The sequence below is a fragment of the Heterodontus francisci genome, chromosome 20 (genome assembly GCF_036365525.1).
Source record: "Heterodontus francisci isolate sHetFra1 chromosome 20, sHetFra1.hap1, whole genome shotgun sequence".
In the NCBI taxonomy this organism is placed as follows: domain Eukaryota; kingdom Metazoa; phylum Chordata; class Chondrichthyes; order Heterodontiformes; family Heterodontidae; genus Heterodontus; species Heterodontus francisci.
The window spans coordinates 77,881,569-78,025,747 of record NC_090390.1 but is presented as its reverse complement, the minus strand read 5'-3'; the positions used below and the strand labels follow the sequence as shown (position 1 = coordinate 78,025,747).

The 144,179-nt window shown below is 42.9% G+C and overlaps 3 protein-coding genes across 5 annotated transcripts in view; 1 reads left to right on the top strand and 2 right to left on the bottom strand.

Annotated features, from left to right (window-relative positions):
• wbp1la (WW domain binding protein 1-like a) overlaps window positions 1–8,446 on the bottom strand; it is an 82,353-nt gene extending 73,907 nt beyond the window's left edge. The window contains exon 1 of one of the 2 annotated variants that reach the window (XM_068053068.1): window positions 8,252–8,446. In XM_068053068.1, coding sequence (XP_067909169.1) covers window positions 8,252–8,359 — 108 coding nt within the window. In that variant the 5' untranslated portion in view covers window positions 8,360–8,446. The remainder of the gene's footprint in view (window positions 1–8,251) is intronic. The other variant, XM_068053071.1, reaches the window with a different exon arrangement.
• Window positions 8,447–29,257: 20,811 nt separating this feature from the next.
• On the bottom strand, window positions 29,258–115,447 carry sfxn2 (sideroflexin 2). Of its 2 annotated transcripts, none has more exons than XM_068053066.1 (13): window positions 115,331–115,447; window positions 96,688–96,874; window positions 91,574–91,744; window positions 83,468–83,566; window positions 81,833–81,908; window positions 78,701–78,786; window positions 76,278–76,338; window positions 72,847–72,913; window positions 55,529–55,578; window positions 49,379–49,428; window positions 36,961–37,008; window positions 35,926–36,035; window positions 29,258–35,712 (listed from the first exon to the last, which is right to left on the bottom strand). In XM_068053066.1, the coding sequence occupies exons 2-12, from the start codon at window positions 96,855–96,857 to the stop codon at window positions 35,936–35,938; spliced, it is 978 nt and encodes a 325-aa protein (XP_067909167.1). In that variant the 5' UTR covers window positions 96,858–96,874; window positions 115,331–115,447; the 3' UTR covers window positions 29,258–35,712; window positions 35,926–35,935. The 2 variants fall into 2 exon arrangements, with proteins under 2 accessions (XP_067909167.1, XP_067909168.1); XM_068053067.1 differs by having other exon boundaries at window positions 29,258–34,373.
• Window positions 115,448–115,618: 171 nt separating this feature from the next.
• arl3b (ADP ribosylation factor like GTPase 3b) lies at window positions 115,619–138,839 on the top strand. Its single transcript, XM_068053065.1, has 6 exons — window positions 115,619–115,725; window positions 127,894–128,037; window positions 133,299–133,415; window positions 136,548–136,598; window positions 137,611–137,796; window positions 138,226–138,839. Exons 1-6 carry the CDS (start codon window positions 115,723–115,725, stop codon window positions 138,271–138,273), a joined length of 549 nt encoding a protein of 182 aa, XP_067909166.1. The 5' UTR covers window positions 115,619–115,722; the 3' UTR covers window positions 138,274–138,839.
• Window positions 138,840–144,179: the final 5,340 nt, after the last annotated feature.

The window sequence follows — 144,179 nt, the reverse complement described above, 5'->3', positions numbered from 1 at the left end:
CATTAAACTACACAGCTATATTTCAGCAGCGGGATAAACAGCGTGTTACGTGGAACAAAGCTTCTATCTTTATAAAATAGCATTATTCTCAGATTTACCTTGAGTACCTCCAACTGGGGATCAGCTAGTCGCCTCAATAATTACTTGTAGCTTGATTGTAGGATTGAGGTGTGCTCTGTGCTGAGTTAGTAGATCTCAGGGATCTATCAGTGAGCATTTCTACTCCTGGTCACCAGCCAGTAACTTCTGGACTGGACAGGATTAGGTTCAGCTGTAATACTCAGACTGAAGTAGTCCGCTATCACATATTGTGAAGAATGCCCACCTAAAGTATTGGGGGGCTGCCAGCACCCATGGAACTGTACTCCCAACATGAATCAGTCAATTCTAGAAAGGCACTGGGAAACTTTAAGTGGGGTGGAATAGTATAGGAATAGTTTAATTTATCCAAGTTTTCTTGTGTGGAGACAGGGGATGGAAAGAGGAAGAACCAGGAGTGGCAAACAAACAAGTACACTTTGTACTGTACTAATAGCAAATATGAGCCAACCCTTAAATATATCAGCAGACATTGCTAAGTTTGGGCAAGTTTTATTTCATTCAAATTATAGCCCTAGAGATCAATCTGCATTCTCCCCATGTCATTGCTAATGGTGAAGGCATTTACATCAATATGTAACAGTTTCAACCATTCTAATTTGCTTGTATTTATGACTGGAACACCCAGCCAACAGCAATATTAGGTATGTGATGTGAAGTTTAAAATCCTTGGATTATCTAGGTAGATTTCAATATGTATGTACAATATTGACACTGTACCTGATGTACCTCATATTATCAAGGCATCTACTGTATGTGTTGATGGACTCTAGGGATGAACCTTCAAATTACAGATCTGTGAGACTTGCCTTGAATGTAGGGGAATCAGACTTAAGTGAATAAAATAAGAGATTGTCTAGAACGGACTAGGTCAGAGTAGAAGGAGCAGATGATGCCCAATCTACTTACTGGATTTTTTGAGAAGGTTACCAATCTGGTATTCAAGGATAAGGCAGTGGATGGTATCCATCGGAAGGGCCGCAAGGACTGTTTCCCAAGCCCACAGGATAGATGGCAAGTCGAGATTGCGGTTAGACAGCAAAAGGTAGATGTGCATGGCTAGATGTCAGATTGGAAACTGGTTCCAATGGAGTCGCACGGGGTGAGTGTTTGAGTAGCTGTTTAGAATTTTCATGAATGACTTGGAAATGGATGAAATATTGTGCAAAATGTTTAAGTTTACAAATTATATTAATTTGGGGACAGCAGCCAATCATACTAATCAACATTCAACAATCCAAAGGGACCTCAACGGGTTAGGTCAATGTATGTGATGCTCAACACATCCAAGGATAGAATCATGATTGTTGGGGGCAAAAGTGTGGAGCACACTATATGGTAACTTGCTTGAGCTAACAGACTAAGAAAGTTATCTTGGATTTTAGCGGATCGATTGATAAATCGTTGTTTCAATATTCACTAGGGATCAAGTAAACAAATCAAATGCCTGGATGTGGAGCTAAGGGTATGAGCTATAATCAAGTAAGTCAAGGCCTCTCTCTGGCTTTGACAGAGAACATCTGGAGTAATGTGGAAAACAATTTAGGCTTCACATTACAGAAAGACAACAGAATTATTGGAAGGAATTTAAGAGTGGGGGCTACATGGATGGTTCTTAAAATAGCTGGCTGTGTGTCAGGAAAGACTGTCCACCCTGTGACTTTACTTTCAGTACACTGAGGATAGGGGTGAGAGACTGATTAAGTATTACACTTTCATTAGCATGGTTAATCTACACCCCCACAAATATCTTCCATCAAACACAGGATTCCAGGATTAGGAGGACAGTTTAAAATGTCAAAAGAAAATAGGAAGCTTTCTTTTAAATTAGGAGGATGATAGAATCGTAAAACAGATTGTGGAACAAGGGTGTGGAAGAGGAAAGCACAGCATGGTTTGAAAAGGGATTAGGCACATTTCTGTTAGAGTGAAAGATTGGAAATAGTTCGAGAATCAAACAAGAATGCACAATTTGGGACGTTGATTTTATAGGCTAATGGTGCTCTTTAATGGCCGCCTTCTGTGCCATAAATGATTCTATGACTCTAAAACATTACTGTTATTACATTGAAGATGAGATACAACTGAATTAAAATAACATCCTTGTCAACCTATTCCCCACTATTCTGGCATTGACTGAAGGCAGATCTTCATGGTGATTGTCACCTAATTATGTGTCTGTGAGAGCATTGCTGCTGAATCCAATCCTCATCTCCAATATACAGTCATACTTCCTTTCCACCTGAGCTTATTAGGTAGCACTCAATGGGGAAAGACCATTGCGTAAGGTCCTCCCGCCATAGTGAACAGAGGGGTTGGACCCATGGAAAACCCCTTGGGGCTGTACACACCAAAAATGGTTTTACTGTAAAATGTACATAGCATGTAAATTGGAATGAAAGGGTTGTGAGGCAACTCACTCCTGCATTGAAGAAAACTGATTTTTGTTGCACTTTCTGGAATGTCAACTTAGTGCTGTTTTGAACTGTTTTGTAATGTATTTTTAACAGATTTTTATGACTAAAGTATATTTTTTGGGGGAAAAAAAGCAGCACTCTTGAACAGAAATCTTTGCTAATTTCACACGTTCCTGGCCTAGGGGCACTACAGCTAATTGGACTGCTCCTCCGGCTGAGGTTGGCTAATGCGGTACTGACTGCTAATTGGAACTAGGATTGTCCTGGGTTGAGTGACTAGTACCCCACTGGGCATTGGACGCACTTACTAAACCATCACCAAACTGGCACTGTTCCAATAGCAGGGAGTTCTCAAATGTTCTGCCTACCTTTCCTCTCCTAACCAATGCCACCAAAAATAAATAAGCTGCTCATTCAGATCTTTGTTGTTTGTGCAACCATACTGCATGCAAATTACCTGCTGTGTGTATAATTCATAACACACTGGTTTTCTGAAAGAGCCATCCACTGAGCCCCGCACTTACCCCAACACTATTTCAAATATTCATCTTCCCTTTAAAAATAGTAGGGAGTCTACCAAGCATTACATGTCCTAAAAACCCTCTTCATATAAAAATTTCCCTGTTCATCTCCTTTCATTTTCTGATGGTCTAAATGTGCTACGGACTCACTAACCAGTTGAAATCATTTTCCCTAGTTATCTTATCCACATTCTCACCCCATATAACTTCAAACACCTTAATCAGATCTCCACTTCTACTGAAAAGTTCCCTCACTTTTCTACTCTTTCCTCATCACTAAAGCCTCTCATACCAGTATTATCTCAGTAAACCTCTTCAGTTCTCTCTGTCGTCCTGACAGCCTTCCGAAAGTAAGCTGCCTAAAATCAAACACAAGTACTCCCAGACTGAAATATTCTACCAATTGGATAAAAAAAAACCTCAGGCTGGGCCTGCAGAAGTAGAAAAGCAGAATATTCTGACTGTAGTCTAAACAACTACCCACACAGATTCAGCACTAACCCTTTGTGTTTGTACTCTGCCTATTTATAAAGTCTTGAATCTCATACCGTTACTTTTTTTTTAAGTGCAACAGCAACTTTTACCAGTTTGTCCTTCCAATCTAAAACATTTCTGCATCTAAATCAAAGTATGTCAGCTCCTTTTCAAGTTGTACAATTTCAGGTATATTTCATGCATATTTCCTCTGATTACTTTTCCTCCCCAAATGTATCATTTCACATTTCATTCAACATCTATCAGTCCAACCTACTAATCTGTTTATGTCCACCTGATGTCACTTACCATCCTCTAAGCAGTTAACCGCATTCCCCGTTCTTCTGCTTTCTGTAAATTTTGATATTTCACTCTTATGTCTGAGACCAGGCCACACAAATATTGCAAAAAGCAGAAGTCCTAATACTGGCCCCCAGGGGACTCTCCTGTTTACATCCTGCTGGTACTAAAATGATCCCTTAAACAACATTACATTCTGGGCATTTATCACAATGCTGTTGTGGCCCTTGCTGTGTGCAAATTGAGTGCCACGTTTCCTTATGGTACACAAAGCACTACACTTTAAAAAGGACTTCAATAGCTGCAAAACACAGATATCCTGAGGTTGTGAAAGGTGCTATATAAGTGCAACATACTTTACATCCTTTACCCAACCACCTATCCACATGCTGACTGTTTTCCTTTAATACAGTGTGCCAATATTTTAATCAACACTATCAAACACAGCGACTCCATTGATCCATTCCATTACTGTAACAGCTGTGCTCAGTGGGTAGCACACTCACCTCTGAATCAGAAGGTTGTGGGCACAAAATTCTGGGCTGACATTTTAGTGTAGTACTGAGGGAGTGCTGCACTGTCTGAGGTGCTGTCTTTTGGACGTGACGCTAAAGCAAAGCCCTGTCTGGCCTCTCAGATAGACATAAAAGATCGCACGGCAGTATTTCAAAGAAGAGCAGGGGTATTTTCCCCAGTGCCCTGATCAATATTTATCCCTCAATCAACATCACAAAAACAGGCCATCTGGTCATTATCATTTTGCTGTTTGTGGGAGCTTGCTTTGCGCAAAGTTGCTGCTGCATTTCTTACATTACAAGGGTGACTACACTTAATTTGCTATAGAGCGCTTTGGGACAACCAATAGTTGTGAAAGACATTATATAAATGCAGACTTTCTTTTCTTTCTCAAAGAACAATATTAAATTTTTCAGACATGACTTGCCTTTTCACAAGTTACTGGCAAACTCATGTCTTTCAGTACCATCTTCTTATCTATAGGCATCCTGTTTAATTTTCCATATTTTCTTTGTACCCATTCAATCTGATCATTCCACACTTGAGAGCATTTTCTTTCATAGTTTATGATAAACATGTCATTGCAGAAGAACAATTTCTTGTAAATGTAACCTTTGCCTATTCACCCACTGCTAGTCTATCGTTATGGCTCCTATAAGGAAAGCGCAGGTTGCTATATCCATTTACTTTTGTCTTACTAACCCACTGTGTCTATTATAACAGGGCCCACTATGGTCACAAACAGAACTACGTGTATTTATATAGCGCCTTTAATGTAATAAATGTTCCAAGGTGCTTCACAGAGGCATTATAAAACAAAATAAGACACTGAGCCCCATAGAGATAATTGGGCAGATGACAAAAAGCTTGGTCAAAGAGATAGGTTTTAAGGAACGTCTTAAAGGAGGAAAGGGGGTAGAGACACAGAGGTTTAGGGAGGGAATTCCAGAGCTTAGGGTCTAGACAACTGAAGGCAGAGCCTCCAATCGTGGAGTGATTAAAATCGGGAGTGCAGATATCTCAGAGGATTTTGGGGCTGCAGGAAACTACAGCAATCAGGAGGGGTGAGGTCATGTTTGGATTTGAAAACTGGGAGCCAGTGTAGGTCAGTGGGCACGTGGGTGATGGGGAAAACTGGATTTAGTATAAGTTATGACACGGGCAGCAGAGTTTTGGATGACCTGAAGTATACCGAGGATAGAATGTGGGAGGCTGACCAGGAGGGCATTAGAATTGTCAAGTCTAGAGTTAATAAAGACTTGGATAAGGATTTCAGCAGATAAGTTGAGGCAGGGGCAGAGCTGGGTGATGTTATATGGGTGGAAATAGGCAATCTTAATGATGCCATGAATATGTGGTCGGAAGCTCATCTCGTGGTCAAATATGATACTAAGGTTGCTAACAGTGTGATTCAGAGGGATGGAGACCGTGGCAGATTTTGTGGCAAGAACTGAAGACAATATTTAATATTAACGGATGGCATAGTTATGTTTATATGTTTATAAACAGCAACACACATTACAGCAGCATGTTTTTGTCAAGGATGTTCTTGTGTTTTTTGCCATCACCTGGAAAACCCCAGTACATGACTACCCAGTAATTATTCCCCATGTAAAAATATAGGAATTACTAGATGAAAAAAGACCAAAGTTCATCTAGTTCCCCTTCTACCATCCTGGTAGTCTCATGATATAATGGTAATTGCTGACTATTTATCGCAATCAATCTCTATCAATTGGTCCACAACACGCCCAGACATATCCTGAGGAAAACCCCAGTGGTGGTGAGCTTTGGGAACCATTGGCCCAAAGTCTCCTGTTTAGGAACACAGGAACAGGAGTAGGCCATTCAGCCCATCAAGCCTGCCCCACATTCAATATGATCATGGCTGATCATCCATTCAATGCCTTTTTCCCACACTATCTTCATATCCCCTTAGATCATTTGTATTTCTCCCAAGCATTTAATACATGATGTCTCAAATAACTCATATACCCAAAATGTTATTTTCTGAAAGAAATCTTCAATCATGCTATTTCCCAGTCAACCATTGCATGGCTGAAAGTTTCACCAACTTTCTTAATCACAGAAAAATTACAGCAGAGCAGGCTGCCATTAGGCTCATTACATGTGCTCGTTCTGCAATTGAAGCTATCCACTAACTCATTTCCTGCTCTTTCCCCACATTATGTTACAGAATCATAATCACTAATCCATTTTGTGTGGATGAGCAGTAAGCACCACAAACCTTAATAATTGTGCTCAGCCTCAACTCCCCCAAAGAAAAAAAACACTACATTGGATTTCAAGTGTGAAATAGAAGTTACAAAAGATACGCAAAGGAATTCAGGGCTGTAACCTCATCACATAGCTCAAAAGATAATTGAATGCCTAAGCTCTGCTCCCATACTTTACGATTATCTGAATCTACTCGGTAAGGTTACATTATAGTCAGGTGTCCATTATTCTTGATTGTATTTTGGAATTTATAGTCAACAGTTCATATCACAATCATTAATCCTTAAGCATAGAAATTAGCACCACTGCACAAAGCATCTTTAGCTAACCTCTCCTGTATCAATCAGGAAAGGGGAGCAAGCGAACAAAATCTTCCCTGCCCAAATCACCTCTGCATACTTGACATTTCTATGACACTCAGCTGAGGGTATGCCTTAATGTGATTATTTTATAAATTCCTCCAACTATAATTCCCAACCTATAAACTGATACTGTGCCGTCCATTGTTACTATAGTCCACTTAATATTATTACTATAGAGACTTTCATTTCATCATAGAATCATGCAGCACAGAAACAGGCCATTCACCCCATCGTGTTTATGTCAGCTGTTTGAAGCTATCTAATTAGTCCCACTCCCCATCTCAGAAGCCCACATCTGAAAATTATCTCAAAAAAAGCACCGCAGCCTCACAGCTCCAGCGAACCGGGTTCAATTCTTGGTACTGCCTGTGCGGAGTTTGCAAGTTCTCCCTGTGACCACGTGGGTTTTTGCCGGGTGCTCCGGTTTCCTCCCACAGCCAAAGACTTGCAGGTTGATAGGTAAATTGGCCATTATAAATTGCCCCTAGTGTAGGTAGGTGGTAGGGGAATTGAGGGAAGGTGGGGATGTGGTAGGAATATGGGATTAATGTAGGATTAGTATAAATGGGGTGGTTGGTCGGCACAGACTCGGTGGGCCAAAGGGCCTGTTTCAGTACTGTATCTCTAAATAAATAAAAATAAATAAATAAATAATAAATGAAAATTTAAGGGCAGTAACTTAAGTAATATGAAGCAGCCATTTTGCACACAGCAAGATCCCACAAATGAGATGAATGCCCCGTTCTCTGTTTTTGGCGTTTACTGAAGGAGAGAAGTTGGCTAAGACTACAGGGGAACTTCCTGGCCCTTCTTCCAAGTACACCTGAACCATCGGAGCTGGAACCATCCCACCAGTAAGAAGCCTGGATCAAATCCCAGATCAAACCCTTTCGAGTGGGGCGAGAACCCACAACCTCCTGAATTAGGCAACTGGCCCAAACAGACACGATAAGAACAAAACCAAACAGAAACTTAAAACACGACCCATATTTTTTTAAAAAAAGGAAAATACAAGCTTGGTGAAGGAACTGACAACTTATGGTTGAAATTATTTGTGTTTCAGTAAAACATGTTAACCACCCACACAAAGTACTCAAGGAAACTAATATAAATGACACATTAAAAAAGCTATTTTATACAATTAATATCAACTTAAAAAACAGCACTGACGTCAGTAAGGGAAGAAAAAATGTAACAAACGATGTAACCAAGGCCTGAAGTGGTTACAATGTAGCGAAGCTGATGAAGGGGGGGGTTTTGTGTGTGTGTGTGAGAGATTTAAATGGAAACACATTTAAAAGGCCAGCGCTTTGTTTCCGCTTACCTGAGCTTTCACCCCAGCCAGTTCGACAGGGAAGATCTGAGGCAGCACAATGACCATTTTCAGTACGATCCTGCTCATGCCTCTCCTTGCAGCGGCTGCCGGCTCCATCCCAGCCCGGCCCTGCAGCCTCCCCCTGCCGCTGCCTCCCGGCTCCGGGGAAGAGTTCCAACACTCGCCGCCGACTCGCAGCGGCCGCCCAGAATCCCGCCCCCTCCTCCTTCCCATTGGCCCGCCCGCTGCCTCCGCGTGCCAATTTAAAACTTTCCCAACTCGCGATTGGCCGCCCGCCCCCGTCACTCAAGCTCGCCCCGGAGCCTGGCGTCACGCTCCTTGCCGACGATGAGTCTCGCGTTTGCACAGGGTGGGGATCGGCAAGATGCTTGTTGTTTTGTCAAAGGGTCGGCTGGCGATAACAACACCGCCTTCTGCTTTTTGTTTTGTTCAAGTGTGCAAGTGAAATCTCTGCATTCTGATTTAGCAAACATGGAGATTCATCTCCCCCTTCCCCTGTGCACCTCGAACCTTCTTAGTGAATCTCTGCTAGCTTTCAGATTGCTGTCATTTCCAGTTTTGCTGCACACGCTAGAATGTTACCCATTACTCAATCAAAACTACATTCAATCAGGATGAAAAATCCACGAGCTTAGATTAGTAACTTTACCTTTTTTATATTAATCTTATCATCGGTTTTGAAAATGGTGCAGCTGGCTATAACTGATGAAGAGATGGGACATTACTAGAATTTTGCAACGCTGTCATGACAGCATCTGTAGCACATGCAGCCACTGGTCAGACGCTGAATTTCCATTGCACAGCCCTGCCAGGATGTCTTAAGTCATGCTCACCCTAATGAAGCAGACCACTAGCTATTGTACTGGCACAATGCATAATTTTTAAAAAAACTAGAAATGTACATGTAGAAATACTCCTTCCCAAAAATTACTTTGCACAACAGTTCAAATTTGGCATTACATTAAGTGCAATACAGATCAGTTTCTTTCAATACAGTACATTTAGTGCCTCACTACACTTGCCATTACAGGTTATATTACAATGTGCCATTTACATTTAGTCAAACATTGCCTGGTCCACACAGGTTTTACATAGTTTCCAGCCTTTGGTACACTATAGTGCGAGTGCCTTAGCAAAATACTCCAGCATTGGTGGCCTTGCATTCAGCTGCCTAGGCCCTAAACTCTAGAATTGCCTTCCTTAGCTTCTCTGCATCTCTTAGTCTCCACTTTTAAGACACCCCCTGAAACCTACCTCTGCCGAAGCTTTTGGTCATCTGCCCTAACATGTTGCTCGGTGTCATATTTTGTTTTATAATGGCTCTGTAAAGCAGCTTGGGATGTTTTATTACATTAAAGGCACTATAAATATAAGTTATCAGACAAAAGGGCAACACTAAAATGTTAACCCTCTTTTCAATTTTTTCAGCAGACTTATTTACTACCTGTATTTTTTGTTTTATTCCAGATTTCCAACATTTGTTTTTTTTTTCCATCTGTAGACTGATATAGCACAGAAGGAGGCCATTCGGCCCATCGTGCCTGTGTCAGCTCTTTAAAAGAGCGATCCAATAAGATCCACCTCCTCGCTTTTTCCCCATAGCCCTCTTTTCAAGCATATATCCTATCAATAATACTATTATTTATATCAATTCAAAATATCTGAAAGTATGTCAGAAAATAAATTACTTCTTGAAGTGCAGCAACTTCAATTAGGGATGGGCAATAAATGCCAATGAAACCCACATCCTGTGAATGAATTTTTAAAAAAATGCTGCTTCTGTGTTACAGACATCATCAGCCATGAGAGGAAGACCAATCAATGTATTTTTTAGTGGCATTGATTGAGAGTGGAATGTTGGCTAATGCCTTGGGAGAACATCCTGTTTTTCTTCTAGAAAATACCATGGATCCTTGAACATCATTTGATTTACCTGAACAAGCAGACATTTAAGGTACACTGATGATCACTGGAAAAAGGATTGCAGGACTTTGTGCCAATATTAGTCAGGTTAGGGTCACACTTAAGTGAAGTGACCTGAATTACTACACAATAATAAATTGCACTGGTAACCCTCTGTGGAAATAAAGAAAATCTTGCATTTCTATCGTGCCTTTCACGACCTTGTGATGTCCAAAGTGTTTTAAAGCCAATGAAATACTTTTCCAGTGTAGTCACTATTGTACTACTACTTTCGTATGACAGCAAAGGTTTATAAAGGGAGGTCTAGTTTGGCTATCCTTTCGACAGCCTCCTGAGATGCTGAGTGGGGACTTCAGTTGCTTCCTGTAACAGATCCAGATGGACGGAATTGTGGGACGCAAGCATCATAAAAAAACAGCTCATCACTGACAGCAGAGGTCCCTGATTTCAACCTCCTTTTTGTGTCTAACATATTCTGCAATGTATTGCTGAAAGACAAACAAGGTTGAGTACATTCATCCAATAGCAGAGAACACCACTTCACAAGATGTCAACTGTATATTGCTGGCCTATGCAGATTGCCCCCTGACAATAGGGAGAGCCCAAGGCCAGAATGACGAAGATACAAATGCAACTACAGATCGCACGGGTTGCACGGTGTAAATGCAGTTATACCAGTATTGCTGCTGATCCCTAAATCTATTGGGCGCTAATGATGGTTGAATTCACAACACAGGGAACTGCATCACTGTTGGAAGCAGAGATATATTGTGCTTTCCAACTAATGGCCAAAGACAGCTCAGGAACAGACGCGTTGTATAATTCTCTTCATGCCATCAGTAACATGATGCTCTATCTACATCCAGTGAAATCCTGATTTGGGGGGGGGATGGGGTGCAGCAGCCTGTCGGCACTCAAATAAAAATAATACCTTTCTGGTGTTGTGTGGGGTTGGTTGAGCAGAGAGCAGAAGCACAGTTTTGCACATGTACCTGGCACAGACACAAGTTGGCTGTGGACAAACTATATTTCCCTGAAAGTTTCTGAGACTCCACAACTATTGCCAGCAGCCTGCCAGACAGCTGCTGAACAAGGTTTCTTACTTAGAAAATAACCCAGGGGCATGGCCAGTGAGACAAAAGACTGTACTTTTCCATTCTCAGAATTAGACCCATTTATAATTATCTGGTACTAAGACACACAGCCATAGTCTCAACTATATGCGTAAAAAACAAGAAAAAGCTGTTTTGTCTGCTTGCACGATTTTACCTTTGACCTACAGGAGTTTTATTTTGTAAAAACAACTATCCAACAGGAATTCTTAATTGATATAAATCTTTCCCCAGTCATTTTCTCTCTTCGTCTCCCGAAACAATTCCCTCTTAATGTGAGATTATCCCACAGGCATCGAATACCCTTGCAGTTGGTCACTGAAATGTCCATTTTTTTAGATGTGAGATTCGACACGTCATGAGTGTGTTATTGCTACCAGCTTGTATAACCTATTCATTGATCTATCTATAAATAAAAAAACTGCTTCCAGTTAAACCAAACATTGTGCTGATTATCTAACCTTTAACTGCAGAGCTAAGTGGTTTTCAGACTGAGTTTAAACTTAATGGCGTCTGAACTAGAAAAGCTTCCTGCAAAGTGTAGACAGAGCTTTACGCTGCATCTAATCTGTTTTGTACTGTAGAGTAGCGACTGAATAATTGTGCAGAGCTTTACGGGGAACATAACTGCAATCATAAACTCAATGCTTTGAACGAAGGCTTTCCCCTCCACCCCCCCACCCAACCAAAGTGTCAAGAACATAAGGAAGCATGGAATGTGAAAAGGCTTTATCCACAAACTACCAGCCCCATCATGGGCTCTACATTTCATCTTCTAAAAGAAAGTCCAACATTGGGGTGGCACAATGGTGCAGTGGTTAGCACCACAGCCTCACAGCTCCAGCGACCTGGGTTCAATTCTGGGGACTGTCTGTGAAGAGTTTGCAAGTTCTCCTTGTGACTGCATGGGTTTCCACCGGGTGCTCCGGTTTCCTCCCACAGCCAAAGACTTGCAGGTTGATAGGTAAATTGGCCATTGTTTAAAAAAAAAAATTGCCCCTAGTGTAGGTAGGAGAATGGTGGAGATGTGGTAGGGAATATGGGATTAATGTCGGATTAGTATAAATGGGAAGAAGGGTCACTGACCCAAAACGTTAACTCTGCTTCTCTTTCCACAGATGCTGCCAGACCTGCTGAGTGGTTCCAGCATTTCTTGTTTTTATTTCAGATTTCCAGCATCCATAGTATTTTGCTTTTATTTTAGTATAAATGAGTGGTTGTTGGTCGGCACAGACTCGGTGGGCTGAAGGGCCTGTTTCAGTGCTGTATCTCTCTCTATGACTATAAAATATTCCCCAAATGTAATCAAACAGAACTCCAGATTATCAACTGATTTCCATTTATCCCTCCATTCCAGAGAAAACAGCAATGTCAACCCATCTGCATTTTTGTCAGAGTCACTGTAGTCTACCCTGATACTGTATTTCAAAGCTTTTTTTGCATTAATAAATATACAATAATTTGAATTAAGCAAAATAAGTTACACAATGTGAGAATTTAGCACTAAAATAACTTGACCTGTCAGATAACTTGAATTAAGCAGCTTTGAATTAAAGCGAGTAGAATGTATTTGGACTTTTTTTCCGTAAACTGATCCAAACCAAATGTGGTTGCAGTATTTTAGGAAGAAGAGCATTGCCAGCAACAGAGATTCAAGTTCAGAGATAGAAGTGTAGAATTCTACAGTTTCAGATTTTGCAAGTGATGACATAAAAACAACTGTAATTACAGGAATAGTGGTGACATCACAAATTTTCAGCACTATCACATCAAGCAGCATTCAGAAGCATTGCCTCAAGTGGGTCTAATTCGAAGATTAGAAAATTGCAAAGCTTACATCACGCACATGTCTATTCCCTGAAGTTATTCTCCAAGTTGGAATCCTAATTCAGCAACTGTTTGATAGGCAAGTGAAACTTCTGAAAGTCTGGGGATAATTTCAGGAAAATGTAATTTGCCCATGTGCACAGGATTATGGTTCTCTTTCAATCTCCATTCCCTCCAAGGCTAAAGTAGTGATCTAATAATTTTGCTTTAAAAATATTTTGTCTTAAAATGAGTTTTGTACTCTATGACTATTAAAAATAAGGACAAATTTATATAACATCAGGGATCAATGCTTGGGCCCCAGCTGTTCACAATATATATCAATTATTTGGATATGGGGCCCAAATGTAGTATTACCAAGTTCACGGATGACCGAAAACTAGGTGGGAATGTGTGTTGAGGAAGATGCAAAGTGGCTTCATGGGGATTTGGACAGACTTGGGGCAAGAACGTGGCAGATGGAATATAATGTGGAAGGATGTGAGGTTATCTACTTTGGTAGGAGGAACAGATGTGCTGAGTATTTCTTAAATGGTAAGAGATTAGAAAGTGTAGATATACAAAGGGACCTGAGTGTCCTTGTCAATAAGTCACTGAAAGCTAATATGCACATGCAGGAAGCAATTAAGAAGGCTAATTGTATGTTGGCCTTTATCGCAAGAGGATTTGTGTACAGGAGTAGTGAAGTCTTGCTTCAATTGGATAGAACCTTGTTTAGACCGCACTTGGAGTACTGTGTGCAGTTTTGGTCCCCTTAGGAAGGATATTATTGCCGCAGAGGGAGTGCAACGAAGTTTCACCAGACTTGTTCCTGAGATGGCAGGACTGTCCTATGAAGAGAGATTGGGGAAACTGGGCCTGTGTTCTCTCGAGTTTCAAAGAATGAGGGGTGATCTCATTGAAACCTATAAAATACTTAAAGGGAGAGACAGTAGATACAGCTAAGATGTTTCCCCTAGTTGGGGAGTCTAGAACCAGGGGACACAATTTCAAAATAAGGGGGAAGCCACTTAGGATAGAGATGAGGAGAAATATCTTTACTCAGAGGGTTGTGAATCTTTGGAATTCTCTACCCCAGAGGGCTGTGGAAGCTCAGTCATTGGGTATATTTAAAGCAGAGATTGACAGATTTCTAAATACAAATGACATAAGGGGATATGAGGATCGTGTGGGGGAAAAAGGCATTGAAATGGAGGATCAGCCATGGTCATATTGAATGGCAGGGCAGGCTCGATGGGCTGAGTGCCCTACTCGTGCTCCTATGTTCCTGTTTTCCTATATGGTGGCCTTGCCACCAATGACCACATCCCATTATTGATCAAATGTAGATTGGGTGATCACTTTGCTGAACATCTTTCTTCGGGCGGCACAGTGGCGCAGTGGTTAGCACTGCAGCCTCACAGCTCCAGGGACCCGGGTTTGATTCTGGGTACTGCCTGTGTGGAGTTTGCAAGTTCTCCCTGTGTCTGCGTGGGTTTTCTCCGGGTGCTCCGGTTTCATCCCACAAGCCAAAAGACTTGCAGGTTGATAGGTAAATTGGCCATTATAAATTGTCACTAGTATAGGTAGGTGGTAGGGAAATATAGGGACACGTGGGGATGTTTGGTAGGAATATGGGATTAGTGTAGGATTAGTATAAATGGGTGGTTGATGTTCGGCACAGACTCGGTGGGCCGAAGGGCCTGTTTCAGTGCTGTATCTCTAATCTAATCTAATCCTTAGGATTCTCAGGACATCCCAAAGCGCTTCATAGCTTATAATTACTTTTGAAGTGTAATCACACATTGCAGGCAAGCACAGCAACCAAAACCAACAGTGGGATAAATGACCAGTTAATGTGTTTTAGTGGTGGTGTTTGAAGGAAGGATGTCTGTCAGGACACGAGGAGAATTCTCTTGCTCTCTTCTAAATAGTGTTGTAGGATCTTTTACTTTCACATGAACAGGCAGACAGGATCTCAGTTTAATGTTTCATCCAAAAGGCAGCACTTCCAACAATGCAGCACTTCTTTGGTATTGCACTGAAGTGTCAATCAAAGGAAAAGGTGGAGGGGTAACTCTGTTAATGAATGATGGTATCAGCACAATAGAGAGGGATGACCTAAGTTCAGGAGACCTGGACGTAGAAGCCGTTTGGGTAGAGATGAGAAATCATAAAGGCAAGAAGTCACTTATGGGAGTAGTGTACAGGCCACCTAACATTAACCACACTTTAGGACAGGATATAAAGGAAGAAATAATGGCAGCTTGTCAGAAAGGTACAGAGATAATTATGGGAGATTTTAACCTACATATAGACTGGAAAAATCAGATGGGCAGAGGTAGCCTAGATGACGAGTGTATAGAATGTTTTCGGAATAATTTCTTGGACAAAATGTTCTGGAGCCAACCAGACAGCAGGCTATACTAGACCTGGTATTGTGCAATAAGATAGGATTAATTAATGACCTCAAAATGAGGTGTCAACCTAGTGAAGCTACAACCCAGGACTACTTGCATGCCAAACTGCACAAGCAGCATGCGATAGACAGAGCTAAGCGATCTAAGCTCTGCAGTCCTGTCACATCCAGTCGTGAATGGTGGTGGACAATTAAACAACTAACTGGAGGAGGTGGCTCCACAAATATCCCCATCCTCAATGATGGGGGAGCCCAGCACATCAGTGCAAAAGGTAAGGCTGAAGCATTTGCAACAATCTTCAGCCAGAAGTGCCAAGTTGATGATCCATCTCAGCCTCCTCCTGAAGTCCCCAGCATCACAGATGCCAGACTTCAGCCAATTCGATTTACTCCGCGTGATAGCAAGAAATGACTGAAGGCACTGGATACTGCAAAGGCTATGGGCCCTGACAATATTCCGGCAATAGTACTGAAGACCTGTCCTCCAGAACTTGCCGCACCCCTAGCTAAGCTGTTCCAGTATAGCTACAACACTGGCATCTACTCGGCAATGTGGAAATTTGCCCAGGTATGTCCTGTACACAAAAAGCAGGACAGGTCCAACCCGGCCAATTACCGCCCCATCAGTCTACTCTCGATCATCAGTAAAGCGATGGAAGGTGTCATCAACAGTGCCATCAAGCAGCAATTGCTTAGCAATAACCTGCTCAGTGACGATCAGTTTGGGTTCCGCCAGGGCTACTCAGCTCCTGGCCTGATTGCAGCTTTGGTTCAAACATGGACCAAAGAGCTGAACTCAAGAGGTGAAGTGAGAGTGACTGCCCTTGACATCAAGGCAGCATTTGACCGAGTATGGCATCAAGGAGCTCCAGCAAAACTGGAGTCAATGGGAATCAGAGGGAAAACTCTCTGCTGGCTGGAGTCATATCTAGAGCAAAGGAAGATGACTGTTGGAGGTCAATCATCTGAGCTCTGGGACATCACTGCAGGAGTTCCTCAAGGTAGTGTCCTAGGCCCAACCATCTTGAGCTGCTTCATCAGTGACCTTCCTTCAATCATAAGGTCAGAAGTGGGGATGTTTGCTGATGATTGCACAATGTTCAGCACCATTTGCAACTCCTCAAATACTGAAGCAGTCCGTGTAGAAATGCAGCAAGACCTGGACAATATCCAGGCTTGGGCTGATAAGTGGCAAGTAACATTTGAGTCACACAAGTGCCAGGCAATGACCATCTCCAACAAGAGAGAATCTAACCATCTCCCCTTGACATTCAATGGCATTACCATCGCTGAATTCCCCACTGTCAACATCCTAGGAGCTACCATTGACCAGAAACTGATCTGGAGTAGTCATATAAATACCGTGGCCACAAGAGCAGGTCAGAGGCTAGGAATCCTGTGGCGAGTAACTCACCTCCTGACTCCCCAAAGCCTGTCCACCATCTACAAGGCACAAGTTAGGAATGTGATGGAATACTCTCCACTTGCCTGGATGGGTGCAGCTCCAACAACACTCAAGAAGCTCAACACCATCCAGAACAAAGCAGGCCGCTTGATTGTCACACCATCCACAAACATTCACTCCCTCCACCACAGAAGCACAGTGGCAGCAGTGTGTACCATCTACAAGGTGCACGACAGCAATGCACCAAGGATCCTTCAACAGCACCTTCCAAACCCACGACCTCTACCACCTCGAAGGCCAAGAGCAGCAGATGCATGGGAACATCACCACCTGCAAGTTCCCGTCCAAGTCACACACCATCCTGACTTGGAACTATATCACCGTTCCTTCACTGTCGCTGGGTCAAAATCCTGGAACTCCCTTCCTAACAGCACTGTGGGTGTACCTACCTCACATGGACTGTAGCGGTTCAAGAAGGCAGCTCACTAACACCTTCTCAAGGGCAGTTAGGGATGGGCAATAAATGCTGGCATAGCCAGTGACGCCCACATCCCATGAATGAATTTTTAAAAAGTTAGGTGCCCTGAGGTAGTAGTGATTATAATATGATTGAAGTTTACATTCAGTTTGAGGGAGAGAAGAGTGGGTTCAAGACTAGTATTTTAAACTTAAATAAGGGCAATTATGAGGGCATGATAGTAGAGCTAGCTAAAGTGAACTGACGAATCAGGTTAAGGGATAGGTCAATTGAGATGCAGTGGCAGACATTTAAGGGGATATTTCAGAATACACAGAATAGATATATTTCAACGAGAAAGAAAAATTCCAAGGGTGGGACCCACCATCCGTGGTTAACTAAAACAGTTAATGATAGTATCAAACTTAAAGAAAAAGCCTATAATTGCGCAAAGATGGGAGGCAGGTCAGAAGATTGGACAGAATAAAAAAACAGCAAAGAATGACTAAAAGATTGATAAGGAAGGTAAAATTAGAGTGCAAGAGAAAGCTAGCTAGAAATATACAGACACAAGAGTTTCTATAGAAATGTTAAAAAGAAAGAAGTCAGCAAAGTGAGTGTTGTTCATATAAAAGATGAGTCTGGGGAATTAATAATGGATAATAAGGATATGGCAGATGAATTGAACAGATATTTTGCATCGGTCTTCACTACTGAGGATACAAGTAACATTATTAACTGTAAATCAGGAAATGGAAGGGAGGAAGGAACTCAAGAAAATTACAATCACCAGGGAAGTGGTACTGAACAAATTGTTAGAACTGCAGGCTGACAAGTCCTCAGGTCCTGATGGACAGCATCCTAAATTGTAAAAAGTTGAGGCCCCAGCACATAAATGACCCATTTATGCTGATTCTCTGTTTCCTGTGAGCTAACCAATCTTCTATCCATGCCAATATGTTATCCCCTATACCATGAGCTTTTATTTTCTGCAATAACCTTTGATGTGGCACCTTATCAAATGCCTTCTGGAAATCTAAGTACAGTACATCCACTGGTTCCCCTTTATCCACAGCACATGTAACTCCCTCAAAGAACTCCAATAAATTGGTTAAACATGATTTTCCTTTCACAAAACCATGTTGACTCTGCCTGATTACCTGGTTAAAAGAAGTGGCTAGTGAGATAGTTGATGCGTTAGATTTAATTTTCCAAAATTCCCTAGATTCGGGGAAGGTTCCATTAGATTGGAAAATAGCAAATGTAACTCCTTTATTCAAAAAGGGAGGGAGACAGAAAGCAGGGAACTACAGGCCAGTTAGCTTAACATCTGTCTTAGTGAAAATGTTAGAAGTTATTATTAAAGACATTATAGCAGGCATTTAGAAAAATTCAAGGTAATCAGGCAAAGTCACCTGTTGCACTTCAATTAGGTGAGGCATCACCCTCATGGTTTCTGTGCCCCCTAGAAATCTCTCTTTGCCTCTGCAGATTCCTGTAAATGCTGTTAGCAACTCTGGTGTGGTGCTTCTAGAGTCTGCATTTACATGGAAGATGTGGGATCTAACTTTTCATATTTTTCAGGGTTGGCTGACCAGACAGTAGGTGTTTTCATTTGGGATTCCTCCCAGACTTCCCTTAACCTGCTCTCTTGGTCCTTTTTCCCCTTTCTTCTTTGGTCTCTTTTTCCCCTTCTCTTTCTAAACTTTTGCCAGCCATGTGCCTGCCTGTCCCCTTTTGTTCTCAGCAGGGGTCCTTTACAGTGCAGGACTTAGGGGTGCATGTTCACTGCAGGTTGCGGTTTTCCCTCAACCTGGCACATGTGGCAATTCCTGCAGTACTTCACCACATCTTTGTGGAGTTTTGGCCAATCAAACAGTTGTCTTATGCGGGCTTTGGTCTTCCGTATACCGGCATGTACAGCCACTGTAGTAGCCCTTCTTAATATTTCTCCCCGGTACCTCTGTGGCACACTAACTGGTAATCTACTGTCCACTCCTTGTCCTCAGGTCTGTGAGGAGAACTCCATTTCCTCATCAGTACCTCATTCTTTAAATATTAGCAATCAGGGACTCCCTCTGCTTCACTTGCAGACTGGGCAGCCTGTACTAACTCTTGCAATACTGGATCGGCTCGCTGAGCCTCAGCTAGGGAAAAGCCATTTAATTAATTCCCTGGGTCTCCTAACTTTCCAAAGAAACTCTCAGACAGACAGACCTGGTCATCTGCCTGCAGTGATAATTCAGTCTCCTCTGAGGGAGTTGGTTTGATCACGATCTGATTCACTACACATTCAGGGGAACGACAGGGAACTGTCTTCCTGCCACTGCCCTGTCTCTCTGACCTCCTGCGGTCTTTCTTTTCTACTGGGGGGGCTACCACCTTCACCCCTGTCAGATCATTACCGAGGAGCAGTTTAACCCCGTCCACAGGCAAACTAGGGACAATCCCTAGACTGGTCCCAAAACTAGGTCGCACTCCAGGTGCACCTTGTGTACAGGTACAGGCATACACTGCCCTCCTATACCATTCACCACCATTCTGGTGTTCACTGCACTCCCTGGGGGAAAGGTCAGGCCTTTTCCCAGTAAAGGGATCTAGTGGTCCCTTGTCCCCGAGAATCACTATGGGCTTGCTTGGCCCACCATGAGGGGTATGGAGTTACTTTCTCTTCAGATACAAAACCTTGAGAACCTTCAGGAAACCTATCAAATTTTTCGGCACTAGCTGTAGTAAGCTTCCTGGGTTGCACTCTTACTGCAGTTAAAGCCACAGCTTTTCTGCTGTGCTTCCCATCAGGGTCCCATTTGCACTGAGTGGATGTACCCTGATTAACACAACCAGTTTTCCCTTTAGTTTCCAGCAGTCGGCTTTTAAATGCCCTGCTCTATTACAATGGAAGTACACAGGTCTCCGGGTCCCACTCTTGCTCACAGCACCTTCCTTCTTGGCTGGAGGACGGCCCCTGCATCTCCTGCTTTCCTTTCTCTCCCAAAAATGCCTGGGCGGAGATCATCTACCCACCTTTTGTCCTTTTCAGATTTGTGGGGGTGATTAGGACAGGTTCTCCCCTGGTAAACCGACTTATAAATTAAAGCAAAGTCATCGGTCAGAACGGCCGCTTGCTGGGCTCTCTGAACCCTCTGCTCCTCTACATGGGTCTTTATTGAGAGTGGCAGTCGGTGTTTACATTCCTATAACAGAATTACTTCCCTGAGATTCTCATAGCTGAACTGTATTTTAAGAACCCTCAGCCACTGGTCAAAAGCCAGCTGCTTACTTCTCTCAGACTCCAAATAAGTTTGATTAGCTTGCTTTTTGAGGGTTCTAAATGTTTGGCGGTAGGCTTCGGGTACTAATTCATATGCCCCGAGGATGCCTAGTCTCAGCTGGCCATTTTAGCTGCCTTGCCAGCTTCTCAAAAGACACAAAAAATGCTTCCACATCTGCCTCATTGTATTTTGGAATTAATTGAGTAATTTTAAACAATTGTGTACCCAGCCCTGAATTACACTCCTCCATATTCACCGTGCTTTCACTGGTGTTACTCTGTCGACTCTCTTTCTTCGCATTCTTTCTGGAAGCTTCTTTCTCTCTCTCTCCTGCCTTTCATTTGCTTCATGTTCCTTCTGGAAGGGTCTCTCTTTCACCCTCTCCTGCTTCTCTCTCTCTCTTTTTCCTGTCTCTCCCTTTCTCTTTCCCTGTCTGCTAATTCAAGTTCTCTTTGTTCCAATTGTATCTTTGCTAACAATACCCTGTCTGGGTCTGCTTCTAACACTGCTTCTGCTTCTTCAGATTCAAGGGAAAAATGGTTGGCCACTAACCTTAGGAGTTCAGACTTCCTAGCGTTGTTACATACTGCTTAGCCATTTTCCTCAACTCCTCCACTGACAATGCTTTTAACTTATCCCAAGTTACTTCATCCTGGCTTGGAGAGCTACTAGTTTCAGTTGCAGGACTTGACAGGGTAGATGCAGGAAAGATGTTCCCGATGGTGGGGGAGTGCAGAACCAGGGGTCATAGTCTAAAGATACGGGGTAAACCTTTCAGGACTGAGATGAGGAGAAATGTCTTCACCCAGAGAGTGGTGAGCCTGTGGAATTCGTTACCACAGAAAGCAGTTGAGGCCAAAACATTGTATGTTTTCAAGAAGGAGTTAGATATAGCTCTTGGGTCTAAAGGGATCAAAGGGTATGGGATGATCAGTCATGATCATAATGAATGGCAGAGAAGGCTCGAAGGGCCGAATGGCCTACTCCTGCTCCTATTTTCCATGTTTCCATGTTAGTATTCAATCGCACACAACCACAAGAAAACCTGTATTGAAAACTTGCTCTTTTTTGATTGGGAACAATTTGGATTCCCACTTCCAATTTCTCTCGTTTGTCAGTGGGTAAAATTCCGATGCTAGCACCCAAATTTCTGTTATGACCAGGTGAAGGTGGTGTCTAGGCGTCTTTCTCAGCCTCCACCTGATCTTATTGTAATAGGGTTTAATTTTTAAACACACCGTGTTTTTAGCTCCCCTTTGGTGAAGCCTTGTTCACTGCTTTCCAATTATAAGGCAAAGAAATGAGCACAAACAGGCCTTCTTAGTTTCAAAGAAGAAAAGTGAAATTTATTAAAACTTAAACTCTAATTCGGTCAACGCCTATGGATACATGCTGTGCCCCACGCGATACGCACATGCAAATAGATACAGAAAAGAGAAGAAAAATAGCGGAGAGGTTTGAAGCAATATCAGAAGAGTTTCTGGTTACTGTGCTTCGAGCTCACTGTAGTCCTTTTGTAGGTAATTCTGGCTTTTCGTTGGGGCCCAGTATTCTTCTTAAACTTTGTTCACTGTAGGAGACTTTTCTCTCTTGGGGTTCATGTGTCTTCAATGGGTCTTCAGTTCCATGAGAAAGAGATGGGAGCAGACAGGAGAGAGATGTTCTCAGTCCAGGAGTATAGTCTGAGTTTTAAAACTCTGTGGCAAGTTCAAATGCAAAAATCTTCAACATCTAGTTAGTCATGTGACTAAACTGGTCTGACCACGTGTGTTTGTGTATTCGGCCATCTTAGCAGTTAACCTGGAATGCTAGCCTCTCCAACTTTAACATCTGGTAATCAAAAATCCATTGTGGATTGAAGTGGAGCAGGGAGTTGCCCCTTTGTCCTTTCCAAGTACTGTCTGTTACTATGCAAATGTCTTTCCAGTCAAGGGTCCAGTGGGTTTTTTAAAAACAAGTTCTTTCGTTACTCCAGTAACAGTTTAAAAATCAATGTTCATGTGGCGAAATATGAGTGCCCCATTCTTGGCAGGTTGGGGCCTGCATGACAGTAAGGTTACCTTCCAGCTGAAGGGAAGATAAAAAGTTTTCACAACACCAATCACATCATTGTTCACCATATCAGACAGCTCTGGCAAAATGTCATTCCAGTTCCTTTAATAGGACATAGATGAACTTTACATTCAGAAATGTAAATATGGAAGCATTTCACAGTGCAACAAATAAAAACAATAAATGCTGGAAATACTCAGCAGGTCTGACAGCATCTGTGGAGAGAGCAGCAGAGTTAATGTTTCAGGTCAGTGAACAGGCCACTGACCTGAAACATTAACTCTGCTGCTCTATCCACAGATGATGCCAGACCTGCTGAATATTTCCAGTATTTCTTGTTTTTATTTCAGATTTCCAGCATCTGCAGTATTTTGCTTTTATTACAGTATTACGAGTTGGATGGGGGATCTGGGACTATTAATCCATTTGAAACGAGGCCTTTCAACCAAAAGAGTTTGAGAACCACTGATCTAAAAGTTAATATAATAAAGCAACCTTGTCATATTGCAGCAGCCTGTCACTCCATCAGTTATAGACCCTGTAGTAACATGCAGTAACCAGCAGGTGATCATTCCTTCAACTAAACCTGGTTTTAATCCCAAAGGTACCATAACGAAAAGAAAGACGCCAATAATATAAGACATCATGGACAAAAATGCCCCATTTCTGCTGCAACTGCTTTTCAGTTTCCATGGCGTCCTGGCCAACATTCCTTCCTCAATAAACACTGTCAAAAACAGACAGTTTTAAAACCTGAGCTTTACTTTTGGACTGTTGTACTTTAAACTCTAGGGTTAACCAACCCCAAAAAAATCCACAAGAGCATTGAGTTTCTAATTATTGTCTTAATTATTGTCTCATCTGATTTGCTGTGTGGGATCTTGCTGTGTGCAACTTTGCTGTCATGTTTGCCTACATACCAACTGTGACTACACTGCAAAAGTAACTCATTGGCTGTGAAGCATTTTGAAATGTCCCTGAGGATATGGTACGAAAAGCTGTTTCTTTCATATCAATTGCCTCGCTGAGGGAGCTGGAAGTGAATAACTATCTGATTCAACTCAGGAGCAATTCAACTGAGGTTGTTTAATGACCGTAGGAAGTTTTAAAAAAAAATTATCTTATACCTAGGTCTCAATTTCGAAACCACAACTACATTTCATAAAGACAATAATTGGAAACTCAATGTTCTTCTGGAATTTTTTTTGATTGGTTAACCCTAGAGTTTAAAGTACAATAATCCAAAAATAGGTCAATAGGTAAAGCTCGGGCTTTAAAACTGTTCATCCTGGTGTGTTTAAACAAACCAGTTTGCTGTGCCGACTGAGGTGATCTCTGCTCCGAGTTAATTTTAACTTGCTTTTCAGTTCGTGTCTGTCCAAACACATGGATGAATTGGCAGAGAAGTTACCCCAAAATGCAGAAATAAAGAGCACTTCAGTATCTAGCTTAGAAAAAAATTCACAGTCACAAAAGAAAATCTTGTATTTTACCAGCACCTCTCAAGTTGCGTCATAGTCACTGAATTACTTTGAAGTGCAGTTACTGTCACTATGTAGGCATTATGTAGCAGCTAATTTTCACACAGTGAAGTCCCACACAAACACCAATGAGAGAAATGATCAATTAATCTGTTTTGATGGTTATATGGTTGAGGGATGAATGTTGAGAAGAACCCTTGGTTTAATATCTCTTCAGACTATATTATGTACTCATATCCTGGAGTATGGCTTGAATCCACTTCTTCCTCATCCCTTCCCCTCTCCGCCTCTCTTTCCTACTCTCTACTTGAATCCCCGTCCACTCCATCTCCCCAGTTCCCTCTCCCTCTTCACCAACAGTGGAAGCAGTTCTGAGGAAATTCCTGGCGATGGTTTTAACTGCCCAAGTGTAATGCCACAGGAGACTGACTAGTAACGTTTTACTTTCTGTACTTAGTTTCCGCACCAAACACTTCCTGCTTAAATATGAGTAGAACAAAGCTCACTACTCAACAGCGTGCCTTGACCTCTACCAGAGAGGAGCAAATCATACTGCCACCATGGACCATTTCTATTGCCATTAACCATTATCTTTGAGACCTTTGAGTGTGATAACAAATTTAATACCAACTGGTCCAGAATTAGAGATGATGACCTAAGTTGAGAATGTTGTGGGACGACCTTAGCACCTACCAAACCCGCGACCTCTACCACCTAGAAGGACAAAGGCAGCAGACGCATGGGAACACCACCACCTGCAAGTTCCCCTCTAAGCCACACACCATCCTGACTTGGAACTATATTGCCGTTCCTTCACTGTTGCTGGGACAAAATCCTGGAATTCCCTTCCTAACAGCACTGTGGTGCACCTACCCCACGTGGACTGCAGCAGTTCAAGAAGGCAGCTCACCACCACCTTCTCAAGGGCAATTAGGGATGGGCAATAAATGCTGGCCCAGCCAGCAACACACACATCCGATGAACGAATAAAAAAAAGACCACCTTAATAGGCTGTAAATGAAGATCATTAGAGGAAGTGATGTCCCAGCACACATGACCAGGGAGTTGTAAGTGTAGCCCAACAGAGTGAGACGCGTGTTGTGTGGCTCCTGCAGTAGCTGTACATATATATGTTCAAGTTAATTTATAATAAAAACCCGCATTTTCCTTGGCTCTTACTTGCAGTACTATGAATCTTACAATAGTTCACATAGCAAAGGAACAAGTAATATTACAAAGAGTGCCTCAAACTATTTAAGAACCTTACTGATATTTATTTGAGGCCATTTCCATCCTCAAAGTCTAAACTGGATCTTTCATTTCAGAGAAAGGTGACGAGGTGATGCTAAAGAATTGCAACACCCAGTCTCACGCATACATATATATACTCACTATATATATATATTTCTTTTTTCTTTGGCCTCCTTATCTCGAGAGACAATGGGTAAGCGCCTGGAGGTGGTCAGTGGTGTGTGGAGCAGCACCTGGAGTGGCTATAAAGGCCAATTCTAAAGTGACAGGCTCTTCCACAGGTGCTGCAGAAAAATTTGTTTGTCGGGGCTGTTACACAGTTGGCTCTCCCCTTGCGCCTCTCTTTTTTTCTGCCAACTGCTGAGTCTTTTCGACTCATCACACTTTAGCCCCGCCTTTATGGCTGCCCGCCAGCTCTGGCGAACGCTGGCAACTGACTCCCACAACTTGTGATCAATGTCACAGGACTTCATGTCGCGTTTGCAGACGTCTTTAAAGCGGAGACATGGACGGCCGGTGGGTCTGATACCAGTGGCGAGCTCGCTGTACAATGTGTCTTTGGGGATCCTGCCATCTTCCATGCGGCTCACATGGCCAAGCCATCTCAAGCGCCGCTGACTCAGTAGTGTGTATAAGCTGGGGATGTTGGCTGCCTCGAGGACTTCTGCGTTGGAGATACGGTCCTCCCACCTGATGCCAAGTATTCTCCGGAGGCAGCGAAGATGGAATGAATTGAGACATCGCTCTTGGCTGACATACGTTGTCCAGGCCTCGCCTGGACATATATATATATATATATATATACATACACATTATATATATACATAAAATAGGTTGAATCCAGTTCACAACAGCCTTTATCTTAGCACAAAATTTACTACAGCTCTGAGTACTTAATGTATTGGCTGGAAATTGGGTACATTATAGTAAACAGTGCACCAACAATGATGTTATAGTAATGCAGTTCACTGGGACTCCAACACAATGGGATAAGTTCACAGTGACGACAGCAGATAATAAGCTTCAACTGCTAGCTGTGTTGTCACCGTAGAAAAATGCCCACAATGAAGGAAGAAAACCTAGAATGAGAATTATTACTGGCCTCTCTTCTCTCTACAGCCTGGCTGTAGTTGACATTGGAAGAACTCCTAAGGAACTGACCTTTTTGCACCCACAAAAGTTAAAAGGGGACAGTTTCCTCCCCTACGGTCCTGGGAATCACAAGCATGGCAATGAGGCAGTTGCCGTTACTCCTGCATCATTTTCTTTTCTGTTCATTGGGTGGGCATCCAATTAGAAAGCTCAATAGAAGAGCACCTTGGGCCCTGTGCCCAGTTCTGCTCAGATTGTCGGATCTAGTTGGGGGCTGGATACCAGCTGAGAGAGGACACCAGAGGAAAACATTCCTTCTTTTACAGATTTTTTCCAAGAAAATCTTTGGGTTTTTCTAGCTTTTGGACATCAGCCAGAGGATTTCACAGCCAGCCATCATTACCAGTCTGCGGCTTGAAGTAGTGATTGAATTTCCACCCTCAAAGCTGGCAAAGGCCCTGCCAGAGACACATCAAGAGTACGATAATAAGTTGAACTTGGAAATACAGGTGGGTTCAAGTCATTGCAAAGCTTGCTCAAGCAGGTAAAGAAAGGGAAGGAAAATTAATCCCAGTGGGTGATCCTGAGAGACCAAGTAAAAAAATGGAGAAAAAAATTTAAGGGAGTGCTGTGTTTCGGTAGCATTTTGAACCAAGAGATGAGCTGACATACATTTTTCCTAGTACTTTCATTAGAGAATTCTCCAAATGTAATTGTTATCAATGGGGAAAAATATCGAATGAACAGTTAGGAGTATCAGCATTACTTCTAGCATTTGTCTTACCAAGTTTCCTTAACGTGTGCCTGGGAACAGACTAATTAGACTCCACTGGCTAGGCAGGACCATACACTAACAATACAGATTTAAACAATATATTGTTCCACTGTGTTCATGAAAGTTAATTGGAATAGCTTAAACAAGAAACTACATTTTTCACCAATCCAAAGTGATAGACAAGAAAATTAGACGAGACATGATCCAGGTGTTTAAAATGCTGGAAAGCATGGTCTCTGCAGATTGAAGGTTATTTAGCTTGGGTTGAAGTGGAATACAAAGAAAGAAAGACTTGCATTTATATAGCACCTGTCACAAGCACAGGATGGTTTCAGCCAATGAAGTACTTTTGAAGTGTAGTCACTGTTGCAATGTAGGAAAGACAAATTCATAAACAGAAATTTAAAAAATGATCAAGACTCAAGAATGAACTTATGGGGTCTGGTAACATTGTGATTATGTTACTGGACTAAAATCCAAAGACATGAGTTTAAATCCCATCACAGCAGCTGGGAAATGTAAATCAAATAAACCTGGAATAAAAAATGAGTGAAGCTACTGGATTATCATAAAAATCCATCTGGTTCAACTAATGTCGCTTAGGGAAGGAAATCTGCCATCCTTAGCCCCTCTGGCTTTTTGTGAATAACAGCAATGTGGTTGAAACTTAACCGCCCTCTGAAATAGGGACGGGCAATAAATTCTGGCTCTGCCAGTGACACCAACTTCCTATGAATGAATAAAAAAGTAAGACTAGAGATTGGGAGAATTGTCCATTGCATTTCCACACACTGAAATAGAATTGCATCATAGACAGTTGGTGCTATGTAGATTAACCCTCAAAAAATAGCTAGTTAGATAAAACAAAACATGGAACATCTATGCTGCTGGGACCATGGAATAATCATCAATGCAAGGCAGCTGAGCAGGACTGAAAGACAGAAAGAAATTACATTTATACAGAATCATCAGCACATCCAAAAGCACTTCATACAATAAATAATATTATGAAGTCAGTGTTGTAACGCTAATAAATACATCAGACAACCTGTGAATAGCACAGTCCCACAAACCACAAATGAATGTTCTGTTAACCTGTTTTGGGTAGGTTTAATCAAGGGAGGAATGCTGGCGGTGTAGAAACAAAAACTTGCCTTTCTCTTCTTCGAACAGTATTGTGGGATCTCTTACATCTAATTCAATTCAATATCTTAAAAATATGGCACCTCTGCCACTGCAGGCCTTACTCCCCCAATACTGTATTGAAGTGTCGGCCTAGATTATACACTGAACACCGAGAATAGGATTTGAATTCATAAACTATTATTCTGAAGTGTAAGTGTTAGCAACCAATTTAAGCTCGCACTTAGATGGCTGCAGAATATTCTGTGGTTTTTCTAGATTACATCGGAGGGAGCAGGAAGAAATTTTCATACAGCTTTACCACCCTGAACCTGTGGTCAGTGTTCCCCCTTGGGAGATTCAGTGAGTCACGATATGAATATATACAAGTTCAGTGTGAGGAAAGGCCATTCAAATCTGCTTCATCTACAGTCCATGCGGTGAGATTTTAACTCATTCAAAACCCATCCACTCACACAGAGGTCTCTCCTATCATGAACTTCCCTCTCACATCGCATGTTGATCCCTGACTTTAGGGGCACCTAGGATCCTTTCTGTTAAATTTTTAAAATGTCGTTGATAATTGATATCTCTGTAAACCTCAATCCCCTCCTCTACAGATATAAATCCAAATTCTTCTAAAGGTGTCATTTAATCCTGAATCAGTCACCTCTGGAGATCTACACTACATGCCCACCATCCAATGGGGAAAACCATGGTCTGCGAAAAAGTGGACTTGATAGAATGATATTTTGTCATTTTGTACATTTATATATTGTAAGCTGTGGTTTAGCATCAAGCTATGAACTCGTACAGAGGCATCAGTGTTGATCTGAAACTTATTTTTTAATTAATAAGAATTTTAATGACCAGTTATACAACAGAAACGTAAGAGAACAACATCAGTACTTGGATTGTTTATGGATCGCTATTTTTGTTCAAGTATTGAAAGAAAACTAATCCTCTGAGGTTACAGAATACAGGAGATTAGACTGCTGAAGTTTTACAGCACCAATAAAGATTCACCTTATATTTAAAATAAGATACTGTGAATCCCAGATAGAAGAGAATCACTGTTATAAAAATGGAAAGATTTCACAAAAAGGTTTTGAATTGCGAATTTCTGTTGGAACAGCACAGTATGAATAGCACATGAAGATTTTAAATCATATTTTGCTGGAGCCCTAGTCACGATTTATTTTTTAAGGCACAATATCCTTTTCAACACTGCGCCCGACCTCCACTGCTCTGCACAGAGTAAATAGCAAGTTTATTTCTTTCAAAAACTTTAAAGTTGCATTTCCAAAACCATTGCAGCCAAAAACTTATATATTATCCTGAATTTAATAAATTGCAAGTAGCTACTGCAGGACATCACTACCTCAAACTTGGGAAAAATTGTCAATTTCACAGAGAGGTTCCAAGGGCGGTTGGGAAAGGTATTGCACCACATTGGTGCAATAGGGAGTGATCTTCCCAGTTCCAAGATAAAGTAGATTGGCAAAAAGGGAGGGATCTCATTTACATCCAATTCAAGACCTGGGAATGCTCGAGATGGGGTTGGGAAAGTAGAAACATATTCGGGGTAAAATTTGACTTCAGCAGGGGTTGAGGGTCACAAAACAGGTGGTATCATCTGCTCCCTGTTATACATCAGATATTTAGATATTATCAGGTATTTAGTTCGGTTGACTAGTGGTGCTGAACATTGAGCGGGGTATAAATAGACAGCAGGTGTGATAGTGACTGTTTTGTGACCCGTCCATGTCAGATATACGTAGAATTACACAGTATTTACAGCACAGTAACAGGCCATTTGGCCCAACAGGTCCATGCTATACCCATGCTTATGCTCTACATGAGCCTTCTTCCAACCTACTTCATCTAACCCTGTCAGCATATCCTTCTACTCCTTTCTCACTCATGTGTTTATCTAGCTTCTCCTTAAATGCCTCAATGCTATTCACCTCAACTACTCCATGTGGTGGTGTGTTCCACATTCTAACCACTCTCTGGGTGAATTCGCATAACCCCAACCATCTAGAAGGACAAGGGCAGCAGATGAATGGGAACACCACCACCTGAAAGCTCCCCTCCAAGTCACACACCATCCTGATCTGGAACTATATCGACGTTCCTTCACTGTTGCTGGGTCAAAATCCTGGAACTCTCTCCCTAACAGCACTGTGGGTGTACCTACACCACACGGACTGCAGCGGTTCAAGAAGGAAGCTCACCACCACCTTCTCAAGGGAAATGAGGGATCAGCAATAAATGCTGGCCTGGCCAGCAATGCCCACATCCCGTGAATGAATTAAAAACACTTTTAAAAAAAAGTTTTAATAGCTTGCTTTGTACCAGCTGAAGTTATGAAAGTTGAGACTATGACAGACAAGCTCCTCACAGTTTGTTAAAACGCCATCATCCCTGAGTAATTGGGCTCATTATGTCTCAATGCAAAGCTGTTACAGCTATGCATCAGCATAAAGCCACTTAGTGTAACTAGCATGTGGAGACGGAGAGTGAAATACTTCAATGCTCATTTAAAAAGCCACTTGCCATATGTTTAAGCATGTAAAGTTGGCTGTGTACCATACAGTATTTTACCCCAAAATATGTTGTGAAAGTCAACGACATTGAGAGAAAAACGGCGCAAGAGGACTTTACTTTTAACATAGTTGGTTAGCCAGAGCCAGAAGAATGGTATCATCATTACATGACAACCGTGGCTCAGTTGGTTGTACTCTGGCCTCTGCATCAGAAGGTTACGCATTCAAGTCCCACTCCAGAGATTTGAGCATAAAATTCTAAGCTAAGATTGGCGGGCTTAGCTGATGGATGTTCTACCATAGAGTTATACAGGACAGAAACAGGCCCTTCAGCCCATTGTGTTTGTGCCAGACATCAAGCACCTAACTATTCTAATCCCATTTTCCAGCACTTGGCCGTAGCTTTGTATGCTATGACATTTTAAGTGCTCATCTAAATACTTCTGAAATGTTATGAAAGTTCCTGCCTCTACCACCACTTCAGGCAGTGCATTCCAGATTCCAACCACCCTCTGAGTGAAAAAGTTTTTCCTCAAATCCCCTCTAAATCTCCTGCCCTTACCTTAAATCTATGCCCCTTGGTTATTGAGCCCTCCGCTAAGGTAAAAAGTTTCTTCCTATCTAACCTATCAATGCCTCTCATAATTTTGTATACCTCAATCATGTCCCCCCTCAGCCTTCTCTGCTCGAAGGAAAACAGCCCTCGCCTTTTCAGTCTCTCTTCATAGCTGAAATGCTCCAGTCCAGGCAACATCCTGGTAAATCTCTTCTGCACCCTCTCCATGGCAATCACATCCTTCCTATAGTGTGGTGCCCAGAACTGTACACAGTACTCCAGCTGTGGCCTAACTAGTGTTTTACACAGCTCCATCATAACCTCCCTGCTCTTATAGTCTATGCCTCGGCTAATAAAGGCAAGTATCCCATATGCCTTCCTAACCACCTTATCTACTTGTGCTGCTGCTTTCAGTGATCTATGGACAAGTACCACCAAGGTCCCTCTGACTCTCTGTACTTCCTAGGGTCCTACCATCCATTGTATATTCCCTTGCCCTTTGTCCTCCCAAAATGCATTAGCTCACACTTCTCAGGATTAAATTCCATTTCCCACAGCTCCGCACATCTTACCAGCCCATCTATATTGTCCTGTAATCTAAGGCTTTCCTCCTCACTATTTACAACACCATCAATTTTCGTGTCATCTGCGAACTCATTGATCATACCTCCTATATTCACGTCTAAATCATTAATGTACACTACAAACAGCAAGGGTCCCAAAACTGATCCCTGTGGTACACCACTGGTCACAGGCTTCCACTCGCAAAAACTTTTTGGAATAAATGTTAAACCGACGGCCTGTCTGTACTCTCAGGTGGATGTAAAAGATCCTGTGGTGTTATTCCGAAGAGGAACAGGGGAGTCCAGACCCAATAATTATCTCTCAACCAACATCACCAATAACAGATTATCTCATTTCTATTGGTGAGAGCTTGCTATGCACCAATTGGCTGTCGTGTTTCCTATATTACAACTGTGACTAGACTTCAAAGTACTTCATTAACTGTAAAGTGCTTTAGGATATACTGAGGTTGTGAAAGACGTTATTTAAATACAAGTCTTTCTTCCTTTGACTGTTAAATCTTCAGAAGAGAATGGACTGTTTTCAAAGCCTGTTCCTCCATCTCAAATCTTTTCTCAAGTCTCAGTGACTTTTATATTTTATTTTTCAGTAATATGGTTGTGTCCTTTTCAGTTTAATCTAAAACAGCCTGATGTTTTTAGTCACGTAAAACAAAAAAAAACTGTACTGGTTACAATATAGAGCTTTCTATAATTCTAGCTGTCTAAATTGACAAAGTGATAGAGCACTAACTAAAAAAGAAAGACTTGCATTTATATAGTGTTTTTCACAACCACCGGACATCTCAAAGTGCTTTACAGCCAATGAAGTACTTTTGAAGTGCAGTCACTGTTGTAATGTAAGCAATGCTTGCCAACAATAATAATGAACAGATAATCTGTTTTATGTGATATTAGTTGAGGGATTAGTATTGGCCAGGATACCAGGGCTAACTCCCCTGCTCTTCTTCAAAATAGTGTCATGGAATCTTTTACACCCACCTGAGAGTGTAGACAGAGGTTTAACATATCATTCAAAAGACAGCACCTCCAACAGTGCAGCATTCCCTCAGTGCTGCACTGGTGCGTCAGTCTTGATTTTCATGCTCAACTCCAGGGGTGGGACTTAAACCCAGAACCTTATAATTCAGAGGCAACAGTGCTATCTACTGAGCCACAGCGACAGAGACAAAACCACAGTATGTGTTCACGTGATTCAATTAAGTTAGTTTTAGACTTTTGTTGCAGCAACTTTGTTGAAAAGTTACAACTACATGTTTAGCTAGGAGCACAGGCAGGAGTAGCCCACACAGCCCTTCGAGCCTGCTCCGCCATTCAATTAGTGGAAACTTGAAACTCACTTCCCCCAAAAACTATTGTGGCTCAGGGCCAAACTGAAAATTGCAAAACTGAGGATTGCTAGATTTTTGTTAGGTAAGGGTATTAAGGGATATGGAACCAAGACAAGTAAATGGAGTTAAGATACAGATCAGCCACAATTGAATGGTAGAATAGGTGTGAGGGGCTGAACAGCCTCCTCCTGTACCTGTGTTCCTAAACCTTGTAGCAGGACTGTCCTCTGACTCAAATGATAAAACAATATTAATTTCACTTATTCCCACGAACTGGACAAGAGTTGAACTATAGCATGTTAAAACAAAAAAGGGCAACCTTCACCCAAAATCCATGGATAACAAATGAAGACAGGCAGAAACAGCAAAGTCTAAGCAGAAGATTTCAACATCCTATAAAACCACAAAAGTTCATCAATATGTTTTTTAAAAATCACTTCAAAGTTACTGTCAACTCTAAAGTTTAGAAGAGTTGAATTTTGGTCCAATCCTACTTCCGAGCTCTACTAAGTACTTTATGACTTTTGTTCTGAACAAATTATTCAAGTAACAATTCACAACCAAGCAAAATAATCAGATCGTGGCTTGAACAATGCAGTATTATCATTAAGTAATGCCCAATAATGGACAACTATTTCAACAAGTATTCACATTTTGCCACAATTTTAAAATTTGCATCTGAAACAAGATTGAAATTATTGACTTAAAAGATGAGATGAAGACTGGGTGTGTATAGCTGATAGTAAGGATGTATCCATACACCAGCTCCACAAGTTTATTTTCTTGTAAACAAACACTTATTTTATATGCAACATTCCAATTTTTTTTGGTATTAGCAAGAGCTCCCCCACGACTCCCATAGCACCTCTCCATTCTTAAACAGTCACTGGTGTCACTGGTATGTTCCCCACTCAACAGGTCTCCTGTAACAGTAGCATCATTGGAAATGTAAATTTCAAACTGATCAAATACTTGATAGCGGGCAGGATCAAGTTATTCATTCCAGACAAACTGTTGGATGTGCCTTGACCTCCAAGGGGGCCAATCAGAAATCTAGTTCAACCCACTTGTGGTGCAAGTAAACGCAGCCTCGTGGAGCAGATGTTTCATTTTCTCCAGGGAATTCCCTTGATTGTCATTTACACTGGCCCTTTACACTGTGTCCTCACTCCTGACTCAGAGGCAAGAGTGCTACCAACCGAGCCACAGCTGACACTTAAGCACAAGTGGGCGAAGGGTGTAGGTGGCAATTGAAAGGATTTGGAAAGGACTCTGAGTTTTATACAGTCTACAATTAATTTACACATATAATTTATAAGTTGACCTGACGGCGATCTTTACACTTAAGAATCGGTTGGATATGGGCAATCTGAAAAACCCCCCAGAAAATGCTGGAAACACTCAGTGGGCCAGGCAGCATTTGTGGGGAGAGAAACAGAGACAACTTTTTCAGCACTTCTTATTTTAATTTTAGATTTCCAGCAACCACAATATTTTGTTTCTGTATTAGTGTTCAATTCGCTGCCTCGTCTTCCAGGAATGCCTAACTTGAAGAGGTTCTGCTCTTCTCTCCAACAGGATTTCCAGTTTCTGATGAAAGGTCATCGACCTTCTCTCTCCACAGATGCTGCCTGGCCCACTGAGTATTACCGGCATTTTCCGTTTTGATTTCTAATTTAGCACCATTTGGCAATTTCATTTCGACAGGCTACATTGTACAGGAAATGGACAAATACCATACTGCTCCAGTAACAAATGCTCTTCTGAGCTACACTGTTAGGATACAGCACAGCTATCATTACTCTACATCTAGCTGTGACACCTCACTTTGGGAATGCTTAATTCTGACATTGGGCAGCCAAAAGGGAAAGTCTTGCAATTCCTCACTACTAAAATGCAACCTTAATGAGCACTAAATTGGCAACAAAAATCTATACTCATCCTTATTGTGACTGGGATATCTACCCCACCAACACCCACACCCCCTCCCCACCCACTTCAGTGCTTGCTGATCCATCACCCTGTTTTTGGCAACAAGACCAAGAAAGGACAATAAATGCATAGTGGTGTAGAAAGTTTACTGTCTTCTCATACTCTTTTCATTTTCAATTGGGAAAATGCCAGTGAACATATTCAACATAACTTGACTTCCAAGAAATGTGCACCTATATATGCATCCATGCAATGATCTGGTTCAATTCAGCTTGAGGTTTTTCAGCTTTCTCTGCGTGTAAAGTGAGTTTTGTTCCCCCTGCCAAGTTGCTGTGTTGAAAAACATTAACAGATGGTAAACACATTGGAGCGAAAGGTCCAAAAGTGACTCTTCAATGTGATGGGTTATCAACAGAGATGATGGTAATAGGAGCTTTGTACATCATACTGCAACATGGCTTTTTCTCTTTGTTATCTGTACCCTTGATTATGTCGAGAAAAGTTATAAAACTAATTGAGTCCTCAGCTCTTATAGGACATTACCTACTATAAGCTACAGCCCCTTGTTGAAGTAGACGCATTTCACTTTGTCTCCATACTTGGCAGTTATTGAGTCTCTCAGCTCTGGTTCCAATTTAGAAACTGCCATAGAACTGTAGAAAAGTGGAAAAAGAAAATCTTTGAGAATGCAGCCATGTTTCTACAACAGCAGTTAGGATTAAAATTCTCCCCTGTCTGGATGAGAGTTTAAGACTGCAACTAAATCATCATCGGTCGTTCAACAAAAGATAACCATTTCAATCCTAATCTGGAAGCAACCTGCTATGCTTTCCTCTCTACACACGTTGGAAGCACAGCTCGATATTCCCCTCTATCCCATTACCCACACGCACGCACGCACACACACGTTTGCACATCCCTTTCTGCTACATGCAATGTTCAGCAGACTGCTCAGCAACCAGTGAAAACCCTACAGCCACTCAAAAGGTTAGGACACTACCCCATTGACGCTACCTTCCAAAACTGAAGGATGGGCCTGTCTAGCTTCCAAACACAAAGGACATCAAGACTGTTCTGCTTACTGAAAGGTATGCTTTAAGTGGAAGTGTAACCTACTGAACTATTATGTAGCATTCACGATTACAACATGAAGGCATCATTTACGAATATCTGACCCATATCCCTTAGTTATGCTCTACAGCTGCTGGTTATAGGCAGTGTGGGGACTGACATTCTGATGGAAACCTGCACCCGATTGATATAAAGAAAGGGGTCATGCTGCGTCATGTTCCAATTCTTTTCACAAAGGTCTTGGTCTCCATAGCCCAGTCTTAATTTCAAGCACCAACATGGGTTATTCAGACCCCGTCAGTGCAGCACTCAGACAGGCGCCTCTGGAAACGAAGTTCAATCTGGGCTCTGGTGGTATTTCTGGACTGCTCAGTGGTTGGTCTCAAATTCCTTTCCAGTAATTCAGTGCAAGTAGTTGTTTATGCACATTAGTTTTAACAAACACTGAAGTTTGTATAAAAATAACTCTTAATTGCCAATCTACAGAACGTTAAATGGTTCACTCACCACCTCTGGGGGAAAAGAGAACACGCAGTGGGCACCATAAAGATCAAGCTGTGAAGAGAAAACAAAAATATTTCTATTTATCTTTCTAAAACGTAGGTTTGCAGCATATAAGAAACTAACCGCATTAAAATGATGGTAAAATCCATTAAATACAATAATAAACACACACAGAAGGCCTTAACAATGCTTTCAGTAGGAAGGTTCAGGGCTGTAAAGGGCAAATTTAGTACCGATGCTAGAAAGTATTTACTTACATAGAGGGTGATTAACAGCTCGAACGAGCTTTGAGGAAGGTTAATTCAGACCCCTTTTAAAGCAACCATTAGGCATTATGATGTGAAGACAGCTGGTGTTCCGAAAGGATGAATAGGTTGTAGGGTCGTCTTCACCTGATTTTTATCAGAATACAGATGTCATCTGAGTCAGAAGGACACAGGTTCAAATTCCATTCCAGGGGCTTTGAGTACAACACTCCGGTGCAATACTGAGGGAATGCTGCGGCGTTGTAAGTGCCATCTTTCGAATGGGACGTTAAGCCGAAGCCCCATCTTTAAAAAAAAACTTGTTCTTGGAATACGAGCATCGCTGGCAATGCTGGCATTTATTGCCCCACACCATCCCTAATTGCCTTTGAGAAGATCACCTTCTTGAACTGCTATAGTCCATGTGGTGTAGGTACACCTACGGTGCTATTAATGGGGGAGTTCCAGGATTTTGACCCAGCGACAGTGAAAGAATGGCGATATAGTTCCAAGTCAGGATGGTGTGTGGCTTGGAGGGGAACTTGAAGGTGGTGGTGTTTCCATGCGTCTGCTGCCCTTGTCCTTCTAGGTGGTAGAGGTTGTGAGTTTGGAAGGTGCTGTCAAAGGAGCCTTGGCGAGTTACTGTAGTGTATCTTGTATATGATACACACTGCTGCCACTGTACGTCAATGGTGGAGAGAGTGAATGTTTAAGGTGGTGGGTGGGGTGCAAATCAAGTGGTTTGCTTTGTTTTGGATGGTGTCGAGTTTCCTGAGAGTTGTTGGAGCTGGAATCATCCAGGCAAGTGGAGAGTATTCCATCACACTCCTGGCTCGTGCTTTGTAGATGGTGGACGGGCTGAGATGATTGGCCTCCAACAGCCACAACCATCTTCCTTTGTGCTAGGTATGACTCCAACCAGTGGAGAGTTTTCCCCCGATTCCCACTGACTTCAATTTTGCCAAGGCTGCTCGATGCCACACGCAGTCAAATGCTGCCTTGATGTCATGGACAGTCACTTCACTTCAGCTCTTTTGTCCATGTTTGGACCAAGGCTGTAATGAGGTCAGGAGCCAAGTGGCCCTGGCAGAACTGAAACTGAGCATCAGTAAGCAGGTTGTTGCTGAGTAACTGCAGCTTGATAGCACTGTCGACAACACCTTCCATCACCTTACTGATGATTGGGTAATTGGCCGGATTCGATTTGTTCTGCTTTTTGTGGATAAGACATACCTGGGCAATTTTCCACATTGTTGAGCAAATTTCAATGTTGTAGCTATATTGAAACAGCTTGGCTAGGGGTGCAGCTAGCTTTGGAGCACTGCACTTATAGTTGGATGCAAAGATCCCATTGCACTATTTTGGAGAAGGCAGGGGAGTTCTCCCTGGCCTATATTTATCCCTCAACCAAAATCATCAAAACAGATTATCTGGTCATTATCGCATTGCTCTTTGTGGGAGTTTGCTGTGCACAAATTGGCTGCCACGTTTCCTACATTACATCAGTGATGACACTTTGATAAGTAATTAGTTGGCTGTAATGCGCTTTAGGATGTTCCAAAGATCACGAAAGGGACTATATAAATACAAATTCCTTATCTTTTTATCTTGTGATATATTATCTACTATTAATATATAGTAGCGTTGATGTTGCAAGTCCACTGTCATGATGACTTGCGTTGCTGCCCCCACACCATCGGTGTGCATCAAGGAACTAATGCAAGGTGTGGTAGTTTGCAGTGGCACAGACTGTTAACAGCCTTACAGATAGCAGCATTTGTGCTTCAAATGTGTTTTAGCATTAAAAAAAAACGTTCCACTTTCTACGACTATGACTCACTGTGACTAAGATTTAAAGATATAAAATAACTTAAAACTGATTTAGAACATTATTTTTCATTGCCTGTACCATCGCAAACAAAATCAGCATGTAATAATATGTGGTTTGTCACATACACCACATGGAAATTTATAGTGGGCTCCCTGGGTGGCTCAGCTGTATAAGGCAAACCAGGAAAGTCCCAGGTTTGGTATCCAGTCTGTGCTGCATCATCTGGGGCAATTGGCCTCAGTGCCATCAAGTTAGTATGGGGAATACTGGCCAGGATTCCCACTCCCGAACCACATCTAGTGTCACGTGCTGGAAGCCTGGGTCTGTGGAGATGATCAGCGACAAGCTGAATTACCTGTGACACTCACTGTCTGGAATAAATAGAGAGAAATCATTTCCTCTGGCAGGGAGAGTACACAAGAGGCATAATCTTAAAATGAGAACTAGGCCATACAGGGGTGATGTCAGGAAGCACTTCTTCACATAAAGGGTAGTGGAAATCTGGAACTCTCCAAAAACCTGTTGAGGCTGGGGGGTCAACTGAAAATTTCAAAACGGAGATGGATAGATTTTTAATAGATAAGTCTATTAAGGATTATGGAACCAAGACGGGCACAGAGAGTTCAAATATAGATTAGTCATGATCTAATTGGTTGGCAAAGAGACTTGAGAGGCTGAATGGCGAACTCCAGTTTTTGATAGCCACTTGGACAAAATAACAAAAGGCGCGTGTGCAATTGTACCCCAGCAAGGATGCAATATACGTAGGATGGGATTGGGAGGAACGAGAAAGAAAAAGAAAAAGAAGGAAGTGTTTTTTAAAAAAAACATATAGACCAGTTATACTGTCAAAGCAAAGATTCACCACGACACAAACTGTGCAAGGTGATGTTATTGAATTAAATTTAGGCAAGGCTGGTATGACATGTAACTGATACAAAACTGAGCTTTAAAAGATTCCAGACAATCCATGGGCTATGTAGTGTAGTGGTTATGGCAGTAGACTAGCAAAGCAGAGACCAGAGGTCCAAGTCCCACATAAGCAAATAGTGATGGTTCATTCAATACATTTGGCCAGTTGTGGGCTGGTAACAGGGAAGGGAAAAATTGCTTATTGAACGGTCTTAAAAAAAACTAACTTGTTAATTTCTGTCCTTGAGGGAAGAGAACCAGTCACCTCTAACCCAGTCTGGACTCCATGCATCAACTGGGGCTCAGTAGCTAGCCCTCTTGCCTCGACATCAGAAAGTCGTGGGTTCAAGAGCCACTCTATGTACTTGAGTACAGAATTCTAGGCTGACACCCCAGTGCAGTACTGAGGGAGTGCTGCACTGTTGGAGGTCCCGTCTTTTGGATGAGACGTTAAACTAAGGCCCCGTTTGCCCTCTCAGTTGAACGTAAAAGATCCTGTGGCACAATTTTGAAGAACATACGAATTAGGAGCAGGAGTAGGCCACTCAGCCCTTCGAACCTGCTCCGCCATTCAATAGGTTCATGGCTGAACTGATTACTCCACATTTCTACCTACTGCCGATAACCTTCCACCCTCTTGCTTATCAAGAATCTGTCTACCTCAGTTTAAAAATGGTCAAAGACTCTGCTTCCACCACCTTTTGAGGAAGAGAATTCCCAAGAAGAGCAGAGGAGTCATCCCTGGTGTCCTGGCCAATATTTATCCCTCAATGAGTCAATCAGATGATCTTCTCTTCATTGCATTGCTGTTTGTGGGATCTTGCTGTGCGCAAATTGGCTGTGGTGTTTCCTACATTACAACAGTGACTGCACTCCAAAAGTACTTCATTGGCTGTAAAGTGCTTTGGGACATCTGGTGGTCTTGAAAGGTGTTACATAAATGCAAGACTTTCTTTCTTCTAACTTCCACATGACCTGGTTCATTCTTAAAGCCCTTTCATGTGAACAAACAAGCCATTTGCTTGTGAAAAGAAAAGATCCTGTAACTTGGAGCAATTAGGAATGAGGAATAAATGTGGCCTTGTCATCTACTCCCTGAGAACAAATAGAAAAAAAATTGCAAGCAGACTGCTGGCTTTTGTGTATGTGAGAAACTGTTAATATTGTCCTGGTCTGTTGGCCAGTCTTACTCTAAGGTGGCGCTGGCCCCGAGCCGGTACCTGTAGTGTAATCACCACTAACACCTGCAGTGGGCATTGGACCTAACATTTTCCGATGATCAGCTAATGACCCTATTCTTCTGCAGGGAGGCAACTTCACTATCTCCGAAGTTAAGGAGGCGGTAGGCGGTTGCCTCCTCGTAGTAGATGTAATGTACAACAATGCTTCGCTCCAGTTAATCAATGTGTACGCCCCGGTTCAATGCAGCAAGCGACTGACCGTCCTCTAGAAGCTCCCACTGCTGCTGGCGACATCCAGGCCGGTCGTTCTTGGCAGTGACTTCAACTGCATCATTGATGCAGCTGGATGATCTGGCAGTGACGACAGAAAACTGGACGCTACGTCCAGATTCCTAATGGAAACAGTAAAAGATGACAAACTGCACGACGTCTTCAGCAAACCTGCAGACAGAGCGCAGCGCAGATACACCTGGTCAAGACCTGATGGGTCTTCCCGTTCCAGGATTGACTTCCTGTTTGTGTCCGGTGCTTTCACGGTCAGATCCACCGACGTCAAGCCGGTGTTCTTCTCTGACCACTGCCTCTTACCGGCCAACTGTCACTTATAGGACGACCAGCGGGTTGGCAGGGGGACATGGAAGCTGAATGTAACACTGCTAACCCCAGAGAACACTGAGGAATTCAAAAGAAATTACAAAGGTTGGAGAACCATGAAACCCCTCTTTGAGTCTCCAGTGCACTGGTGGGAAGCGATCAAGGCGAACACCAAGAGGTTCTTTATCCTCAAAGGTGTTCAGAAGGTGAGAGAGAGAGACAGAGAGAAACGTCCCGACTCCAGAAAAGAATGCAGAATCTGCTCCGGCTGCAGTCGATGGGGGTCGAGGTCAAGGAGAATCTCCAAGAGGTGAAGAGCGAGCAGGCCTCGCTCTTTGCCACGGAGGCCTCCGTTGAGCAGGATGAGACGTGCTCGCGTTTCTTCTTCCAAAAGGTACACAGAGAGAACTTTGTGATCAGCAGCCTGAAGGAAGAGGATGGCTCGGTGACATCATCGCAGTCTGACATATTAAGGATTAGCAAATTCTTTTATGCTGGGCTGTATGATGTGAAGCCCACAGACAGCAGAGCCTCCCAGTCCTTCCTGTCGTCTATCACAGAGGTCTTAGATGACAGCATACGGGAGAGACTGGACGAACCCTAACTCTGGATTAGCTGACAAAGGCCATCAGATCCTTCAGGACAGTTGAGTTGTATTCGGCTCTGTGGGACTGGATCGGACCAGTTCTGCTAGAAGTGTACAAGAAAGGCATCATCACCCTCATCTACAAGCAGAAGGGTGGAAAGGGGAGAGGGCAGAAATCAGAAATTGGCGGCCCATCTCACTGCTTAATGTAGACTACAAGATTCTGTCCAAAGTCATCGGGTCAAGTCTGCTCTGGAGTTGGTGATTCACCTTGATCAGACCTGTACTGTACCCGGCAGGAAGATCTCTGATAGTCCTGCGCTACTCAGGGATACAATCACCTATGTACGGGACAGGGAGGTGGACACCTGCCTCATCAGCTTGGACCAGGAAAAGGTTTTTGACAGGATATCGCACATGTACATGATGGACGTGCTCTCCAAAATGGGGTTTGGGGAGGAAATCCACAATTGGATCAAACTGCTCTACACAAACATCCATAGCGCAGTCTCAATCAATGGGTGGGAATCAAAGTTCTCCGATCAAATCTGGAGTCAGACAGGGCTGTCCTCCCTCCCCAGTCTTGTTTGTTTGCTGTATCAAACCCTTTGCTGAGTCCATTAGGAAGGATGCGGGCCTAAGAGGGGTGACAATCCCAGGCAGCGGAGGGACTCAGGTCAAAGCCTCCCTATATATGAACAACGTCACCGTCTTCTGCTCGGATCCACTGTCTGTTCGCAGACTGATGAGCATCTGCGACCAGTTTGCCAAAGTATATCGCGGCAAGAGCGAGGCCATGTCCTTTGGGAACTGGGACGACCGATCCTTTGTCCCATTCACCATCAAGTCAGACTTCCTGAAGGTTCTGGGGATATGGTTCGGAAGGGCCGGGTGTGCACCAAAACCTGGAAAGAGCGAGTAGCCATAGTACACCATAAACTGTTCATGTGGGAGCAGCGATGTCTCTCCATTGTGGGTAAGAGCCTGGTCATCAGGTGTGAGGAGGTCAGATTGTTGCTGTACGTAGCACAGATCTGGCCCATACCCCACTCCTGTGCCATGACAGTCACCCGAGCTATTTTCTGCTTTATCTGGAGATCCAAAATGGACCAGGTCCGGAGGGACAGGATAGTCAAACCTCTGGATAAAGGCGGAAAAAATTTACCCAATGTTGCCCTCATCCTGATGACCACCTTTGTGTGCGGCTGCATCAAGCTGTGCGTAGAGCCCCAGTATGCAAACTCCAAGTGTCACTACGTGCTGAGGTTCTATCTGTCTCCGGTGTTGCGAAGGATGGGTCTGGCCACATTGCTGCAGAACGCTCCATCCAGTTGGACCGTGCTGTACCACCTACCCTTCATGAAAAAGTTTTTGCAGAAAAACACCTTTGACCACCAATCCATCAGGCAGTGGTCTGCACGGAATGTCCTCAAGGCCCTAGAGGAAAAGGAGATGGTGGATCCTGTCGGATGGTTCCCAGAGCAGACTGTCAAAGTCATCAGAATGCCTCTTACCAGAACTTTCAAACAAGCATCAAGGCGTAGCTTGGCTGGTGGTGAGAGGGGCCCTCCCTGTCAGATCCTTCCTGCATGCCCGGAATCTCACTGCCTCCGCACACTGCCCTCGAGGTGGCTGTGGTGGGGAAAAGACTGTTGCCCACCTCCTTCTGGAATGTGCCTTTGCAAAGCAGGTGTGGAAAGAGATGCAGTGATTTTTGTCGAGGCTCATCCTGAGCAGCTCTAACACAGAAGTCTGTGCTCTACAGACTGTTCCCAGGGACGCACACCAAGATGAACATCAACTGCTGCTGGAGGACGATCAATTCGGTGAAAGACGCTCTTTGGTCTGCCCGAAACTTGCTGGTCTTCCAGCACAAAGAGTTGTCCACGACCGAGTGTTGCAGACTGGCACATTCCAAGGTCCAGGACTACGTGCTGAGGGACCCACTAAAGCTTGGGGCAGATGCTGCAAAGGTTCAATGGGGAAAGACCACTGTGTAAGGTCCTCCCGCCATAGTGAACCGAGGGGCTGGAACCCCTGGAAAACCCCTCGGGCAGTACACACCAAATATGGGTTTGCTGCAAAACGTACATGGCATGTAAAATGGAATGGAAGGGTTGTGAGGCAACTCACTCCTGTATTGAAGAAAACTGATTTCCTTTGCACTTTCTGGAATGTCAACTCGGAACTGTTTTGAACTGTTTTGTAATGCATTGTTTACAGATTTTTATGGATAAAGTACATTTTTGGAAAAAAAAAAATCAGCTAATGACCCTTTCCCAACAAAGTTGCAACAACATCATCAGGTCAGCATGAGGGGCTGATTGGTCTTCTCCTGTTCCTGTATTTCTAAAATTATGATAATTTGCCCTTTTACATGAATCTTATCTAACAACAACACAATTCACATTAAAGGTCAGAAGAAAGAAACAAAAGCCAGTCTCCATACAAAATCAAAATCTACATATTACAAATAACAGCGATCAGGGCATGCAGGAATATTAAGTTATTAGCTACAATAACTGTATAGTTATTATTGTATGATTTGATCTCTAAATGTGTACAAAGCTGAATTCGGCTGCATAACAAAAAAGGGAATCTAAAGTCTACTATCGGCATATAAATAGTGAAAGGGGTGGTAAGAAGAGTGGAGCTGATTAGGGACCTAAATGGGTAATTTATGCACGGAGGTAGAGGGCATGGATGAGGTACTAAATGATTACTTTGCATCTGTCTTTACCAAAGAAAAAGATGTTGCCCAAGTCATGGTGAAAGAGGAAGTAGAAGATAGTAAACACTGGATGGGCTAAAAATTGATAAAGAGGAGGTAGAAGATAGGCTCGCTGTACTTAAAGTTGAGAAGACATCAGGACCGGATGAGATGTGTCCAAGGATTCTTTGGGTAATACGGGGGGAAATTGCGGAGGCACTGGCCATAATCTTCCAATCCTCCTTAGATACAGGTGAGGTGCCAGAGGAGTGGAGAATGGCAAATGTTATACTTGTGCATAAAAGAGTGTAAGGATAAGCCCAGCAACTACAGGTCAGTCAGTTTAACCTCAGTGATGTGAAAGCTTATAGAAATGATAAATCAGACAAAATTAATAGCCTCTTGGATAAAGGTGGATTAGTTAAGAAAAGCCAGCAGACATTTGTTAAGAGCAAATCGTGTTTAACTAACTTGCTTGAGCATTTTGATGAGGTAATGGAGTAGATTGACGAGGGTAATACAGTTGATGTGGTGTACATGGACATCCAAAAGACATTTGGAAAAGTGCCACATAACAGGCCTGAACGCAATGTTAGAGCCCATGGAGTAAAATGGACAGTGGCAGCATGGATACGAAACTGGCTGAGTGACAGTAAACAGAGTAGTGGTGAATGGTTGTTTTTCGGACTGAAGGAAGGTATATAGTGGAGTTCCCCAGGGGTGTGTTAGGACCCCTGCTTTTCTTGCTATATATTAATGACCTAGACTTGGGTGTACAGGGCACAATTTCAAAATTTGCAGGTAACACAACATTTTGAATTATTGTGAACTGTGAGGAGGATAGTGATAAACTTCAAGAGAACATAGACAGGTTGGTGGAATGGGCAGACAAGTGGCAGATAAAATTTAATGCAGTAAAGTGTGAAGTGATTCATTTTGGTAGGAAGAACAAGAAGAGGCAATATAAATTCAAGGGTACACTTCTGAAGGAGGTGCAGGAGCAGAGGGACATGGGGATATATTTGCACAAATCATTGAAGGTTGCAGGGCAGGTTAAGAAAGTGGTTAATAAGGCATACGGAATCTTGGGATTTATAAATAGGGGCATAGAGTACAAATGCAAGGAAGTTATGACAAACCTGTATAAAACACTGGTTTGGCCTCAACTGGAGTATTGTGTCCAGTTCTGGGCACCACACATAAGGAAGGATGTTAAGGCATTAGAGAGGATGCAGAAAAGATTCATGAGAATAGTTCCAGGGATGAGGGACATCAGTTTTGTGGATAGGTTGGAGAAACTGGGGCTGTTCTTCTTGAAGAGAAGATTAGGAGATTTGTCAGAGGTGTTGAAAATTATGAGGGGTCTGGACATAGTAGATAGGGAGAAACTGTTCCCATTGGCGGAAGGATCCAGATCCAGAGGACACCGATTTAAGGTGATTGGGAAAATAAGCAACAGTGACATGAAGAAAACTTGTTTATGCAGCGAGTGGTTAGGATCTGGAATGCACAGCCTGAGAGGCAGATTCAATCGAGACCTTCAAAAGAGAACTGGATAATTTGAAGAGAAAAAATCTGCAGGGCTGCGGGAAAAGGCGGGGGAGTGGGACCAGGGGTGTTGCTCTGGCAGAGAGCTGGCATGGATACAATGGGCTGAATGGCCTCCTTCTGCAATGTAAGCATTCTACGATTCTATGATTCAGAGTAATTGCCTATAAGAAAAGCAGAACAGAGTGATGATTCAAAAACGCCCTTGAAAAGTTTTCATAAAAGGAATGTAGCAGAAACCTTCTTTACAATGTTGTACAGGAAGTAGACAAAGAATGGATTTATTCAGAGACAAGACAGAAAAGCAGACGTGTAGTGCTTGCGAAAGAGAGCGAGCGAATGCAAGCTAAAAGCCAGAGGCAGAAAATAAAGACACCCAACAGTAAAGGAAACATCTCTTCACATGCACACACTCCAAGTGACAGATATGAAGTTAGGTCACATGATCTCATTGAATGGTGGAAGAGGTTTGAGGAGCTAAATGACCTGCTCCTGTTCCTACCTTTTTATGACAGATACACTTTTCATTCCCAAGAATACGATGACTGTGCACAAATGGTAAAGCAGCAGACGGTCAAAGGCCGAGATTACCCAGACCAGCTCCATAGTTGATATTGATGTTGACGTGTTTTCAATCATCACATAAAACAAACACCCATGTTGTCACCAACGCCATGCACCTTGGGCTGGATTTAACGCTCCTGCTGCCAGGAGCAGCAGCGGGCGAAATAAATGGTGGCCCACATGTGCGGGCCATGCGCCACCAAGCCGCCGGGATCTAGCACGTGGCGGCCCACGATAATACGCCAGTTGGGGCCCCCCCCTCTCCCCCCAGTCATGTGGTGGGGGTGGGCTCTGCGATGCCGGCAACGGCGCCAGCTGCCTCTGCACAGGCATTGGTGCCATTTTTAAAGGGCAATCAGATCTGCTGCTAAATTTAAATGTTCAAAGTGCAGAGGTCACCCCTTCCCCCCACTCCCCTACTCCACACATGCTGATTAGACCCCATTCCCCATACCACTACGCTACAAATTCTAAGTACCCCCTTACCCACCTGGTGGTGCCAGATTTCCTTGGATGGGAAAGTGATGGCGCCCGAGTGCTGGCCACCGCACGGAAGATCCCAGACAGCCGGTAAAATCGCTGTCAATTTTATTTAAATGTATGCATGCGCTTAATTTAAATATTAAATGTCGGGTCCCGTCGCCCAGCGGCAGGCGGTGGGTCGGGGGAGGGGGGACGGGGTAAGGTGGGGAGAAGCTGCCACAGAGACTCGCCAGCTCTGGGCAGATCGTGCTCCGCAGTTGGCTGCTGCCAGTACGATCATCCGGCTGCCCTGCCCTGCCCCAACCCCCACCCCCACCCCCCCAACACAGATTCCGACATCGGGACCTCAACAAAATTCAGCCCCTTGTGTGGAGCAGAATAGATTTTCTAGCTGATTGTAACTGTGGTAGTTTTCCTGTTGGAAGACTTGCGTGAAGGGTCGCTGGAGGATCCCACCAACACTGGAAACAGCAGGACAGATGATGCAAATCACTAAACAGTAATTAGAATCATTGAATCTTGCAGCTCTGAAGAAGGCCATTCAGCTCTCTGATAAGAGTTATCCAATTTAGTCCCACATTTAGGAATAGCAAATTTGTGTTTTCAAAGCCCTGTACACGGAAAGGGAGAGAGGCTTCATGAGGCAAAGATTGTGGAGGTCCTGGGAAATAATGGCTTAGAATACGCGGGAGGTCAATGATCCATGTTTTCAACACAAACATCAACACAGTATGGATGTGCGGAGAAGGAAGGGCTTGTAGAACAGAATATTTGGCTTAGGAGGAACAACAGTCATGGGCAGTTATGGACATCTGGTGAGGACAAGATTGGGCTCAGGTGTAACGACCTTTCCAGTTGAATAGCCTGCAGCCACATAATAAAGGTTACACAAGAAAAATGGAAACTTTGGCAAGGAGGAGGAGAGGAAGGGGAAAAAAATGGCATTGGGAGGAAAGCAGGAAGTAAACAGTGACCAGAAGACAGGTGTTGTTTCTAACAATAAGGGGCGGGGAGTGTGGTTGGTACTTTCTGCAAGATTGCACTGGTCTTCTTGGTGCAATTTGTCTGGAATTGGCGTAACACAAAAGTTTAAGCACAAATTGAGTTACGACAATATTTTGCACTAGTTTTATTAACAAAATTACACTGAAACCAGCCCCACCCACGAAACTAGCCACTTACCACAGGATAAATCAATCATCATTGGAAGTGTTTGCTAATTATGCCTGTTTTCAGGCCTTCAAGCAGGCTCCAAAAATTAAGCTGTTTCTTTGGATACAAGGACACTAATAGGCATATTTTATATACTTTTTGAACATATTTAAAGATTTACTAAGAACCTGACTACTGTACCCGATATAACTAGCAAATGGTTCTGCATATTTTTTTCTAGTCATTTTCAGTAAATTACATTTGGGTTATTTGGATTGACACCATCATTAAAAATGCTTATTTCATGTATTTAATGAAGTTTCAGCTGCTTTATTTAAACTGCACCAAGTTACCACTCTTAAATACATCAAGGAATAGTTTTTACCGTAATTTTTTGCAAATTTAAGTACTAAAATGCAGTGGTTCATGGCTGATTTTGCATTTGATGATGTACAAATGAGCTTGAGTGGAAACTTGAGAGAAAAAAACTTTTCCTAACAGGCACAATTTGCGCCTGGGTCACCAGTTGTGGCCAAAGTCGAAACTGTACCCTAAGCACACAATTTACATCGAGACAAGACGAGGCTTTTAAAGGTGACAGGCACTCCTACTTACAAACATCCAACCAGCATCACTTGTATCGGTGCATGTAGAAACCTAATTCTCTGCAAACAAAAAATATAAACATAAATACAAGGTAAAATATAACAGAGAAAAAGTGGTAGCAGATACACCTGGACAAGTGCTTTTATTAGGTGGCAGATGCATAAGTCAAAAATGAGGAAATGAGGAGGGATTGACCTCTGCAGGTAGCCTCTCCCCACAAAATTATTACAGAGAGAAAATGCTTTATTGCTCCCCCCGCCCCAAAAAAGGTTCTATAGAGGGTGACACAGTTTGGTCAAACTCTAATGACATGCATCACCAAATGGTTTCCTAGCTGATGAAATCTCAACTTCAGGTGTACAACCACAGGAAGCCAATGAGTGGGGCTGCTGGGGTGAGAGTAATAAATCGGGGAGTCGCACCCAGGTGGACGTAAATGCATAGAAGTTACAATGCAGGAGCAGGTTCAACCAATCTGTGTTGGCATTTACTCTCCACACAAGTAAATAGTTCTAATCGCATTACCCCACCCTGTTCCCTTCAAGCACTTTTAATTTATCCACCTAGACAATCTAATCTTGAATGTTGACATAGTTTCTGTCTCAACCGCTAACGCTGAAAGCGAACACCACTGCCTCACAACTTTCTGTGTAAAGAAGTCTTTCCTGCCCTCTGTTCAAAATCTCTTTACAATTACATCAAGCATCTATGGCCCCTTGTTCTTGGCCCAACAACTACTAGAAACAGTCTGCTTCTATCTACACTTGTACCATCCTGTTAAGATTTTAAATCCTTCTATTATATCACCCCACAATTCACATTGTTACAATAAGAGTCAGTAATTTAGGGAGTGAGTAGCTTCTGGCAAAAACAGGGAGAGGGAATGAATCAGTCCCAGGTAGAGGTAAATGAATCGGGGAGAGTCGTTTTTCAGGGCAAATGTCCCAATATCTCCTTGCGTCAGTTAAAATTTTTAATTCTGTTTATTCAAGTGTCAGTGACACCAACTCCTGACCTGTGGTTCTTACACATCTGATTGAAGCATCACTGAGGTAAACTGGCTGGAATCACCAAGACCTAGAGAAGAAATGAAGGGGTAAAATTGGACTTGAAGCGGGGACACAAAGCAGGAGGAATTACATTTGCCACCCTTCAAACGGCATGTCCAATATTCAGCCCAATTGAATTCAACGGAAAAATGGGGCATATCCCGAGTGACAGATGAGATACCACCCACTCTGCATCTTTTCCCATGTCCAACTTCATCCCTAAGTGTCTTGTGGTATTAGTGAATTTGGCAGATTTACTTTGGTGTACTTGGAACAGGTACAAGGACAAAATAAAAGCTGCTTCACACGGCAGCTTAGGAACTGGTAGACTTACCTGGTTAAACCAGGAGCAAGAAAAGAAAATAAATTTGAAAACTTTTATTTTTTTCTTTTGAAAGAAAACCCTTTCCTCTAACCCAACTCAAAAGGTTTTCTTGTTCCACTTGCCTGTTGGTTTCTGAAGTGCATTTTAAAAAATTCTTTCATGGGATGTGGGCGTCGCAGGCCAGGTCAGCATTTATTGCCCATCCATAATTGTCCTTGAACTGAGTGGCTTGCTAGGCCATGTAAGAGTCAACCACATTGCTGTGGATCTGGAGTCACATGTAGGCCAGACCAGGTAAGGACAGCAGATTTCCTTCCCTAAAGGACATTAGTGAACCAGATGGGTTTTTACAACAATCAACAATGTTTTCATGGCCATCATTAGACTAGCTTTTAATTCCAGATTTATTAATTGAATTCAAATTCCACCTTCTGCTGTGGTGGGATTCGAACCCATGTCCCCAGAGTAATTCCTGGGTCTCTGGCTCACTAGTCCAGTGACAATACCAGTACGCCACCGCCTCCCCCCATTTAACTAACAAACATACCAACTAATGCACGGTTCATATTCTATTGCACAATATGTCACTTTTGATATAAACTGCACTGAACATTCAGTTTGCTTATTTTGCACGCCCCTAAAACTAATCTCTCCTGCACAGCCCACAAGAATTTTCAACAGCCTGTACCATCTCCATTTTGCTTCACGGAAATAAATTTGGTTTCTTCATTCCAGTGACGGTCAGGTCAAGGGAATGGCCCGCTTTCTGTACTATGATTCTACACATCATCTCTTCCAATGTGTACTCAGAATTGTCCAAACATTTTCACAAAAGGATGAACACTACAGTTTTATCAAATGGCCCTTCCCTGCTTCTAAATTTGCCTTAGTTATACAGCATGAGCAGACAATGGGGGTCCTCAGCAGGGAGGGTGCTAGCAAAATAGGGAAAAATTGCATTGATGCACAATAAACATGCCCAAGTAACAGAAAGCAACAATCAACAAAGCCAATTGAATGTTGAACTACATAGCCAAACAGTAGAATATAAGTTAGATGTGATAGTGAGCAAACTTTATAGTACCTTGGACACCTGTACCTTTAATACGGTATCTAGTTCTTACCACCAAGAAACCAGACGGACATTCAAGCAGAGAATAGCCATGAGGCTAATCTCTAGCTTCCAAGGGTCTGAGTTACGAGGAAAGACTGGGCTTTTTTGGCTAGAAAGGAGGTGGTTTTTAAAGAGGTATTCAAGATTGTCAAGGAAATGGGAAAAAATAAATTGTGAATATCACTTTAAATCAAACAGCAAAAACAAAGGGACACAAGCTCAAACTGGGAAAAAGCAATCTGGGGACTGATAAAGAGGGATAAATATGTGGGATAGACTTTCAGACGGAAAACTGGAGGCAAAATCCACAGAATCAATTTAAGAAACAACTGGATGTCACAATGAAGGGGCGGGGGGGGGGAGGGTAATTTAAATTGCTTCTGAATGGATATGTTAAGATAGGCTGAATGCTTCCCCTCTTCATAATTATCTTTTGACAAAAATTGGGCATTTTACTGAGAGAGTGCTGCACTGTCTATCAGATGAGATGTTAAACGGAAGCTTCATCTGCTTGCTCATGTAAACATAAAAGATCCCATAGCACTTTTTTGAAGAAGAGTGGGGGGGTTATCCCCGATGTCCTGGACAATACTTATCTCTCAATCAACATCACAAAAACAGAGGCGGGGGGGATTTAATGCTCTCCCCGGCGGTGGGTTTGGAGGTGGGGAGACCATAAAATCGGATGGGATGGTGGCAGTGGGAGGACCCCACTACATTCTCTCCTCAGCCAAAATTCAGTCCAGGGCGGGAATGTCTATAAACGCCCTTCCAACCCCGCTGCCAATTGAGGCCCTTAACTGGGCAATTAATGACCAATTAAGGGCCTCATCCCACGGCCTCTGCAATTAACCATGCAACGGGCATTCTGTCACCGCATTGGAAGCGCAGCACAAAAAACTGTGTGGGCTGCTTCCTGGCTCCAGGGAGGGGAGGTGGGGTCGGGTCCCTTGTTAAAAGGCACTCAGTGCCTGAACGAGGAACCCGGCATCGGGAAAGTGGGGGGGGGGGGGGGGGCCGCCGAGAACTACCTCCCCTGCCCTTGTTAACGACTCCCCTGTGCTCCCCTCCCCTGCAACCCCCACCCTGACCTACCTGTGGCCTGGGTCCAACGACGCTCCTAGGCCTCGGGTAGGTGCTCCACCGGCAGTAGCCATAGCCTCCGTGGTGGCGCTGCTCAGTGGAAGAACTGCCGGCCTCTGATTGGCCAGTAGCACTTCGAAGGCGGAATTTCTGGCACCAGGGTCCTTGATCTGTGCAGGGCCCGCTGCTGTCCTCTTAAGTGCATATTTGGCACTAGATTTGGTGGGCCTTCCACAGAAGAAGCAACGCACAGCTATCTGCGTTGCTTTTTCTGGACGCCGAAACCCCCATTGCCGGGATAAAATCCCGGCCAGATTATCTGGTTATCATCACATTGCTGTTTGTGAGAGCTGGGTTCAAATTGGCTGGCTTGTCTCCTACAAATTACAACAGTGACTACACTTCAAAAGTACTTCATTGGCTGTAAAGCTACTTTGGGACGTCCAGTGTTGGCGAAAGGCGCTATATAAATGCAAGTCTTTCTTTAGATAGTTAGCTGGTCTCAGCTGGTGGGTGTAATAAAGGCCATAAAACTGGTTGGGTTTGAGTGGTGGGTGGGTGAGGGGGTGCAGGGGTTGGAAGCAAAATACAAAAGAGGCACTAGTCCTGATTAACCAGCAGCATATAATGGAAACACAAATAACTGAACGGTGGGTGACACAGGGTCAGGTTCAGTTCTTTACCCATCCCCCCCACCCTCCCCTCCCCCACATGCCAACTCTGCAACACCCATTTCCTGTTGAACCCGAGCCATTTTCCGCTTCGTCTGGGGATCTAAAATGGACCGGGTCCGGAGGGACACGATGTTCAAATCTCTGGACAAGGGCGGGAAAAATGTACCCAACGTGGCCCTCATCCTGATGACCACCTTCGTGTGCGGCTACATCAAGCTGTGTGTAGATCCCCAGTACGCAAACTCCAAGTGTCACTACGTGCTGAGGTTCTATCTGTCCCCGGTGTTGCGAAGGATGGGCCTGGTCACATTGCCGCGGAACGCTCCATGCAGTTGGGCCGTGCCGTACCACCTATCCTTCGTGGAGCAGTTTCTGCGGGAAAACACCTTCGACCACCGGTCCATCAGGCAGTGGTCTGCACGGAATGTCCTCAAGGCCCTACGGGAAAAGGAAACGGTGGATCCTGTCGGATGGTTCCCCGAGCAGACCGTCAAAGTCATTTGGCGGAATGCCTCATCACCAGAACTTTCAAACAAGCACCAAGACGTAGCTTGGCTGGTGGTGAGAAGGGCCCTCCCCGTCAGATCCTTCATGCACACCCGAAGTCTCGCCCCCTCCGCACAGTGCCCCCGCGTTGGCTGTGGTGGGGAAGAGACGGTCGCACACCTCCTCCTGGAATGTGCCTTTGCAAAGCAGGTGTGGAAAGAGATGCAGTGGTTTTTGTCAAGGTTCATCCCAAGCAGCTCTGTAACACAGGAGTCTGTGCTCTACGGGCTGTTCCCAGGGACGCACACCGAGACAAACATCAACTGCTGCTGGAGGACTATCAATTCGGTGAAAGACGCCCTTTGGTCTGCCCAAAACTTGCTGGTCTTCCAGCGCAAAGAGTTGTCCACCACCGAATGTTGCAGACTGGCACATTCCAAGGTCCAGGACTACGTGCTGAGGGACGCACTAAAGCTTGGGGCAGCCGCAGCAAAGGCTTAATGGGGAAAGACCACAGTGTAAGGTTCCCCCACCAAGCTGGACTGAGGGGCTGGATCCATGGGAAACCCCTCGAACTGTATCGTTAATATTCTCAATTGCTGTAAATGTAAAACTGTAATTGACATGACAATTGTGAAACGGAAGGGTTGGGAAGAAACTCACGACAGTATTGAAGGAAACTGATCTCCCTTGCAATGTTTGTATTTTTTGGTGCTGTTTTAAACTGTTTGGCAATGTAATTTTTACAGATTTTTATGAATAAAGTATATTTTGGAAAAAAAAAATTTCCTGTTGAATTGCTTGCTGACACTTACTAGTTGTCTTATTCAAGGGGAATGTCCAGTTTGGCAAGTACAGGGGCATAGAACTGCACCCTAACAAGGGTCAGCAACTTTAGCCAGAGACAGAGGGGAAAAAAAAGGAGCAGGAAGAATAAAGAAACGTATCACCTGAAGTTGTCCTGTTGCTATTTTTTCCAAAGAAACGATATTGTTAGGATTCACAAAAGAGTCACAAAGAAATAAAACATGCTGTTTACATACAATAAGACAACTGAAATTATGAATGTCTACTTATAAACATTAATTTTAAGAGAAATACTGAAGATAGGAAATCATCCCACCATTGTTTACCACGTTGATAACACAGTGAAGCCACTCCAGTACTGGTACTATCTCACTGCCAAGCCATATATTTGGCTCAAACGTGGTTATAATATTGCTAACAATGTAACGCAAAGGATCAAGGGAGCAGCTTAGCATTGCATATTTTGTCTCAATTCAAGGGCAGTTAGGGATGGACAATAAATGCTGGCCCCAGTGATGTCCACATCCCATAAACAAATAAAAAAAAGTGGCTTCCCCTTTTGCAAGGGCCGTGCTTTATCGTAAATGTTGGATTTTATTTCTAGACAGAAGTTTCACTTACTTGCATGAATGGATACTTCTCTAGATGTTCCATCATGATGGGGATAATAACTAGAAAAGGAAAGCAGTGAAAACAATGTCCAGTTACTTTTTTTTGTTAGATATTCTGACGAAAGTTCATCGACCTGAAACGTTAACTCTGTGCCCCTCTCCACAGATGCTGCCTGACCTGAGTATTTCCAGCATTTTCTGTTTTTATTTCAGATTTCCAGCATTTGCAGTATTTTGCTTCTGTACTTTTTTTTTGTTGGTAGAGAGAGGGGGAAAGGTTTTACTTTGTGAACATAAATGAATAATCAAGTGAACAATCGAGAGCCCATGGAGATCATTTTGATCTTAATTGAAACTTGCCTTCATTCCAGAGGACATTAGCCAGCACGAATCTGCTGGGCCGAATGGCCTGTTTCTGTGCTGTGAATACTATGTAGCAAGACTCTGTAAGCTCCAGGACCTGTATTCTATAAGGATGAGATCAAATGGGCTTTAGGTCCATCTCCATTTCATGAGGTCAATGAAACAGTTTCCTTGTTGATGGCTTAATATTTTTTGTTTGCAATTTCTCTGGTAATGTTCATTCAGGTAAATCTTTCTTAAACATGCATTTTTGCTTAAAGAGGGAGAAAAGCTAAGGAAATATTTTCCTTTCCAAGTGCTTCCTGTTCCCATATATTATTATAAACCAGGTGTAGGGTGCCACATGTCCTGTCCACAAATCTTGTTTCCTGTTAAGATTGCTTACAACTTTCTATCAACATTTCCCATTCAGTTTTGTTATGTTACAATGTGGTTGCAGTCTCTGCTGGAAGCTACATATATTTATATGTATTGCAAATAATATATATATGAATATAATAATACAGGGCCCTGTTCTTTGCAGACAGAAAGAACATGTACACACATTGTGCCTGTTTCAGCCATAAGTGACATCCATTGGCTGGTTCATTCCTCAGGGCAATGCCTTGACCAAAGTCAAGCTGCCTGGTTTAACTTTCAAACAAAGCTTGGCAATTAACTGTCAGTCACCATAAACTGGTGCATTCTCCATGGTAATGCCTCTACCAGAGTCCACTTGCCAACAAAGCACTCTCTTCTCATACAGTATAAATTTGTTGTTTCCCTATCATTGGTAATCTTGCGAATTGTCCTGAAGAGTGCAAGACGTAAAGCTTCGACAAAATGTCTCTTTTTTTCCAGTGGTACTCAATTTCCCATTCAGTTTTGCTATCATCAAATTTTGCTATGTCAACTGTCACAATGTGGTTGCAGTCTCTGCTCACTAGGTGGCTCTGTGGAATGAGTTTCCAAAGTACCTCTTCCAATTCCATCACCATCTTGAATACAACCAAGAACTTACTGGTACGCAAGAATACAAAGTAGATATATTACCAGCAATGAAATACTGTCCAGTTCCTTCTCTGAAAGACACACAATTTTTTACGGGTCTTCTTTCCTATAAAGGCACTCGAGTGATATCAATTACAGCAGAAGACGTCCTGAAACGTTGAATGTGCTCCATTCAATTCAATGAATCCTGCCACCTCAAGTCAACCTGATAGTCAATCTCAGCTGTCCTGATCCTGGAATGTCATTTGCCAGGAGTATTATGCAGGAGTACCCAGCTATCAGTGCTTCCTTGCTTCAAATCAACTCTCAGGCTGACCCAAAGTCCTGGCCCACAGTGAAATGGTTGGCCTGGCCTCAGGATAGATGCAGCATCTCCTTGTAACTAATGTTATTGGAATAGTTCAGGGTGGGAAGGAAAGGAAGGAAGCACAGAATGCCAAGCATTCTTTAGGTAAGCAAATGAAGGTTGCTCAGTGGGTAGCAGTCTGGCCTCTGAGTCAGAAGGTTGGCAGTTCAGGTCCCACTCCAGGATGTATGCACACAATCCATACTGACACTCCAGTGCAGTGTTTAGGGAGTCCTGGGCTGTCAGGTGTACTGTCTGTCAGGTGAGATGTTAAACTGAAGCCCTGTCTGCTCTTTCAGGTGGGTGCAAAAAATCCCCAGGCACTACTTAAAGAACAATTCTGTCATTATCATATTGTTGTTTGTTGGACCTTACTATGTGCAAATTATCACATTTTCTACATTACAACAGTGACTACACTTCAAGAATATTTTGTTGGCTGTAAGGCATTTTGGGCTGTCCTGAAGTCATGAAAGATACTACATTTCTTTTCTTTTAATTATTTTGGCGCTGGTGTATATATTAATTCTTACATGTTTTACAGAGACCTTGTACAGATAATATTCCTCTACCACAATTCTTTCCCTTTAATCATAAACAACTAAAAGTTATGTCCCAGACTAACTCTTATAGTATTGAAGTTGGAATGGACCTTGGAATGGTCACTGCCAATAGTTCTTCTATATCAGTTCCTGGTGAGGAGAGGGTTTAGAACCAGTTGTGTTGCTTCGCTGAACTCTGACAAGTTTAATTGGCCTGGTTACTATTGCAATTCACTGACAGCAGCCAAGTCTTATGACTTAGAATGGAGGGTTATCACTCAATACTGCAGAAAGTCCAGCAGCTTCAAGAGATCAGAACCCTGATTAGACCATAGTTCTAAGATTAGCTTTGCCTGTTCGTGTCACAAAGAACTACAGTCAATTTAGCAGTAAATCGCCAAGTACAACGCCCATCCTGTTTCAAAAAGTCACTTTCCTGTCACCAACACTGGAGTTGGCCTGGGCTGTTAATCAGGAAATTGGCATTAAGTTAGCATAGGTAACCTCCTGCACAGGCTGGACAAATCCTTAAATTAAAAAGCAGACAGTGTTATGTGAAACTTATATTGAATCTCGAGTGGACCGCATACGGGGTACTCTGCACAGCTCTGGGGCCAGATTTTCAAAAGGGCCGTGGGCGCGATTTTGTCCAGGAGGTCGTCTCGGGATCCCGACACCTCCGGGACAGTTTGTAATTGTTAAAGGGCCAGCATCGGGGGAGGGAACAGAAAACCCACTCCCCGCCAATTAACAGCTCCTTAAGGAACTTGTCCAGTGCAGAATGGAATTTTTAAACTTTATTTCAGCAAACCCCAACAGTCTGGTGCATGGCCACATGGCCAAATAAAATTTATTTGTCTTTGTCTTGAAACTGTTTTTTTAACGGATCTTCTTACGCCGGTGCTGCTGCTGGATCTTCATTTTTCCCGCATGGCCTTTGTCATCCTCGTCAATGCTGCTGGCTCTGTAAAGAGCTGCCTGCTCTCTACGGCAAGGCAGCGGCAACCTCCAACAGGGCTGCTGCCCATCTTTGCCACTGGTGCCAAGCAGGCAGTTCCCGCCTCCTGGAGCCAAGCTTGTTTCCTGCCCAATTAGTGCATTTACATTTGAAAATTGCGTCACGAGAACAATGCAGCTGAGGCGCGGAGTCTGGTCTCGGAATTCACCTGGGCGTTGAATTACATAGAAACACACACACAGAGAAAACGGGAGCAGGAGTAGGCCATTCAGCCCTTCGAGCCTGCTCCGCCATTCCTGACCCTGATCTGAAAATCCAGTCCCTGGTCTCCATCTTACAGAAAGGATACTGAGGCACTGCCTCTAGGCAGAAAAGATTTACAAGGATGATAGCAGAACTGAGAGGTTCAGCTGTAGCTGCAGCGACCAGACACCGAGGAGCAGCACTGGAACCATGCCTCTGGTAGGTCAGGGTGGGAGGGGTCTTGCTAGCTGAGGTTCGCGGGGGAGGGGGGGGTTTAAGCAGCAAGGGCAGGGGGGTGGGGGTGGCCCTCAGAGTGCCCCCCCTTCCTGATGCCGGGTCTCTCATTCAGGCACTAAGTGCCTTTGAACGAGGACCCTCCACACCACCCACCCCCCCAGCCACCCCCCCCCCCCACCCACCCAGATCCAGGAAGCAGCCTGCACAGTTCTTCTGCCATGCTTCCCGTGAGGAGACAGGGCTGCCCACCACATGGGTAATTGAAGCTGCAATGGGAAGAGGCCCTTAATTACCCAGTTGAGGTCCTCAACTGGCAGCGGGGCAGGAAGGCGGTTCACAGGCCTTCCCGTCCAGGACTAAATTTCAGCAGAGGCGGGATGCTGGCGGGAACGCCCCCCCCTCCCCCCGCCGCCATTCCACCTGATTTCACGCTCTCCCCGCCTCCAAACCGGCCGCAGGGGAGAGCATAAAATTCCATCTGATGTTTTCACTTGTGGAGAAGACCTAAACTAGGCACCATAAATATAATATAGTCACTAATAAATCCAGAGAATGCTCAGGAGTGGTTGAGGTGAATAGCAGATGCATTTAAGGGGAAGATAGACAAACACGTGGGAGAAAGGTATAGAGGGAGATGCTGATGGGATTAGATGCAGAGGGTTGAGAGGAGGCTCGTGTGAAGCATAAACACTGGCACGGACCAGTTCCTGTACTGTACATTCTATGTAATTCACTTTTTGTTTTACAATTAAGGATCCAAGTTATTTAGCCTCGTTTGTCAGGGACATTGAAGTCACCCACCAGAGCACATTCTGTGCCCTTGCCACCCTCAGTGCTTCCTCCAAGTGGTGATCAACATGGAGGAGTACTGATTTATCAGCTGAGGGAGGACGGTAGGTGGTAATCAGTAGGAGGTTTCCTTGCCCATATTTGGCATGGGGTCTGGAGTCAATGTTGGAGGACTCCAAGGGCAACTCCCCCCACAACTATATACCACTGTGCCGCCACCTCTGCTGGGTCTGTCCTGCTGGTGGGACAGGACATACCTGGGGATGGTGATGGCGGTGTCTAGGACATTGTCTGTAAGGTATGATTCCATGAGTACGACTATATCAGGCTGTTGCTTGACTAGTCTGTGGGACAGCTCTCCTAACTTTGGCACAAGCCCCCAGGCGTTAGTAAGGAGGACTTTGCAGGGTCGACAGGGCTGGGTTTGCCGTTGTCGGTTCCGGTGCCTAGGTCGATGCCGGGTGGTCCGTCTGGTTTCATTCTTTTTTATTGACTTCGTGGCGGTTAGATACAACTGAGTGGCTTGCTAGGCCATTTCAGAGGGCATATAAAAGTCAACCACATTGTTGTGGGTCTGAAGTCACATGTAGGCCAGACCAGGTAAAGACAGCAGATTTCCTTCCCTAAAGGACATTAATGAACCAGATGGGTTTTTACAACAATGGTTTCATGGGCATCATTAGAGTAGCTTTTAATTCCAGATTTATTAATTGAATTCAAATTCCACCTTTTGCTGTGGTGGGATTCGAACCCATGTCCCCAGAGCAATATTCTGGGTCTCTGGGTTACTAGTCCAGAGACAATAGCACTACGCCACCCCCACCAAGTAGCTCGGTAGCACAACTACTGACCGAGCTGGCCGAGTCCTAAAGGACATAGCTGCGAGACTGGGTCTGCGGCAGGTGGTGAGGAACCAACAAGAGGGAAAAACATATTTGGCCACGTCCTCACCAATCTGCCTGCTGCAGATGCTTCTGTCCATGACGGGAGTGTTAGGAGTGACCACTGCCCAGTCCTTGTGGAGACGAAGTCCCGCCTTCACACTGAGGATACCCTCTACCGTGTTGTGTGGCACTACCACCGTGCTAAATGGGATAGATTTCGAACAGATCTAGCAATGCAAAACTGGGCAGCCATGAGGTGCTGTGGGCCATCAGCAGCAGCAGAATTGTACTCAACCACAATCTGTAACCTCATGGCCTGGCATATCCCCCACTCTACCATTACCATCAAGCCAGGAGACTAACCCTGGTTCAGTGAAGAATGCAGGAGGGCATGCCAGGAGCAGCACCAGGGCATACCTCAAAATGAGGTGTCAACCTGGTGAAGCTATAACACAGGACTACTTGCGTGCCAAACTGCGTAAGCAGCGTGCGATAGGCAGAGCTAAGCAATCCCATACACAACAGATCAGATCTAAGCTCTGCAGTCCTGCCACTTCCAGTCATGAATGGTGGTGGACAATTAAAAAACTAACTGGAGGAGGTGGCTCCACAAATATCCCCATCCTCAATGATGGGGGGAGCCCAGCACATCAGTGAAAAAGATAAGGTTGAAGCATTTGCAACAATCTTCAGCCAGAAGTGCCAAAAGTGCCAAGTGGATGATCCATCTCGGCCCCCTCCTGAAGTCCCCAGTATCCCAGATGCCAGACTTCAGCCAATTCGATTCACTCCGTGTAATATCAAGAAACGACTGAAGGCACTGGATACTGCAAAGGCTATGGGCCCCGACAATATTCCGGCAATAGTACTGAAGACCTGTACTCCAGAACTTGCCACGCATCTAGCCAAGCTATTCCAGTACACCTACAACACTGGCATCTTCCCAGCAATATGGAAAATTGCCCAGGTACGTCCTGTACACAAATAGCAGGACAAGTCCAACCCGGTCAATTACTGTCCCATCAGTTTACTCTCAATAATCAGTAAAGTGATGGAAGGTGTCTTCAACAGTGCTATAAAGTGGCACTTGCTGAGCAATAAGTGCGAAGTGACGCTCAGTTTGGGTTCCGCCGGGGCCACTCAGCTCCTGACCTCATTACAGCCTTGGTTCAAACATCGACAAAAGAGCTGAACTCAAGAGGTGGGGTGAGAGTGACTGCCCTTGACATCAAGGCAGCATTTGACCAAGTATGGCATCAAGGAGCCCTAGCAAAACCGAAGTCAATGGGAATCAGAGGGAAAACTCTCCGTTGGTTGGAGTCATACCTAGCGCAAAGGAAGATGGTTGTGGTTGTTGGAGGTCAATCATCTGAGCTCCAGGACATCACTGCAGGAGTTCCTCAGGGTAGTGTCTTAGGCCCAACCAGCTTTAGCTGCTTCATCAATGACCTTCCTTCCATCAAGAGGTCAGAAGTGGGGATGTTCGCTGATGATTGCACAATGTTCAGCACCATTCGCGACTCCTCAGATACTGAAGCAGTCCATGTAGAAATGCAGCAAGACCTGGACAATATCCAGGCTTGGGCTGATAAGTGGCAAGTAACATTCGCGCCAATCAAGTGCCAGGCAATGGCCATCTCCAACAAGAGAGAATCTAACCATCTCCCCTTGACATTCAATGGCATTACGATCTCTGAATCCCCCACTATCAACATACTAGGGGCTACCATTGACCAGAAACTGATCTGGAGTAGTCATATAAATACCGTGGCTACAAGAGCCGGTCAGAGGCTAGGAATTCTGCGGCAAGTAACTCACCTCCTGATTCCCCAATGCTGTCCACCATCTACAAGGCACAAGTCAGGAGTGTGATGAAATACTCTCCACTTGCCTGGATGGGTGCAGCTCCAACAACACTCAAGAAGCTCAACATCATCCAGGATAAAGCAGCCTGCTTGATTGGCACCCCATCCACAAACATTCACTCGCTCCCCCACCGACACACAGTGGCAACAGTGTGTACCATCTACAAGATGCACTGCAGCAACGCACCAAAGCTCCTTAGACAGCACCTTCCAAACCCGCCACCTCTACCAACTAGAAGGACAAGGACAGCAAGTGCATGGGAACACCACCTCCTGCAAGCTCCCCTCCAAGTCACAGACCATCCTGACTTGGAACTATATCGCCGTTCCTTCTCTGTCGCTGGGTCAAAATCCTGGAACTCCCTTCCTAACAGCACTGTGGATGTACCTACTTCACATGGACTGCAACGGTTCAAGAAGGCAGCTCACCACCACCTTCTCAAGGTCAATTAGGGATGGGCAATAAACGCTGGCCTGGCCAGTGAAACCCACATCCCATGAATGAATAAAAAAAAGCCTCTGTTGGTTGGCATTGTGTGAACAAACTACTCACAGGCCTTCACTAATATCCTGGGAGGAGCACAAAAATACTCGAGACCTAACTTTCCCTCTAATTTTTCCTTTCTCTTTCCTAATGGGAAGGGGCTTAGAATCATTGAATCCTAGAAGGTTTATGGCACAGAAGGAGGTCACTTGGCCCATCGAGTCGATGGCGGCCAAAGCAAAAGAGCCACCTAGCACATTTGGTCTGCAGCCCTGTAGGTTACTGCACTTCAGGTGCACATCCAGGCACCTTTTAAATGAGATGAGGTATTTTGCCTCTCTCACCCTTTCAGGCAGTATGTTCCAGACCCCCACCACCCTCTGGGTGAAAAAGTTTTTCCTCATCCCCCCTCTAATCCTTCTGCCCCCCTAGTCACTCTGCAAAGGCAAATGGGCCCTTCCCATCCACTCTACCCAGGCCCCTCACAACTCTGTACATCTCAATCAAATCTACCCTCAGCCTCCTCTGTTCCAAGGAGAACATCCCTGTCGTCAATTGGCACCTATCCAATGTGTCAGTGCTGAGATCAGACTTCATGATGTGTAGGATAGCAGGCGTAACCCCTCTACTCGTGCTTCATGGCACTTAATTTTAGTTTATAAAACCTCACCCCTGCAATTTTCACCTCCTCTGAACCCACAGATTTACATACGGTTACAGGCAACAGCAGCACCATAGCACCTTGTCCAACTAGGCGTAGACCAATTATGTCATCACCCAACAGCCCCATTCCCACAACGATCACTAGCTAATTATCAGAAGCAGGAACCCCGACTGTATTTTACACCCTGCACCCTTTCCTCCCCCATCATCACTGTCTCTATCCCAGAGGCACTAAGATCTATTGTAGAAACTCTAACATAACAACGACAGGGAGCAGGTAACTCAGTACAGATCAGAGGGCAACTCTGGGTCAGAGCCTGTCTGGTTTCATTAAAGCAACGATTATATTAAATTAAATAATTCCAAAGATCATTATTCATGTCCCAGTGAAAGGGAGCACTTGTTTTCAGCAAAACTCTTTTTTTCTGTTATGAGCCAGGAATCAAGACGTCACGGAAAAGCTTATCGAGCATCAGCTTCATAGCGATGGAAATATTGGCAGCAATATCTTAGCATTGAGGGGTGAGCAGGAACTCAAACAAAATTAAAATTAAATCATTTCATCCATCAAAACAGAATGCACCTGGGAGAATGGATTGTCTCAAGCGTGTAAGGGTTTAGATAACATTTGCAAATCTCTGGAGATTGGCTTATGATGTCATCTGAACCTCTTCAGCAGGTTACACCCTCGTAATGTAATCGTAGCCATCTGCTATTCTCTGTGGGGAAAAAAAAGACTGCAGTCCCTCTTAGGTTAGGAGCAAGAGTGAATAGCTGTTCCATTCTTTCTAATCCTTCAATTTTAATCCTTCAATGGCAGAGCAGGCTAGAGATGCCTTATGGCCTACTCCTGCTGCTTTGTCTATTGTTCTTATAGCAAGAAGCAGTGTTGCTCAACAGTTTGAGTGCTCACTACCTCTGTTGCTCCCATCACAAATGCACAATCAGTTCTCCACTTTTTTTTTACCATTAGTTCCTGCCAGCTGTGCACTTGGTGACTAAACCTTATTTTAGCACTTGCACTGGGGTTAACTTTGCAGCAGAGCACAGGAAGGAGTGGGTGGTGGGAGAAGGGTGGCATCAGCTGGTGAACTGGAGTGTGAGTGGATAAACATCACAATGGCAAGTACACAAATACGGCCTAGAAGGTAAGTGGGTGTTTGGCTTTTAGGAACATAGGAAATAGGAGCAGGAGTAGGCCATTTGGCCTCTTGAGCCTGCTGTGCCATTCAACTAGTTCATGGTTTGATCTTCTATCTCAATGCCAACTTCCCACGCTATCCCCATAACCCTCGATATTTTGAATATCTAGAAATCTATCGATCTCTGTCTTGAATATACTCAATGACTGAGCCTCCACAGTCCTCTGGGGTAGAGAATTCCAAAGATTCACTACCCACTGAATGAAGAAATTCCTCCTCCTATGAGTCATAGAGTAATTCACGACACACCTAAATGACACACCTCTTATTCTGAGATTGTGTGCTCTGGTTCTAGAGCCCCTAGCCTGGAGAAACATCCTTCCTGCATCTACCCTGTCGAGCCCTGTAAGAATTTTGTATGCTTCAATGAGATCACCTCTCATTCTTCTAAACTCTCGAGAACACAGGCCCAGTCTCCTCAATCTCTCCTCATAGGCCAAACCCGCCACCCCAGGTATCAGTCTGGTGAATCTTTGTTGCACTCCCTCTATGGCAAGTATATCCTTCCTTAGGTAAGGAGACCAAACTGTACACAACAGCACAACTGGACAGGTTAAGAAGGCATATGGAATCCTTTCCTTTATTAGCCGAGGTATAGAATACAAGAGCAGGGAGGTTATGCTGGAACTGTATAACTCATTGTTTAGGCCACAAAATGAGTACTGTGTGCAGTTCTGGTCACCTCATTACAGAAAGTATGTAATTGCATTATCAAAATGGAGGAGGTGTTGGGTGTCTTGCAAAGCATTAAGGTAGATAGGTCCCCAGGGCCTGATGGGATCTACCCCAGAATACTGAGGGAGGCAAGGGAAGAAATTGCTGGGGCCTTGACAGAAATCTTTGCATCCTCATTGGCTACAGGTGAGGTCCGAGAGGACTGGAGAATAGCCAATGTTGTTCCTTTGTTTAAGAACGGTAGCAAGGATAATCCAGGAAATTATAGGCCGGTGAGCCTTACATCAGTGGTAGGGAAATTATTAGAGAGGATTCTTCGGGACACCATTTACTCCCATTGGAAACAAATGGACTTATTAGCGAGAGGCAGCATGGTTTTGTGAAGGGGAGGTTGTGTCTCACTAATTTGATTGAGTTTTTTGAGGAAGTGACAAAGATGATTGATGAAGGAAGGGCAGTGGATGTTATCTATATGGACTTCAGTAAAGCCTTTGACAAGGTCCCTCATGGCAGACTGATACAAAAGGTGAAGTCACATGGGATCAGAGGGGAGCTGGCAAGATGGATACAGAACTGGCTCGGTCATAGAAGACAGAGGGTAGCAGTGGAAGGGTGCTTTTCAGAATGGAGGGATGTGACTAGTGGTGTTCCGCAGGGATCAGTGCAGGGACCTTTGCTGTTTGTAGTATATATAAATGATTTGGAGGAAAATGTAGCTGGTCTGATTAGTAAGTTTGCGGACGACACAAAGGTTGGTGGAGTTGCGGACAGTGATGAGGATTGTCGGAGGATACAGCAGGATATAGATCGGTTGGAGACTTGGGCGGAGAAATGGCAGATGGAGTTTAATTCGGACAAATGTGAGGTAATGCATTTTGGAAGGTCTAATGCAGGTGGGAAGTATACAGTAAATGGCAGAACCCTTAGGAGTATTGACAGGCAGAGAGATCTGGGCGTACAGGTCCACAGGTCACTGAACGTGGCAACGCAGGTGGATAAGGTAGTCAAGAAGGCATACGGCATGCTTGCCTTCATCGGTCGGGGCATAGAGTATAAAAATAGGCAAGTCCTGCTACAGCTGTACAGAACATTAGTTAGGCCACACTTAGAATATTGCGTGCATTTCTGGTCGCCACACTACCAGAAGGACGTGGAGGCTTTGGAGAGGGTACAGAAGAGGTTTACCAGGATGTTGCCTGGTCTGGAGGGTATTAGCTATGAGGAGAGGTTGGATAAACTCGGATTGTTTTCACTGGAACGACAGAGGTGGAGGGGCGACATGATAGAGGTTTACAAAGTTATAAGCGGCATGGACAGAGTGGATAGTCAGAAGCTTTTTCCCAGGGTGGAAGAGTCAGTTACTAGGGGATATAGGTTTAAGGTGAGAGGGGCAAAGTTTAGAGGGGATGTGCGAGGCAAGTTCTATACACAGAGGGTGGTGAGTGCCTGGAACTTGTTGCCGGGGGAGGTGGTGGAAGCAGGTACCATAGAGACGTTTAAGAGGCATCTTGACAAATACATGAATAGGATGTAAATAGAGGGATACGGACCCCGGAAGTGCAGAAGGGTTTAGTTTAGGCAGGCATCAAGATCGGCGCAGGCTTGGAGGGCCGAATGGCCTGTTCCTGTGCTGTACTGTTCTTTGCACAAGAGAGGGTACAGAGGAGATTTAAGAGGATGTTGCCAGGACTGGAAAAATGCAGCTGTGAGGAAAGATTGGATAGGCTTGGGTTGTTCTCCTTGGAACAGAGAAGACTGAGGGGAGATCTGATCGAAATGTACAAAATTTTGAGGGGCCTGGATAGAGTGGAGGTGAAGAGTCTATTCACCTTAGTTGCGGAGTCAGTGACAAGGGGGCATAGATTTAATGTGATTGGTAGAAAAATTAGAGGGGAGATAAGGAAAAACTTTTTCACCTGGAAGGTGGGATTAGAATAGGTGGATCATTTTTCAGCTGGCACAGACATGTTGGGCCAAGTGGCCTCTTTCTGTGCCTTAAACTTTCTATGATTCTATGATTATCTCTATCCATATGGAACAAAGAGGAGGAAGGGGGACTGGAAAAAGAAAAGGGTAGTCATGTAATAGCAGTACTACATGGGGGGAGAAGGAACAGGGAACAGGGAAGGTTGTGGTGGATTGAGGAAGATGGCTCTCAGAGAAAGAATCAGCAAACCAAATCTAAAGTGTCCAGATTTGGCCTCAATAAGATGAGCGAGGGGCCTCCTAAAGAAGCCTGATACAGCCTCGCAAGCAGAGGGAGGTTCCATCATCCAGAACAGCTTCAATGACTTGTTCCCAAGAGATTATTGATTTCTAACAATCCTCAGTATTAATTCTGTGCAGAATCTGTCTTGGATGTTGAGACTGGGTCATCACTCATTTAGGTGCACAATGTAGCATAATTATGATGGAAAGGGCAGGCAAAAACAACACTTAGTCTGTTCGCTGAGCTACCATTTTACAGTACGTCTAAACTACCCTTCAGGACTCGAAAGCCTTCAGTGGAATCAAGCCTGACTATTTGAGGGAACAGGGATGACAAAAAGAAAGGAAGCTTTGTTAATTGTAGAACAGATAATCAGCTATGTACAGTGGACACATCAACAGCATTTTCCTGTCCCAGTGCTACAGCTAAAGGGAAAGGCAACTCCTGAGAAAATATTTTGTACCAACGTAATAAAAGCAATCAGCTCTGGAGTGACGGAATAGTTATTTCTGGAGGCAAAGCTGGTATCTGCATAGCAACAGTCACAGATCTTGCCTGCCAAGAGTCAAAGAGTGATCGGTAACACCTGGGTGCGGCTTGATCCGTGACTTGTTTAAACAAGGCTCCTTGAAAAACATCGGTGTCTCTCGCTGCAGACTGAACACTTTGCTTCACCATCAGATTGCCAAAAAAACCCCCCACATCTCCCAAGAGGTACATTCTGTGCCATAGTAACATCAGTCAGGTCAGTGTAAAGTGTTAATCAGTATGATCACTGGGAAGAAGTCTATCTATATATTCATGCTAAAGAGAGATCCAACCTCAGTTTGTGGCGTAAGGATCTTTTAAACTGAATGATCAGATATCGCATCCTCTGTAAGAGATGCCCTGCTGAGCAATCGCAGTGTGCAAAAGGGACAAGCTCTGATTTTTATCAGCTCTGTCATCTGCAGAAAGATTCCCAGTGCCAGAGAGGTGAAGTAAAACATATTTCCTTCACTAGTGCTGTGACATGTATGGGATATAAATGCAATTTGGTTTTCTAAATTTTTTTTGCTGAAAAGATTCAGGAGCTGTTTCACCCGTTGACCAACCAGCATTAGTTCCTGCAGCGGATACTGAGACCAGAGACACTTCAACGGTCTGTAAAAGGTAAGTAACCCTTGCGGGAGGGCACAAGACCGTATGGTCACAGAAATCTCTGGACTCACCTGCTTTGTAAACAAACCAATCGGCTGGAGCTATGTGAAGGAAACGTTAAAGAAAGGTTTTATGGAAAAGACTGAAGTTTATTATTAAAATCACTTTGGGCTGAAACTTCTGCTCCCATCATTTCGGCACAGGAGGAAGCCAATTTTGCCCATCGAGTCCATGCTAACAAGTATAAAAACCTGCCTCACAGCACCTTGTGATGCAACTACCAGAGAAACCTAAATTAGGAGGCTCAAAAAGTATTGGAAACTTGTTACCTCTCACTCTTCTCTCTGGACAAAAACATGATCATGTTTTATATGCCATTGGTTTATGGCTGGAGTTAAAAAACAAACCCACAAAAAAAACTCAGTTTATCCAATCCTCATTTCTATGGTGAGTTAGTTCATTTCAGTTCGGTAACTAGGTTGGGTTCTTGCTTCTAATCATGATCCATGTACCCCTGCTGGAAGTAGGTGCACATAGATATCAGGTGAGGATAAGATTGAGCTGGCAGGGACACACCGACTGCAATCATTCTGCAACTAGCATTGCCCAATCTGACTGGCTTGCGAGGCCACTTCAGAGAGCATTAAGAGTCAACCAAATTATGGGCTGGAATCATAAGCAGGCCAGACTCAGAAGGAGAGACAGCTTTCCATTCCCAGGAACTGATTGAGTATTTTATACCAACCTGGTAGCCTTCGTGGTCATTTTAATCCAGGTGTCAGTGAAAAAATGATCAGACTCATCAAATTCAGTTTCACAGCGGGATTTTCACTCAGTTAGCAGTCAATGTCAGCAGAAGGTCAGAGAAAATTAGTGAGAAGAGAGTTGGAGGCAGGGTGGTGTGAGAGGGATGTCAGAGGGGCCGGGGAGGGTAAAGTGCTCTTCAGTCGCAGGGAGACACGAGAGCAAGGGTGCTGCGATGTCCCAGAGAGGGCCGCACAGCATGCTGGTCAAATATATCGAGGATTTGTGAACAAAAAGAGAAGAGCTGAACCAACAAATCAATGAATGGTGGTGGTACTAATCGTAGCAGCAACAGCAATGACAATATGCATTTATGCAAGTAACTTTACATAGAAAACATAGAAAATAGGAGCAGGAGTCGGCCATTCGGCCCTTCGAGCCTGCTCCGCCATTCATTATGATCATGGCTGATCATCCAATTCAGTAACCAGTTCCCACTTTCCCCCCATATCCTTTGATCCCTTTTGCCCCAAGAGCTATATCCAACTCCTTCTTGAAAACATACGATGTTTTGGCCTCAACTGCTTTCTGTGGTAGCGAATTCCACAGGCTCACCACTCTCTGGGTGAAGAAATTTCTCCTCAACTCAGTCCTGAAAGGTTTACCCCGTATCCTGAGAATATGACCCCTGGTTCTGGACTCCCCCACCATCGGGAACATCCTTCCTGCATCTACCCCGTCAAGTCCTGTTAGAATTTCATAAGCTTTTTATTTTTTAACTTTGTAAAGCATTCCAACACATGAATCAATGTGCTTTGAGGACCTAATGGATCTAAATTGGAAAGATGATAAGAGTATATGGATGTGACTCCAGTGTTTCAAATCATGAAGATATTGGTGAGGCAAACGAAGACTGGGTCGCTATGACCTGATCAGTCAGTCAGTTTAACTTCAGTGGTGGGAAAACTTCTATGGACAAATGCAAGTTAATTAAGGAAAACTAGCATGGATTTCTTACGAGAAAATCATGTTTAACTAACTTGCTAGAGTCTTTTGAGGAGGTAACAGAGAGGGTTGATGAGGGCAATGCTGATGATGTGCTGTACATGGACTTTCAAAAGGAGTTTGATACAGTGCCACACAACAGACTTGTGAGCAAACTTGTAGCTCCTGGTATAAAAGGGACGGTAGCAACACGGATACAAAATTGGCTGAGTGACAAGAAACAATGAGTCGTGGTTAATGGATGTTTTTCAGACTGGAGGAAGGTTTGTAGTGGAGTTCCCCAGGGATCAGTGTTGGGAGCCTTGCTTTTCCTGATATATATTATATATATATTATCCTAAATAAATAAATAAATATTAATGACCTAGACCTTGGTGTACAGAGCACAATTTCAAAGTTTGCAGATGATATGAAACTTGGAAGCACTGTGAACTATGAGGAGGATAGTGTAGAACTTCAAAAGGACTTAGACAAGTTGGTGGAATGGGCAGACAGGTGGCAGATGAAGTTCAATGCAGAGAAATGTGAAGTGATTCATTTTGGTAGGAAGAACATGGAGAGACAATATAAAATAAAGGGTACAATTCGAAAGAGGCTGCAGAAGCAGAGAGACCTAGGTGTATATGTGCATAAGTCATTGAAGGTGGCGGGAGAGGTTGAGAGAGTGGTTAATAAAGCATACAGTATCTTGGGCTTTATTAATAGCGGCATAGATTACAAAAGCAAGGAAGTTATGTTGAACTTGTATAAGATACTAGCTCGGCCTGAGCTGGAGTATTGCGTCCAATTCTGGGCGCCACACTTGAGAAAAGACGTGAGGGCATTGGAGAGAGTACAGAAAAGATTCACGAGAATGGTTCCAGTGATGAAGAATTTCAGCTATAAAGATAGATTGGAGAAGTTAGGACTTGGAGAATATTGGAAGTTGATGCGGCACAGTGGCGCAGTGGTTAGCACCGCAGCCTCACAGCTCCAGGGACCCGGGTTCGATTCCGGGTACTGCCTGTGTGGAGTTTGCAAGTTCTCCCTGTGTCTGCGTGGGTTTTCTCCGGGTGCTCCGGTTTCCTCCCACAAGCCAAAAGACTTGCAGGTTGATAGGTAAATTGGCCATTATAAATTGTCACTAGTATAGGTAGGTGGTAGGGAAATATAGGGACAGGTGGGGATGTTTGGTAGGAATATGGGATTAGTGTAGGATTAGTATAAATGGGTGGTTGATGTTCGGCACAGACTCGGTGGGCCGAAGGGCCTGTTTCAGTGCTGTATCTCTTAAAAAAAAAAGTTAGGACTTGGAGAAGAGAAGGCTGAGAGGTGATTTGATAGAGGTATTCAAAATCATGAGGGGTCTGGACAGAGTAGATAGAGAGAAACTGTTCCCACTCATGAAAGGATCAAGAACAAGAGGGCACAGATTTAAAGTATTTGGTAAGAGAAGCGAAAGTGACACGAGGAAAAACTTTTTCATGCAGCGAGTGGTTAAGGTCTGGAATGCGCTGCCTGAGAATGTGGTGGAGGCAGGTTCAAGCGAAGCATTCAAAAGGGAATTAGACTGTTATATGAAAAGGAAGAATGTGCAGGGTTATGGGGAGAAGGCGGAGCAATGGAACTGAGGGAGTTGCTCTTTCAGAGAGCCAGAGCAGACACGATGGGCTGAATGGCCTCCTTCTGCAGTGTAACGATTCTGTGATACAATTTAAAGGCTCACGATAGTTACTAGTTTACCAAATAACTACACTGCACTGCAAGCACTAAACTTGTTGAAGTATTCAAATAACTAACGGGCACATTCCAAATTTACAGAAGAACTAGAAGGATATGGGCTTAGTGCCGAGGAAGTAAGGCAATAGCTGTTAGGCCAAGCAGTTTTATCTAAACAACTATATAGTCTACCATCTTGTCCCATTACCTCATCTGTGGACTATCTTCTATCTAACCAAATCTGGATCTGAGCTATCTACAGATTCAAATGGTGTTTATTTAGATACTTACTCATTCCTGGAGCGGCCATGGTAACCCTAGAGATCACTACTTGTGTGATACCCTTTACAGCAGCAGTCTAAAACACAAATGTACACACAACACATGGATGCATCAGTAAGGGAGGAATCAGATGACAGGATTTTCACCTACTTTGTAATCTCTAAGAACATCGTATTCAAACCCATGCATAAAGGTTATTCCATGATGGACAAGACATGTTATGTGAACAGGAGGCTTACTGCCTTATGATGATGGTGAAATCCAATGTGCATCTTACATTTCTCTGTACACTGATGTTTGTTTGTTCTTTATATAAGAAAGCAACTGATACATGGTGAGACTTTGAATGATTGCTATCAAAATGGAACAGTGATTCGGAATTGGCTTGTACATTTAGTAATGAATGAATAAAAAAGAACAAAGTCCTCAACATGTGCATTAACTGTAGCACAATTCTGACAGCAGAAGCTCGGTTGTACATTATCCATCATGAAATTGAGCTGCAAAGATCAAGAAGGTTTCAAGTTTGATCCCGGGTTTGTACTGAGCTCGTTGATCTCAGGCAAGTTAAAATATTAGCAGTAGAATTAGTGCCGTTCCCCTCCCCACCACCCCTCACCCAACTAGGCTTGGGAGAGGGGAAAACAAAACCAGCCTGAATTCTGCTATTTTTTGCCTCTCCACAAAGTGCAACTCTCCGAGTTGTGGAGGTGAAAAGACAGGTGAATGGGCATCCTGCTTTCTCATTAAAACACTACGCTCAAAAGAAAAGCTCCTCCAAATGCCTGGCTTTTTCTCCTGAGGGTGCAGAATTGAGCTGCAGCAGGGTTCTGTAATTATGAGATGCCCACTGTTACCTCACCCGCATGGTTATGCTTCATGCCTGAGGCTACACAGTTGGCAAGCTATTCGGTCATGGAGTGCATCACAGCCTAACTTATCTCATGCTGGATAGTGATCAGAAGCGGACTCTTCCTCTGCCTGTCAAGGGGTGCCATTGTCTACTGCCATCCCTTTCTGAGATCATCCAACTCACCCCACTCTCCAGATTGAACCTTCCTGTCCTGCACACTGGGTAGGGGGTTTACCAGCTAACTCAGAGATCGGGGAGCGCCATCCCCCCCCCGCCCCCAGTGCTATTCTCGATCCGACTGCTCAGAGATATACAAAAATGTCCTGGTGATGACTTGCCCTCCAGTGGTCCCTCTCAGCTGCTCCCTACGATATGGAAACACCCACCTGCACTCAGTACCTTACCCTACAAGCAGGTTGAGGTAGACTCGCAAAAAAACCAGCATGAACCATCTCACCTTTCTGGGCATAAACCATGACATAACAAACACCAGTAAAAAAAAATGTAATTTAAAGAATGGGCATGCTACTTAAAAGATAATGATAGAATAACTCTACTTTAAATATAGAAATTAATGTAGCGAGGAAAAAAAGTTATAATGACTGTGAAGCCATCGCAACAAGAGTTCATTCGCAGTCAAACCAGTCTGAAAGAGATGTTGAGGAGATTTGGTGACTATAATTAGAAAAACTTAGATTATACACTAAGTGGCTATTGGGTGCTAGCAACTATTTTTAAATGGACAATTAATTATTGAAATAATAAACCAATTTTAAGAAATATTAAACCATCATTAATATTCCACTATAAACAGAAAATGCTGGAAATACTTAGCAGGTCTGGCAGCATTTTGCCTTTGTATTCATGTTGCACCATTTCCTTAGTTAAATGGAATCTCAGTAATTTAGATTTGAATCTGAGAACTGATATTTATACTGAGATTGTCCCTTAAAGGGAGTCTGCTATCAGCCTCTGCTTAGCTTTTGATGGATTAGAGGGATGCTCAGCTGCACCTCCTAGTGGCTATTCCAAATAGTAACGGTATGTCTTTTACTGAAATGTCCACACATTGGTTCGTTCTTTGGGCCCCGTGGAGGGCTGCAAGCAAGAGCTCTTTAAGTTTGGGGTCTGTGACGGGGCGATGGAGGGAAATTAATTAGTAGAAGCATTGCTGAGCAAACGCCTGTGCTTCTTTAGATTTCAGGTTCACTCCTGCTAATAATGTGCTGATTCCCCAGCACAAAGGCAAAAGCACACTTCACGATTTGCTCTGTTTTTGACACATCAGCGATCTTTTGTAGCACAGAATACCACAGAGCAACTCAAAGATTTGAACAGCACTGTATTATTCTCAAAGTGACTGGCTCTGACATCAAGACAATTTCTCTGCGCATAAAACAAATGTAACAACTTGTAAAAGCATTAAGGGGTAGATCTTGACTTTGTGTGATAGTGTAAAACATGCAATAGTGAGTTGAGAGCCTGTTACACATCTCCCCCTGATTTTTACTACCATTGAAATCAATTGCGAGAGATGTAGAATGGACTGCCTAATAACCATTACCCCTTTTACACAATCAACTTCATAATCTATCCCCTAAATCCTTTAGCTGCTGGTTGGCTTTTGATATGCTTCAAAGTCACATTTCTCCCCATCTCTACTGAAGCGTTCTGCTGGGATCTAGTTCCACGAGTGCTCACAATTCCACAGTATGTCCCCCATGTGCAAGACTAGACAGTGAGTGGCAGCAGGCTGTTTGATCATGGGGAGCAGCACAGCTGAGCCTGAGCTTGATCCTGTACTAACTCAGAATGGACAACGGATTAAGCCTCTGACACCAGGCCATTGCCCACCCAGTCATTGGAGAGTCTTACAAAAGATTGAACCAACAAACGGGTCACTGTGTTTTCTTGTAGTGACAAGTGTATTTAGTGTTTATTAAAGAAAGGGTTAATAAAGTGAGCCATTTCATGTTTAATGCTCTGTAAACCAAGAAGATCAAAGCTGATGACTGTGTGTTACTAGGAATGTTTTCTCGTGAATCTTGTATGTATAGGTGGCAGCTTCATTCAGTTGGTTGTCTTTGAGTAGGGGGTTTATGAGTTTAAGCCACAATCCAACATTTGAGCAGGTTGTCTAAGTTGACAAACCCAGTGCAGTTCTACATTTGGATAAGACTGAGACTCCACTTTCTGTTCAGGTGGATGTTAAAGACAGAAAGGGACGTGCCCAGTCACAACATTCCTCTGTTAACCAACAGTAAAACCAGATTAACTATTCATTCATTTCATTTTCTTTGACCTTGATATGTGCAAAATGGCTCCCAAGTTTGCAGACAAAACAAGCCACTGCAATTTCTTATATGTAATATCCTTAAAGTCCTGTTGAAGTACTATATAAATGCACGTCATGCATCATTTAAGATAAAAACACACAAATAATGTTAACTTTAATAAGCATTGACACAATATTGTGGGGTTCAAATAACATTTGTAATACCACCACACCCCTCCCACCAAATTAGTTGATGTATCAGGCCACAGTAAAACATTCCTGACACGTTATTTCCTTTTACTGTGTACTTACCCTCGATTTTCCTAGTTTATTCTCATTTTCATCCGTCACAGTGATTCCACTTATTATTTCCCTAAAAACATAAAAGCAGAAATGTTTTTAAGGATGTAAATACCAGCTGCTGTGGTGTTTTCACACCAGTGTTACCCTGACCTCTACAGGCTGGCAAAATAGCAAATAATTTTCCCAACTGATGTACTGCCTCAAGATAATAGTGCTATTAAAACAGTGACTCCCTGCCTCAGCCTCTCGGGCTTTCCACCTCTTCTCACTTAAGAATGCTGAGCCGCGTCACAGAGCGGGTTTAACAGGTGCTATACCTTGTGCAAGAGATCATTCTTTAGGTAGAAGCTGGGGCCTTGAGTGTCAACAGATTGTTTCACTGTGGCAGCTGAGCTTGTTTTTGCTTTCACCAAACAACTGCACACGTACATGCCCTTCCACTGATGAATGGTGGGATCAGTCACTTGCTCACAGTGGAGACAAAGTTTAGACCCTAACTGGTCCTCTGGCATCCCTAAGCTCCACCATAAGTGGTTGTGCCTTCAGTCCCACACTCTGGAATTCCCTCTCTAAATGTCATTGCATTTCAACCTTTAAAGCCCTCCTTGAGACGAAGTTTTTAGTTCCCCCACTAAACTTTCCCTCTTTCACTCAGCATTTATGTTCTTTACACCACTGTGAAAAAGCAAAGTTGTTTTTCTATTTTAAAGTCACTATATAAATGTAAGTTATTGTTATGATTGCAATTTCCTTTCACCCCGTCCCAATAATTTCTGCCCCACTATTAAATGATTATTTGCCCCCTCCCCTCACAAACTTTCTGCCCTCTTCTCCTCTGCTGAAGGTGTTGACTCCTTTCCAGTTGTGCTCCGATATCATTGCCCAAGTAAGTATTGATAAGCTATTCAACCACATGAGACATTGCACCAGAGCCCAATCCTGTCTTCATCCATCACAGCAGAGACATACTGTCTTCAAACATCCAAACACGTGATTAGCAAGGTCCATGATTAGATGCGGGAACATGAATTTCTCTTTCCTTAAGGCCAATTGTACTCTTCCTATTGTTACTGCAGCTGAGATCAGAACAGACCAGGGCTCGAACCTAGATCTTTTCTCGCTCTCTACAGCTTAGCTGCTTACTGGATAAACCTGTTGAGCCATTGTGGAAAGATAGTCTTCACAGATATTTGGAACTGATGGGCATTCCTAGCCACATCTCTGCCCTCCAATCTCTTTCTCCATTCCAACTTGCCTTGTTTTTCTGTTTGATTGGCACTCGAGTGGTCAATGCTTACTTAACTTTTCCTCTCTCATTCCCCTAAAGATCCAAATGTCCTACACGTTCCTCTTCCTCCCTCAATACTTCACATGTTGAAGTTAAGATTCAAGTTGCAGCATCTGTTATTCTACTCCATTCTTTCCCAGAAGCTTAAGAACTATAACCTTCCCCTTTCACCCCTCAGACAACCCACAGGCTTTCAAAATTCAAGGCAGGCATTAACAAAACTTTGGCCAGGAATTTGCAGTAGTAATGTTAGCACACTCCGTCATCACTCCTCTGAAACTGACAGCAACTCCTGGAGTCTGCACATATGAGCTAGGAGCATGAGCAAGTCACTCGGCCCCTCGAGCCTGCTCCACCATTCAGTAAGATCACGGCTGATCTGTTTGTAACCTCAACTCCACATTCCCACCTACCCCCGATAACCTTTCACATCTGCATGGAAATCCAGAAGTTGCTGATTCTAAGCTTCCCCCCACTGTTGTACTCTTACTCTTTTCGTCTCACTGCAAAAACTCTTGAAAAGGTTACACCTTGTTGAATGAGATGTAACTGGGTTTTTAACAGCATACTAAGTTTATAATTACTGCTAAACAGGGTCACTGGCCCTGCAAGAGTAACTGTATATTTGTTGAATGTCCACTGTGATAAGAAATTCTACATAAACTTTAAAAAAGAAACATTATTTTAAAAGTTTGATATTTTAACTTCTAACTTAATCCCATGTGTAAGTCTCAAACATTCATTTCATTGTCTGTAAAATTTAAAAATTAAAAGTGAAGGGATTCGGTAGTTTTTACTTCCTAGTTTGCTGTCTGTGAGAACACTTCAATGTGATTGGGTGTGTACCCTGCTTGATGACATCACTGCTGCCGAATGCCTGGAAATCCCCTGGTCTTGGCACCAGATCCAAACTGACAAAGGGGAAGTCCGCAGCACAGCAATCACTAGATCCTTGTGGGCAACTTTCTTTGAAGTCAACGGCAAGTGCTGTTGCTTCATCGCTGACCACAAAATTCAGCCTGTTAACCTTTGATTTATCAGCACACCAATGAGGCTGTTCCAACGACCTTCTCACAAATACATGTTAGAGGGCGCCATTTACTAACAGTGAAAAGTCAACTGGCTTTTAAAAAATTGGACTTACTGTTGTCTCATCATTGGAATGTTCACACAGTTAGCTGCTGCCACGGCAACAAAAGGGACCCAGCGGGCCAATAAAGGTGGAGCTTTCTGGGGAAGGAACATTAAAGCGAAACATTCAGTCATAGAGAAACAGGTGCATAAACCCCCTTAGTTAATTGTCTACCAAGACATTCAGCTCATTTCTCCTAGTTCTGACAAAAGGTCGTCGACCTGAAACATAGAATCTGTTTCTCTCTCCACAGATGCTGCCTGACCCGCTGAGTATTTCCAGCATTTTCTGCTTTTAATTAAGATTTCCAGCATCTGCAGTATTTTACTTTCATTCAACTAATTTTCAACTTGCACTTCTGCTGGTGCTTAAAGGGTTTGCTTTCTGTATCAAAGAAGAGTGTGTGAACCAATCAGTGACTATCCTTCTGTAAAGTTACTCCAGTTAGGAAACAACTTCAGTAAAACTTCCAAGAATTCCACTTAGTCACGAGAAGACACTCTTTGCAACAGGGAAGCAGGACTCTTAAATTTAAATAGGCCCCCGTTTTTCTACTGCAGGAGCTCAGAACTGAGCCCCGGGTCATCCCACAAAGTAAATGCCCCCGGCCCAGTATCACTTGCATTGCCAGTACCCACTGCATCTTCTCATTCAGCCAATTTCTTATCTATGTCCAAGTTTTACCTGGGATACCCACTGCCTTTAGCTTGCATGAAAGCCTTTCATGTGAAAGTCTAACGTCTGGGATTTCCAATATCCACGTGAGATCTCACTGCCTCAAAACAGCCAAGGAAATTGGCGAGATGGGATCTTTCCCTTTTGAAACTGTTATTTATGAGGTTATTTTCGGTAGATACACCTCTATTATTTTGACAGTTACTGATGCAAGACGACAGTTACCTGACTTTGTTTTATCACTTTGCTGGTTACCAATGTCATTAATTTCAGTTGTAGAACATTCTACGATTGTTGGTGTGCTGCCAATGTCTTCTCTTGTAAACAATTCCAGGATGTCACCATTTAATACATTAATTTTGGGGATAGTTTATCCTCAATTTCAATCCTGATAACATCTTTCATGGAATCACAGAATGATACAGCACAGGAGGCCATTCGGCCCATCTTGCCTGCTCTTTGGTAGAGCTATCCAATTAATTTCACTCCCTGCTCTTTCCTCATAGCCCTATCTTTACTTTCCCTTCAAGTATTCATCCAGTTATCGTTTGAAAGTTGCTGCTGAATCTGCTTCCGCCACCCTTTCAGGCCATGCATTCCAGATCAACAACTAGCAGAGTGCAAAAAAAGTTTCATCACCTTCTTGCAGTTATGTTTTTATTATAACCGAATCTATAGCTAAGTCCATTTCACTGCCATTTTTATATTCTGTTGGAAGTCTTTCCTTTGGTTTTCCTCATCTTGCTCCCAACAGGCTTTGCACAGTTTGTTTTCCCTGATTCTTTCTCTTTGCAATGTCTCATGAATCCATTGAAGGTGTTTTTGCTTTCATCTTCAAGCTGCACTGACTAGTCCTTGCTATGTACTTATCCAGCATGCCGAGCAGAATGTCCTTGAATGAATTCTATTTGTCCTTGACTGAAGTTTTCCTACGTATTATCCCAACTGCCCCCATCCCATCCCGCCAATACAGTTACTTTCTTCCCACATTGCATTGAAGTTGGCTTTTTTATTATTTAAAGCCCAGGCTTTATCTGTTATCTTCCTAAGTTGCTGGTTTTTGCCTTTCTTGAACTTCGAGGATTTGGAGGTTTGGAAAAGACTGTTCTTTGTGGGCTTTCTATATTGGTAGGTAAATCCTAATGCAGAACAATTAGATCTTTTATTGCCTGCAGTTTGAGATGAATTCAAATCAATGGGAGGACGAGTTTTAACTTCCATTGTGGAATGCAAGGCTCAATAACGTGCGAACAAGAAATACATGAGGAGAAAAAAAAACTCTCTCCTGTCCTAAATCATCTTGTTCCTGGGCATCTGGTACTGACAAAACTGTATTGGTTTCATTTTAAGGTAATCAAGGTTCAGATAAGCTTTAAACTTGAATACAATATCAATATCGTAGAAATGGACCGGAGATGTTAGCCAGAATTTTACGGCACCCTCTCCAACCCATCCCGCCCCCCCCCCCCCCCATCCCCCATAGCCATGGGAGTGGGCCAAAAAGTGAGGGTGGGAGATTGTAAAATTATGTAAAATGGCAGGGTTGTTGCGCCCATCGCCGATTTGCCCCCGCTGCTATCTTACCAGTGGTGGGGGAGGTGACCCGCCCTTAGTCCAATTGAGGGAATGGGGGTGGGGGTGGGGGGTTGGTGAGAGCCCCCCGAACGGACTGGCACCAGGCAACGTGTCAGTTGTAGGACGCTGTTCCCATTGCCAGACATTGTGAAGATGAGTTCAGGGGGCTAGGACGGCTGCCTGCCCCTACGAAGCAGGCAGGCAATGAGGCTCATTAAGAGCCTATTAGAGGTAAGTATAGGAGGCCAAATGGGATTTTTCAGTCAGCCTCGAGTTTCTCGGCATCACGGGAGGCAGATCAACTGCCTGGAGAAAGGCACCAGGTGGCAGGGCCCCCCGCCCTGTAGACCACCCTGTAGAAAAATTGCTCCCCCCACCCACCCCACAGTGGTGGCCTGGCTGCTTTTTGTGTTTTTTATTTAAAGTTTTTAAATAAGTAGCTGACAGGGCACCTTCTTGTTGAGGCTCCCTCTCAGTTACTTACCTTGGACTGCAGCTGGGTGCTTCTCTGAAGCTGGAAGGCCTCTGATTGGACCTCCAGCTTGTCGAGCCTGCCTACCACCCTATATTGGACAGGAAATCCATCTCCATGCTATATAAGGGCGTACGCGAAAATCTTAATTTCAAATCAGTTTCCCACCGCAGGCGGGTTTCTAACCTGAAAATAAACCTGGCTCCTGTTTCACGCCTCCGTTGCAAAATTCAGCCCAACGTGAGGGACCCCAGGAGGAATGAAAATCCACAGCAACACCCCACAACCTGCAGTGCACCGCACTGAAGCATTTCCTATTTCTATATAGGGTGTGGCAGGAATGGAGGAGGAAGAGAAGAAAAGCTACGACTGCTCAAAACTTCTTAAGACAAATCTCTACAGACGGGGGTTCTCCATTGTACCTTTGTGTATAGATTCAATCCAACTGCGGTTGCTAGGGCAGTGCTGGTTGCAGTCAAATATGCTACTCCTATTTGTCTAAACATAGGAAAGGAGAGAAAGTTTATTAAAAAGTGAATCTCAGCACTTATAATTGATTATAGCATATAATTTTTTTACTGGAATATTTTTATTTCATCAGCAGACACTTGTTAACAGTTTAGGACAGCTCGCAATGTGGAATCTATCGGGTCAGTTTTCCTCATACTCTAGTTAGGCAAGTGCACACCATCAGACATGACCTGAACCCAAATGCATTTCCAAGATCAGATCATCATAATGGGCCAGACGTCCCCAGGGCAGGCCCACACCTGGCAGCAAAGTACCCTTCTCAGACCCTCCGATGTGAAGAAGGCCCAAGGCCTAACTCTGGATCATCCTCCAAAACAGACTCCACCTAATGTTGAGGAAACAAAGTGAGGTGGCAGGGGGAGAGGTTGCCATTTAGGAAGCCGCAGAAGTCCTACAACAGTGCAAAGGTATCAGAGCTCTCCAGACCATTATTCTTTGCTTTGCACCCAGAGCTTGGGGGTATTGCAAAAGAATAAGTCAAAAAGAGAACGACTTGCATGCAACACGATTAAGAACAGAAAATCTCAATTATTTCATTCTGGTCATGAAATCTGAATTATTGAATTTCTGATGAAAATTATTGTTCCTCTGGTGGCTTGATTGGTAAAAGGCAAAGGGTAACTGACGGTCCAGGTCTGGTCACCAGTCTGTGCCGGGTTAGTGGGCACCAACAAAGCTGGCAGTAGGGGTGCTACAATTACCCCACAGCATCCCCTTGCTAAGAGGACGATAAACACAATAGCCAGGGTTCTTCTTACCCCTGATCAGTGATCCTCAACAGAAAGTGCACTTCCTAGAAGCACACAGCACAGAAAGAGGCCATTCGGCCCATCGTGCCTGTGCTGCCTCTTTGTAAGAGCTATCTAATTGGTCCCACCCCCTGCTCTTTCACCATAGTTCTGCAAATTTCTCCTTTTCAAACATTGATCCAAATTTCCTTTTGAAAGTTACTACTGAATCTGCTTCCACTGCCCTTTCAGGCAGCACATTAGAGATGATCAAAAATTCTCCTCTTCTCCCCTTTGGCTCTTTTGTCAATTACCTTCAATCTGGGTCCTCTGGTTACACTGGATCTTCCAGCCAGTGGAAACAGTTTCTCCTTATTTACTCTATCAAAATTCCTCATAATTTTGAATGCCTCTATTTTGAACAGTGGAGTGGATTAGATTTGCCTGTGATGCCTCCCACAGTCAAATAATATGTTGACATTTGCTGTCTAGACTCAAGCAAAGAATGGGCGCTTGGGTGAGGAAGCTGGTGTCTGCTGGTCTGCATGACAGCAGCAGACAAGGTCACCAAGAGAGAAGGAAAGGGAAGAAAACACTGGCAAGCTGTTTTGCTTTGACAAAGAACACAACAGCTGCACTGCAAAAACCAAACAGAACTGCCAGCTCCAATAATAACAGTACAAAACGTTCTGCTTTTATGGATAAAATCAACCAGTTTTCTGGCTCTATTGGTAACTTGCTGCCTGTGGATGAACAAAGGAGGCAGAGACAGTGACGAATTGGGACTAAAACACTTACTTTGTGCTTATTGGTGATGCTGCATTCCTATTGGTGTAGTTAACCAAGGCATTGAACGACTGGTTCACCCACTGCCAAAATACCACAGCTGGAACTGTTCTGAAAGGAAAATACTGGTCACAGCGGTCACAGCAGCGGCAGAGAAAGACCATTCAAATACATAGATGTAACATAAAACATCAGTAGCTGCAATATGATTTGCAGCATAGCAAATTACCAAATCTCAAACATCCTACCACGGGATTGCTGCAATGCACAATGACAGGTGATCCTCTGGTCAGCTTGGCTTGGTGTTGGTAGCACTCTGGCCTCTGGATCAGAAGTTTGTGGGTTTAAGAGCCAGAGCAGGATATCAGCAATATTTCAAAAGGTGCCACATGAGAGGTTGTTACACTAAGTTAGGGGTCATGGAATTAGGGTAATATATTAGCATGGACTGAGGATTGGTTAACGGACAGAAAATAGAGAGTAGGAATAAATGAGTAATTTTCAGGATGGCCACTATAATTAGTGGAGTGCCGCAATGATGAGTGCTTGGACCCGAGCCATTTACAACCTACACTGGTGATTTAGATGAGGGGACCCAATGTAACAAATCCAAGTTTGCTGACGATACAAAGCAAGGTGAGATAGCAAGCTGAGAGGAGGACCTAAAGACTTGCAAACCGGTTAAGTGATTCTGCCATCTTCTTGCCCATGGAATATAATGTGGGGAAGTATGAAATTATTGGTAGGAAGAATGGAAGAGCAGAATTTTTTTTTTTAAAAGGTGAAAGTCTAGTAAATGTTGGAAATCAGAGGGAATTGCGTGTCCTTGTACATGAATCATGGAAAGTTAATGTGCAGCAGGCAATTAGCAAGGCAAATGGTATGTTAGCCTTTTATTGCAAAAGGGTTACAGTATAAGATTAAGGAAGTTTTACTGCGTTTATAGAGGCTTTGGAGAGACCACACCTGGAATACTGATCTCCCTACCTAAGGAAGGATATACTTGTCTTAAATGGGATGCAAGAAAGTTTCACTTGATTGATTCCTGGAATGAAAGGGCTGTCCTACAGATTGAGTAGAATGGGCCTATATTTAGAGGAATGAGAGATGATTTCATCAAAATGTATAAAGTTCTTAGAAGGCTTAACAAGATAGCCGCTGAGAGGCTGTTTCCTCTGGCTGGAGAGTCTTGAACTAGTGGTCATAGTCTCAGGATAAAGGATCGGCCATTTAGGACTGAGAAGAGGCAAAATTTCTTCACTCAGAGGGTTGTGAATCTTTGGAATTCTCTACCTCAGAGAGCTGTGGATGCTCAGTCGTTGAGTATATTCAAGGCTGAGATGGACAGATTTTTGACCACTAAGGAATCAAGGATCGGGGATATGGCAGGTAAGAAGAGTTGAGATAGACGATCAGCCGTGATCTTGTTGCATGGCAGAGGAGGCTCGAGGGGCAATGTGGCTTATTCCTGCACTTATTTCTTATGTTCTTAAAATGCTTTATGTGCAATGAATGACTTTGAAGAGGGTTGAAATGGAATGACTGTTGCTATGTAAACAAACATGTTAGTCATTTTGCACACAAAGCTCCACAAACAGCAATGAGAAGAACGACCTCTTAACCTGTTTTTGGTGGCATTGGCAGGTAAAAGAACAAACAAACTTGCATTTACATAGTGCCACTCGCATCCTCAGGATCTCCCAAATCACTTCACAGTCAATGTAGTGCTGTCACTGTTAATATTGGAGCCAATTAATACACAGCAAAGTGCAACAAACAGTTATGAGATCAATGATCAGGTAATCTGTATTAGTGATGTGCCTTGAGGATAAATATTGGCCAGAACACTGGGAATGGACATCCTGCTCTTTTTTTATTTTTTCATGGGATGTGGGCATTGCTGGCAAGGCCAGCACTTGGTGCCCATCCCCAATTGCCCTTGGGAAGGTTATGGTGAGCCACCTTCCAGAACCGTATAGCCCATTGACTTTTCTGTGGCAATTGAGTGGCTTGCTGGGCCATTTCAGAGGGCAGTTAAGAGGCAACCACATTGCTGTGGGTCTGGAGGCACATGTAGGCCAGACCAGGTAAGGCCGGCAGATTTCCTTTCCCAAAGGGCATTAATGAACTAGATGGGCTTTTACGACAATCAATGATAGTTTCATGGCACCACTACATTTCAATTACATTTTATTACAATTTATTGATTACATTTAAATGTCACCAGCTGCCTTGGTGGGATTTGAACCCATGTCCCCAGGTTATGAGCCTGGGCCTGTGGGTTTCTAGTTCAGTGACATTACCAATATGCCACCATCTCCCATGGGAGTTATTAAATTCACCTCTTACTAAAAGTACACAAAATAAATGGGAACAATCTACAGGAACTGACACAGGATTGGGAGTTCATGGTTTGACTGGAAAATACCCTAATCTATTAGCACAGTGTAAAACAGCGGTGGAAAAGGCAGATAAGATATCAGGATGTATAGATTGAGCACTGACGTTTGAGGCAGTAATAACTGGTATGCAGAAAGGACTGCTCCACCTCCACCTTGACTTTTGTGCACCATACCATCAGGGGACATCCTGGTCTTGGAGGGGAATACAAATGGCAACCAAGTTCATAAACGTGATTCAGCACCAGTGCAATGAGAGAAGACCATGCAGACTAGAGAACTTTTACACTGGACAAAGAGGGTGTCTTACTGAGTGTCATGCAGGCCCCCACCTGCCAAGAATGAGGTGCAAATATTTCGCCACACGGACATTAAATTTTAAAATTGTTGCTGGGAAGAAAAGAAGGCCTATTACGAGGGGTTGCTAAGCCCCAGACTGGAAATACTGGAAATTTTTTTCATATTAGCAGACCAGTATTGGAACAAAGGAACCAGTCCCTGCCCCATTACACAAACAGACATGGTCAGACCAGTTTAGGCACATGACTAACTAGCTGTTGCAGTTTTTTGAATTTGAACTTGCCGCAGGGTTTTAAATTGGCAGAGGAAAGCTGTTTGCTCCTGGACTGGAAAAGACCTCTCTCCTGTCTGCTCTTATCTCGTCCTCACCAGCTTTGGAATCCATTGAAGACATATGAACCCCGAGAGAGAAAAGTCTCCTACAGTGAACAAGGTTTAAGAAGAATACTGGACCCCAACGAAAAGCAAGATCTATTTACAAGCAAGGACTACAGCGAGCTCGAAGCACAGTAACAAAAACCCCTATTCAGAGATTGTCTCAAACCTCTTCACTATTTTTCTTCTGCTCTTTTCTGTCTCTATTTGCATGTGTGTATCGCGTATGCATGCTAGCGTGATGCACGGCGTGTATCCATAGGCGTTAACCGAATTAGAGTTTTAATAAATTTCACTTTTCTTCTTTAAACCTAAGAAAGTCTGTTTGTGCTCATCTCTTTGCCTTATAATTGGAAAGTGGTGAACAAGGATTCACCAAAGGGGAGCTCAAAACACAGTGTGTTTAAAAACAAAAGACCAGCTGAAGGCTAAAGGGACCCCTAGACACCTCACTCATCTGGTCGTAACACTGAGGTATTTAAGAGATGGCAATGTAGTTCAAGCCCAGACAAGGAAAGGCAGATACAGTTAAGAGATAACAGAGGTGAAACCTGACTTGAAGTCAATAATGCTGTATATGGGATAGGGCATACAATTGGTGTCAGAAGCAGTATTGCCCTTTTTGCATTCTCACCCAACATCTTCACAGAGGGAGGTTGATATGTGGAACTACCGACCATAAGTGGATGATGATATACACACCAGTATCATTTAGTGACATGGGTAATTGTGGTCTCCTGAAATTTGCCTTATGGAGCTAGAGAAGAAATTCCAGAGATTTTCCTGAAATTGGTCATTTTTTTTGGCCAGGAATTAGCACTACAAGTGAATGGAGAGGATGATGCATGAGGGTATTGATTGCACTATGGTGGGTGGGTGAAGGGCAACAGCTCTTATTGTAACTCCCCTAATGCCTTAGTGTGTAAGTAGGTCAACTATTACAGACTCGAAGTTCACAAATTCAATTCCCCATCTGTACTTTTTTTTATTCATTCATGGGATTTGGGCATCGCTGGCCAGGCCAGCATTTATTGCCCATCCCTAATTGCCCTTGAGAAGGTGGTGGTGAGCTGCCTTCTTGAACCGCTGCAATCCATTTGGGGTAGGTATACCCACAGTGCTGTTAGGAAAGGAGTTCCAGCATTTTGACCCAGCGACAGTGAAGGAATGGCGATATAGTTCCAAGTCAGGACGGTGTGTGACTTGGAGGGGAACTTTCAGGTGGTGGTGTTCCCATGCATTTGCTGCCCTTGTCCTTCTAGTTGGTAGAGATCGTGGGTTTGGAAGGTGCTGTTTAAGGAAATTACTATTGCTGGTGATGAACGATCACCAGTCTTTCTTGGCACATTTGTATCAATAAGCTGCAGGGGGGAATAAAACACACTTAAGCCAATATTCTTTAGTGTTGTGTCAAACCTTATGTAAACCTTCTTATGTAATGCATTTATCTCACCTTCACTGATGCTGAATCTCTTCTCCACACTTTGCTACCTCTAGATTCAACTTTTTCAATGCCCTTTTCCCAACTCATCCAAAACCTCACCTCAGCATCCTGTCCTGCACTGAGCCTTGCTTGCACATCACTGTTATCCTCACCAACCTCCATTATCTCCCCATCCTCATTGAAATCAAAATCTTCATTCTCATATACAAACCCCTTCCCCAGCCTCACCCCATCCCACCACCAATCCATGGCCTTCTGTCCTCTGACACTGGTCTTTTGGACATCCGATAATCCTCCTCCGTCTACGCCAGCATCAATGGTGGAATCTTCAGCCGTCTAGCCCGTACTCTCTACAACACCCTCCCCTTTGGCAAGTGGGCTGGTAGAAGCCACATTAAGGCTTGCCTTACAACAGCGACAGTTTTCAGGGATTCTACTCTATACTATTTAGCATAAAGAGCACCAAGAAGGTGAGTTTCGTTTATTCACATTTTACTAAATTAACTATGTTTATAACAAGCGGAAAAAAACCTGAAATGACCTAAATAGTTCAAGGATTTAATTTCTCTATAAATAAGCTACAAGCCTCTGACTTTACAGCCACTTGCAAGGACGAATATAGGCTGGTATATGGAAATATAAAGATCTTTGCATCAGTAAACTCCTGGCTCAGGGCTGTGTTGATTTACCGCACATGACGGTACAGAGTCAAAGTCAGAGGCAAGATTAGAAAGAAAGAACGGCAAACAATGTTGCTCAGGAACCTTTTCTGTCCATTTTGCTTTAATGTACAACTTATAAAGATGTTCACTTATAGACTCATTAGTATCTTCACTGCTTTTCCTTGTTCAAACCGTATTTGTTTTCAAATAAACCTTTTTAAAAAATACAAAAATGGAGGTACAAATGAATGATTTACTCAAAGAAACTTTGGTCAAAAGAGGCCAGTCAGCCCATCATATCTGTGCTGATGCTAACTCCCACCACTATTACAGAGGGGTGGGACTCATTTCCTTGGAGCCACATTATCTCCAAGCACTGGCAATTTTTCACTTCAAGCTCAGGCAACTCAGTTTTATTTACATTCAATGGGGGTGAAATTCAAACTTCCCAATTCTCCCTTCCATTCAAGTTCGCGTGGAAGTTGGATGGGGTGCATAACAGGCGGCCAATCAAGTGCCACCTGTACGGTATCTCACCAAAGTTGAATTTCACTTCATTATTTCTCACTTGTTGGCTTGTTTTGTGGCAAAAGAGCCGGCGAGGAGATGAAGAGAAAGTATTTTTACATATTGAGTTGTTACGATCTGGAATGCACTGTCTGACAGGGCTGTGGAAGCAGATTCAATACAGACTTTCAAAACAAAATTGGATATATATTTGAAATGCTTCATGCTTCGTCTATACAAAGCCCTGGTTAGACCACACCTGCAGTATTGTGAGCAGTTCTGGGCACCACACCTTAGGAAGGATAAATTGGCCTCGGAGGGAGTGCAGCATAGATTTACTAGGATACGTGGACTCCAATGGTTAAGCTACGAGGTGAGATTAAACAAACTAGGATTGTATTCCCTAGAATTTAGAAGATTAAGGGGTGATTTGATTGAAATTTCTAAGATATTAAGGAGCATGGACAGGGTCGATTGGAAGAAACAATTTCCGCTGGTTGGGGAGTCTAGGACTAGGGGCCATAGTCAAATAATTAGAGCCAGATCTTTCAGGAGTGAAATTAGGAAACATTTCTTCATACAAAGTGGTTTGGCAATCTCTTATGCAAATGGCAATTGATATTAGATCAATTATTAATTTTAAATCTGAGATTGATAGATTTTTGGTATCCAAAGGTATTAACGGATATGGGGGAAATGGTGGGTATATGGAGTTAGGTCACAGATCAGGCATGATCTCACTGAATGGTGGAACAGTCTTGAAGGATAAATGGCCTTATCTTATTCCTATAAAAAGGAAAACAATTGCAGGGCTATGGGGAAACAGCAGGGGAGTGGGACTAATTAGGTAGCTCGTTCCAAGCGCCAGCACAGGCACAATGCAGCGAATGCCCTCCTGCTATGAGGTTGATAGGTAAATTGGCCATTATAAATTGTCACTAGTATAGGTAGGTGGTAGGGAAATATAGGGACAGGTGGGGATGTTTGGTGGGAATATGGGATTAGTGTAGGATTAGTCTAAATGGGTGGTTGATGTTCGGCACAGACTCGGTGGGCCGAAGGGCCTGTTTCAGTGCTGTATCTCTAATCTAATCTAATCTAATTCCATGATTCTGTTGTGTGGCCTAGAGATTTGGAAAGAGTTGGTTTTAGCACTGTTGCATTAACCCTAAATTCATTAGCATCACCAACTTGAGTTATATGAGAATTAATGGGAGCATGGATTTAAACTCTATACTTAGCCTCCGAAGCACCTATAGGTGCAAACCTATATGGTCCGAGATGATAAAAGCTTGAATACCTCTGCTTTATTCTTCACTCCCTGCTCTTTTCCCTTGTCTTTTAATATTTTCTAATTCCCTTTAAACGGTTTGATTGTCTTGGCTTCCATAGCATTCTGTATACTAAAAACTCTTTACGTGAAGAAATCCTTCTGATTTCCCCTTCACACTTTCAGTACCAATACTGAGGTCATGCCCCCTTGTTAGTGATTCACCGACCATTGGAAATAATCTTTAATTATTTGTCCTCTGAAACTCTCTCAGAACAGTTCAATTCCATCTCATTTAATCATTTCTGCTCCATTGAATACAGACTTAGGATTCAACTGATGTTCATAGATATTACCAGGATAGATCACTGTACTGCTACCCATCAGTTATCCATTGCAATAATATTCCACAAGCATTTCCAAGGGCATAAAGTGGAGTATTTAATTGATTGAAAATGTTTAAGATTGGAGATACAATGCAGATATCATACAAAAACAGCATCACAGCACGACATGAATGCAGCAGTTTCAACAGATAGATCTATTATAAGCTTCTCTTAAGTGAGCATAGAAGTAGTTTTACATCTGTGTATCAACACCACCTTTTAGGAATGAAAACAGAAAGTGCTGGAAAGACTCAGCATCGATTCTGATGAAAGGTCATGTTAACGGTTTCTCTCTCCACAGATGCTGCCAGACCTGCTGAGTATTTCCAGCATTTTCTGTTTTCATTTCAGATTTCCAGCATCCGCAGTATTTTGCTTTCGTGCCATCTTTTAGGATCCTGTTTTTGGAGAGTTTTTTTCCATGTACCCTTTCCACAGTTCTTAATGGTTCATTATTGATCCCCCAACCAACATTACTAAAACAGATTATCTGGTCATTATCACATTGCTGTTTGTGGGAGCTTGCCACTTATAAATTGGCTGTTGCGTTTGCTATATTCCAACAGTGACTACACGTCAAAAGTACTTCATTTGGCTGTAAGCCACTTTGAAGCATCCAGAGTTGTGAACAAAGTTATATAAATCCAAGTTCTATCTATCTTTATTAGCGATTGGATTTGGAATTTTCCTACTCTATACAGATTAGCTATGGCTGGATAAACTCACTGACCAATCGGTTCGCAATGTATCTGTGGACCAAATCTTATGGCAGTACCTGTAAAACTGCAGCATGAAACCAGTGATAGCCATACCACCAGGGACCTGAAATGACATTCGCCCTATTAAGTTCATCCTCTCTCCACTGTCAGGGTGGAATGCAGAGTCGTACAGTTTCTTTGCGTAGTACAACCGCTCCTCCGTCGTTCCTGGGGGCACAGTGCCAGCTCTGGAAAATAAAATGATGCAAACAATGCACATAGAGTCACAGAGTCATAACGGCACAGAAGGAGGGCATTCAGCCCATTGAGTCCATGCCGGCTCTCTCTAGAGCACTCCAGTCAGTCCCATTCCCTTGCTCTAAATGATGTGAGGGCTGTTGAGAGTGTGCAGAGGAGATTTACCGGAATGGTTCCAGGGATTGAGGGATTTTAGCTACAAGATTAGATTGGAGAAGCTGGGGTTGTTCTTCTTGGAGCAAAGGAGATTGAGGGAAGATTTGATAGAGGTGTACGAGATTGACAGGTTCGAATAAGGCAGACAAAGAAAAACTGTTCCCATTAGCTGATGGTATAAGAACTAGGGAACACAGATTTAAGGTTTTGGGCAAGAGATGCAGTGGGGATGTGAGGAAAAACCTTTTTATGCAGCAAATGGTACTGACCTGGAACTCGCTGCCTATGAATGTGGTGGAAGCAGAGACAATTGAGTGGTTTCAAAAGGAAATTGGATGGGCACTTGAGGAAAGTAAACTTGCAGCGCATTGTCAAATTCTTTCTTTCAGATTTGCCTTTCTTCCAGTGCCTTAGGTGAGTCAATGTGTGGCACCACAACAGTGGCGGTGGTCCCTGTAATACTCAGAATGGTAACTTTCCAATCTCAACCACAAGATCTGGATCTGAGATAGACACACAATAACAACAGCAGCCTGCATTCATATAGCACCTTTAACATAGTAAAATGTCCCAAAGTACTTCACTGCAGTGTAATCAGGCAAATATTGACACCAAACCGAAGGAGACATTAGGGCAGGTGACAAGCTTAGTTACAAATAGCCAGGTTTTAAGCAACATCTTTAAAGGATGCGAGACGGAGAAGTTTAGGGAGGGAAGTCCAGAATTTAAGACTGAGATGGCTGCAGGCACAGCCAAAGGTGGGGTGAGGGAGTGAGAGATGCACAAGAAGCCTGAGTTAGAGGAATGCGGAACTGTCAAAAGGTTTTAGAGGCTCCTCCAAGTTTAGACTTGCCATTTTTGATTTATTTTAAAATCCTAATTCATTGGTTTCTCCTCATTCAAATTCCTCCATCCCACACACATATTATGAAAAACCAACCCAACAAATCGCTCCCAAACCTCTGCCAAGGCTGCGACATTCAAGCCCTGCAGGTGATGTGGACAAGAGTCTTCCATCACAGGGTCTAGCTAGGAGGAAAGGCAGAAAAAGATGAGCTATTCACCTTTGAATGGGTTCCTCACAGAAGGTATGGAGATAGCAGATTTTCTAGAAAAGGTAAATCTGTAATAGTGCTTTAAGTTAACCTCCAACAATAGGAGAAGGAGACAAACTGGTGTAGAGCAAACAGAGAACTGGTGTCAAGAAATTCTTCATCTAGTGTGTGATCAACACTTGAAATAAAAGTCTAGTTAGAATAGGGAGGCTGGAATATATTTTTGTAGCAGAATCATTTGACAAACAGTTGGATGCTGTGATGGGGAATGACAAGTTGGCTGGTGGATTAATGAGCTACAACAAAGCAATGGTTTTCCTCATTTATGACTATCTTGTAATCTTGAGAATGAAACAGCCTGAAATCCTTCTAACACCACTGAGGTACAGGTTTCCATGTAACATACTAAACAGATGGACTGGATGGCCTTGTCTTATGCCCGACATCTCTTATGTATCCTGCATTTTGCCTCCACATTCTTCGCAGAACAATCTGATTTAGGCTTTTTGTTTTAGTTTACAGTTAAGTGATTTGAGTTAGCCTGTACGCATGAAAGGTCCCATAAACAATGAAAATGTTTGTTTCTGAATTATATGAGTGTCAATACATCATCTGCGCTAGCTTTATCCTAAATGTGGAGATAAAAATTTGAAAGCAGATAAGTTCATGATGTTTGCTGTGATCCGTGAGACAGACAGACAGACAGACAGACAGTCTACTAACATGACCGGTCCTAAGTCACAAATCCAATATTCCTAAAGATTTTGGTCATAGTCAACATATCATCAGGTCTTGTATTACACAATATCTTCAAATATGCGCAACTGAAATTCAGCAGGGGGATTGCAAATCAGAGGCTACAAATTGAAGGTAATTGGCAAAAGAACCAGAGGGGCGATGAGTAGAATTATTTTATGCAGCAAGTTGTTATGACCCGGAATGCACTGACTGATAGGGTGGCAGAAGCAGATTCAATATTAAGTTTTAAAAGGGAATTTGATAAATACTTGAAGGGGAAAACATTTGCAGGGCTAGGGGGGAAGAGTAAGGGAGTGGAACTAATTGGATAGCTCTTTCAAAGAGCCAGCACAAACAAAATGGGCCAAATAGCCTCCTTCTGTGCTGTACCATTCTATGACAATGTTATACTTAGGCAGGTTTTCACCTCGACACTGGGAGTAACCTTTCTCACACAGAGAACTGCCAATAAGGGAAGAAGCATCATTCCCAGGTCAATCTCATCTGATTGTAAGGTTCCACCTGAAGCATTAGTTGCTCACCAATCTACAGTGCATTTTCTGGCTTTAATTTCAGGTTTAGTGTGTGTGCTTTTCCTCTTTGATCTCTAGAATGTTTCAGGAGTGGTCATTATCAGATTACAGATGCTTTTTTTCTCACATATGTCCATATTTTAGCGACTGCTACTTATCTTGAGGGGTTCAGACATGCCTTGGGTGGTGGCGTTGTCTGTTTTCCATTCTCTGCATCATTATCAAGCAGTTCTGCTATCTTGCTATCCTACAACTGTGTTTGGTCTTATTGGAATTTATTCTTTCAGCTTTTTAATTTATTTTCTTTTGAAGCGTGGGAAAGAAGGGAAAGTCATTATCCCCGAGGAAAGGGTAGGTTAGCGAGGTCACGACGACAATGCAAATAAAAAGCTAAGTGATTCTACAACATTTTGCCTCCAAGAGATTTGTGGAAAATAGCTAATGCTGTTCCAAATCCTGAAAAATGTTGGAAATATAATCCTGGGAATCATAGGCCTGTTTACTTAGCATCTGTAGTATGAAAAGTATTTGAGTCTATCAATCAACACATTTAATGGAAATGAAGGTGATAATTCAGTAGTTTTACAAAGGATTGGTCATTGGTAACAAATTTCCTGAATTCCTCTGAGGGTGAAACAGTATGTGGGAAAGTAATGCACATTGGATATCTAGTCTTACAGAAAGCAAGGATGTTATCTTATCGATCAGAGACTGAAGAGGGGTTAGAAGAAGGGTCAAGCTTGATGGGCTGAATGGCTTCTTCGTACTCCCTTGTTTGCCTATGTAACAACAGCACTGCACTTCATAATAATTCATCAAGCTTTGGAGTATGATAAGACCTTTCTAAATGCAAATGCTTTTTCTCTTATTTCATCGATATTATCTTAAAAGGAATGTGTTCCTTCCATTAAAATCAGAACGTCGAAGAACAGAGATCCAACATAGCAACACTTCAGACAAGGTTGGATAGCCTGTGTGCATCACCTGCCCAACCACCCCTCACCCGGCTTCCCCAGGCTACTGTTGACTAAATCCCATATCTTCATGTGTGTAACATGCATATCATGCAGAATTATATGTCATTCTTGAGCACATAATTTCCGAGGACACTTCAGTGCAGTACTGAGGGAGTGCTGCACTGACAGAGGTGTCGTCATTTGGATGAGGCCCTGTCTGCCCTCTCAGGTGGACGTAAGAATTATTTGTAAGAAGAGTTCTCCTGGTGTCCTGGCAAGTATTCACCCCTTGACCAACATCACTCAAGCATTTTACATGGTGATTATCCCATTGCTGTGATTATGTTGTGAGCAAATTGGCTGCCTTGTTTCTTACTTTACAAGGGGTTACACTTCAAATATAATAAAACAAAGACAAAATACTGCAGATGCTGGAACTCCAAAATAAAAACAGAAAAACGCTGGAAACACATGCAATACCTGCCCTTTCAGTTCCCCCTTTGCCATCGTTCAGGTCCCCAAAAAACCACTTCTGGCTGAAACAACAATTTACTTGTACTTCTTCCAACTTGGTAGACTCTATTCATTGCTCATGATGTGGTCTACTCAAACACAGATTGGGCAATTGCTTTGCTGAACATCTCCATTTAGTCCGTAAGCGTGACCCTGAGCTGCCGGTCACTTGCCATTTTAGTTCTCCGTTGAGCTCCCACTCTGACCTCTGTCCTCAGCCTCCTACACTATTCCAGTCAAGCTCAAGGTAAGCTCGAGGAGCAGCACCTCAACTTTCAATTACATACTTCACAGCCTTTCAGCCTCAACAATTGAGTTTGAAAACTTTAGGTCATAACCACCGCTCCCACTTTCTCAGGCAGCAAGTGGTGCCAATGGTTCTAATGTTACCATTTACACCTCCTCGAGACCATTTTTTGTTTCTTTATTTGTCCCATTATCACCCCCTATTGCCTGGCACCGTCATCCCTTTTGTCATTTAATCAGTCCTGCTCTCCGCCCTATCATAATTTGTCTTTATTTTTTCCACTGCCCACCCGCCCCTCCCTCCTCACTCCCCCTTTTACCCTGGCTTTGCACTTGCTCATAAACTGTAAAATTTCTAACTTTTTCCAGTTCTGATGAAAGGAGATCAACCTGAAACGTTAGCTCTGTTCCTCTCTCCGAGACGCTAACTGAACTGCAGAGCATTTCCAACATTTTTCGTTTTTACTTAACTGCCTGTAAAGTGCTTTGGATGTCGTGAGGTTCTGAAGGGCGCTATATGAATGCACGTATTTCTCTCTTTATTCAATTTTGTTAATGATGTTCTTGCAACTGCCACATGTAAATATAGCATCTCACCATGCAGTTCAGAAAAAGCCAGCTCCGCTGCGTCTTTGCACCTCTGATGGCCAATTGCCAATGCTGGGAAACTGATGACAGACCCACACTGATCCTCATATATGTTCTTATGCTGGAATAACCCCAATAAATTGCATACCTGCAGCTGTTTACCAGATCCTTAGCTTTATCGAGGTTTGCATTCGACACTACCACTGTGCTTGGATCTGTGATGTTGAAAAAGTGCTTTAGCCTGCCCACAAAAGTGGTCTGATCCCAGCGTGGAGCATCAATGTTAAACTTAGTGAGGTCCACTGTGCTTCCTGTCATCTTGGTGCTTTCAAAACCTAAAAGAGAAAATGTGGCCTTTTTTTAATACCTCTTATCTTAATAACACTCACATCAGTTAAAAGTGGTACATCTATCAGGTTGTTATTAGAAAGAGGGTTGTTCTATCCGGAAGGAATGGCCATTAAGTTTCTGAATCACCAGATTGATCATAAATATCTTTTTCCCTCACTACATCTGCAGATCAAGAAGTCATCAAAGGGATCTACGGTAATTACACTGCCCACTGTGGACCTGAGTAATGTTGATCAGTAGGGTCCGAGGTTTGTACCCAGTCTGTCCTGGGTTAGTTGTTACAATGAAAATTCAGGATTGGAGGGAGTGGGCGAGAGGAAGGTGGCAGAAAGGATATCAGAATCAATTGCTCACAGCTATCCAGTGAGCTTTGCTGCACACCCCTCAAGAAGAAAACTGCACAACAACAATCAATACCTAATTTCATACTGAACATCAGCTACTTGGGTGGAAGGTAAGGAAAGACTTGCATTTATATAGTGTCTTTCACAATTTCTGGATGTCCCAAAGTGCTTTACAGCCAATAAATAATATAATAAAAGCAAAATACTGCAGATACTGGAAATCAGAAATAAAAAGAAGAAATGCTGGAAATACTCAGCAGGTCTGACAGCATCTGTGGAGAGAGAAGCAGAGTTAGCGTTTCAGGTCAGCGACCCTTCTTCAGAACTGGCAAAGGTTAGAAATGTAATAGGTTTTAAGCAAATAAAGTGGGGGTGGGGCAAGAGATAACAAAAGGGAAGGTGTTGATAGGACAGCGAGTCACAGAGAATAACTGACCAGAAGGTCATGGTGCAAAAGCAAACAGTATGTTAATGGTGTGCTGAAAGACAAAGCGTTAGTGCAGAGAGGGTGTTAATTGACAGAAAAATGAACAGCCCTGGCCCAAAGCACAAACATGAAAACAAAATGAAGAAACAAACAGCCAATGTACTTTTGAAGTGTAGTCACTATTGTGATATAGGAAATGCAGCAGCCAATTTGCATGCAAACAGCAATGTGATAATGGCCAGATAATTTGTTTTTTTTAAAAAAGTGATGTTGGTTGAAGGATAAAAATTGGTCGAGACACCGGGGAGAACTCCCCTGGTCTTCTAATAGTGCCATGGCATCCTGAGAAAGCAGACTTTTCCCAGATCTTTGTGGGTTAGTGCACTCAGATTTCCCTCCACTTCCCTGGGAACCAGTTTCCTTTAAACTACATCTCCCCAGGCAGCTCCACCAGTGATTAGGAACTCACCACATAGGTAAGTATGTAACATGGACCTGCACTCTGTGGATTCGTACATTAGTGCACCAACACATAATCAAATTGCAAAAAAATCAATTTCAGTGAAGTTGCTGTCAGCAGTTACCACAGTACAAGTGCTCACCTGTACCTCCCATGCAATTTTCTGCTGTTCTTTTTTGTATTTCCCTACATGTTCAGTCTGTAGCTTCATCAAGCTTGCTGAGACTCAACAGCAGGTCCAGTCATTCTGTGCCACCGAGGGAAGGGACATTAACCTCTACCCCATCAGATTACATGCCTTCCTCCAAAAGATCATTATTGACTGGGGAAAGTTCTGCCTTTATAGACAGTGCTTAGCAACATGAGGAATGTTAGTAATGCAACATGACGATTCAGGCGTCCAATATCAGCACGTATCACTCTCATTTAGAGCTGAATTTAGAAGCAGAGGAAAGCTCCCTTAATTGAGTCCTGATAATAGTCCAGGAAAGCAACTCTGCTTCCTCAGCCATGGCTGCACCGATATGATCATAAGACCGAGGAGCAGGAGTAGGCCGTCCGGCCCCTCGAGCCTGCTCCGCCATTCAATAAGATCATGGCTGATCTTTTCATGGACTCAGATCCACTTACCCGCGCTCTCACCGTATCCCTTAATTCCTTTATTGTTCAAAAAGATATCTACCTTAGCTTTAAAAACGTTTACTGAAGAAGCGTCAACTACTTCACTGGGCAAGGAATTCCATAGATTAACAACCCTCTGGGTGAAGAAGTTCCTTCTTAATTCAGTCCTAAATCTGCTCCCTCTAATCTTGAGGCTATGCCCTCTTGTCCTAGCTTCACCTGCCAGTGGAAACATCCTCTCTACTTGTATCTTATCTATTCCCTTCATAATTTTATATGTTTCTATAAGATCGCCCCTCATTCTTCTGAATTCCAATGAATATAATCCCAATCTACTCAGTCTCTCCTCATAAGCCAACCCCCTCAACTCCAGAATCAACCTAGTGAACCTCCTCTGCACCCTCTCCAGTGCCAGTACATCCTTTCTCAAGTAAGGAGACCAAAACTGCACACAGTACTCCAGGTGCGGCCTCACCAGTACCTTATACAGCTGCAACATAACCTCTCTGCTTTTAAACTCAATCCCTTTAGCAATGAAGGACAAAATTCCATTTGCCTTCCTAATTACTTGCTGTACCTGCAGACCAACCTTCTGCGATTCATGCACAAGGACACCCAGGTCCCTCTGCATAGCAGCATGCTGCAACTTTTTACCATTCAAGTAATAATCCTTTTTACTGTTACTCCTACCGAAATGAATGACTTCACATTTATTAGCATTGTATTCCATCTGCCAGACTTTTGCCCACTCAATCAATGTATCTATGTTCCTCTGCAAAGTTTCACAGTCATCTGCACACATTGATCTGCCACTCATCTTAGTGTCATCTGCAAACTTTGAGAACCTACACGTGGTCCCCAACTCCAAATCATCTATATAAATTGTAAATAATTGCGGTCCCAACACCGATCCCTGAGGCACACCACTAGTGACTGATTGCCAACCAGAATAGCACTCATTTATCCCCACTCTCTGCTTCCTGTTAGTCAACCAATCCTCTATCCATGCTAATACTTTACCCCTAACGCCATGCATCCTTATCTTATGCAGCAGCCTCTTGTGCGGCACCTTGTCGAAGGCCTTTTGGAAATCTAGGTACACCACATCCACTGGGTCCCCATTGTCCACCTTGCTCGTAATGTCATCAGAGAATTCCAAAAGATTTGTCAAGCATGACCTGCCCTTCATGAACCCATGCTGCGTCTGCCCAACGGGACAATTTCTATCGAGATGCCCTGCTATTTCTTCCTTGATAATAGACTCAAGCATCTTCCCCACTACAGAGGTTAAGCTAACCGGTCTATAATTCCCCATCTTTTGTCTACCTCCCTTTTTAAACAGTGGCGTCACATCTGCTGTTTTCCAATCTGCTGGGACTACCCCAGAGTCCAGTGAATTTTGGAAAATTACTGCCAGTGCACCTGCTATTTCTCCCGCCATCTCTTTTAGTACCCGGGATGCATTCCATCAGGGCCAGGAGACTTATCAATCCTTAGCTCCATTAGCTTGCCCAACAATACCTCTTCCGTAATAATGATTTTTTCCAGGTCCTCACCTACGTTCGTCTCTTTGTCAATTACTGGCATGTTATTAATGTCCTCCACTGTGAAGACCGATACAAAATACCTGTTCAATGCCTCGGCCATTTCATCATATCCCGTAACTAAATTCCCCTTCTCATCCTCTAAAAGGACCAATGTTTACTTTAGCCACTCTTTTTCGTTTTATATATTTATAGAAACTTTTGCTATCTGTCTTTATATTCTGTGCTAGTTTTTTCTCATGTTCTATCTTACTTTTCTTTATAGCTCTTTTTGTGGCTTTCTGTTGACCTTTGAAGTTTTCCCAATCTTCCAGTTTCATGCTGTTTTTGGCCACTTTGTATGCCTTCTCTTTCAATTTGATAGCCTCCCTTATTTCTTTAGACACCCATGGCAGATTACCCCTTTTCTTTCAGTCCTTCCTTTTCACTGGAATATACTTTTGCTGAGCACTTCGAAAAATTGCTTTGAAAGTCCTCCACTGCTCGTCAACTGTCCCACCATAAAATCTTTGTTTCCAGTCTACTTTAGCCAAGTCCTCCCTCATTCTATTGTAGTCCCCCTTGTTCAAGCGCAGGACCCTGGTATTGGATTTTATCTTCACACTCTCCATCTGTGTTCTAAATTCAACCATACTGTGATCACTCCTTCCAAGAGGATCCCTAACTATGAGGTCATTAATTATTCCTGTCTCATTACACAGGACTAGATCTAGGATAGCTTGCTCCCTCGTCGGTTCCATTACATACTGTTCAAGAAAGCTATCACGGATACACTCAACGAACTCCTCCTCAAGGCTACCCTGACTGAGCTGGTTCGACCAATCTACATGTAGATTAAAATCCCCCATGATAATTGCCGTACCATTTTTACAGGCATTAGTTATTTCTTTGTTTATTGCCTGCCCTAATGTGATGTTATTATTTGGTGGTCTATAGACTACGCCTATCAATGACTTTTTCTTCTTAGAGTTTCTAATTTCCACCCAAATGGATTCAACCTCATTCTCCATAGAACCGATATCATCTCTCAGCACCGCCCTGATGTCGTCCTTGAATATCAGAGCTACACCACCTTCCTGTCTGTCCTTCCGAATAGTCTGGTACCCCTGGATATTTAACTCCCAGTCGTGACCAACCTGTAACCATGTCTCCGTAATGGCTACCAAATCATATTCATTCGCGATGATTTGTGCCGTTAACTCATCAACCTTGTTACGAATGCTATGAGCATTCAGGTAAAGTGCCTTTATGCTAGCTTTCTTACCCTCATGATTTCCAACATCTCTAATAATAACTCCTGAGTTATCCTTCCTTTCTGCTTCTTTCATAGTCTGCCTTGAACTTAAACCCTCCTGCACACATGTTAACCTGCTGCTTACCTTTTTATTTACCATCATACTCCCTGTCGTTTTCGCTTTCCCTTCCCCCCGACTCTTTCTTTTTCTCACACCAACAATCCTGTGGCCTCTCAATGAGATTACCAATTTAATGTCAAAGTACTGCTGATTTTAGCTGTGGGTTTATTGCAACTAAAAACATAGAATGATAAAATTTGTATTTCTTCCCCCCACTTTGCCTCCATCCCAATGCTTTTCCAGAGTAGGGTGTTTTGCCTCAGATCGGAATTGCCAGGGTGGCACAGTGGCGCAGTGGTTAGCACCGCAGCCTCACAGCTCCAGCGACCCGGGTTCAATTCTGGGTACTACCTGTGTGGAGTTTGCAAGTTCTCCCTGTGTCTGCGTGGGTTTTCTCCGGGTGCTCCGGTTTCCTCCCACAAGCCAAAAGACTTGCAGGTTGGTAGGTAAATTGGCCATTATAAATTGCCCCTAGTATAGGTAGGTGGTAGGGAAATATAGGGACAGGTGGGGATGTGGTAGGAATATGGGATTAGTGTAGGATTAGTATAAATGGGTGGTTGATGGTCAGCACAGACTCGGTGGGCCGAAGGGCCTGTTTCAGTGCTGTATCTCTAAAACTAAAACTAAAACTTATGAAATTGTGAAGGTGTGGTCAATCACTCCATGCACCATTGCTAAGGGCAGCTTTTCAGCAGGATTGTAGATTGTTGAATGTGCCACCTGTGCCACTGCATCGCTGCATTCCAATTTCTGTCGCCCCATTATTAGCAGCCATGCCTTCAACTGCGTAGGCCCTGAGCTCTGGAATTCTCTCCTTAAACCTCTATACCTCTCTCTCCTTTACAATGCTCCTTAAAACCTACCACTTTGACCAAGCTTTTGGTCACCTGTCCTAATATCTCCTTTGTTGGATAATGCTCCTGTGAAGTGCCGTGGGACGTTGTCAGACAATAGTGACTACACTTCAAAAAGTACAGAATTGATTGCAAAGCACTTTGGAACATTCCAAGGACATAAAGCATGCTATGTAAATGCATGTCTTTCTTTTTATGCGGATCGGTGTCAAATTTTGTTGGATAATGCTCCCGTGAAGCGCCTTGGGAAGTTTTACTAAGTTAAAGCTGCAATATAAATGTAAGTTGCTGTTGTTGTTGTATTGGTGCAACTAATTCCTTGCTCTCTGATTATCATCTCCCCTGTCCCACCACCACCTCAAGCCCCCTTCCCATCATGCAGCATGTCTTCCCTACCTTGTACTGTTTCAGACAACTTGACCAAGGCAGCAATGATTGGAATAGGAGTGCAAGCCAGGTATTTTGACCCATGGTAAAATGCATTAATGCATTAGGTCACCACTTGGATGAGGTAGCATAGGCTTCCTGGCGGTGCCCATGAGAAACCATATTCCAGCATAAGTCACTGACATCAGGGTAGGAGAAGTTAGTAGATGAAATGGGGGTGCGGCACTAAAAATGGCGCTGACCATATCTAGTCTGATTAATAGTGCCATGAAAACTATCGATTGCCGTAAAAAGCCATCTGGTTCACTAATGTCCTTTAGGGAAGGAAATCTTCCATCCTTACCTGGTCTGGCCTACATGTGACTCCAGACCCATAGCAATGTGGTTGACTCTTAACTGCCCTCTGAAATGGCCCAGCAAGCCACTCAGTTGTCAAGGGCAATTAGGGATGGGCAACAAATGCTGGCCTTGCCAGCGATGCCCACATCCTACAAAAGAATTTAAAAAAAATAGGAACAGGAGTGGCCATTCAGCCCCTCGAGCCTGCTGCACCATTCAATAAAATAATGGTTGATCTGTTTCTTAACTCGCTTCACCTGCCTTGGCTCCATATCCTTTTAAATCCTTGGCTAGCAAAAATCTATTGATCTCAGATTTAAAATTATTAATTGAGCTAGTATCTACTGTTTTTTGTGGAAGAGTGTTCCACACTTCTATCACCCTTTGATTGAAGAAGTGTTTCCTAACTTCTCTCCTGAATGGCCAGGCTTTGATTTTAAGGTTATGTCCCCTTGTCCTAGACTTCCCCACCAGCAGAAAATATTTCTCTCGATCTACTTAAGCAATTCTTTTCAAAATCCTAAAAAGTTCAATCAACAGCAGAGGCTCTGGAGGAGTATAGAAAGGGTAGAAGGGTACTTAAAGAAGTAATTAGGAGAGCGACGAGGGGGCGTGAAAAAACACTGGTGGGCAAGATAAAGGAAAATCCCAAGGTGTTTTATAAGTATATTAAGGGCAACAGGATAACCAGGCAAAGAATAGGGCCCATTAAGGACCAAAGTAGCAATCTGTGTGTGGAGCCAGAGGATGTCGGTGAGGTTTTAAATGATTACTTTTCATCTGTGTTCATGATGGAGAAGGATGATGTAGATGTAGCAATCAGGGAGGGGGATTGTGATATACTAGAACATATTAGCATTGAAAGGGAGGAGGTATTAGCAGTTTTAGCGGGCTTAAAGATGGATAAATCCCCAGGCCCAGATGAGATGTATCCCAGGCTGTTATGTGAGGCAAAGGAGGAGATAGCAGGGGCTCTGACACAAATTTTCATACCCTCTCTGGCCACAGGAAAAGTGCCAGAGGACTGGAGGACAGTGAATGTGGTACCATTATTCAAGAAGGGTAGTGGGGATAAACCAAGTAATTACAGGCCAGTGAGTCTAACATCAGAGGTAGGGAAACTATTGGAAAAAATTCTGAGGGACAGGATTAATCTCCACTTGGAGAAGCAAGGATTAATCAAGGATAGTCAGCATGGCTTTGTCAGTGGGAGATCATGTCTAACAAATTTGATTGAATTTTTCGAGGAGTTGACTAGATGTGGAGATGAGGGTAAAGCAGTTGATGTAGTCTACATGGACTTCAGTAAGGCTTTTGATAAGGTCCCGCATGGGAGATTGGTCAAGAAGGTAAGAGCCCATGGGATCCAGGGCAATTTGGCAAAGTGGATCCAAAGTTGGCTTAGTGGCAGGAGGCAAAGGGTGATGGTCAAGGGTTGTTTTTGCGATTGGAAGTCTGTGACCAGTGGTGTACCGCAGGGATCGGTGCTGGGACCCTTGACGTTTGCAGTGTACATTAATGATTTAGACGTGAATATAGGAGGTATGATCAGTAAGTTTGCAGATGACATGAAAATTAGTGGTGTTGTAAATAGTGAGGAGGAAAGCCTTAGATTACAGGACGATATAGATACAGGGCAGTGGCAAATGGAATTTCATCCTGAGAAGTGTGAGGTGATGCATTTTGGGAGGACTAACAAGGCAAGGGATTATACAAAGGATGGTAGGACCCTAGGAAGTACTGAAGGTCAGAGGGATCTTGGTGTACTTGTCCATAGATCACTGAAGGCAGCAGCACAGGTAGATAAGGTGATTAGGAAGGCATATGGGATACTTGCCTTTATTAGCCGAGGCATAGAATATAAGAGCAGGGAGGTTATGATGGAGCTGTATAAAATGCTAGTTTGGCCATAGCTGGAGTACTGTGTACAGTTCTGGTCGCCACACTATAAGAAGGATGTGATTGCACTGGAGAGGGTGCAGAGGAGATTCACCAAAATGTTGCCTGAGCTGGAGCATTTCAGCTATGAAGAGAGACTGAATAGGCTAGGGTTGCTTTCCTTAGAGCAGAGAAGGCAACCGGGAGGGACCTTATTGAGGTATACAAAATTATGAGCGGATTAGATAGGAAGAAATGTTTTCTCTTAGCGGAGGGGTCAATAACCAGGGGGCATAGAGGGGATTTGAGGAAAACATTTTTCACCCAGAGGGTGGTTGGAATCTGGAACACACTGCCTGAAGGAGCAGTGGAGGCAGGAACCCTCACAACATTTAAGAAGTATTTAGATGAGCACTTGAAACGCCATAGCATATAAGTCTATGGGCCAAGTGCTGGAAAATGGTATTAGAATAGATCGGCTTGATGATGGGTGTGGACACGGTGGGCTAAAGGGCCTGTTTCTGTGCTGTGTAACTCTATTACTCTAAATTACTACTCTATTACACTCTTTAACCTCCTATATTCTGAGAACTACAAGCCGAGGTGTATTGGTAAACAGACTTCCAAGGGGTCTTTTGCATGATGCCATTCTGAGTCAAGAAAGTGCACAATTTACAAGATTCATTCTGAAAAATACCATCAGTTCAATGAAATATTATATGGGCACTTGAAACATAACAGATGGTTGGTATAGAGTTGCAAAGACAGTAATTCAATCGAGCAGTTCTGATTGTCTCATAAAAAGTTTATGAACATTACTTGAGATTGAAATGTATCGTCTGAGATCGAGAGGCTGCCAACTCTTCATCAAACTTTGTAGTTTAAAAAAAAATCACATTGGACTTCTTAAAAAGTGGCAAATACGTTGTGCGCTGTGCGAGTTATAGCTTAAAGACAATGGAGCTTAAAAACAGGTGGCCTTGTTTAACCTGATTTTTTGATGAAAATATTTACATTATGAATTTTCTTTTTAGTTCTATTGATTCATTCTAGAACTATAGGTGCCTGTTCTGGCTCAGTTGGTAGCAAGACCTGCTTCTGAGGCAGAAGGTTGTGGGTTCAAGTCCCACTCCAAACTGACACTTCACTGTAATTCCCCATCTGTCCTCTCAGGTGGATGGGAAAGATCCCATGGCATCACTATTGAGGATACAAATAACATCCCAGTATTAGCTGTAAGTCAGGAAATGGAAGGGAGGGAGGAACTCCGGAAAATTACAATCACCAGGGAAGTAGTACTGAACAAATTGTTGGAGCTGCGGGCTGACAAGTCCCTGGGTCCTGATGGACTTCATCCTAGGGTGTTAAAAGAAGTGGCTAGTGAGATAGTTGATGTGTTAGTTTTAATTTTCCAAAATTTCCTAAATTCGGGGAAGGTTCTGTTAGATTGGAAAATAGCGAATGTAACTCCTTTATTCAAAAAGGGAGGGAGACAGAAAGCAGGAAACTACAGGCCAGTTAGCTTAACATCGGTCTTAGAGAAAATGTTAGAAGCTATTATGAAAGACGTTATAGCAGGGCATTTAGAAATATTCAAGGTAATCAGGCAGAGTCAACATGGTTTTGTGAAAGGGAAATCATGTTTAACCAATTTATTGGAGTTCTTTGAGGGAGTTACATGTGCTGTGGATAAATTGGAACCGATGGATGTATTGTACTTAGATTTCCAGAAGGCATTTGATAAGGTGCCACATCAAAGGTTATTGCAGAAAATAAAAAGCTCATGGTGTAGGAGGTAACATATTGTCATGGACAGAAGATTGGTTAGCTAACAGGAAACAGAGAGTAGGCATAAATGGGTCATTTTCTGGTTGGCAAGATGTGACGAGTGGTATGCCACAGGGGCTGTGCTGGGGCCTTAACCTTTTACAATTTATATAAATGACTTGGATGAAAAGACCGATGGTATGGTTGCTAAATTTACTGATGACACAAAGATAGGTAGGAAAGTAACTTGTGAAGAGGACATAAGGAGGCTACAAAGGGATATAGGTAGGTTCAGTGAGTAGGCAAAGACCTGGCAAATGGAGTATAATGTGGGAAAGTGGGAAATTGTCCACTTTGGCAGGAAGAATAAAAAGGAAGCATATTATCTGAATGGCGAGAGATTGCAGAGCTCTGAGATACAGAGGGATCTGGGTGTCCTAGTGCATGAATCGCAAAAGGTTAGTATGCAGGTACAGCACGTAATTAGGAAAGCTAATAGAATGTTATTGTTTACAGCGAGGGGAATTGAATACAAAAGTAGGGACGCTATGCTTCAGCTATACAGGGCATTGGTGAGATCACATCTGGAGTACTGTGTATAGTACTGGTCTCCTTAATTAAGGATGTAAATGCGTTGAAGGCAGTACAGAGAAGGTTTACTAGGCTTATACCTGAAATGGGCAGGCTGTCGTACGAGGAAAGATTGGACAGGTTAGGCTTGGAATTTAGAAGAGTAAGAGGTGACTTGATTGAAACATATAAGATCCTGAGAGGTCTTAGGGTGGATGTGGAAAGGATGTTTCCCCTTGTGGGAGAATCTGGAACTAGGGGTCACTGTTAAAAAATAAGGGGTTGCCAATTTAAGATGGAGATGAGGAAAAAGTTTTTCTCTCAGGGGGTCATGAGTCTTTGGAATTCTCTTCCTCAAAAGGCAGTGTAAGTAGAGTCTTTGAATATTTTTAAGGCAGAGGTAGATAGATTCTTGATAAGCAAGGAGGTGAAAGGTTATCGGGGGTAGGTGGAAATGTGGAGTAATCAGTTTAGACATGAATTTATTGAATAGCCGAGCAGGCTCGAAGGGGCGAGTGGCCTACTCCTGCTCCTAATTCATATGTTCATATGTATGTTTGTGTCATTTGAAGAAAAGCAAGGGAGTTGTCCTAGTGTGATGGCCAACATTTATCATTCAAACAACATCAATTAAAACAGATTATCTGGCCATTATCACATTGCTACAAATTGGTTGCCATGTTCCCTACTTTACAACAGTGACTACACTTCAAGAGTACTTTGTGGCATCTTATGGTTGTGAAAGGTGCCATATAAATGCGACCCTTTCTTCAGAACAAGACATATACTGATCTATTCAGAAGAAACCACCCCCTCACCAACCTCGCAGCTAACAAACAAATACAAAAGTTAACAAGTGACAGCAAAATACCGCAGATGTTGGAAATCTGAAATAAAAACAGAAAGAACATAAGAACATAAGAAATAGGAGCAGGAGGAGTAGGCCATTCCGCCCCTCAAGCCTGCCCCATCATTCAATAAGATCATGGCTGATCTGCCCCAGACCTCAACTCCTCTTTCGTGCTAGCTCCTCATAGCCCTCAACTCCCCAATATTTCAAAAATCTGTTTACCTCCTCTTTAAATACTTTCAGTGATCTAGCCTCCACAACTCTCTGGGGTAGAGAATTCCAGATATTCACTACCCTCTGACAAAGAAATTCCTTCGCATCTCAATTTTAAATGAGTGTCCCCTTATTCTGTAACTATGTCCCCTAGTTCGAGATTCCCCCACTAGCGGAAACATCTTCTCAACATCTACCGTCAAGCCCCCTCAGAATCTTGTACGTTTCCATAAAATCACCCCTCATTTTTGTAAACTCTAATGAATAAAGGCCTAACCTGTTTAGCTGTTCTTGATAAGTCAACCCATTCATCCCAGGAATCAGCCTCGTGAATCTCTTTTGAACTGCCTTGAAAGACACTATATCCTTTCTTAAATACGGGGACCAAAACGGTACACAGTACTCCAGGTGCGGCCTCACCAACATCCTGTACAGTTGTAACAAGACTTCCCTATTTTTAAACTCCAACCCCCTAGCAATAAAGACCAAAATTCCATTTGCCTTCTTAATTACTTGCTGCACCTGCATGCTAACTTTTTGTGTTTCATGCACAAGAGCACCCAGATCCCTCTGTGCTGCACTTTTTTGGAGTCTCTCTCCATTTAAATAATAGTCTGCCTTTTGATTTTTCCTACCAAAATGCATGACCTCACACTTTCCTACATTAAACTCCATCTGCCAAGTTTTTGCCCACTCACTCACTATATCCCCTTGTAGATTCCTTTTGTCGTCATCACAACATGCCCTCTCATCTATTTTTGTATCATCAACAAATTTGGACCTATTATACTCTGCCCCTTCCTCCAAGTCATTAATATAGTGATGGAAATACTCAGCAGGTCTGGCAGCATCTGTGGAGAGAGAAGCGGAGTTTACCTTTCAGGTTTGTGACCTGCGAATTGGAGTTCTGATGAAAGGTCACAGACTTGAAACGTTAACTCTGCTTCTCTCTCCACAACTGCTGCCAGACCTGCTGAGTATTTCCAGCACTTTCTTGTTTGAACCTTGTTAATTTTTGAAATAAAAACAGAGATTAGATTTTTTTTGTAAACAATGTGGAACAGGCTCCCTGCAAAAACAAATAATGCTAGGCCAACTCACTTGGTTTGAAAAAAACAATGGTTTAATATCTGCTCAATAGACTTGAACTTTAAAAGGATAAATAGAGATGATTAAATACTCAGTAGAACGCTACAGTTCCTGTGCTACTGGAAGTGTCATCCGTGACATGCAAGTTGTCATGTTAGATTGATATCTTTGGTATCTGGGACATTGGTATTTGAATAGTTTAAACCATTCACCTGAATTTCCTCTCTGTAATTCCGAGCAGAGGCATCAATCTGTTTTGATAGCAGAGAGGAGTTTTAGACAAATGCATTTAACAAGAATTTATCTCCTTGGATTTTTCGCCTAGATAGTCATCTCCCTACAGAGATGAAACTCATTGGATTTAGTCCAATAGAGTGCAAACCATGTGTGGTTTGTTGGATGAAATGGACTTAGCTCATATTAATAATTAATAATCAAAAATTAATTAATATGTGCTGCACAGTATTACAAGCAATACATATAAGGTAGATATATGTGAAGAACACATACAGCTAATGGAATATTTTTATCCCAAAGTTAAAATGAATGCCAGCAATCATGTGATTAATCATTATACTTCAGAGAATCACTAACACCAAGTGTTAAAATGCATTTTTTTCAGTTTTTAATTGAGAAACATCAATATTTTTTCTGCTTGAGTTGATCACATTATTGAAATCAATCAGAGTAGCGCATGACTCTTAAACTGGGGAATCAGCCATTTTGAGTAGGATCTCTTCCATCTGAACATTATGTTGTGTTCTTGTGATAAAAAAAACAACAGGGCAGGAAATACAAAAGTAAGTTTTTTTGAAAAAAGAATACTTCTCCGTTTATCTTGGCAGGTTGATGATGAACATAAGCCAGATTGTTGCACATGTTTGGAGAGACAGGGACAGGGGCGAAGGGGAGACAAGAAAAGAAAGACTGAATGATCAAAACGTACGATGAATCCATCAAATATACACCTGAATGTAATCTCTTGCAAATTCAATTAAAGTTCAATATTGTCGATAGGGGAGGGAGAAAGAGCTATTTCAGTGATGAAGGGAAGGATTCCTGTGTTTGCTATTTGTAGCAGTCATAAACCTGCATTTTAACTTACATGTTTATACTTTCACCATAATTATCTAAAAAAGGAAATCTCTCCGTGTTGCTGGTGAAATTAAGAGGTAGATACCTACAAAATAACTGCTTCTTACCAGCGCCCTTTTATATTTTATGTTCCATATTCTTTTCTACTTTTACCAACACAGGTGGTGTCTTGCACTGTCAATCTTGCCATGACATCTCCATGTTAAAGTGTGAAGTTTAAATATAAAGTTAAAGATTTTGGCTCTTATAAAGGATAAAAGTTTTATTATAAAATTGCAGGAAAAAATAAACATGCGTGACTGAAAATATGCAGCTACTTTATCTCAATGGCCAACTTAAGACGTAAACAAAGGAGTTGGGAAAATTGGCAAAGATTTGGGCACGATTTTAACTCTGTGTAAGTGGAGAGGTTTTGAATGAGTTAAAATCTTGCCCATTGACTTTGAGTGCCAGGTACATTCTGTTTTCTCTGACCAACATTCGCAGAATGAATTACCAGTTCCTAACAAATTGTACGAACAGGAAAATAACTACCATCTGCACAATGTCTTCTTTTGTGCACATTGAGATGCATTGGATTTTCATGCTTGACAGCATTTGTGATTGTGCTCTATTCAGTTCTCTCTCACACCAGACGAGATTATCTTATCACTCAGACATTCTTAGTTGTACTAGAAGACAGGGCATGAACAAAGACTCCACGTTGAGGCTAACAACAAATGTTATTTAAAGGAATATTATGTAGGGAAGCATGCTGGAAAAGTTCATCCACCTTCCAAAAAGCTTGGTATGCTTTACATTAAAACTTATCCTGCACGTCAGAGGTGCCACTTATTAAGATCATTCTTGTGTGTCCCCAAACTTTCACACATTTAACTGACTACCACTGAGCCCTGACAAAGATGGACCAAATTACAATGCAATGGTCAGTTGGTATAGTTATTTAAATCCGCTGGTTGCTTTGCACCAGCATTCAGAAGTTCGAAAAGGTCCTAAAAGGGCTTCCCCTCAGAGGTTAGGTTCCCATGACAGTCAGTGCAGTTGGACTATGAAATCGGCCAACTTTTAGGAGGCTTTAAAAAAAAAAATCACAGTTTTGTGGGTTCTTCTCAATGGCAGGGCAAATGCACTAGATGTGGTGGAAATGAGCTGTACATATCAGGAAGTTCATCGCATCAACCTGATTTTCTGATCAATGCCAAGCAGATGATTTCAGTTTGGCATCACATTCCCCAGCATGAGTGACAACCTTCTGAACAGGAAGAATGGGTAGGGAGGGTTGTTGAAGGAGGACAAGGGAAAGTGTTTTAAGTTGTGAGTATCTAATACCTTTTATTTATCAATTTTTAGCCCATCCAGTGTCTCAACTGCCTCCTCTTTCACTATGATTTGGGCAGCAGCATCTTCCTTGGTAAAGACAGATGCAAAGTACTCATTTAGTACCTCAGCCATGCCCCTGCCTCCATGCATAAATCCCCTGTTAGTTCCCTAATCGGCCCCACTCCTCCTTTTACCATCCTTTTACTATTGATATGCCTTTTGAAGACTTTTGGATTCCCTTTTATGTTAATTGCCAGTCTCTGCTCATACTCTCTCTTTGCTTCTCTTATTTGCTTTTTCAGTTCCGTTCTGAACCTTTTATATTCAGCTGGTTCTCAACTGTATTATCCATCTGACATCTGTCATATGCACTCTTTTTCTGCTTCAGCCTACTCTCTATCTCTTTCATCATCCAGGGAAATCTGGATCTGTTTGCCCTACCTTTCCTGTTGTGGGAATGTACCTCGAGTGTACCCAAACTATCTCCTCTTTAAAGGCAGCCCATTGTTCCGTTACAATTTTGCCTGCCAATCTTTGATTCCAATTTACCTGAGCCAGATCTGTTCTCACCCCATTGAAGTTGGCCCTCTCCCAATTAATGATTTTTATTCTGCAATGCTCCTTGTCCTTATCCATAGCCAACCTAAACCTTATGACTACTGTCCCCTAAATGTTCCCCTACTGACAGTTGATCCACTTGACCCACCTCATTCCCCAGAACCAGATCCAACAAAGCCTCCTTCCTCATTGGACTGGAAACATATTGATGTAGAAAATTCTCCTGAACACACTCTAGAAACTCTTGCCCTCTCTGCCCTTTATATTATTACCATTGCAGTCTATATTAGGATAATTAAAGTCCCCATTATAACTACGCTATAATTCTCATACCTCTCTATAATTTCCTTACAAATTTGTTCCTCTATATCTTTCCCACTAGTTGGTGGCCTAGAGAATACACCCAGCAATGTAATGATACCTCTATTGTTCCTTAGCTCTAACCAAATAGATTTTGTCCTTGACCTTCCAGGACATCCTCTCTCTCCAGCACTGTAATGTTCTCCTTAATCAATACTGCTACCCCTCCTCCTTTCTTTCCTTCCCTTTCTTTCCTGAACATCTTGCATCCAGCAATATTTAGTGCCCACTCCTGCCCTTTTTTTGAGCCAGGTATCAGTTATCGCCATTCATATTTTCACGTGGCTATTAGCACCTGCAGTTTACCAACCCATTTACCACACCCTACGCATTCACGTACATGCACAGTAAACATAATTTAGATCTTATTGCATTCCCTTTTACTCTGTTTTCTACTCTAATGCTATTTGTCTCTCTGTGCACCTTGGTTTTCTTCTCTAATATTACCTCCTGGTTCCCACACACCTGCCAAGTTAGTTTAAACCCTCCCCAAAAGCACTAGTAAATCACCAAACAAGGACATGGATCCCAGCTTTGTTCGGGTGCACAGGTCAATACAGGTCCCACCTCCCCCAGAATTGGTCCAATGTCCTGGGAATCTAAAGCCCTCCCTGCTGCCCCATCTCTCCAGCCATGCATTCATCTGCTCTATCCTCCTACACTCACTTGCACCAGGGTAACTGGAGTTTAGGCTCCTGCAGTTCACATTGCTAAGCTCCAGCCTTCTTGGAACTTTAACTGGCATAGGATGCATGTATATGCAAAGCTCTCGACCAGTGTTAGAAGTTTAAATAAGGTGATGGTGGAGGGGTTAGGGGAGGAAAAATCCCTGCTCTCCATACATGCAATAAGCTAGTTTTTTTTTGAAAAACTGGTAGTTTCAAACTACTACTACTAAGGGAGTCGCTCAGTCTCTCTAAACTTCACTCTGAAGTCAGGTTAAGACCAGATATGACTGTGAACGTTCAGCATTGGTGCAAAGTAGAAACTGTTTCACACCAACACTAAACAAAGCAAAAAGTAGAAAAGAGTAACTAGTGCCTCATGTGTAAATAAGATGTAATATCTCACCGGCCTACCCTAGCTACATATGTTGCCATAAATTTAAAAGAAACATGATACCCCTCCCCCCCGCCCCCATCAAAACTTATGTATTTACGGGACTGTTAATGGCCATCAATATGCAAGACTCCTCATATATTTTGTAATCTTTGACAAACCGCTTCCTACAACTGGACAGCTTACAAATTGTAATACTGATTACTCATAAAACACACACATAGATTGCACAAACAGCAGTTACCAGAAAGAAACAAAATCATGTTATTTCATATAATTTTCCCTGAAATATTTTCAAATAAAAGGAACATATGACCCTACTTGTACACTCTTGCCTCTGTGTCAGACGTAAAAATCCAGGCTAACACTAATGGAGTGCTGCACTGTCAGAGGTGCCGTCTTTTGGATGAGACGTTAAACCAAGGTCCCAACTGCCCTCTCGGGTGGACATAACAGGTCCCACGGCACTACTTTGAAGAAGAGCAGGGGAGTTCTCCCCAGTGTCCTGGCCAATATTTATCCCTCAACCAATATCACTATGGGGCATACATTTAAAGTGATTGGTAGAAAAATTAGAGAGGAGATAAGGAAAAACTTTTTACCCAGAGGGTGGTGATGGTCTGGAACTCACTGCCTGAAAGGGTAGTTGAGGCAGAGACCCTCAACTCATTCAAAAGGAGTCTGATATGCACCTCAAGTGATGTAAACTGCAGGGCTACGGATCAAATGCTGGAAAGTGGGACTAGAATAGGTGGATCGTTTTTTGGCCGGCACAGACACGATCAGCCAAGTGGCCTCTTTCTGTGCCTTAAACATTCTATGATTCTATCACTAAAACAAATTATCCGGTCATTATCACATTTCAGCTTGTGGGAGCTTGCTGTGTACAAATTGACTGCCGCATTTCCGACATTGCAACAGTGACGACACTTCCAAAGTACTATATTGGCTGTAAAGCGCTTTGGGACATCTTGAGGTCATGGAAGGCGCTATATAAATGCAAGTCTTTCTTTTGACAAGTGGCAATTAATTGTCATTAAAGTCAAGTAGCCGCATGGCTTTGATTAAAAAGACTTGCATTTAGCCTTGCATTCATTATATGCCACCGGTAGAACAGAATATAGTTCTGGAATTGTGATGGACTCTGCAATTATTAAGTCCTTTTAAATTGTAATTAGGCAACTAAAAAACAGCAAATGGAGAAAAGTGTTTTGACACGAGTACAAGGTAAAACAGTGGCAACTGCAGGAGCAGCAGCAATGCAGGAATCTAAATCACTACAGGGACAATACTGTATATTGAAAGAGTCAAAATAGCAAGAAAACTGCAACACAGTTACTATCATACCTGGAAAGTTACAATCTCTTTATTTGCTACAGCCCAAAAAGAAAGTATCAACTTGACTGTTCTCCCGTCCTGGCGACACGTTTCCGTCCAATCAGCGCCCGCGGAGCCGATCACCGCCTACCGTCACCGCTCCCCCCCGAGACGTCATCACTTTGAGCGAAGGTTTGACGGCATCTGCGTTCTACGTCACCGAAACGTGCGCTTGCTGGCGGCGGCAGCCGTGTTACGTCGGGACTTTTTCCGCCTCGCCCCCACCAATCGTGCGCTGTAAACGTCATCCCAGTGCGCTTGCGCGTGCGTGGAAGGCGCAGAGGTCACGTGCCCTTGCGGCGGCTGCGTGCTGACGTCGGCCTCTATAATCACCCGGCGCCTTGAGGAGGAGGAGGAGGAAGATGGTGAGTGAAGGGATAGAGAGGTGGGGGGAAGAGATGGGGAATCAATGCCATGAAGCTGGGTGGCGGGGAGTAGGGGTATTAAATGTCGAGTGTGTTTCTCTCGTTACTGGAGTGGCGGATTGTTCCCAGGGATTGTGTCCCGCTGCCTCTTGGTCCCTGCTCTGTTGTTAAGTGAGCGGTTGCTGTGACGCCATGGCCGTGAGGCCAAGGATTAGCCGTAGACTTACACGGAGGGGCGGGAGGGATTTCTCTATAATTTTCCCCACCACCCCCATTATATAAATGGGCATGCACTTATTCCTTCATCTACTGGTGCATTGCAGAATAAATGGAGGATTTGTGAGAGCCCAGAGCTTCTGGTCTCTTCCCCTCTCTCCTTTCCCCCCCCCCCCCCAATCAGTCTTAATGGAAATTTTGAAATCAGTTCACTTCACTAAAACTACTTAAGTTGGAGAGTCTGAATAGGGAAATGCAACTAATTCCTCTGGTCAGACCTGGAGCAATGATCATTCACTTTCTTTGAAGTAATGTAAACTTAATTTGACACGCACCACTCTCCTTCAGTTGAATAAATACGTTGGAGCCCATGTTAGGGTAGATTTAATTTTTTTTTGGATTTAATGTGATCTTGTTTTGTCTGGCTATGATAGCCCTTTATAAATTATGAAAGAAAGATTTGCATTCATATGTTAGGTTGTGACATCTCAACATGCTTCATATGCAATTACTTATTTTCAAGTTCAGTGACTGGTTAAGTAGTCAGACACAGCAGCCAGTTTGTGTGTAGAGTGTTCCCACAAATATCAACATGGTGATTTTGTTTTTAATTTTGGTGGTTTTGATTGCTGTTAGTCATAGCACTAGAATAAGTCCTTCAACCATTGGAGCTGAATCACTGTAGCAGGTTTAATGTCTTATTCAAAGGATTATCCTTGTTTGTGTCCCAGATAACTTTCTGAAAATAAATTTTTCAAAATGCAAAGAGAAAATTTTAAAGTGAGCTCTTAATGAATGTTAGCTAAAATTATTTAGGTATATTTGTAGTTAGTAAAGTCTGAACAAAAGGGACATCTCAAGTTCTATGGGATGTCGATGATGAACTGTATGGCACAGTTGTTAAACCAATGGTATCATTCAGAATAGAAATAAACGGATTCATGATCCAACAAAGGATACTGATTTGGCACTGAGAAAGGAGAAATATTCAGTGTAGAAATAATCTTTCTTTGTCTTGCACAGGTCAGCTTAATTGACTGGAACTTTTTCTTGTAGCTGCCACCTGAGATTTACCCTTTATATCTACCCCTACTAAGGCCCTCTGGAACTGAATTTAGCATGTCAGTGTTAAATTGTAGCATCTGATTAGATCTTTATTGCTACATTATCTTTTTATAACCATCAAGCCTCTGCTTATAGAAATAGGGATTATAGAAATTATTGACCTGGCTCCACTAACTTATTGTCAGTGGTTAATTAAGGAAATTGCGTCTTCCTCATTTGTTAATTATTGTAACTTTGGAGTTCATACTAATTGGATTTCACCATTTGCTGGGAGAGTGAGTTGGGTTGATGAACTGTATGGTGAAAGGGGTTCTGCTAAAGTGCAGCATTGAGTCCTATAGGTGTTGCAGTATTTATACCTTCACCATATCTTTTTTTGTCAGACAATGCTTTTAAAAATGTCTGCCTTTAACGGTGGTCATTCTTAGACCTTATAAGTATGTCTTGTATTATAGAATCTCCTGTGGTGTTGCTCATAGTAAATTGGATGATTTGCTGTTTTACAATAGTATGACAGTGTCAGGCACAATATATTACTCTGCAGCTCACGTGGAACTGTTGGTCGATCCTTTTTAAAGCCAAAAATTTTATTTACTATGAAATATTTTAAAATTGATTCTATAGGGCACTTGTATTGCAATATAATTTATATTTAAATAGTGCATGTATTTTGGGAATGTGGGGAAGGTTGCATTTATTGTCCATGTCTAGTTGCCCTGAGATGGAGGTGGGGAGGTCCTTCACATGGAAGCATTGCATTTTCGTGATGGTGCTCGCACAATGATGTTAGGCAGGGGATTCCAGGATTGCAATCCAACACTGGTGGCACTGCATGTCCAAGTTAATTTGGTGTGTAACTCGGAGATGATGGTGTTCCCACAATATTGTTGCACTTGTTGACACGGTTTACCATGCCACCCTCCTCCATCTCTCCTTGTCCAACTGGATGGGGCTACACTAGCTGGTTCCATTTTCCTCTATCCAGTCATAGCCAGAGAATCATCTGCAATGACTTCTCTTCCCATTCCTGCACTGTTACCTCTGGGGTTCCCCAAGGATCTATCCTTGGCTTCCTCCTATTTCTCATCTACATGCTGCTCCTCAGTGACATCATCTTAAAACATAACGTCAGGTTGCACATGGACACTGATGACACCCTGTTCTGCCTCAGCACTACCTCTCTCGACCCCTCCACTGGCTAAATTGCCAAACTGTCCGATATCCAGTACTGGATGAGAAGACGTTTCCTCAAAACTAGATATTGTGAAGACTGAAGACGATGTTTCAGTCCCCGCCAGAAACTCTGTTCCCTAGCCACCGACTCCATCCCTCTCCCTGGCAACTGTCTGAGGCTGAACCATCCTGTCTAAATCTTGATGTCATATTTGACCTGGAGTTGAGCTTCTGACCACACATTTGTGCCATCACTAAGACCGTCTATTTCCATCTCTAATATTGCCTGACTTTTCCCTGCCTCAGCTCAACTGCTACTGAAACCCTCGTTCATGCGTATGTTGCTTTAGACTTGACTATTCCAATTCTCTCCTGAATGGCCTCCCATCTTAACACCCTCTATAGACTTAAGTTCAACCAAAACCCTGCTGCCCATGTCCTAACTTACCCATCACCCATGCTCACTGACATACATTGGCTCCCGGATGAGCAATGCCTCAACTTTAAAATTTTGTTTTCAAATTCCTTCATGGCCTCGCCCCTCCCTATCTCTCTGATCTCCTTCAGCCCCGCAACCCTCCGATATCTGTGCTGCTTGAATCAGGAGGTGAGTCACTTGTTCAAGCACTCGACCTCTGTCTTGCCCTTGTACCCATGGTGTTGTTATGGCTGGTCCATTTCAGCTTCTGACGCCCACCCCAGGGTGTTGATGGTTTGTATTTTGGTGATTGCTCTGTTGAATGTCATGGAGAGATGGCCATAATTTGGCAGTTATATATCACAAATGTTACCATCACTTACTTATCAGCCCAGGTTTGGATATTATTTGTGTTCTGCTGTAGGCTGGCACAGACTACTTCATTATTGGAGGAATTGTGAATGAAGCTGTACACTGTGGAATAGTCAGCAAATGACCCATTCCTGACCTTTTGATGGAAAGAAGATCATTGCCTTCAATTTTGCTAGGGCTGCTTGGTGCCATTCTCAGTCATATGCTGCCTTGTCAAAAGCAGCTACCCTCCCTTCTCTGGCATTCAGCTTATGTGCCTATGTCTAAATTAAGGCTGTGATGAGGCCTGGAACCAAATGGTTATAATGGAAATAAAAACAGGCAATGCTGGAAATACTTGTGATCAAGAAAGGAGAGATATGCAAGGCCACGACGCTACAGATTGTTGTAATGTACAGTTCTGCTGTTGGCACACAGCACCTCATGTTTCGGGTTACCAGCTCTGCCCTACTTAGACCCGCTTCAGTACAGTGGTAGTGCCACAACGCTTAATGGTAGAAGCCCCTACAGTGGAGACTAGACTTTGTCTTCACAAGGATTGTGTGATATTTACTCCTACTTCTGTTTTGGACAGATGTGATAAATTGGTTGATGAGAATCAGGTCTTGTTGATTCCCTCACCATCTGACACAAGCCCGGTTTGGTAGTTGTATTCTTTGGGACTCTTGTGGTGCTACTGAGCCACTCTTGGATGTTGAAGTCCTCCATCCAAGTTGCATTTGGTGCCAATGTTTTCCTTTGATCTTCCTCCAGAGTGATGTTCAACATGTATTGTGCAGTACTGCAGAGATTGTTCACTTAAGTAGGTTCCCACTTTTTAATACATGTCTGCATTAGACTTGCTAAGATTTACAGCATTGGAATCTGCCTCTAGAAGGATTTGTTTCATATAGTGGACATTTTAATGTGCAACCATTAAAAATTCAATTTCCATCTTTTCATGTATTTAAGATCCCCACTAACTTTATCAAACATAGTTTCTGGGAATATTGAAGATGAATTTGTCACTTGTATTTAAGTGAGCCTGTTACTTATAATTGCTAGCTCCAGTAAAAGGTTCTAATGTTTGAACAGTATGGCCGTGTGTACAGTGAATGAAACTGGATTTATAGTTGTAAGAACATATTGCTGTATTTGGCTTAGCAATTAATGTTGCTCGTGTTGGAAAGATTAGGCACACTTAAATGAGACTTGATGTATAGATCAATGGAGTAACGCTAATGTTTAATCTATTATGTCCGCATGTTTTTCCATGGGGTGGTTGGTTGCAGAGAATCACAGGGACCACTACAGTTTGTTATATAAATTACTTGAAAACACAAGTCAATTCATTTTAGATGTCTAAATCTGCAGATTACAGCAAAACAACATAATGCGACACTGTGCACATATTCTGAAGGATTTGGAGATGCTGGGTTGATGGGCAGCTGGTGGCAGATGCAGTTTAGTTCAGGAAAATGTAAAATGATGAAATTTGGCAAAAGAAAAGGAGATAAGAACATAATGGAGGTGTTGGAGCAGACAAGAGCTTTCAGGATATTGGTGCACAGGTCATTGATTTCGTCAGCCCATTGCTGACAGGTGGTACTGAAAAGGAGCAGAAATGAAATGCAAAGAGTACAACGTATAAATCAAAAGGGGTGATTTTAAAATTGCATGTGGCCATGGTGTGACCACATCTGGAGTATTGTCCGCTTGTGGTCTGATCTCTACTTTAAAGGCGATACGATTTGATAACACTCTTCAAAGGTGTCCAGTTAATAGTAGGACAGAGGATTTAGCTATGAAGAGAAATTGTGTGCCCTGAACCTTCTCTTGAGAAGTCAAAGGGAAGAGTTGATGGAAAGTTAAATTTTGAAAGGATTCAATAAGTTTAAAGCAAATTATTCTGCTGTGTGTGAAATTCAATAACAGTGGAGATAAGATGAAGCAATAGGTGGAAATGTCTTCAGCGAAATGGTGCTAAACATAGGGAACAAACTGTCAGTTGAATAGGAAATTTCCAGTTGTTTTAAAGAGAAGTGGACACGTTCCGAACAGATACAGGAATTTGTTTTGTTTTATAAATGCTATCTCACAGAAAAGAAATGGGATAACTGGATAGACAGGCTCAATGGACAGACAATCTTCTACCTGAAATACATAACACAGAGTGATGGGATATAGATCTGGATCTGAATGGTGGGAACTGGGTCCTGATTTCAAGAATGTTGTTCTGGTGTGAAAGCCTTCACTACCTAGAATAGGTGAGAAGGTAACTGCGCTTGATTTTGAAACCAAGTCTTGTAGTTACCTTTGTTAAGTGGTAACCATGAGACCGTGTGTTTTGAAGAAATTAATCTTGAATGATTCATCGGCCAGATTTATTATATTGAGTAATGAGTTTGTTAGGGAATTAGGGAGTAGTGTCGCACAGGGATAATTTGAATTTTTCCAATCACCTGCTTCCATATGAAAATTGAAAGGCAGGTCGTGACTGCAATTCTTGGGAAAATGGATGAATAAAGCAGCTATTCCCAAGAATGGGAAAACACAGCATCCTTCCTTAATTATTATGTAATGAGAAAGGGCTAATTAATAATCTTGTTGTAAAAGAACCTGTAGGGATGAGTGACCATAATATGATAGAATGTTACATTATGTTTGATAGTAAGGTAGTTCAATCTGAAGCCAGGGTGTTAAATTTGAACTAAGGAAATTATGAAGGTATGAGGTGGATTGGAAAAATACATTAAAAGGTATGACAGTACATAGGCAATGGATAGTCTTTAAAGAAATATTACACAGTTTACAGCAACTATACATTCCTTCAAGGCACAAAAACCCCAAAAGTAAAGGCAGTCAACCGTGGATAACGAAGTTATGGATTGTATAAGATTAAAAGAAAAAGCCTATAAAGTTGCCAGGAAAAGTAGTAAACTTGAGGATTGGGAGGATTTTAGAATACAGCAAAGGAGGATGAAGAAACTGATAAAGGGAGAATAGAACATGAATGTAAGCTCGCAAAAAATATAAAAACGGACTGTAAAAGCCTCTACAGGTACGTAAAAAGGAAATGTTTGGCTCAGACAAATGTGGGTCCATTACAGGCAGAATCAGGAGAATTTATAATGGGGAATAGAGAAATGGCAGAGAAGTTAAATGGTTATTTTGTGTCTGTCTTCACTGAGGCAGATACAAGAAATCTCTCAGAATTAGAGATCCAAAGGATTAGGGAGAATGAAGAATTGAAGGAAATTATTATTAGTAAGGTTGTATAGGAGAAATTAATGGGGCTGAAGGCTGATAAGTCCCAGGGACCCGATTATTCTATATCCGAGTGTTGAAAGAGGTAGCTATGGAGATAGTGGCTGCATTGGTGATCATCATCCAAAATTCCATAGATTCTGGAGCAGTTCCTGCAGATTGGAAGGTCGCAACTGTCACCCCACTATTTAAGAAAGGAGAGTGACAGAAAACAGGGAATTACAGACCTGTTAGCCTTACATCAGTCATTGGGAAAATGCTAGAATCTATTCTAAAGGATGTAATAAATGTACACTTGGATCATAATGATCTGATTGGGCACAGTCAACGTGGAGTTATGAAAGGGAAATCATGTTTGGCGAACCTGTTGGAGTTTTTTGAGAATGTTACTAACAGAATTGATAAAGGGGAATTGGTGGACATGGTATACTTGGATTTTCAGAAGGCCTTTGATAAAGTTCCCCACAGGAGGTTGGTTAGCAAAATTAAAGCAGATGTGATAGGTCGTGATATACTGACATGGATTAAGGATTGGTTAACAGGCAGAAAGCAGAGAGTAGGAATAAACGGGTCATTCTCGCGTTGGCATGCTGTGACTAGTGGGGTACTGCAGGGATCAGTGCTTGGGCCCCAGCTGTTCACAATATATATCAATGATTTGGATGTGGAGACCAGATGTTTTATTTCCAAGTTTGCGGATGACACAAAACTAGATTGGAATGTGTGTTGTGAGGAAGATGCAAAGCGGCTTCAAGGGGATTTGGAAAGATTTAGTGAGTGGGCAAGAACATGGCAGATGGAATATAATGTGGAAAAATGTGAGGTTATCTACTTTGGTAGGAGGAATAGTTTTGCAGAGTGTTTCTTAAATGGTAAGAGATTAGAAAGTGTAGATGTACAATGGGACTTGGGTGTCCTCGTCAATATGTCACTGAAAGCGACATGCAGGTGCAGCAAGCAATTAAGAAGGCGAATGGTATGTTGGCCTTTATCGCAAGAGGATTTGTGTACAGGAGTAGTGAAGTCTTGCTTCAATTGTATAGAACCTTGGTTAGACTGCACCTGGAGTACTCTGTGCAGTTTTGGTCCCCTTACCTTAGGAAGGATATTATTGCCATAGAGGGAGTGCAACGAAGATTCCTGGGATGGCAGGACTGTCCTATGAAGAGAGATTGGGGAAACTGGGCCTGTATTCTCTTGAGTTTCGAAGAATGAGAGGTGATCTCATTGAAATCTACAAAATATTTAAAGCGATAGACAGGGAAGATGCAGCTAAGATGTTTCCCCTGGTTGGGGAGTCTAGAACCAGGGGACGCGATTTCAAAATAAGGGGGTAGCCACTTAGGACAGAGATGAGGCGGAATTTCTTTACTCAGAGAGTTGTGATTCTTTGGAATTCTCTACCTCAGAGGGCTGTGGAAGCTCAGTCATTGAGTATGTTTAAAGCAGAGATTGACAGATTTCTAAATACAAATGACATAAGGGGGTATGAGGATAGTGTGGGGGAAAAAGGCATTGAAGTGGACAATCAGCCTTGATCATATTGAATGGTGGAGCGGGCTCGATGGGCTGAATGGCCTACTCCTGCTCCTATGTTCCCAAGCAGGTGTGAATGTACCACAGTTGATTTAATGCGTAAAATGGGTTGTGACCGATACACTTTTTTTTTAAACTGAAAAGCTGAAGGTAATGTTCAAAGTTTAGGACACCAGCAAAGTCATCGTGTGTAGGATTACATTATTTAGGACATATAGCACAGGAGCAAGCCATTCTGCCCAACCAGTCTATGCCAGTTTATTCTCCACTTAAGCCTCCTCCCGTCTTTCCTCAGCAAACTCTGAACATAACTCTCTATTCCCTTCTCCTTCATATGCTTATCTAGCCTCCCCTTGAATGCATCTATGCTATTTGCTCCAACTACTCTCTGCGGTAGCAAGTTCCACATTCTCAGCACTCTAGGGGTTGGGGGGGCAGGGGCGTGGTAGGCGCAAAGAAATTTTAAAATAGGTGATGAGGTCAATCAGAAAACAGCAAGTAGATGATGCTGAACCATAGCTTTAAAAACTTGAAGATTTTGGGTGGCAGAAAAAGACTGGGGAGATAAGGGGTTCCACAGTTTTTGGAAAGAATGACTTACAGTAGGAGATTCTGCAATGAATCTTTATTTTAAACACAAGTGAGGAGGAAAGGTATGTGGAGCAGCACGTAGCTTAGCAGTTAGCGTATTTCCATATCATGTCGGGTGAATATATATATGTGTACACACACTTTGTTGTACAGTGGCATGAATAGAGTGGAACAATTACTTTCGTCATTGATAATTGTGGCACTACTGTAAGTGTAAACACGAAAGCCTTGTTTGTATTCTTCATTAGTTTTTTTTTATTCGTTCATGGGGTGTGGGCGTCACTGGCTAGGACAGCATTTATTGCCCATCCCTAATTGCGCTTGAGAAGGTGGTGGTGAGCTGCCTTCTTGAACCACTGCAGTTCATGTGGGATAGGTACACCCACAGTGCTGTTAGGAAGGGAGTTCCAGGTTATTGACTCAGTGACAGTGAAGGAATGGTGATATAGTTCCAGGTCAGGATGGTGTGTGGCTTGGAGGTGAACTTGCAGGTTGCGGTGTTCCCATACATCTGCTGCCCTTGTCTGTCTAGGTGGTAGAGGTTGTGGATTTGGAAGGTGCTGACTAAGGAGCCTTGGTGAGTTGCTACAGTGCATCTTGTAGATGCTTCACACTACTCCCACTGTGCTTTGGTGGTGTAGGTAGTGAATGTTGAAGGTGGTTGATGGGGTGCCAGTCAAACAGGTTGCTTTGTTGTGGATGGTGTGGACCCTCTTGATTGTTGTTGGAGCTGCACTCATTTAGGCAAGTGGAGAGTATTCCATCGCACTCCTGACTTGTGCCTTCTAGATGGTGGACAGGCTTTGGGGAGTCAGGAGGTGAGTTACTCGCCGCAGGATTCCTAGCCTTTGACGTGCTCTTGTAGCCATAGTATTTATTTGGCCAGTCCAGTTCGGTTTCTGGTCAATGGTGATCCACAGGATGTTGATAGTGGAGGATTCAGCGATTGTAATGCCATTGAACATCAAGGGGAGATGGTTAGATTCTCTCTTGTTGGAGATAGTCATTGCCCAGCACTTGTGTGGCACAAATGTTACTTGCCATTTATCAGCCCAAGCCTGGATATTGTCCAGGTCTTGCGGCATTTCTACACTGACTGCTTCAGTGTCTGAGGAATCGCGAGTGGTGCTGAACGTTGCGCAATCATCAGCGAACATCCCCACTTCGGACCTTTATGATTGAAGGAAGGGCATTGATAAAGCAACTGAGGATGGTTGGGCCTAGGACACTACCCTGAGGACCTCCTGCAGTGATGTCCAGGAGCTCAGATGATTGACCTCCAACAACCACAACCATCTTCCTTTGCTCTCTGTATGACTCCAACCAGCGGAGAGCTTTCCCCCTGGTTCCCTTTGACTACAGTTTTGTTAGAGCTCCTTGATGCCATACTCGGTCAGATGCTGACTTGATGTCAAGGCATGTCACACTCACTTCACCTCTTCAGTTCAGCTCTTTTGTCCATGTTTGAGCCAAGGATGTAATGAGGTTGGAGCTGAGTGGCCCCGGTGGAACCCAAACTCTGTCACTGAGCAGGTTATTGCTAAGCAAGTGCCGCTTGATAGCACTGTTGACGACACCTTCCATCACTTTACTGATGATCGAGAGTAGACTGGTGGGGCGGTAATTGGCCGGGTTGGATTTGTCCTGCTTTTTGTGTACAGGACATACCTGGGCAATTTTCCACATTGCGGGGTAAATGTCAGTGTTGTAGCTGTACTGGAACAGCTTGTGTAGGGGCACAGCAGGTTCTGGAGCACAGGATTTCAGTACTATTGCCAGAATGTTGTCTGGGCCCGTAGCCTTTGCAGTATCCAGTGTCTTCAGTCGTTTCTTGATATCGCGGGGAGTGAATCGAATTGGCTGAAGACTGGCATCTGTGATGCTGGGGACTTCAGGAGGGGGCTGAGATGGATCATCCGCTCGGCACTTCTGGCTGAAGAATGTTGCAAAATGCTTCAGCATTATCTTTAGCACTGATGTGCTGGGGTCCCCCATCATTGAGGATGGGGATATTTGTGGAGCCACCTCCTCCAGTTAGTTGTTTAGTTGTCCACCACCATTCACGACTGGGTGTGGCAGGACTGCAGAGCTTATATCTGATCCGTTGGTTGTGGGATTGCTTAGCTCTGTCTATTGCATGCTACTTATGCTGTTTGGCATGCAAGTAGTCCTGTGTTGTAGCTTCACCAGATGGACACCTAGTTTTGAGGTATGTCCGGTGCTGCTCCTGGCATGCCCTCCTGCACTCTTCATTGAACCAGGGTTGATCCCCTGGCTTGATGGTAATGGTAGAGTGCTGGGCCATGAGGTTACAGACTGTGGTTGAGTACAGTTCTGCTGCTGCTGATGGCCCACAGCACCTCCTGGATGCCCAGTTTTGCATTGCTAGATCTGTTCAAAATTTATCCCATTTAGCACAGTGGTAGTGCCACACAACACGATGGAGGGTATCCTCAATGTGAAGTCAGAACTTCACCGCACAGTCCTTGTGGAGACCGTCACTCCTACCAATACTGTCATGGACTGATGCATCTGCAACAGGCAGATTGGTGAGGACGAGGTCAAGTATGTTTTTCCCTCTTGTTGGTTCCCTCACCATCTGCCACAGACCCAGCCTCGCAGCTGTGTTCTTTAGGACTCAGCCAGTAATGGTGCTACCGAGCCACACTCGGTGATGGGCATTGAAGTCCCCCACCCAGCGTGCATTCTGCGCCCTTGCCATCCTCAAGTGTTCTTTAACATGGAGGAATACTGTTTCATCAACTGGGGGGAGCGGTAGGTGGTAATCAGCAGGGAGATTTCCTTGCCCATGACCTGTTGCCATGAGCCTTCAAGGGGTCCAGAGTCGATGTTGAGGACTCCCAGGGCAACTCCCTTCCGACTGTATATCACTGTGCTGCCAACTCCGCTAGGTCTGTCCTGCCAGTGGAACAGGACATACCCAGGCATGGCGATGGCAGTGTATGGGACATTGTAAGGTGTGATTCTGCGAGTATGACTCTGTCAGGCTGCTGCTTGACTATTCTGTGGGACAGCTTTCCCAACTTTGGCAATAGCCCTCATATGTTAGTAAGGAGGACTTTTCAGGGTCGACAGGGCAGGGTTTGCTGTTGTTGTTTCCGGTCCCTAGGTCGATGCTAGGTGGTCCGTCTGGTTTCCTTCCTTGACTTAGTAGTGGTTAGATACAACTGAGTGGCTTGCTAGGCCCACATTGCTGTGGGTCTGGAGTCACTTGTAGGCCAGACCAGGTAAGGACAGCAGATTTCCTTCCCTAAAGGACATTAATGAACCAGATGGGTTTTTACAACAATCCGCAGTGGTTTCATTGCCTTTATTGGGCGAGCTTTTAATTCCAGATATTAATTAAATTCTGTTGTGGGATTTGAACCCACTTCTCCAGAGCAATATCCTGGGTCTCAGGGTTACTAGTCCAGTGACAATACCACTATGCCACCACCTCCCCGTATAGCTATGTAGGTCACTCGTAGAAAAACTGGAAAAAGATTAATGTATGTAAAGCTAAGGATGGCTACTTTCTTTCTTGTTCTTAGGGTTTGCTATCAATCCTGCGCAAATTGAAGAGTGCCCCTGATCAGGAGGTTAGAATTCTCCTTCTGGGTTTGGACAATGCAGGGAAAACAACACTACTGAAACAGCTGGCTTCAGAAGACATCAGTCACATCACACCTACACAGGTAATGTTTGCATTAAGTGATGACTTCAAATTTCAAGGCTTTTTTAAATTATAAAAAATTCAGCAAAACTGGATGTTGCAATGGGAAGACACTGACTTTTCATCTGAGACCTGGGTTAAAATACAGCCCAGACTGATGAGAAGAAAATCCTTTGTGGCTGCTGGGTGGAAGGGTCGTATATGTAATCAACTTTGGCTGCCTCAATCTAGTTCTCCAAGGCATGAGTTTAAAGCAAAAAAATGTCCCAATTCAGTGGTAAAATGACAATCTAATTCAGGAGGCCACTGGATGGCAGGTGTGGGAAATGTGGTAATTGAATCTGCAAGGGAATGCCTCAATACTCTGAAAGCATAAGGATATTCCTGAGGCTTTACTTGGTATCACATTATACCCAATCTGGGAATGTACGATACAGACCAGCGTGTCCGAAGCAGAAAAGATTCCTTTTCCAGCAATGACATCGCTCATTTTGAACACAATATTTTTTAAAAGTCATTAATATATATAATTTGACGGTTGTGTATCTGTCATGCAAGTACAGTTTTAAGTGCTACTGGCCTCTATATTTAATGCCCTATGACAATTAGATACTCAAAGTATGTGATATCTTATGGGTCAAGAGAAAGGCACAGAAGGCGGCAGAAAATATTTGTGTACAATGTACTGGAATAAGTTTGTTCCTGTAATTTTCCCTCATGATGTGTACCAGAAGTCGACTGTATCCATTAGCACCAATGTGTCCTATGAAATATTTGATCAAGGTACCCACTAAGCCTTGAACTGGCTGTCATTTACCTTTACTGTTCGAGTGTCAATTGTGAAAGTTGAAGTTCTAATGTAGGGGTCGCAGATAGCAGTCAGCCAGTTGCCTTGCACAGCATATTTTAATGGCTGCGTTTGCTGACAATGCCCGCACTAGGTGGCGCTGCAATGACACATGCGCAAGTGCAGCCTGTGTCACTAAAACGTCACAGTCTGTGATGTCAGGCAGCTGCCAGGATTAAAGATGGCGCTGCTCAAATAATCACATGATGGCAACCTAAACACATAGCAGCGGGCAGGGGAGGGGTGGGAGGGAGCGGGCCGGGGAGGTGAGGGAGCGAGCGGGCCGTCGGGGTGTGGCAAGCGGACAGTGAGTATCCGGTCGGGAGAGGGGGCGCGGTGAGTATGCAGTCGGGGGAGAAGGGGTGGTGAGCATGCGATCGTGGGGGGAGGGGGTGGTCTGTGAGCAAGCGGGCTGGGGCGGCGTGCGAGCAGGCGGGAGGCGGGAGCGGGCCAGGGGGGGAAGGCGGAGAGCGCACCCACCACCAGCCAGGTCTTCGGCCGCTCTCTCCCCGCTCCCCAGACCCCCGCCTCTCTCCGGCCCGCGTGCGCCATCCCCATCTGCCCACATCACGCGATGACGTCATCTGCGCATGCGCCCATCAGTCCTGGCACTGCGGAACGCAGCGGATGCGCAGAGGGTAGGGGGCATGTGCGCAGATTGGTACTGCCTTTGCACGCCCTGCCAGAAATATGGTCCTGGTGTATAATGTTACAATTTTAAATTGCGTACCATAAACAGAAGTAAAATAACTGGCTCCCCACTAGCAGATGACTGAAACTACAGCATTGTGATTTACTCCATGGGTTCCATTGATTTTTTTTTTATATATAGCTGTACTCTGAAGGTCATTTGTGGTGCTTTTCATTCCTGAGGTGAAGGAGCAGGCCTGGCTCGCTATTGTGTGTTTTTTGGAAAGCTGTTATTTGGCAACCACCTCAGATTATTTAAAATCTGTAACTGGCATTTGAATCAAGTATTTCAAAACTTAATGAGTTACTCAGATTTGGTAATCCTTCCTAGTTATTTTGGAAGCTTATAATTTTTGTTTTCAAAAACCTCCACTTTTCATTCAGTTGCACGTTCGATTAAAAACCTGCTTGAACATCAAGTGTAACAAGGTATAAAGTTAACTTCATGTGAGAACCTATCTTTTGCAATCCTCAGCCCCATTCCCAAAGTGTGCATCTAGATGTCTGCAAAAATAAAAGATCCTGCGACATGGCTTCCACCTCCACTTTACAGTAGCATTCCTTGAATGTGCTTCTCGCTGCAAGGGTCAGAGACCGCAGCATTGCATTCAGGGTGCATATCATAAAGGAATGTAACTAAACCGTTTTTCCTTTAAACTAGGGCTGCCCAAACCTTTTCTGTTCATGGGTCACTCTGTTGCTTATCTTTGAGCCCTTAGGTTGCTATCTACTGTTGTGATGATAGCAAAGTTGCTTAGGTTTGTCCCAGACTTGTTTTTTTTTTTGCATCCCTTTGATGCTTTGACACTTTCCTCCACCTTGCCCCAAGTTCACTATGACACTCTTTCCTCTCCCTCCAGCAGTTCAAAGTGGTCGTCTTCTCCCCTTCTCTTGTTCAAGCTGGCACTCTTCTCCCCCTTTGTGTTACTGTTGTTCCTTAACTTCTCCAATCTCATGCTGGCAAACTCTTGCCCATGGTGGAGCTGCTGACTGTACCCTCTAAGCACTGCTACCACCACCTACTACACACTGCTGCTCCAAGTGATTCAGTGCCTTTGCACATTGTGGATGGGAACACCCAATATCAAGAATTCCTGCCATAGGGCTGAATTTTATGTGGCCCACAAGAGCAGGCTGGGAGGTGGGGGGATGGAAAATAGCGAGGAAGGCAGGGAATGGAGTGCTCGTTGCCTTCCCGCCACGATAGCATTTTGCCAGCAGTGGGGAAGGTTTAGGATCGCCCTTCTGTCTAAAGGCCAATTAAGTGGCCAATAAGTGCCTCTTCCCGCCACTGCTGGCATTTTACCAGTGGCGGGTGGTCCCTCTGCCATATTTGGAGATCACCTGGTGAACCCCGGTGGCTTCCCTGCGGGTTCGGAGGGGGCCCTCCGAAGCAGGCATTCTGTGGCCCATGGAAGGGCTCCATGGTAACAACCCAGCCTCACCAACCACGCCCCCCCACCCAACCCCACAGGACCCCCAACCACATTTGCCTTGCTGCGAGGTCAGCGACCATCGATATACAGCACAGAAACAGTCCATTCAGCCGCTGGGACTGAAGAGCTGTCGTCCCTACGATTGGCCTGCAGCTCCTGGAGGTGGACTCTCTCTTCCCTTAAAGGGACAGCAGCTGGCGTTCCACCAAATGGTTGAGGCTGCATTGCCCCCCCCCCTACCTCCGGCTTTCTAGCCTGTCGTGGGGCTACCACCACCCTGATGAAATCCAGCCCATAGTGTGCATCAGTGTTTACCTAAAGAAGCAGCAACATCATGTGGTAGAACCCAACGGCAGCATTAAGGAGGGAGCTGATGTGCGCTCAGGAGAGGGCCGAGTAGCTTCTGCTTGTGGGCTGGATCTATACCGTGGGTTGCAGTTTGCATAGCCCTCGTTCAGCAGGTGCCCAGCAGTGGCTGAGGCTACAGACTTTCACAATGTAGACTCCAGGGTTTATCTTTACATTCTGTAGATAAATATCATTTCTGGTAATTAGATTTTTCTTGTAATTTAATGTGTTAAAGTGCTACAGTGCCATGTTTAATTTGCATAGCAGTAATTCAACAAATTGAGATGTTGGTATGTTTTAAATACAAAGAACGTTCTGTGTTGAAGTTCTCTGGTGTAAGAAAAACAAGTTTGCAAGCCAACTGGGGAAAATATCCTTTGCACAACCTTCTGTCAGTCACTATATTATGCAGATAATTGCCTAGCAAACAGCAGAAACTCTTCACTACAGCACTGATTAACCTATAACCTCAGATGAAATATACATTGTTTATGGCTCCCTTAATCCTACAAAAGCAATACAAAATGCCCTTGTTCAAGGTGGCACAGCACATTTATGTTTTAAATGTCCTAAATAAATAATACCCTTCCTATGGTTTTCGTATGATTCACAACTATTTTCGACAGACTATGGATAAAGAGGATATATGAAGAACTGTGGGATCCAATTTATATTGTAATAAGTGTGCTGTTTAGATAACTGAGTTTCGGTTATGATCAGTTGTACAAATGGAATATAGATCCTCTTCTGTTTATACTAAATTTTAGGTAAGATAATTTAAATGATTTGAGATGAATGTATATTTTAAATTGGTCCACAGGTTTTGGAGTGATTCCAATCACATCAGTGAATCTCTGAGTTGGCAGTTCTCTATGATGGGATTGGCATGAAATAAAAAAATTACATATGCAGGAGAACAAAAAGTAAAATTACCAATATTTTTAAGATTTGATATTCATAGTTTTAAAACCATTAAGTTCTAACTACTGAGTAATTCTGTCAAAGCAGATGTTTTGATTGTTGAATATATTCTTCCAATATTTCACCTCCATAACAGCACCCTCCCGTGCCCCGAACTCAGCCCATCTGTTGCCAAAACTCTTATCCATGCCAACGGACAAGACAATTCCTGTACTCTTCTGACTGGCCTCCCGTCTTCCACATAGCTAACCCAGAACTCTGCCCATATTCTGTCCTGCATCATGTCTGCTTGCTCTTTACCCTTATATTGGCTCTCGCACTCCTAATGCTTCAAATTTAAAATTCTTGTTTGTATTTACATCTCTCCATAGCCTTGTCCTGCCCTAACTCTTAACATCTTCCAGTGCTACAATCCACCCCCAATTTCTCCATTCCTCTGACTCTGGCATTTTGTGCCCCTCCCCCCACCCATGCTTTCTCTTTTTGACCTTTCCACTGGTGGCCATGCCTTCATACACCCTAGGTCCCACCCACATTCTGGAATTCCTCTCCTAAACACCATCTGCCTCTTCACCTCCCTCTCCTCCATTGGCATCCTTATTAAACCACACCCCTTTGACCAAGCTTTTGGTCACCCCTCCTAATGTCTCTTTTGGCTCAATGTTCATTTTTTTCCTTGGGTATCTTTGAAGCACCTTGGGCCATTCTTCTTGTTAAAGATTCTGTATAAATGCAAAGTGTTTCTTTTTGTGAGACCTATATTACATATGCAATTTCATTGCATTAGATCTGTAAGATACTCTCTAGTCCTGTGGACAGCTTAAGGATTACTTGGCAAGGAAGAAGACAAAGACTGCAGATTTTTAATTTTAACAAAATAGGATTTGAAGTGGTCTGAATTTCAGCATGAATGTGAGCATGTCTTTGCAGTAGAATTATGCACTTGATGGCTCATTTGTTTGGGTTTAATATGGTTTCACTGTAAACTTGCACTGGAATACACTTTAAAAACAAAAAAAAATTCCTTTCTTATCTCCTCAGGGATTTAATATTAAAAGTGTGCAGTCTCAAGGTTTCAAGTTAAATGTGTGGGATATCGGAGGACAGAGAAAGATAAGGCCGTACTGGAGAAACTACTTTGAAAATACTGATGTGCTTGTGAGTATTTACCCATGTTCTCTTTTATATTCAACCCTACTGTCTACTGACTTTTATCCATACTTATTCACTATTATTTACATTCCTCTATTAATGTAAACAAAATGTGGCCATCTAGATTGATAGGATTTTAATTTATTTATTAGCCATCTAATGCTACTTGGTTATCATTAATGCAGAGGATAGATTGGTTCTATGCTTACTCCCTCATTCCAAGTATTGAACTTATTTTTTTAAAACAAAGTATTGTTTATGATTGCTTCTCTCTGAAATGCTGTAAACCATGGCATCAGCTGTGGAATCAATGTGCTGGAGTGACTAGAGTGAGAAATACCCATTTCTAAGTTTGGTTCACAAGTTGGGATCTCTCTCAATCTAGTCTTGAGGAAAATGATAAGGCCAGAAGGACTTGAAGGGCAATTTTTTAAAAAAGTCTGTTTTGAGTTCCAAAAGTGTTGCAAATTTATTCCTTTTCTCCTTTCTGAATTAATGACTATTGCTTTTTTGTGAGGATTGCAAACCTACTGACTGCAGTGTTGGCTCTTGCATCTCTGACTGCATTTACAGTACAACTGCTGTATTGGTGCAGATTGTTCTTTGCTACAAAGGTGTAGTGTAAATCCAGACCTAGGGCCAGTGAAATTCCCACTCTTGGGTGAAGCAGAGCAGCACTCCCCCCTCCAGGAAATCTCACTCCGCGATGGAGTCGGATCAGGCACTGATTTTGAAGTTATAGTACAACTTTAGCATTGGTGTCAAGTGGAATGCACCACTACTATAGCTGTCATATAAAAACAGTCTCAATAATAGATTAAAACTCAAAGCATGATCCAAGTTGCCACCTAGATTTCAAACAGAAGACAAACTTTTGGAAGTTATCAATCTTGATCTCCTGCGTCCAGCAGAATCTTTGAGGCCAGTTGGACTGTCAATCAAATGTACTATCACACATGCATTTCCACCTTATTAATCAGAGTGTGAGTTTAACTGAAAGATACACTACTACACTATCAGCTCTAAATTACTAATAGACAATAGTTGTGGAAGTTATAAGGGTCATTACTGGTATGTTTATTTTTAACCAACTTGCTTGTAGTCTATTCCAGAGTCATAGAGTTATACAGCACAGAAACAGGCCCATCGTGTGTGCCAGCCATCAAGCACCTAACTATTCTAATCCCATTTTCCAGCACTTGGCCTGTAGCCTTGTAAGCTATGGCTCATCTAAATACTTCTTAAATGTTGTGAGGGTTCCTGCCTCGACCACCTCTTCAGGCAGTGTGTTCCAGATTCCAACCACCCTCTGGGTGAAAAATGCTTTCCTCAAATCCCCTCTAAACATCCTGCACCTTACCTTAAATCTATGCCCCCTGGTTATTGTCCCCTCTGCTAAGGGAAAAAGTTTCTTCCTATCTAACCTATCAATGCCCCTCATCCTTCTCTGTTCTAAGGAAAACAATCCTAGCCTTTTCAGTCTCACTTCATAGCTGAAATGCTCCAGCCCAGGGAACATCCTGGTGAATCTCCTCTGCACCCTCTCCAGTGCAATCACATCCTTCCTATAGTGTGGTGCCCAGAACTGTACACAGTACTCCGCCTGTGGCCTAACTAGCGTTTTATACAGCTCCATCATAACCTCCCTGCTCTTATATTCTATGCCTCGGCTAATAAAGGCAAGTATCCCATATGTTTTCCTAACCACCTTATCGACCTGTGCTGCTGCCTTCAGTGATCTATGGACAAGTACACCAAGGTCCTTCTGACCCTCCGTACTTCCTAGGGTCCTATCATCCATTGTATATTCCCTTGCCTTGTTAGTCCTCCCAAAATGCATCACCTCACACTTCGACTGAACAATAGCTGGATGTTGAGGCCAGGACGCAACTTTATTCAGAAACGATTGGATATTATCATGTGAAGGTAGTAGGTTTAGTATTCTGGAAGGATGTGATCAAACTGGCCTAAGAACTTTCTTTATTCAAATTAATCTTGTGGACCAAGACAGCTAAGGCATGAAAGTTAGCATAGTTCTCATTTCTTAATGATGATGCATCTCCAAATGTGAGAACTGAAGAATATCCCATTTTGAAAGGTAACGTATGGTCTTGTTCTGGAATTAGGAAACTATAAGGTTAGTGGGGAGGTTTCAGTTAGCCCAAGAGGAATCTTAACATTTCTGCTCCATTCACTGATGGGTCTGCCTGAGATAGAGAGAATATATCACCTAACTCACCCCAAACCCCCAGGAAGGACAGTAAATCACCTGTTGCCCCCGTTATAGGGATGAGCAATAAATGCTGGTCTTGCTAGTGACATCCATATCCCAAGAATAAATCAAATAAAATGTTGTACAATATAAAATTGAAATTTTCTACGCACCCTTCAGTTACATTCATGGCAGTGGCCTATTGCTAATGTCTGCACAACTGGCTCTAATAATTTGATGTATGTTTCTCACTCCCCATGTGTACAAAACCTTTAACTTCTAAAACTTGGCCATGAAACAACTAAAATAAGCCATGAAAATAAAAGCAAAATACTGCGGATGCTGGAAATCTGAAATAAAAAAGAAGGGTCACTGACCCGAAACGTTAACTCTGCTTCTCTTTCCACAGATGCTGCCAGACCTGCTGAGTGGTTCCAGCGTTTCTTGTTTTTATTTAAAACAAGCCATGTATTGATAGCACATCTGAAATGTTAACTTGCTTGTTCTTTCCACAGATACCTGATCTGTTGAATGTTTCCAGAATTTTCTGTTTTCATTTCAGATTTCTACTTGCAGTGTTTTATTTTGTTTGCATGGTAAAGCTGTACTGCTTCTGTTGCTGTTCGTTTGGGTGTACAAATAATTCTACCTCTGCAGGATTATGTTTGTTTAGGATCTTTATATTCTATTGTGAATATCTTACTCTCTTCTGATTCAACTGCTGCATATAGTGGTTCAGGGCAAGAACTGAATTTGATCTCCCTGTTCTAAACTGGGTAATAGAGCATTTTGTTTTTAACCTGTTAGTCAGTCATTTTGAATAGTTGCTGTCCTGTTTGAGTTGTGATGTGCAGGGGTTTTCCTTTTGGTTTGCGCAATGCACCTTTTCTTCTCTGACTTGTAAACCAATTGTAATTTTCTTCCAGATCTACGTCATTGATAGTGCAGACCGAAAAAGGTTTGAAGAAACGGGCCAGGTGAATGGTGTTATTTTTCCTCCTGAAATTTTATACACACAATTCATGACATGGTACACAATTACTCTGCAGTACTCCTTTTTTTAACCATATGCATCCAGCAAAACCAGGTTTGAAGCAAATAAGAATGAAGATGGGCATAATAATTAGAGACCAAGAAATGGCTGGTTCTCTGATAGTTATCGATATGCATAAATAGAGTTTTATATTCACATGTGAGATCTGAAGCATAATTACAAAGGGTTTTTTTTTTAGAACCTACTTCATTGACATATCTGTTAAGCACCTTTCCTAGAATGGCTCAGTGTCGATTTTTGTCTGATCACACTGATGTGAAGTGCTTTGGAATGTTTTTCTACATTAATGGCACGATGTAGATGTAGGTCAGTAGAAAGAGTACGTTAAAATAAAAGGTTGAGTCTTTATTTCAACTTAGTGAGGATATAATCAGGAGGAAGGAATTCTAAACCAGCATATTTGGAGCTTGGGAAGAACAGGAGGAGAAACATCAGGAGCTAAAATGAGGTCCCTGTGGAGAGATGGGGTTTTGGAGACAGAAGATGAGAGAAGGATCAATTCTTCCTTGAGAAGATTTATCATACTATAAGGGCAAATTTTAGATTCTTCAGCTAAGAAAATAAATCAGCCTTTCAATTTATCACTCCATTCCATAGGTAAGAAAATATTTAAGATCCCATAAATTGAGCTTGGTTGAATGGTATTTCTTGTCTGTATTATGCAGTGAGATAGTCTAGGATAGATGTGCATATAAAATAACGAGGTGGTATGAGAGAGAGCAAGTGCCAAGCCCAACCTATTCATTTGTCTGCGAATCAGATTTGAAGATCGGGGTGTTCATTGATATGGCATTCTTAGCACTTTGGAATATCAAGAACATAACTACCAATTTAAAGTGTTGTAGCTTTTTACTTTCAGAGAACAGTAGATTCCAGTTTCATCAGTGTATCCACCAAAGGGTTAGTATAATATTTTCATTTGAATATGCTTTCAGGAGCTTGCTGAGCTGTTGGATGAAGAGAAGCTGAGTGGTGTTCCCGTTCTTGTATTTGCCAACAAGCAGGACTTGCTTACAGCTGCCCCGGCGTCTGAGATTGCTGAAGGGTTGAATCTGCATACAATTCGTGACCGTGTCTGGCAAATCCAGTCTTGCTCTGCACTCACAGGAGAGGGTGTACAGGTATGCTGCTGTCATCGCTTTTTTTTTTATATCCAGAAAGGGTGCAATTACTTTATCGTGGTGTACATTGTAGTCTTGTTTTCCTTTTAATCTTGGATTAGCATGAGAGGCCCGTGATGGTTTTTTGACTGTCTGGGCTGCACATGCTATTGCCCAGCTGCTGATACAAATTGCCAGCTGGGATAGAGGCCTTCTGCATCTTCAGTCAAATCGACCAAGATCTCCTGTTGGGCTATGCAAAACCATTGGCAGGGCACCAAACATGTATCTCAGTTGTTAGCCCATTGTTCAAAATGGTGCGTATGATGTACTGCATACCCAGGTGAGTCTGCCTCCAGCACCTGTTCAGCAAGTTGTATTTCGGTTTAACACTCACCTGTACCTGCTCAAAGGTGTTGAATCCTACTCTGTAATTTGATCTTTTTTCAGGATGGAATGAACTGGGTCTGCAAAAATGTCCATGCGAAGAAGAAATGAAACTGCTCCTGAGCACAAAGAAGGGAACCTGAAGAGACCATTCCTAGTTCAATGACACTAATTGTTCCTGACCAAAATCTTCACTACCATTCACAGTTTTAGCTATGTACCAAGAAGAAACCTGGGAGTACTGTAGTTCCAATACGCTACCTGAATTTCCACAACCCTTTTATAAATATTATACTTGTTCTGTAAATGTTGCTACGATACATCAGTCCAGGCATTTTTTTTGTGCTATCTTTCTGGAGACGGTGTGCTACTGCATGGACTGATGTGCAATAATAACTCTTGTGGAACATGCCTTTTATTTGCTGAAAGGTTGACAAAAGTAAATTGTAATTGTTATAGTTGGGTATGTGTTTCTGTCATCCAGTTTAGTGTTTTTTTTTAATAAAACCTATCTCCCTTCTCCTTTTGTGTCGATGAAGCATTCTCCTGTATAGCAAATTATACTGTGCCCCTTTGATGCGAACTCTATCCATGTCAACATGTACAGTTAAATATATATTAATTGGAACTGGACTGATTTGCCACCTTGCTCTCAAAATAAATATTTTTCTTTCCTTTCCCAGTCCCTCATGGATGTACAAAGACCTGTGTCATCATTGCTCCAAACCTTTGTAGCTATCACTAATTTAAACTATGGAGGTCAAGATAGATGGGAAGGAGCGGACCTGATTCAGATTGATTACGCAGCTACCCTGCAAATAAACCCAACCCAGAAATGTAGCAGTGAAATTTACCAAAAAGTCTATTATATCCTCAGTTGAAGCACAAGCTGGCCCAGCATCATACACAAGTGTTTGGATCAGACTGGATGCAACTTTCGAGTTGCCTTATTTGTCAGTTTTTTCACCTACAAATTTGGCCATTGAATTAATTTACTACGGGCTTGATTTTTTTTTTTAACTCTTGGGTAGGACTGTGGCAAAGCAAGCGGCCAGCCCATCTAGGATTGGTAGCAGACAGGCTCAGACAATTTTAATAGCTGGGCATCATTAACATGTTTCTTGCCGACTAGGCAGTCAGCAACTGCTTAGCTGTTAAAATTGGGTAGTAGGGGCCACCACCTGGGACTCAGGAACGGTGCCCGGCTGGCGGTAAGTGCTCTGGGAGGAGAAATCCCAATCTTGAGACACCCAAGGTTTCCACCAGGTGGGAGGTAGTTCAACTCAACCTCTGTGTTTCAGTGTATGACCGTTCTGATTCTTGATTACATTGTTAGTGGAGTTCTCTTATGTTTTGAAAGATTCCTTAACTATTTATTTGCCATAATTTTGACCATAGCTTTAATTAGATGAGCCATTATCAGTGTACATTTCCAGTGTCCTGCATGTTTTCAATAGGTTAATGCTGGTTTCCTTTACATGTGACCTAACTTAGATTGCTTGAACTTTAAAGTATTGCACCTTTTATTGTAAATGGCAGAGGGTGGGGAAACAGGCAGATTTTTACACCAGGGGAAACAAAAGGGACCCTTTCAGCGACACTAGCCTTTGCACACAATAAACAGCCTGACCTCAAACTATGATTTAGGTTATTGGCAATAGTGCACTGACATGCTCACTCTTGAAGGGAAAAGGCAAGTCTCTTGGTGTAATTACAGTTGGATTGAACAGAATACAAAAATAGTTGTCTTGCATAATTATGCAAGTTTAGTTTGCAGCAATAACCCGATTCACATCTTTGTCATAGCTTTATAGTTAAGATTTTGGATTTTAATGATGACTTTTAGCTTGGTTTGCTTCTTGGTCGGCCCCAGAACGCAAGGATATTCTGTTTGTTCACTATGTGCTAAATTACACTACTATATATTCACAAAGCCATATTAACACTGTGGTGAAGGCAGTCATCCTAACAAAATACTAAACTGAGCTGTACTGTAGTAGGCAAAATACTATCTAGAAAATGCTTCCTATTCTGTCAGAACATTACAAATTGAAGCACGCACCAAACGTTTTGTGGCATTATCATGCAGATCTGATTTGACTTCAGTATATTTCTACGTCAGCATGGTTTCTATGAAGGAAGCCAGGTTGGCACGCAATCCCCTGGATTCTCGGCCTGATACAATTTCACAGTGCCGATGAAGTCTGAGATAGTGCCAGAAAGTGTCCATGCTTTATTTTTGTTCTGTGGGGAAATGGTTGGTGTTGCAGAAAAATACACAGCCTGCAGCAGGTGTTGTAGCTGTGGTGGAGTCTATTTTGAGTTTTCAACCTGTGGTTAATGTTCTGATATAGGTGATCATAATATATTACATGATGGCGTGTGTGCGCCATTTCTATTTAGTGACACCCAGGCCTAAGTCTTGTAGCAGAGCAGAATGAGCTTTAACTTGATATTTTATTTTCAGTATTAAAAAGATTTTTTTATGGTTTAAAAGAAAAAAGTTGTCCCTATTGATTTAATAAGATTAAATAATAGATGAGAAATAAACAGCTTTGATTTCCTTTTTGTGAAGTAAAGTTCACTGTTCTACATTTGAGCTCTGTTTGGCCATGTTATTTGTCATGGTACTTTACATGTCAATAGTGCTGCTTTGCCCTAATTTTTTACTGTTTTTAGCTGAAGTGCACTCCTTCACTCCACAGTTTAAGGGTCTTGTTTTACAACGTTGTATCTTGTTATTTATGACCTTTCACCAATAGTGAATATTTTATACACAAAGCATAAAGATTTTCTTTTTTATTCATAGCCCAGTTGCTTTTCATAAATGCTTAAAAGTTTGTCTACAAATAATTCTTAATCCACTTTAGTATAATGCTTGTGTGATCTTGGAGTCTGTTGAATTTGTAAAGTTGGTAGCCATCCAATTGACACATGAGAACAGAAAGTTTATCCAAATTGTACTGAAAATAATGATTAGATTTATTTCACATCTATCGTATCTTGCATAAACATCTATAAAAGACTTGGAGTGTTTGCTGACGTTTTGAACCCAGTTAGTGTGGTCTAAACAGTTAAGCTTGTTAAAAAGGGACATAGAACAGCCCTGGTCTGATTGTGGTGTAAGAGAATCTGAACCAGTGACCTGTTCTTAGTTAGGGTGCTGGTATGTGAAGCAATTATTCTTAACTATGCTTGCAGAAAGTGAAGACATCTCAATTTGGGGGAAAAAACAGCCTTGACATCTTAGTTGTTCGGATCAATTTTAATTCAATGACTTCCTAGTTACAGATAGCACGGAGAGTCATGTGGCAATAGCCAGTCTGTTTATCTCCGAATTCAAACTGGCAAAATGCTTCCTTTCTGCCCTTGAGTTTTCTACTGATTTGCATTTTTGAATTCTTATACCTAATCCCTTCTGGCAGTGACACATGCTCCATCTGGTTAGGGATCAAACCCCATAATTGCAGACCGTCCCTGATCAATCTTCGTAGTCCATGTTTTTGCTACAAACTCACTATCGCCAATGTAATCCTTTTCCTTTTAAGGCTAATTCTCTCCGATTTGCATTTGTCTATTTTGTTACAGTTTAGTAAAGATGGTAGTTTAGGGGTGGAGGGGGGAAGGGAGGTTTTGAGGATTAAACTTCTCAAGGAGGATATTTTCTAGGTTTTGTGTATTGCCCAATGCATTGTGATAATATCTGTTCATGTTATTTAAGTACAATATTACATTTTAATGTAACTTGGATGGCATGCATCTTTTCAAGAAGTTCCTTCCCATTTCCTACTGCATTCCTTTATAAAAAAAAAATACATGGCAGTTAAGCTTATCCTGGAGTGCATGTGTTTTGTGTTGGTAAAGTGTAAATAATTGTGATCCTTTAACATGCAGTTACCTTACATTCTTTATTTTGCTGTAGATATTCTGTCTGTAGTTATTAAGTTCATATTGTTAAGGTGTTATCAACTGTTTGCAGCTTTTATATTTTCGTTAGTGAAGAGGCAAATAAAGAAACTGTGGTATTTTGTCATAGCCCATACTGTATATGTAATTCAGATGCAGAATGTCTTATTCATGGAATAAAGACTATTTAATAGAAATTAAGTGAAATTGAATTGACTTTTCCCTAACTCCTTCCACCTGTCAAAGCTTTTATTGTGAAACCCAAGGTGCTGTGCTAAGGTAAATAATGCAGATCAATATCGTGGCTGAAAATAAGCACTGAAAGAGGGACCTACAATGAAAACAATAAACCTTTCTTGGTTAGAAGAACCTTCCCAGAAACAGGAGCTGTAATCAGGTCTTTTGCATTGAACTACTACAACACTACTTATTTATGTAGTGCCCTTAACATAATCAAACGTACTAAGGCTCACAGGAGAGTAAAAAAAAAAAAATGTGCCACTGAGCCACATGAAATTTTAGGGCAAGTGACCAAAAGCTTGGTCAAAGAGGTAGGTTTTGAGGACTGTGAAAGGAGGAAAGCTGTGTTTAGGAAGGGAATTTCTAGGGATTTGTAGAGTTTGAGATGAAGCGGAAAAGTCTTTGACACAAAATAGCAACTTGGCTTCTTGAGGTAACTTAAAATATTGAAATAGCTGGTTCTGTGTAGGTTATGTGTATATGCACAGTTAAGAGGCTCATCCGTACTGTTTAAGAAAATAAGCATCACACCTGAATCTGACACATGTGCATTACATTTGCTTCATGGCTCAAATTCATTAAAAAAAAAACTTAATCTTAATTGGCTCAATTACTAAATGGATGACAATGCTGACGATCAGTTGATTTTTCAATAAACAGCTAGCATGTAGGAGAAGGGGAACCAATGAAATTCGTTAAAATATTGTTTGTCAGCTGTCATCCTTATTAACATAGGATATTAGTATTCAACATTTCTAGTAAATATATTTTTATGGTTGCATAATTCCATTATTTATTTGCAGTTGCCTTTTGTTTGAAATTATTCCAATGTTTCTCACTAACTGTCTTGCATTTTCCTCCTTTCTCTGGTATTTTCTGTTGAATTTTAAGAACTTGCATCATTTTTCCTGCTAATATGGAGGCTCCGCTAAACAAGAAGGAAAATAGTTACATTGATGTATTTTATCACATGCTCACCACCTCCCAAAGCATTAGTAGTGAATTACTTTTGAAGTGCTTAGATGAAGGTAAACTCAGCACCCATTTACACATCATAGGGTCTGATTAACAACATAAAGGGACAGTTAATTATTTTTGATGGACTAGTGAGTGAGGGATGTTGGCCAGGATGCTAGAAGAATTCCCTGCTCTGCAAATTATGTGATGGGATCTATTACATCGGGCTGGACCACCAGCACAGGCTCTCACTCCGGGCCTTGTTTTGCCTCCAACAATTTAATATTCCTGTGGTAGATTTCAAATATAAGTATCGATTATGCCTTCAAAACCAGGAGTGGAATTTGAACCCACAATCTTTGACTTGACAGCAAAAGGCCAACCAGCTGAGCCGAGCTAATATTTGTTTCCCAGAATGCACCAGGCTCACTGTTGTTAACAGCTCCCAGAATGTGCCAATATTATTGATAGGCCTACACTCAGAATGCATTCAGGCTACTTGTTTGAAATAATTCCAACGTTTCTCATTGTTCAAACTCGAATGAGTGGGTTATAAATAGAAAGGCATAATATACTCTGCCTGGCCAGTCATACTGTAAATTAAAGAAGCATTCTGATTTTCTAACTGGTCATTCAATTTTTTTTTCTAACCTATATGACACTGAATGGATGTCAGATCTTAAAACAGCAGTCTTCACAATGGTGCACTCCATCGCTCGTGCTATTAAACAGCTAAAGCCCTTTAGTAAAACAGGTTAGAAGGCGGTGCTTCACCTACTAAAGGGAGACCCTTTTTGCAGCATTCTGGATAGTAACTAATGGAAATTGTTGAAGCCAGGTGTTTTCATTGCTAAGGTGAATAGGAACTTGCAGGAAAAGAATAATGAATGAGCCTGGTTTCTTTTGAGATCCTT

Bases quoted from the DNA above. Each gene is read 5' to 3' on its own strand.
- sfxn2 (XM_068053066.1), bottom strand. From the start codon at position 96,857: ATGACAGGAAGCACAGTGGACCTCACTAAGTTTAACATTGATGCTCCA. The intron at 81,909-83,467 runs GTAAGTGTTTTA...TCCTATGTTTAG, and splicing joins GCATCACCAATAAGCACAAA to ACAAATAGGAGTAGCATATT. The intron at 76,339-78,700 runs GTAAGTCCAATT...TTATGTTTTTAG, and splicing joins ATTCCAATGATGAGACAACA to GGAAATAATAAGTGGAATCA.
- arl3b (XM_068053065.1), top strand. The intron at 136,599-137,610 runs GTGAATGGTGTT...ATATGCTTTCAG, and splicing joins GGTTTGAAGAAACGGGCCAG to GAGCTTGCTGAGCTGTTGGA. The intron at 137,797-138,225 runs GTATGCTGCTGT...ATCTTTTTTCAG, and splicing joins TCACAGGAGAGGGTGTACAG to GATGGAATGAACTGGGTCTG.